Raw genomic sequence first — 121896 nt, 5'->3', positions numbered from 1 at the left:
CAAAAAACAATTATTAACATATTAATAAATTTTAGCATATTTGAAAGGCCATAATTTAGTGTAATTCTAGATGCCTGCAGCTGGGCAACACCTGAGGGAAATTGGATAATCCAGCCAAGCACGTAATTTGCATTTTTTATGGCCGGGCCTTAAAGAGCCCTGACTGATTATGGCCTTAAACAATGCCCGAATATTCCCAGTGATTAGCGAGATTATGGCTTGGTTAGCCTTAACAGTCTTATCAATTTTGAGTGCATTGCAATTGTTTGTCGCGCCTTTGTTCGTTATGCCATTTGTGTTTTTTTGTGACGAATATTCCAGTTACGACTATTGTTATTCCCAAAAGAACTAAGCCAATTCCTGTATACATTCCTATAATCGCAGCATTTAGGGCAAGCTATTAAATAAGGTATTACATTTTGTTATTCATGGGTAGATAATTTCCGTTCATCCTACCTTCAATAGTTTTGTGAGCCCTTCGTCTAATTCCGCATGCAGTCTCATTGTAAATAGGGGTGCATAATGATCATAGGCCACGTTTTTGAACAAGCTAGATAAAAAGGAAAAGTTTTTATAATAGATCTGTAAGCTTAATTACTTGACTTTACATAGATATTAATATGTTCTTTGTATTTAAGCTGATACTATGTTAATATTGAAAACTTCACAGGTACAATAAGGACGATTTTATGTTCCTGTGTAATTATCTAATAACATCTTTTTATAAAGAGGAATCGTCTCTGAGAATCGAACATTTCTTGATCAAATGGTTTTGGAGACTGGGCAGCGTCAAATAAAAACTCACTCAATGGCCTCGTCGCGCACCACTTTCGTGCTAATCATGAGCTGCCCCCTCAGGCTCAATGGAATGCCGAGAGTAGGCTCCATTATCACATACATGCCGTGCTCGGACTCCTCGGGCTGCAGGCCGGTGGTGTTCTCCCTGTACATTTGATCTGTGAGGAAGAAGTGCGGATGCGACATGTAGAACGGACCATTGAAGGCGGGAGGACCGTAATCCAGGACTCCGTTGCGCGGACACTCGCGGTTCTTGAGGCAAAAGCACTCAGTGTCCGGTGACAACTGGCCATTGTCGAGGGTGAGATTGGTGGACTCGTAGCGCCAGACATCAATGCCATCGATGGTGAGGTTTTCCTTGGGAAACAAGTTCAAGTACCGCGCTGCATCTGGTAGGAATATGGTGGTTGGCTGATCCCACGTTCTGTACGGCGACCAGAGTTCCCCCGTGCTGCCATTGACTTTGCCGCATTCGCCAGGATAAAAGCCGGTGGCGTTCTCTCCATTCCACAGGAGCAGATCTCCCAACTGGCTGAGATCCCCACGGCCAGTGTGCACTGTAAAGTTTCCCTCGGCCGTCTTGGAGTTATTCCTCTCGTAGAACCAGCCAAAGGTGTTGTCCGTTACCGGGAGCAGAGGCGAATGCAGCTGCTCCACGAAGTCAAGCAGATGGTCATAATAGCCTTCAAAGAGCCACTGGCCAGCTGTGTGGGTCATGTGGGTGGCGCCGCCCTCGCGATTAAGGGCAAAGTTCATGACCTTGCGCAGGATGCGGCGCATTCGGCGCGAGTACGAAGCAGCTGTCTAAAGCGGATAGCGGGATTAGCGGGGATGATTACTGGATGTGGCGACAGATATTCGGTACTCTTAATGTAAGTTCGAATAAATCAGCAGAACGCTCTTCAAGAGAACAGCTACATTTCATTAGAAAAAAGGGGATGCCTTTTGTATAACAAACATAATTCTTTGACTTCAACTATTCACTTTAACAATTGAGTTTATTTTGGGGAATGTCATATTTTCGAATCCTATTTTCTGCGGTCAAATAGCATAGCACTCAACCTTGAATCAGACTTACCAAAGTGGGAAAGTGTGGGGCTATAACTACATCCTCAAGCGATCCATTTGACTTTTCCGGTAGAAAATGCCAGGTGCGTTTGCCGAAGTAGGTCACCTGGGGCTGATTCCATTCCAAATCTTCCTTGACCTTAAAGTCACTGAAAGTGTAAGGCCCCAGCTGCTCAAAGTGCGGCTTAACGCCCTCGGTGTTCAAATCCCCAGGATTAGTCCAGTTGAAGAGGAAAACTGTGCTATATACCGGCATGGGCGTAGTCACCCAGCGATTGTAGATAAAGGAGTTGGGGGCCAGGGGCAAAAGACTACGAATCCATTGCCGAGATACGGCTGGCCAGGCTGAGGCCAGAAAAATTCCAATGGCTAGGATCAGGCCTCCCAAGGAGAAGACCCAGATCTTTTGCTGGCGCACACTGCAGCAACCACAACACATCGCCTCCGATCGATTTCGATACTGGTACGTCAAGCAATTTAAACGGGGTTATTTATAAGCGAGCCCACTGGTTGGGATACATTGATGTTCAATAATGGGAATGCACGATTAGATTTCAAGAGCAAATTAACCGGTGATTCTTCTATTTTTAAATTTATTTTGAATTCTCCACTTGGAACGCTTCTGATAGGCTAATCTCCGAAAGCTTTTCACAATACTACTTTTGAAGAGGCTTGTTTTACGGCCTCTGTTAAATGTTCTACGAAGTTTTGTGATTATATTTAGTTTCACTCATTAGCTAACTCATTAGATGCACTGTACGAAAGAATGTACAACTGACTTACGAAATCGGTTTTTAATTGGTATAGGAATCACTTTAACTATTATAGAAATTTTTTGAATTTTCTAAATCTAAATCTTAATAATTTAATTTTAATTTGTGTATTTGATTTTATGTATATTAATTGTAAGTAATGTAATCACTTAAAAAACATACAGATGATGTTTTAATTATAATTTTAAAAACAAATAAAAAATGTTTTAAAATAAACTTTTATTTAAAGAGTTTATTTAATTTTGTGAACAAGCTGCTATAAATTCATCCACGCAATCATTTAAAGAAAAGGAACATAGAAAATTATAAACTTTAACTACATTAATTGTTGTAAAATGAAGACATTTAAAGTTTTTATTAATTTTTTATTTGTTAAGATGTACTTTATTTTAAAGCTAGAACAAAAAATGTTTAGAGTTATTTATCACATATGTTTTTTGAATCACATTCATGTGCTGCTCATAAATAAAAAATGTTAATACTAAATTAAAAGTTTCGTTCGACCACATTGGCCGGAACTTCCGGTTCATATGGAGTTTCCTCGTTATCCTTGAGAGCCAGTTTGTCCGACTCGGCCTGGCCATACCACTTCCTCTTAATGGTAAGTAAGGTGCCAACTGCTATAAGAATGCAGCCCAGGCACAGGAATCCCACTCCAGTATATCTTCCTATAGCGGGTAGATTCAGTACCAACTAAAAAGCAACATACATTATTTGAAATAGAAATGATAGTAGTTCAACAAGATCTAAAACATACCCTAAGTTCTGAGGCGAGGGTTTCGTCGATTTCTGCTCGACTTGCAGTGGTAAAAAGTGGAGCATAGAAGCTGGGAAGGCCCTTCAGTATGCTAAGGGAAAATGGGTTTATCAAGTCATAAATATGGTATGCAACAATTGTTGTAAATAATTACTCTATAACGTTGTCTGGCTCTATGTACAAGGTAATCATCACATTGGCATTGACCTTCAACGGAACTCCCATCTTGCGCTCCATGATAATGTAAAAGTTATTTTGATCGTAATTGGGATTGTAGCCGTTAATCGTGCTGCCATAACTGTCGTCCGCATACATAAAATGATCCGCAGAAAGGTACATGGGAACTCCATCGGCACACGGTCCCAGGTCAGTGGCTCCGGTTGCAGGACAATTATCTGGTTGGCGCTCCAAAGGACACCAGCACTTCGCGTTACCATTGATCTGTCCATTGTCGAAGGTGTTCGGCGTTATTTCGTACTTCCAACCCGTGATGCCCTGGATCGTTTCGCTCTGTCCGGTGAACTCAAGATTTATGATACGACAAGTGTCCGGAATGAAGATGGTCAAAGCCTTCTCCTTGGGCTCATCGGGCACAAAAAGATCCGTGGTGCTGCCATTGAGACGTCCACATTCTCCGTCGTACCAGCCCGTGTGATTCTGGCCCTTCCAATACTTAATTTCACCCATCTCCTTGATGTCACCCACTCCGGTGTGTACAGTGAAAGGACCCTCGAAGTCCTTCGATCCGTTACGGTTGAGGAACCAGGCAAAGTGATCCGACTCGATTTTTGGGACCAATGGATTATTCAGGGACATGGCGTAATGCAAAAATTCGTCGTAGAAACTCTCGAACAGCCATTCAGCTGCCGTGTGGGTCACAAAGAGATGCCCACCATTCGCATTAAGGGCCTCGTTGAACATGAATTTCAGGAAGACGTTGCTATTCCGCATTTGGTTTGAAGCAGCCTGCAAAAGGTAAAAAAGAAAATCTCCTTTTAGACCGTACATACCCAAATTGTTTTTTAACAGCTGCTTATTGCTTGCTTACCAATGAAGGTAAATGTGGGGCTGTAATTAAATCCGTTTGCTTGCCGCCAGAGAGCTCCTCTTCCCAGAACCAAGTTCTCCTGGGGTTAAAGGTCACTGTGCCATTGTCGTGCCACTCAAGATCCATCTTCTTCCTCTCCTCCCGATAAACATAGGGTCCTAGTTGCGCGAAAGTAGGTTTTACTCCATTAGCCTGCACATCTGCGGCATTTGTCCAGTTCCAAAGATACATGTAGACATACACCGGAATGGGCAGCTCCTCCCACTTTTCAAAAGTCTTTGAAGTGGGTGTCAACGGCAAAGCCTTTTTAATAAATTTATTAGTATTCCTCATTGATTTTATTTTTATACACCGCCTCTCACCTTCATAATCTCCGAGTCTATAAAGCCGGGCCAGCATATTATGGCTAGGAGTCCGGAGACCGCGAAAAAGGTTCCCAGGCCGAAGACCCAGACCTTTTGTTGGGTCACCCCACAGCAGCTGCAGCACATATTGAGACGAAACAAAGGCTTCCGAGCGACTGCGTAGTGGAAAAATATCGCTCGAGTTTTTATTCATGCACCGCTTAGTAGATTATCCACTAGTAAATAAAGCAGCGGCTAATCAGCATGTCTACTGTAGTAATTAGCTCAGTTCGGTTTGCTCAATTGATACGGTGGGGTGATTGTGAACTAAGTGTGTGTTTAGAGTACCGAAAATCCTGATAAATGCAAAAGACTGCACTTAGTTTATTGTGGGTGCTAGCTAATCAGCCAGACTAGCAGTAGTAGCTACTTCATGAGGCCACATACCAAGTACCAGTTGGTAACTAAATCAGATTTAGAGATACATGGTACAAGGTAGTATGGGGTATTAGTGATCGACTATCCGAATTTCAAAGGGGACATAAATCAGGTTTAAATTGATTGAGTACATTTTTATTTTAGGAATTAAGTTCCGATTATCAATTTTTAAGTATTTAATGGCATTGCAGAGTGCTTCCTAATTCGCATTATAAATTAACTCGAAGCTAGTTGATTAAACTATTAATGCGGTCAACTATTTTTGCCTTGAGTCTAGCCCATCTTATCGGTTATATAGCACGTATGCTTAAATTAGTATTTGCAATGCAATTTTTATTGTCAACCACTATAAAATATCACTTCCAAAGACGGCAATCTAATCTGCTTAATGAAATTCGATTAATCCCAAAACCATTTTGACTAATCACCCACCTGCTCTGCCGAAATGATGGCAGTGTGAGTAGCAACTCTTTAAGCAGTATTTTAACGCTGACTATTGGAAAATAATAAAAGCAAGAGGCGTTATCGTAAATATTAGCTGCTAATTGAAAGTGGGACAAACCATTTGACTGCAAACATTCCCAAATTAAATGGCTTCGGCTGAAGTGTGTTCGCTTAAATTTTACGCTTTCAAAGTCCACCCTGAAGCTCACCATACTATATCAAATTGTCCATTTTCCTTACTCGATTTCAGTTCAGTAAACTTCCTCCAGCATAGTTGGCAAGTATTAATTAGGCAGCTCCTCGGCTTCTCAGAGTAGCAATAATTGGAATTACTAAGCCACAAAAGCAAGACCCACTATTAGTAATTGAATAGATTGCACTGGCTTCTGTTGATTTCCCCATTGCACTTCAATGTACATAATCAGCAGACACTGCAAGATATCAAATACTAGGAAATGCCTTGGTAAGCACATTATTAAATATTTAGTGTCCATTCAAACTTTCAATGCTGGAGCCTTTTCAAATACGCCGTGCTAAATTCAATACAATACTCCAAAAAACATACATAAACTCTGTTCATATTTAATTGTTAGTTGAGTTATAAATATAATACACATACACACATATATGGATATTGGATTTGCTATATAGGAAAAGTACGACGACTGCAGTTCAGAACATTTCAGCAACATCAGCATTTTTTAGGATCTACAGAAATCGGTTTGACCTGTAGAAATACGCCATTTTTTTCGTTGGTTGAGGTAGCCCTTTCAGTTTAGGCCTCAATGGAGCCCTCGGCTTCCAGTTGGGCCTTGCGACTTGGCTGCAAATAATTGATTGCCTTTCAATAACTTTTCAAATAGTTGGTCAGACCTTTTATTACCTTCGGGTGCATCAGAATAAATGGCAGCTCAGCGCAGAGCTCGCCGCCCAGGGCGCCCAAGAAAAGCTTGACCTTCACAGCATATGAAACAATTATGCCAAAAGCATCCCTCGCATCCTGACTGGCAATACTGAAATATAATTATAAATATTAATTTTTCACTCATTAGTATGTGTTTTATGCAATTTTGTAAATACATTTAGCTAAAGAATTGTTAGTCACCGGGAAAATCAAATTTTTAAAAAGATTCCTAACTTTAAAATTTGATTGAGTTCGCTATATAATTTACTTATGATTTTAAGTTGACACTTAATAGAAGATAATATTAGTGTTTTATCTGCTAAGCTATAATACTTTTATTATACTACACTCACAGTGTGGTCGAGGCCAGAGCCGTGTCCTTGCGCTTAATATCGCCCTCAACGGCGATGCCCGCGCGGTCGCAATTGGCCACCAGAGTGGGCACCAGGTACATGACCTTCTGCAGGCTGGATCCCGGGTTCAGGGGACATCCCTCGCTTGTCTCCATGAAGGCGATCGTGTTGCGGAACTGACCGTTCTGGAACAGGACCACATCGACGCCCTGCTGCACCATGGCCTTGATCTTCTTGACCACCTTGTTGGAGTTGTTGCGCACGCAGATGTTCACCGAGATCTTCTCGCCGTGATGGTACAGCTGCTTGTCGAGGGTGACCTCCAGTTCGAGCTCCCCGGGGGACAGAAGGAAATCCTTGCGAACGACGGTGCAGGGCTGGATGCCCTGCTTGGTGGGTGCGTACTGCACCTTGCGAATGCCCAGGTTGATGGTGCTCCTGCGATGCGATCGATCGCAGTCGCTGTCCCCGGTGAAGATCTTTACGAAGTACTGGACTCCGCAGGGCTGGCTCTCATCACTAGCCTTCTGCTGGAGAACCACCGAGGCCGGCGAGCTTGGTGGCATCTGCATCACGAAGGGATAGGCATTGGAGCCGAGCTTCTTCAGCAGACGCTCCTGCATCTTGGTCAGCTGGATGTCCTGCTTCTGGGGCGGGCACACCTGCTGCGAGACCAGGGTCAGTTCCTTCTGGAACCGCAGACCGATCATCTCGTCGTCCTCGCGTCCATACCGGAAATTGCAGACCAACTGCACGAAGATCTTGCGGTTCTGGCGCACGTACTCATCGTCCAGCACAACGATTCCATCTGCAAGAGGACGCTAATTAATTGGAGATTATTGTTCACGAGCACCCAGCCTCTTGCTTTGCTTGCTCACGTAACCGATAAACCTGGTTAGCTGCTAGTGCAGCCGACTTAACTTAAGTCCCTGGGCTATTGAATTCAGATGCAATGTTGCATAAATGGCAGCTGAATTCAATATCCCAGGGTAACTCCCTGAGTTTATATTTGCTGGTTGGGACATGCCGATTCGAAGTGTAGTTTTTATAATTTCATTTTGATTCGATATCACTTTTTAGGGAAGCTATTTAAAATTCCAATGTAACAAGTTTGAACTAAAGTTGCACTGAAGTTCTTTCCGATTTAATTTCTGTACCAATGGATTTCCTCATTCGTAAATTCCATTGCACAAGTGCTTCGGTCTGTGACACATACCAATGGGCTCCACCTGAGTCACGGAATCCACAAAATCACGCCTGTTCATGTAGAGCGTGATCATGTTGTTCGGGGAACACTTCTTGAACACCTTGAAATTGACCACCATTTTGAAGCTGTTTATCAAAAGCTCTGCGGAAATAGTTTAAACTTCAGATGTGACTTTAACGTTTCGCGCTCGTTCTCGATGGGATACGCCGCGTTGCGTGGTCCACTAGGCTATTAATTAGCGCTCTTTGGCAATCCGGCATTTATACCTGGCATTGTGGCACCTGTCGCCCCTCTAAATTCAATTAGCCGCACAGCAGAAATTCAGCAATTGCACGGCGGTAAACTACTACGGCTTCGGCAACCTTGCTGTGCGCAGTGTCTTTGATATTGACATTGCAGCACGACATCGACATCGATGGCTCAAACATTAAATAACGCGCGAGCAACACGGCGTATTAGCAATGCAGGGCAGGCGAATGTACAGAAATAGCTCGAGAAATCGATTTAGTATGCGTATTTTGGTTTGTTGTTTTCCGCCTAGGATGACGTATTTAAGCACAAACATTACGTGGTGGGCTTTGTTCTTTTCCATTTACGTAATTGTTGTTAATTTAATTGAGCCATATACACTCCTCGGCTAAGTACTGATAAGTAGCTCTTTATTGTGACATTTATAATAGCTGTATGCTGACTAGACAACGACGAGTTGTAAAAACGAGGTACTTAATATATTCCAAGTATACCCCTATTCAGTAACTATACATTTTAAGACATTATTTCCTTCAGGATGTTTTAAATAATTGGTGAAGGAGCCCATTTCAAACAGGATGTAATCTTATAATTATATTAAAATAATATTAACATAGTACGTTGTATCGTAAGCATTTAAATCAATTTTTCTCCAACGAATCCAGACGTTATGTGTATATAATGACACATAAGCACTTAAACTTCACCAGTGACTGTCAGTTGAAGGACCTGCACATTCAATTATGTAAAAATATTCTATGCAAAGCTGCTGGCCCTCTCACCACTTGCCATTTCCATTTTGTGCTATGAAATCACATTAGCATAAAGTAGGCTACTTAACAAAGTCAATGAACGTAATAATTATACTCCTGACATTAAAAATATGAACAAAGTTGTGTGAAATATATTGTTCTTTATTGTGTGGTTGGGGACCGGACAGTGGGGAAAGTGGGGCGGAGTTTTCCACCAACTACATCCCTCCCCTTTTCGTGTGTGAAAATGTGGAAAGTGCGGGAAAGTGCCGGCGGACAGTCGCCAAGGGTCCAACAAAACCGACAATGAGGCCCTTAATAATAGCAAAACTTTTGCACTCACGACGTGTGGGCCAGCAGGAAAACGGCGCTGGTTATGGGCTTGTCTCTCATTTAAATACATTACAAGTGAACTTTCCGGGAGGCATGGACACGGTGTTGTCCTGAAAAATGGCAATATGTGAGTTGTTCTTAAGATTCTGTTTGCAAAGCGTTAAGAGCTTTTAAATTCAATCAGTCTGTAGGGCCAGACGCAAATCAAAAATAGAAGCACCTGCCTTATAAAGAAAATCGTTTTCATAGAAATATCAAGGAAAATTATATTATTGAGTCCATGGTTGACATTCTAAGGACGTCTTTAAGTACAACGCATTTTATTCGAAAACTATTTCAGCTTTATTATAATTACACGGATACTTCGAAAACCCATCACTATCTGAAATTCATATGTGGTCTATTGAACCAGTCTTTATATAGCAGATTATAGCCATACAATAAAATTGCAAACGACCGCAAAAGGTTGACTTTATTATTTGTGCGCAATTGAGCTAGCTGTGGGTGGTGTTGACCCATACCCCTTCAGACTTCTAAAATTTCCGAATTTCCCTTAAAGCAGGAGCGATTTAAAATGCCACGGAAGCAGTTTGCCACCATTCTTCTCTTTCAGTCCACTCGAGAGCTAATTTGGGCAATTCAATTGCCTTACCAAGGCGAGACAAAGTCGTCGGCCAAATTGCATTGCACAATCAGCGCGATTGCCACGGACCAAGCTGCGGAGTTTGGCCAAGAGCCCAGAACAGGCATAGAATCCAGTGCAATTGTCGTTTGGTAAAATCGACGGCTAACTGGAGCCACACTTTTGGCCAGAGTCAGACTGCAAAGAAAAACGATTAACTAAAAACTAAACTAAACATCTGTAAAAAAAATGTTTAAAAAAATGTATTTTTATAAAACGTCATTTACATTTTACTAAGAGAATATATAATTTTCTTTTATTTATAATTGGCTTTCATTCTGGCAATTTACTTTTTAAGAAGTATGCTATATTTTACATAAGAAATAAAGTATATTTGCATACTTTTGCGCTACCAATTGAATAGGAATATTTAAAAACTATTAACAAATGTAGCAATACTACAATTTACAGATAACATGCATTATCTTAACTAGCCATTGGGAAGCAAAGTATTTTTCACTGTGTCGCATTTTAAAACGAGAAGGTGAGCCAACAACTTCAGGTGGCAACTTGGCCCGCACCACCTTGATGCATGGCCGACATCTGCCATTGAAACGTGCGCTCGGGTAGCCACAAAGTTTTAGGCCAAATATCGTTGGGCGGCGAGTGGTGGGCGACTCATCAACCCGATCAGGGCCAATAGCACGGAAAATTGCAGCGAAGCCGAAATTGTTGTCTTATGAAAAGTAAAAGCAAACAGAATTGGCGCCCAGCCTTGGCGCGAGTTGCTGCCATTTCCAGTTACCATTAGCCGGAGGAAGGACATGTCGCACCCTCTGCGTGGGCGTACAAAAAGTGTAGGAAAAACTGGAGAAATACACAGGTCCTGTGCTGCATGAGCGGACTTGGCAGCGATGTCGTCGCCGTCTGACGATGTGCAAACTGGCGAAGTGACAGCAAATGGCGCGGAAACAGTGTGTGCGCCAACGTCAACTAATCGTGGGTGAACGAATCTTTGTATATACCGCCATGTCCATGTATAGATATAACCATGGAGTCTGAAGTCTGAAGATTTCGATGCCTGGGATCGCGGACAGGTAGCCGTTGTTGTTGACGCCAGTCGATTGCAGGTGCACTGCCAGCGGGGTTTCAGGACGGCGCACCCTGATTGCATTGACATCTGCATCGGCGATGTGTTTATATTTATATAGTTACTTCGCCGAATGCCAACAGTTGATTTAATTGAGTCAGAACTAAGTTGATAGACAGGTGCTGTTTTGGCCAACAACCCATTAAAATAGATCAATATATCAAGATGACTTCACCTTAAAAAGCATGTAAAGTGTATAAAAAATGAATATAAAAAGCAATTATAATTTTACGGCAAGCATGATTATATAAAGAAACCCAATGAATACCATAAAGAAATTATCAAGAAGAAGTATTAATATAAGGATATTCGATGGACACTAGATTTTAAGTACAAGCCTCTTGAGTATTTTTGTTTTCTGCCCAATAATAGGTATTAAACAAATAATAAAGACTCTAAGTAGAAATAAACCGCACCAATTTGGGAATACCAAAGCCGGCAAAGCCCCTGAGGTGTATCATTCGTCATAAATGCAATGGTAAGACATCCGAGTGCATCGGATGCAAAGAAAGTGGTCGGAAAGTGCGAAAATATGCTTTCCAGCTAGCCAATTCGCTCCGTATGTACGTTTCATAAGCTCTGCTGTTGGCGTTGTCCGAAAAATACCACTATTGCCGGCTAATTTCCCAGGTGCATGCTTGCTTGTTAAATTGATGTATAGCTTATGGCATATAGCGCATATAGCAGCAGACCAAGTCCGAGCCCAAGTCCGTGTCAGGGGCGTGCGGTGGGAGGGGGCGACAGAGTAGCAGTCAGGCAACGTGGCAAAAAGGGGGTAATAGAGGGTGGCTTGGTGGGTAGGAGCATAACTGAAAATATTGTGAAAACGGCATTGGCCTCCGCACACAACATTGGCTGCAATGGTGGCACCTGTACAGGTCCCTCTCCTCAGCACCAACATCCAGGTCCTGCATTTGCGGTCGGGTTTTTGACACAAATTTTGCCGATGACATGTTCAATACACAAAGCTGCGTGCTTAAGTTCGCTCATCCGTATTGTTGTACCATGGAGCCCCGACAACATGTAGTCCTCGATATTTGCAGCCAGCACGTGTTTAGGGTTGCCACAGCGCCGTTGTACTCCGTGTGCGAGTGGGTGGCGTGGTTGTGTGCTGGCTGCTTGGCTGCTTTTGAGCCAACAGTGTTCCCGGTTTTTATTTATTTTCGTGAAATCGAAGCTTCATATTTAATTTTGATGTTCACAGTTCAATTTTACAATGTTTGGCATGGTATTGCTATTGTTAAAATTTATATGATGAGCTTTAAGCAATACTAATTACTTTAGATTAAATTGTCGTTTAACACTAAAATCTTATGTTGCAGCCACTAAGATGTGCTAATCCTTGCATTATGTATTTAAAAACTATTTTTGCTGATTTAACCATGATTTGCCAGCACTGCTGTGACTACTCTGTGTGCAGAGCTCTCAACTTCATTAATCACATTCAGCGAAATGAAACAAATTCACAGCGCCATGGCCTCACTTTTCCGATGTTGTCTTCTCTTTTTAAAGTTCTTTGGCCGGTTTAAATTTGCGTTTCAGGCTGTCAGCGGGTGTCAAATAAATTTGAGAATATATACTTTTTTTCGTTGCCTATTTCCGTAAGCCACATTATCCTATTAAGGGATTTAATGGAGTCACACACGCGCGCAACTTTGTCTCATCATAAATCTGAGAAGCCAGCACAGCGGGTAATTCTCCCTGAAGCGTGAAAAATGCCAGAGGACCGAAGGCCAGAGGAGAAGATGGAAGCCACAGCGTTGTTTGATATATTTACCTCATATCGGATATTTATGCCTTTCACTTACCAGGTAGCGTATGGATTTATGCCACAACGATTATGGCCAATGGCCAAAGTTGCCACACAGCCAACTTTACCAAAAGCCCTCAAATTAGCAGAAAGCTTAAGGAGCGCCCTGGCTATACGTGTGGCATTTAAATTATTTCATCTGCACCACAAAAATTTATGAATTTGAAAAACTTTATAATAACACCCAAGGGACCGCTTTTGGCCGCGTTGCCAGTGAAAATATATTGTTGGCCATTCGGCAAACAAACTGTTTTGCCTCTGCAAGCTATTCAAATGTTGACGTCTTATCGTTTTTGGGTTCTTGTAGAAATGTATCTGACTAAAGTAGAGTTTTGCAAGTTTTATGTTTATCTGACTAAGAAAGTTGGCATCTATACTGATGGCCATCAGACTTGGCAATACTTTTATTTAAGTCGGCTTGAACTTCGAACACTTGAGACGATTTAATTGGTTGTGCTATAGTTGCCGTCTCTTCCCTCCATTTAACCCCCAATTCCTTAACCCCCTAATACATCCTGGGGCCATCACATTTCATAGCCAGCCATACTTTTTCTGTTCGGTTTGCTGCGCATAGTTTTGCATGTGGGCTTACCACAAAAAAGACTTTTCGATTTTGAATTTATTTTTTCTTCTCCATGGAGTGCTAAGACACAGCGAGAAAATTTGGATCCTTGCTAAGCAATATTTTGTAAGAGTTTAAGAAAATGGATTTGAATAATAAAGTTATTCAGAGTTGGTTCTTGGATTGGCTGTCAAGTTTACATAATTTGTATTATAACGAATTCATTAAATGAATATATGCATTCCTGATAAATATTTTCATGGGATACAGAAGTATAAGACCAGTTGTTTTCTATAAAATAATATATTTTTGAAAATCCGTGTTGTGCTATTGCCACATTCATTTCCTCTGCATAGCGACAACAGTTCTGCCATAATAAAATTCGTGTTCTGACGTTTCTCAGCAGGCTTGTCACACGTGTCGAAGCGTTGCAGAAATCTCGGCACCCCTCCGGTTCTATTTCCCCTTTTTTATGCCGAGCCCCCGTGGACAATTCAAATTGTTCATTTGCGCTCTCTATGCAAGCGGCATCCTCCTCGTTTTTGTTCCTTGCTGTCAGAGGTTAAAGCCTAATGGTTTTTGCTTTGAAACTTTTGCAAATGCTTTGAAAAGCAATTAGTACTGACAAATGCGTGCCTTGACATTGCTCGAACTGAAGACATTGCCTGTCAATGCGTTCAAACGATTTGTCATGACTGAGAGGCGAAAGTTTAATAGCTGGACGAAATAATGATTGATGAGCTTCAGAGGCAAACGACAAACAAGTAGTTTAAACGGATTAATTGAAAAGATAATTTATATTTTTTAATTAAAAGTTATAACGCCTTAGAAATCTAAATCTGATTATATTGGAGTAGAAGCACCAATTATTTTGGCACGCTGATCATCTTATCAGCTAAAGAAAGCTGGTAAACCTGGCTGAAATTTAATTTAATTCCGACATTTTTCCGCACTCAAGCTAAGTAAACCAATAAAGCGAAAGGCAGGCGAAAAGGAGCCGGTTGAGACAGAGGCGCAGGATCCAAGGATCCAAAGGTTCCGCTCCTCCTTGCTGCACTGCACCAAAGTTGAGTAAGCTGACTGATTAAATTTACACATCGAACCGCAACTGTTGCACACTGGCATACGAAAAAGTAATAAAAAAGCAAGGAGCCGGAACAAATTTTATATCCCCTCCAGCAGCGGGGAACAAAGCTGAGGAAGTCGAAGTCTGGGCTTCTGTGCATTAAAGTAGGAAATCAATTGATGGTTGCCGACCAGATGGGAGCCGTTTTCCTTCGCCAATTGCTTGTAAGTGGGTGGTTGTAAAAGTTTTTATATCCAAACCGGAGTGCACACTGCGTATGAGCAATGCCAGCTGCTTCGGGTTTAAGGGCCCCCGATGCACCGAATTAAGAAAGATGGAAAAATGGTCAAACTTCATACCGTCCAAATCGAATATCTCCAGTGGCTATTTAGGATTTTTCTATGGCCTATCCAAAGGAGGGATCGTTCACTTCAAATGTTAATCAGAACCGGACAGGACCCTTCTCCATGCCTCCTTCTCCATCCCTTGCCAATGTGTCAAGTGTAGCAATATTGATGTGCAATCTCGAGAGCTGCAACCGCACTGCTCAATTTGCATGCGCCTGGCCACTCGACTGCTGTGCAATTTGAAATGCATTTTCAATGCTCCAGTCGCCCTTCCGAGTGGAAACTCCGGTTGCCTGTGGAATGGAGGGGCTTTTACAAGCCCCATGCATAAATTCAAATGTTTTCCCGGCCAATATATGGAAACGGACTCGGCCAGGACATTGTCTCTAAGATATATGAATCGGCAAACAAATGGTAAGCAATTTTTCACAGCGCCGCATAATGCATCGTGTGGTTTGCGATCAATAAGCTCAGTTTGCATCATGGCTGAGCACATTGGATATGCCACACACTGTGTAAAGAGTTTATTAAAGAAATCCTAAATTGAATATAGCCAAGACCAAGTTTCTTAATGTATAACTTCAAATATAAACATCTAGATACGCTGTAAACAAGAAATATTTCTTAAAACTGTATACTTTTGGATTAAAGCTCAATATCATAATTATAGAGTCAATGGGTTCTGCAATTTAACATTTTTGGGTATGATAACCTTTACGATTTAATCTACCAAAGTATCTTGCAACAAAAGTAAAAATCGGATTTTTAGTCATGCTCTTTTTGCCATTCCATATTTTAAAGTCCAAGCCAAGACTCTATTTCACTGACTGAATTTACCAAATGCATACTTGTTATGCCAAAAATTGGACTAAATTAATCGATTTTACTGCCACTTCAATTACTTTTAAAAGGATCTACAGTCCCAACGTGCCCCCTTCGGCTAAATCAGAGCGCACTGATGCAGCGGCAGCTTGTTCACAATGCAATCAGCAACAATAGCAATCCGAGTGCCGTATCCTAGCCACCGCGGAAACGGAAGCAATTTTCATTTGCGTTGAGTTTGGTTTTAGCCTGGTGTCGTCCTTGCGGTCGCTTAGGAAGCGCTGCTCCGCCTCGGCGGAAAATGGAGGGGCGGAAAATGGGAAAGGGTGGGGTTGGGTGGGGACGGAAAAGCCAGCACATGCTCGGCGACATGTTACCAACATAATTTCAGATGCCACACAATGGGATAAGATAGATGGGGTGGCGCAGGGCCAAGAACGGAAAACCGCAAATGATGCAAGTGTGCAGTGCAGTAAATGTGAATTTTTATTAAATAAATTGCTCGCAAGAAGACCTTACCATTTTTGCGGATTCCATTTTTGGTTCAAGAACGACACGTATCTCCTCCTTTGGTTTCATAAACAGTCACACTTTATTATGGATTACGGTTATTGCTGTGTAAAATAAATACAATTTTCCGACTTAAGGATACGTGAAAATGCCAAGTTCTGTTATTGATTCGAGGGGAGAACCGAAAATCGTTTGGGCTTCTAGTTGGGTTTCATTCAAATGATTGCCGACTTCTGCTGCTTTTGGGTTTGAACAATATACTTTGACATGCCTTACACGCTAGTTCTATATAGGTTTTGTATGTGTCTTGGAAATCTATGCCACTAACTACGTGCTATATTAATGTTTACTTTTAAATTCTCAAACAGCGGCTGCTCAATTTTGAATCGCATTGGCCAAATATACAAGTTCGTCTTTTTTCGCTTACACATTTTACACCTTAGTTGTTATGGTTCGCTTGCCTTAATACTTATTTACAGAATACGCTCGGTTTTATCACATTTGAAATGTGTCGAAATGAATCGTGTGTGTCGTTATACTTTACCTAAATTTAGACCAATTTTATATACAGATGCGCATATAAAAAACATTAAAATTAAGTTACAAGTATCTTATTGAAACACTGGTAAAGTTCGTTAATTGTGAAAATGGCAGTATGGAATAATGGCGTATTCCTTCGGGAAAAGGCCAAATTTGATGATGATCGCCTGGAGTGATTAATGAACTTAATTGCGAACTCAAATCCTAATTACTGCACTTCAATGCGACCCCGCATGGCCATTAATTATACGCCCCGTCGTCCCGTTGCACATTGCAAGTCCAACTCTCCGGCGGCTTACGTCGGTGTCGTGCAAACTGTTTGCTGGGCAAACTTCGTAGCTGATGAGGACGCGTTGGCTCCCGATGGGCCCCTGGGTCAGTTAACGCTGACCAGCGGCTCCAGCGTGCTGCTCAGATGGACCAGCTGCTGCTGCACCTCCCGCAGGCTGGCCAAGCTGCCGTCCATCTGGTGGTGGTGCTGTTGCGGTGGTAGCGGTGGTGGGGGCAGGACCACGACCACATCCTCGGCGGGAGTGGGTGTGGGCGTGGGCATGGGCGAGTGAGAGGGGGCTCCTGGCGGAATAACAGTCGCCGCCGCTGCCACAGCTGCCAGGGTTGTAGCCGAGCTCGGCGAGTGCGACACACTGTACATCAGGCTGCCCATATTGGGATGCGGATGCTGCTGCGGAGGCGGCGGTGGTGGTGGCATCAGCTCGTCAATGGTGCAGACGCGATCGTCCACGGGAAAGGTGAAGTTGATTTCTTTGCCCTTGTCCTCGGATATTCCGTGAACGGGCGTGCTGCCGTTGGCAGGACTCAGGCTCAGGCCCTGTCCATTCGTCTTTGGACCATTTGGTGCCGCCGGGGAGGTGGCCAGGGTCAGCGTGGTCGTCGTGGTGGGCGAGCTGCCATTACCCAGCGTTGTAATCGTGGTCGCCTCCAGATTTTTTTCCAGGCACTTGCTCTCGCCTGTGGAAGGAAAATAAAAAGAACGAAATGAGAAACAAATGAGAGCCAGCTATGGAATGTCGGTTTCCATCCAGATGCACTTCAAAAATCGAAATTGGTACTTACATAGTTAACAATATTCTAATTTACTTAAGATCTATAAGGTAAATATTTCGGGAATTCCATTAAATTATTTATTTTTAATTTAACCTTTTGTTTGTAATATTATACTTTAGGCAACGAAGCTTCTATTCACAATTTTGAAATAACTCTCGAGACCAGCTGTTTCAATAGTTTTCACGTCTATCTTTTTCCTTCATTTCAATAATATTTTTTTAGAGTGCCTGTGTGCAAACTGGGGCAGCGAAAGGCTTCGGCGGGGTCATAGTTTTGCACATTTTTCTGAATTCTAAGAACTCCGTGGGAAGTGTGGGTAGTGCTAACAGTTTTTGCCTGCTGTCAGCTGAAATTTTTCTGTTTTTTTGCCCTGTTTTCCCTGCCCGTTTATCGTGGGAATCGAATTTTTGTGTGCGGCCAAAAGTTTTCGTTGTGGCAGGGCGACAGGCTCTAAAGCCATTTTATTGTTTGTGCAGAAATGCTACAATTGCGTAAATTCAGAAGTTTGGCTTTGTTTTCTTTTTGCCGACCCTCTGGTCCCTTTGCCCCTTTTTCTTTCGGTAAGGTTTCCCTCGAGTACGTTCTGCTGAATGGCGGATGCCCCAAGGACAACTTCAGGTGAGCACAAACATTAGCGCCGGCGGAACTTGGTCAGTGTGAAATTTATTTATTCCCCAATTACGCTGGGAGTGGGGAGCTACGGGCTCGGCATAATGAAGCACGTTCTTGTAATTAATTAAGTGCGGCGACTTTTTTCTTTATTTTTAATTTGGTGAATCATGCGCGTGCCAGTATCCGGCACATAAATTTCCGGATGTCGTTTTTCCCATTTTTACTTCTGCGCCTGCACTTGGCAATTTTCCCGTAGTTCGGGGCTTAAGACACCTCATCCCCCGGACTGCAATTAAATTTAAATTCAGGTACTAATCTGTACTTACTGCCATTCAGGTGGTCCTCCCTCGTGTAGTAGCGAGCCCGGTTTTTCGAAAAGCAGGCAACCAAGGACAGTATAATGACGGCAATTAGCACAAAGATGATGCCACCCAGAATGGCCAGAGTATTGAGACCACCTGTCGGTTAATTAACAGAGACTTAAATGTTAACGTAACTGCGTTTGCATTTTGAATACTCTTTTTAATTGTATTAAATGTAAGATAAAACAAGAGAGAACGCTGTAGTCGGCTATCAGATACCTGCTACTCGCACTCCCTGCTGGGCAGATGGCGATATGCAAATCGACTGTTTCAGAGTGTGAACAAAAGCTCCACCTAGCGGTAGGTAGTTGAATTGATTTTAACTTTCTTAAAAATGGATATAAAACAATATAAATGCATTCGGCTAGTGATTCTGATCAAAAATAGTATGTGCTTTTAATAATATAGTATAATAATTATAGTAATAATTTACAAGAAACGGGTATAAATAATCAGTATGAAAAGACTAACTCAATAATTTGCATATTCACTTTCAGATGCTTTTACAAAGTGTTTCAGTCAAGTACTTGCTCCAAATTAATTTGATACTGCATTATGTCCTTACCGTGCTCAAGAAAGTTATATGATGTGCTGGCGGCATTTTGCTCCTCGTCGGTGATGAAAGTTAAGCACGTGTGCAGCCCGTTGATATCCAAATTATTTATTTCTGCACCTCGAAGACTCTTCGGCAGAAAGCAAATGGGATAGGTATCCCATTTCCACTGCAGCTGCAAGGACGGAAAACGAAAGTGAATCAACTCATGGTCGTGTTGTAAGGCGTCATCAATCAGCAACGACTTCGAAAACTAATTGAAATTGAATTTTCCCTGCCGATGGCGTTCATTTTGTTTGCAACTGCATTTCCACTTACTTGTCGCACGACATTTATCAATTTCCCCATGTGACACTCGTCGCATATCAAAGGATTGTTGTCGAGTCGCACGTTGCGTATGCCTTGGATCCTGAGGGCCGTGTCCTCGCTGATGCCGTGTAATTGATTCCGAGATAAGTCCAAAAACTGTTGGCGAACATGGGCCGGGAAAATGGCCAGAAAAGTTCAATTAAAAGTGCATTTCAAGTGGACGGACAGAAGGGAATGGTTGGTAAACAAAAGTTTAATTTTTATTGGAAAACTCTTCTGTTTAAATGACAATTAGCTAAGGAACACGTATGGCAACACTCAGAAATATAAGTTCTGAGCTTAGTTTAATTTTGAATAGCAATTGTAATGCATTAAATAAAATTATTAATTATAACTATTCGGAATTAATAACTATTCGGAACTTAAAAAATTGACATCTGTAATGCCTTAATAAATCCCTGTTAATATGTAAATTAGTCCACACAGCAAGAGGCAATTATTTTTTCGTGTGTAAAAGATTCAGAGAATCAAGCAAAACAATTTGGTAATTTTTGGGCCAGCCACAATAACAGTACCCAAATGGCTTGAGTGAAGTGTATACACAATTAAATTCAATTAAAATGAAAGGCTTAATGGCTATAAAATGATTGTTGTTGCTCGGGCTGTTGATGCTCCTGCAGCTCTTGTTGGTGCCCAATACATTTGCCATAGAAAACGGCAACAATAACAGAAAATTCGATGGCAGGACTGAGGCAACAATGGATCCCCAGCACGGCACCGAAAACAATCCGCAAGAAGAGTGCAAGGACACCAGTTGGCTGGATATAAATTGGGGTGTAAAAAAGGAGCTAGAGAAGTGGGGCTGACTGACATGGGGCACGTACAAAAACCAGGGTGACACACAGACGGATGGGTCATGAATCCTCCTGGCTGGAAAACGGAATAAAGCCACGGCTTTGGCCCGTTGTCAGAAATGTATAAACAGAAACGGCAAACGCTAACGAAAACTGCAAATATCTCTTCCACCACCCTCAATTCCAGTGATGGTACCTGGCTGCACAATCTCCCCTCAATGCTTTACAATGAAATATTCTACAAATTGGCCAGCAGGAATCAACAGTCCACGATGCAGGACAATAGATCTCGGGGACAAATGTGTGCGGCATTCCAGGCTGAATTATTACCCAGGTCCTGCAACTCCTGTGAGTGACTTACCTCCAGTTCTCGACACGGATCGATGACCTCCAATGCCGTGTTGTTCAAGGAATTGCCGGAGATATTGAGATATCTCAGTTGCTTGAAGGGATGCAGTAGACCAACGGGCATTGTACCCATATCCGCAATCGCCAGGTGGGTGAGCTGGGGAATGAGCTGGAAAAATAGTTTGGAACAGGTGAAAAAAATGGCTTATGCATGGAATCTTTCAGTATATGAAATAAATATTTAAATCTGTAACAGTTTAATAGGCAAGCTCACCTCAAAGGTTTCTCTCATCTCCCTAAGATCCATCAGCACATTGCCACTTATGTTGAGCGTCAGCAGGTTGCTCAAACTTCTAATGGACTGCGGCTCCAGGCGAACCAGTTTGTTGTAGGACAAGTCCAGGAAGGTCAAGTTGGTCAGCTGCAGAAACGAGTCATTGGGCACTTTGGCCAACCGATTGTACGACAAATCTAAAGTGGTTCAAGCGAATGAGCCCAAGAAAAAGAAGGCAAGTAGAAAGCAATTTAGAGTTTTTAAAAGACCGTCGCGGAGGGAGTATAATGTCATGACGCACCCAGATGATTAAGACTCTTCTGCATGCGAAAGAGTTGGTCCACCACCACGGACAATTGATTGCCATCCAGCAGAACTTTGGTCAGTCGCTTCACATCGCGGAATTCATCCTTGTCGAGAAACTTGAACTGCGCGAGAGGGAAAAATAATTGGAAAAACTCTTTTGCGAGGGTCGAATTAATGTGGCCAAGACAAACCTCGTTGCGTCCCAAATCCAATTCGCTTAAAAGCGGCAATAAATTGTACATCTGCGGATTGATTTTTTTCAGCTGGCAATTGCGACACTTGAGCACTTTGAGTTCCTGCGACAAAACAAATCATCAAGTTTCGCTGCCATAACAAAAGACTTCAACATTTGTATTTGCAGACAACTCACCGGCACATCGCGAAACACATCCGGCTGTAAATCCTGCAGCGGATTTCCGCTAAGGTCCAGATACTTGAGTCTACTCAGCATGAAGAAGTTGCGCTGCACGAGCTCCACAATCGAGTTGTCGGCCAAATTAAGGCGACGCAAATCCTTTTCGGGCAAAAGAAGCAATTTACCAAGTTTATTACGGCACGCACTGAATTAATAATGTTTTATGATCAGGCACTGCAGCTACGGCTAATAATTCATAAATCAGGCAAATATTACCGGGTCCCGGAAACTGCCAAAAAAGTTGCAAACGCTGCACTGGCTTTTCCCGGCAGAGGGCGGTGTGGGAAAGCGGAAAAGTGGAAAAGTGAGGCGGTAAAGGAAGTCACCAGGGCGCAGTGCGCAGTGCAAAACAAAATCGAAAGCACATTGAAGACAACGAAACTAACTTCTGTGCACTTGCACTTCCGCCGGCTGCCGGGAAAATTGGGAAAAGTGGACCAGGAGAACTTAAATTCAAGCACGTAGAACTTTCTTCTCTTTCGGCCCGAAAAGTAGGCAACAAATTTGCAGCAGCAACAAGGCTATTAAAAATGCCACACAATTTATTACACGAAGGCCAAATGCAATCAGCTTCGAGATTGAAACTGACAAACTATTGCTTTATACGAGCTTTTCATGAAATTTACGACACATTCATAAAATCGGATTTCCTACGTGCACAAAAATTCCTCTCTGAACGAGCAATCCCTCTGTTCTTACTGGGTGTAATTAAGCAACTATATGAATAACATAATGATATTCAATTTTCAATCCCGCACAAATGTGACAGATGCAAACAAAAGGCTATCAATCAACAGTTCGTTGTGTACTCACCGTCAAATGGCGAAACGTTGAACTGGCCATGCGTAAAACTTTATTTTTCGATAACTCCAATTCCAGTAGGTTGTCCTGTCCTCGAAAGTTGTTCTCTGTGATATTGGTTATATTGTTCTTGGACAGATCTGCAACAGAAATGTATGGTGGCATGGATTTTATTGTCAGTTTTCTAGCATAAGAACAATATGATAAACTATGAATGAAAAAATTCCCTTAACCCGACTTTCATTTAAACAACTCTGTTCTCCGTTTGTTTTGACGCTGCTTAAATAAACCCAAAACACACTACACATACGCCCCATTGTCTAGCAAAAATCCAGAGACGACCACGCCCCCCTTAAACATACGCTAAAATTAATTTAAATACAAATAGGAAAAGGCAAAACCAAGCCAAAAGAAATGCCAATTGTTCCGTGCTGCTCTTTGCTGGCAGACCGGAAAAAATCCCTTAACTGCAGTGCAACTCGGTTTTTGTAGCTTGTGAAACTCCTGACAAGCGAATGAAACACCAATGGCTGAGGGGGCCGAGCCGAAAAATGAGATCAGAGCATGTAAATAATTGGGGGGCAGTACCATGGCTGTAAACCGCCAGCAGGGGGCGCTACGGTGCACATAAAGCACAAATAAACAAGTTTAAAGCCCCAACGATATCGGGGCATTGCTTTCGTTGGCTTTACACTTGCTTTCTGCCGACGCCGCCAGTCGAATCCTCTTTTATTTTTCGGGCGCTTTCTGCTGTTTGGCGCATCAATTTCAATTTTATTGACAAGACAACGGGCGTTTGGCAGGCCAAAAGCGAAGTTTCATTACTCTTTTATGTATATTTCGTACAATCATTTCAAACTCGATTACTCTATACAAAGGAATTCTTAACCGTAAATCTGCAGATTAAGTATTTTAAAGAAAATGAATTTTTAATCAGTAAAAAAAAGGAACAGAGTTAAAGCTGTCCTTTTAACTTGGCATACTTGAGTGTTTTATAAACAACTCTTTAACCTTTTGAATTAAACATGAAAACTGATGATAAATTTGAGAGACCCAACTTAAAAATTGTTTAAAATCAGCGTTATCCTGCGCTGTCCTCTCACGGCCTGCTCATTTAACGTTTTGCGACGCGTCCGCTCCTTTATTTGCCTTTTCGTTTGCGTTTCGCATTTTACGAGGCTGCAGGACAACCGCATCGCTGTGATGCCACCCGCTCCTTTTTCTTCCGATTGCTTCGTATTATTTGCATATCAGCGAGTGGGGTTTTAAGAGCGCGCAGCTGCTTAAATTGAAATCGCTGCCCCTTTTGGAATTATATGTTCAGGCTGAATTTAAGAGCCTCGGCGATCGTAAAGGCATTGATTACTCACCTAATATCCGCAGATATTTGAGGCCCCAAAACGACTCCGCGCCTATTGCCGGCAGATTGGAGTCGGTGATGCGGAGTATCTCCAGTTTCATGAACTGCCGCAGCGCTGGACCGATTGTAATGGAATTCCGGGGTCCACGGATGATAATAACTTTAACATCGACGTCCAACTCATTTGGCGACAGCAGTGAATTCAGGCCTCCTGTAAAATAAACAATAAAACCACAACAGTTAAGAGTAGTTGAGGTCGAGTGGTTATGTCAAGGATACTTGAACTAATTTTATGCAGCCCACGGTAGTTAGGCGGACTTTGCAGTGAGATCTGTGCTCGGCCTTTCCGTTTAAGACTGAGAAATATTTATATTAAATTAATTAAGTTTGCCTATAGATTTTCCCGTTAGGTCCTCTAACTATTTTCTGAAAATATGAATCACTTTTTATGGGATTATCTTTAATCTCTTCAATGTACTTGTCCTGGCCAACAAGATCATTAATTGCATACCCAGGGGAGTCCACCTTGTATTTTTGTATGCCAACAATGTCGGTCATCTATTTAGAATTTGCCGAGTAACTGCGAGTGCTATACAACTGGGCAAACGGATACCAGTCGCCATTAACATCGCATTTGTATGCAGCACAATTTTTACTCTTCGCTCAGTTTCATTGTGTTTTTCGGTGGGGCTTCGGATCTGGGCTTTATGCATTTTGCATTTTCCATGGCCGTGCTCTATGGGCATGTGAATGTCTAAGGGGCGAAGTTGCACTATAATGCCCTCATTGTATTCGGATTCGACGGGGTCGGGGGTTGAGGGTTGGGTTCTTGTTGCTGCAGCGGTTTTATGTTGGCTGAGCACGCTGCGGGAATTTTCATAAAAATGCTGAGCATTAACACTGATTGTAACATATTTTAACGCGCGCACCCAGTTTTATTTTGTTGTCCTCATTCTGTTTTTATTTTTCCACATTTTTTCGCGAGCTTTTTGTTGGGATAAGAGATAAGGGTTGCTCATTAGCTTAGCCGCGGAAATTCTAACAAATTGCAGCTTAGAGAAAATTAGTCGAATTTATTATCGAGGTTTTTGTAGCAGGCACTTAAAACGTTTTACCAATTTTTATGTTAGCCCTTTCTTTTTTAATCCTAACAGAATAACAACTTATGAAAAACCATATTTAAGCGATGCTAGCCATGTACCTTGGCTTCAATTTAAGTACTTACAATTTTAAGCTGGCAAATTTTAGTTAAAGATTCGAGGACTTCACAGTTTCCTGGATTTATGCAAACAATTCAAAGCTTTTTTCCATGGCTTTATTTCAACACGATTAAATACAAATGTCGTTTTCTCAATTCCATTTCTGGTGCCAGATCTAAGCCAGTGCAATTATTAAAAGCCCAACAGTTTTGAAATGAAATTAAAACGACAGAAGCATCGCATTCAAAGCAATTCGAGGACTTACTATATGTGAGTGCTGTCCAAACAAGCGTTAAATTGAAATTATAGATTTTTGGGGGGCGAAAAGCAGAGCAGCAGATGAGCTAGTGGGGGAAATCGAAGTAAAAAATTCCCCAGCCACAGCGACGACGGCAAATGACAGTTGAACAAATTGAAATTGTCAGACATTTAAGGGAAATAAATGGCGAGCTTTAAAAGTAATGTCCGGGGGAATCCCCCATATCCGTAGATTGCGTGTGAGCAGGGAATTTTCGCATCGCTGCTGGATGTGTAATTATGATAGTATCCAGCGGAGAACACCTTATCGGTACTCAAGAAAACCTTGCTCCCTTCCTTCTTGCATAATTTCCGAGCATTAAGTGGGGTTTTTCCGCCTTTCCCACACCCGTATCGGTTCCGCCTTTTGCATTTATTGCGCCACTTACCTTTTGTGCAGATGGCCTGATAACGATCCAAGTCGTCCATGCTGCATTGGCATTCAGTGGGGCATTTCCTCCTCGTATTACTGAACATGGCCGGCATTATGCACAGGCTGAACAGGAGCCACTTGAAGAGCATCTGTCACGGACAAAATTAAAAGGATTTAGTTCAGTATCTCAGTCTCTGGTTAGTGAATGCAATTAGTGGTGGCTTTCTTATGCTAAAGGGTAGAAAGTTCAGAAACATTTTAATCGAGTTGGGATTTAAATATTAAAGCGCTATAACACTCCCTGGAGGTTTTCCTTTTTTTCAGAAACTTTTAAACCTTCGATTAAGCCCGAACAAATCCTAAATCCTAAAACATTTCTCTAATTATCCCTAATCCAATTACATTGCTCGATGATTGAACGACTTGCTGAACTAGTTTACGGTTTCACCTCTGCCCTCTCTGCTTTCAATTGCCGCAGCTGCTAATCTATATATAAAACCACGCAGCCACATACTCCACCTAACAGCCACCGCAGACCCATTCAAATTGAAATCAACGTGGTGTCACATGTTGACATGGTTTCAGCTGCTCCGCCAGTTGTTTTTGCACTATACTATATTTTTTTGTTTTAAGTTCAGTGGTTTTGTTACATACTTTCGTTTTGTTTGGCTCGGTGTGTGCGTGTGTGTGTTTGGTTGGGGTGTGTGCGTTGCGTATACGCCGTGTTGACCTCGGTGATTTGTGGTCGCCAGCAGCAGGACACTAGGACACAAGCGCGCCGTGGCCAGCGATAAACTGTGGCGCTGGTCCTGTGGTCCCGATGCAGTCTAACCGTCCAACGTGCTGCATAAATTAGCCGCAGCACATTGTGGTTGCAAAACAACAGAAAAAACAAACTGAAAATCAAAGATTACAGCGGGAAATGCGTCGAGAAACTGCACAGAAACAAATGCGGAGACGAATTTTTTCTTCGAGCATTTCGATTTTTATTGTTAAAATAATATTAAAAAATTGAACTGAATTTTAAGCAGCTAAGAGTTGTTTAGGTTACTCCATATATTGTAAGTTCATATTGTAGAGGTTATATAATAAGAAGAGATAATTTTCTTTCTGTGTGCCGTGTAAACCATTTCCAATTTGCTTAAAGGCCACGACTGGTGAATGCATTGGAAAATTAAATTTCAGCTCAGGGAATTTTTGGCTTGGACGCGTCGGCTTTTCTTGCAGACGTTTGCCTGGGACACGCGAAAGCACAAGGATTTATGCGCAGCATACTTTTCATTTTACATATTTGCCTGGATCGCTTCTGCCGGATGCGGGCTGCGATGGAGGAAAGCAAAGAAAGAGTTGTCTGGCAGCCGGCAACTTGACAGTTGCCGGCTCATAGTAGGCACCTTATGCATTGTGCTTGCCGGATTTGTTGTCAGGATATTGCCTCTGGGCCCGGCTGAGTAATATTCCCGCAAAGTTGGTGCGGTAAAAGTGAAAAATTGCGACAGCCTCCGCCGCAACTTTGGCGTCAGGACAGTTTTTTGAACTCAAGTCGGCGAAATGTACCAAAGGAGCACACTCTGCGCTCTTTATTCGCACACTCACACCCAATTTAACATGCCACGTTACTCACAATAAAGTTCCCAAAAATGCATTCAAAAATGTAGAAGTTTCGTGAAATACGCAGTGCAAGTGGCGCCCTAGCCGAATATAAATTCTTTTTGCATGCGAGTTCCTCAAGGCGGAAATTTAAATTCAAATTGGGTGTCACACCTGGGAAATAATGTTGTGGATTTAGGGATCACAAATAAAAATGTAATCGCATTTTTGTGTTCTATGGCCTCCTAGTCCATAAAGATTGCTGAGCGATAGACTGAGAAGGATTCAAGTTGTTAACTGGAATACACATTATTTTAAATATATTACATGATTTTAAAACCTACTAGGAAACCAGCAGCATACTTTGAAAACCATAATCCAAAGCATTAGCAGAAGTTAAAATTAAATGCAGGGAAAAGTTCCCCACAGCCAAAAACCAAAACTTAATCACTCTGTTCTCGGCGAACCGGATTCGGTTGAAGATGGATGGCCCAGAAATCAGCATCTGTCTGACTAGTTGGCCCACAAACTGGGAGGCAGAGCAACAAATACCCTAAAAGCAGCTGACGTCCTACACGCTCCACTAGGACTTTTGGCCAACTTTGCGCCGACTGCAGATGGCGCACGCGAAGTGGTCGAGTGGCGAAAAGTTGTGTTTGGCGGAGGTGGAGGCGGAATCCTGAGTAGATGTTGATATCGGCTTTCAGCAGGGAAACCGTTTGCTATTTAAACATTGGCAAATTTGTTTGGCTCGCTGCCCACTTCGGAGGACAAACAGAAGGCTGGAAGAACAGGCAAAGATGGATAAATTGGGAAAAGGGCTGGGCAGAAAATTACTCATACGCCTCTTGGAACAGCGCCGGATGTGGCATTTAATACGTTCGCTACTTTTGTAATTGAATATGATAAATCAAAGGCAGCTCAGCACAGAAACACTGAGCCTAAGCCAAAACGGAAGTGGTTGGAGCATTCCTTTCTCTCAAATTACACACACAATAAACTCTCATTTGCCGGCCATCTGAATGGTATTAAATTTACTCAAATGAGGGCGGGGATGAGCCAAAAAGCCGGTTCAGTTCAAAACCAAATAAATCTCAATTCTTGCCAAGGGAGCGAAATCAAATTACGTTAAATTCCCGAAAAGAGGCTAAGGTCCCCATGAAACGAAACCAAAAAATAAGCATCTGGCATAACATTATGAATTATGCCCGATGGCGGGCGTGGCCGATTTGCGCCTTTCGCTGACCGACGAGGGCAGCATTAAAATTCATGAACACATTTATTGCCAATTACTGCAAGGACCCGGACACGTTTCCTGCAAATACATGTATACACGAACAGGACCGTCGAGCTGGCAATGAAGGCCAAAAATCGCAGGTCACAGCCACAAACAAAATAAATTTCGGACTCCGTTTGGCGGGGTTTTTTGTCGGCTGGCCTTGCCAAAAGTTTTTTTTTTACTTCCCGCTCACATAAATTGATAAATTAGATTTACGCTCGAGAAATTATATTACAATATAATATATATTTCCGACCGAAGATTTGTTTTTTATTATTGTGTTTTTTGGTCGAACCTTTTGTTGAGCCCGCGTTGTATTGTTTAAAGCCCGCGTGTATTTCATGCATCAGTTTCTGATATTTCGCACTGACATTTAATTTATGGCTCTTATACGTTTTTTTATTCTTTTTTATAGGCGGCGGATTTAAATTATGGCTATTATTTTCGCAGGACTGCGTGGAAATGCTGGGTGATTTACTAAGCAAAAACTGTTGATTTGCCGAAATTTTATTTAAAAAATGGTATTCATTTGCAGTCTCATATGGCTGTCATTTGTTGCCATACTTTGGATATTTATTTCACTTCACAGAAAATGGGCTCAAGGCAAGGGTTAAAAGAATATTTCAAGCTCAGTTAATCCTTAAAGTACACCACTTGAATATCTAGCACTTTCGTTTTGCTCGGCAAATTAAGCCATTTGGAATCCTTACGTGTGGCGAATGGAACAATGTTTGTTATCAATTTCCAGCCGCAAATTCGAGGTTCGCGACTACCAAGTAAGCTGCCGGGATTGAGCAAAGTGGCGATGGCTATGCGTGATTATGTCCAGCCGGAATACACTTAGCAAAATTGTTCAACCAAAAAGCGAACTTTAAAATAAAACCATAAAATATTAGATTCCTATACCTATTATTGTATACTTTAAGGCTAGCATAGCCTTAAATCCGAGTCTCTATCATTTAAATCAAATTGTAGATTCATATTTCTGCGCAGTGTACCAGGCCACGGAGGAGCAGCTCCGCCACGATGATAGACACGATGCTGCATGGTCACGAAAGTGTTCCTGGCTGCCTGCCTGCCGAGGGCATGAAGGACTTGAGCGATTAGTTGCAGGACGTGCGGTGCATGAGAGCGAGGAGTGTGCCATGTCCTTGGAGAGGGATCAGGATCAGGAAGAGGACCTGGACCTGGATTCGGAATTGGCCACGTGCTGTTCGTTGGCCAAGCACATCGCATGCCGCCCGCCCATAAAGCTAAGCCCAGAAAACCGCTGAAGAGCTTTAAGCCACGTCGACCGCTTGGTGACCTTCTAGGGGATTTACATGGGAAAACCAAATTGCCGTTTATGGATACACTGGGATACATCTGTATCTGGGCGTTATTGGATTGGGAATGAGAGAGAGCACCACCTCACACACGTGTAATTGTTCTTTACAAGCAAATGGCACGTCCTCCTCGTCCTCTTTCTTAGTTGCCACTTTCCTACAAAAATAACGTATTTTCCTTGATTTATTTTCACACTCAAATGTGAGAATTTTCATGTAATTGCCCTTGTGTGGACACGAGCAAATTTATATAAAATTGCCAGGATAACCTCTGGGTGTGTGCAATCAGCTGCAGATTTTGTCGCTTGTTTTTTGGGTCATTTGGTCAATGCGATTAGCTTCGGCCACACCCACAGAGCCCACAGACGGTGTTCCTTTGTGTGCATGTGTGAGTTCGTGTGTCGGCGGTGTGTATCTGTGTGCTCTAGGCGGAAGTGCGGAGCAGACGAAGTAAGTGGAGGAGAGGGGGCAGGAAGCTAAAGCGGAGGGGACGACATTAAGCTGACATTGGCCAATTAGGCACGGCAAATGAGCAGCAATCTTTTGAGGCAATGATGCCTAAAACAGGGATTAGTGTCCCCTTACTCTGGCACACCCCCACCCACACACGCACACACCTTGACCACCGATATTGACAGCAGAAAAGTGCACTCGAAATAAAGGGAGTCTGGTTTACACAACCGCACTTAAATTAAGTTAAATGAAATCAATTTCCTCCACTTGCAGAATGTAGTTTAAATAATTAATATAATTAACTTTAAACGCTTTTAAAATAAGCTAATTCAGCTATAATTGTATTAACTATTTAAATTCGCTGTTGGTACTTTTTTCAGTGCAACTCTTTCTGCTTCCCTCCCTGAGATATTGATGCCAATTAGTTCTTCGCCCTTATTGATCTTCGGCGGCATTAAGGAGCATTTCCGATGATTCCATTTACCTTTCACCATCCCAAAACTCAGCAGCTGCGTGTGGTCAGCTTCTCTTAGCCGTCTTTTAACACAACTTGGGGCTTTAAGAACCCTTCACTTCCACTTACGGCCCCAGTGTGTTATGTTTCACTTGGCCAAGCGTTGCAAGATATTAACTTTCAGCGGAGCCAAGCGACGTCGTCATCGTCTTGGTCGCGGTTTTCTTTCAGGTGGATACAAAAAGACAAAAAAATACCTAAAAGGGGGTTCAGTGGATAAAGAGACGTGGCACCTGTCCGGCTTTAGTTCGTACCTGAAGCCTGGTCATGGTCACAGTTACGGCTCCTTTTGTGCGCTTTGTTTGCCTCTGATTGCATTTTTAACGCTTCACGCCGCGTGAGTGCATTGTTTTTGGCCCGCTTTCAGCCTCACCTTAATTGAATTGCAAATGCTGCAGAAATGCAGAAGAAATTCGCAGTGCACGAGGCAGAGGATTATGGCGTACTAATAGCGCGTTGATTGAATTAAGGGCTTGCCTCAAATGTTCTTCCTTCAGCTCGTTTAACTTTTAATTATCCAGGCACCTGGACTCACAACTCACTGATTTAAATGCACTTTATGTGCGGCAGGAGGAGCTTTAATTTTAAATGCACTTTAATTCCACTTAAGCTGACAGTGAACACAATGCGGAATTTATTTTTATTCAATTGCCAGCGGGCCGAATGAGTTTTAACAGGTAATTCCGTAAATGGTATACATTTTCGTTTGCGGTGGAGAAAATGTCATTGGATTTTCGCAAACCAAAATGCTGAAACTTTCTTTCTTTATTTTCCACAACAAAATAAAGTTGAACCTTTGGCAAAAGTTTTTGATTTGTCAGCTTTGCACTGGGCAAAGGCGCCAATTTGTCGATTACAAAGGAGTTCCAATCCTTAGGTATTTCCCTGTTCTATTTGAGTTTCCGTAGAGCAACTTTTCGCTGGCTTTAAATTTCGCAAAGTATTTCAATTATGCTGCGGAGCCCAGATTCTTGAAGAGCACTCGAGACTGTCTGCAGATGCACAAAAGCCGTGGGGGCAACGGCAGCCCAGGCAGAAGATGTTTCCATTTAAATTTATCATTTTTTAATGAGACTCTTAATTACGGAACGGAAGACCGGGGGGAGAGATTCCCAAACGGCACGTTACAAATAATGCTACAACGCTAATTGTTTCCGCTTGTTCATTTGGCCACCGCTCCCCACAAAACAACGCTCTCTCGCACACACACACACACACCAGCTCATTGTGGCATGTCCTGCAAAAGGACACAAAAGGAGCAGGCTTGTGTGCTTGGTCCACAGGCTAAGTCCTCTATCTCTTTGCCGCACATGCGACAGCCTCTTCATTAGATTCGTCTAATTTAACTTATTTGAGTCACTCCAATTAAATCACAGACTTTAAGTTGGGTGGCTCTTGATGATCTGGAAACCGACATCGGAGACTTCTGGCGTTGGCTCTTAACGGTTGAGTCAAATAGCTTTCGATTCGTGGGTGGAAAGTCATTCTTAGCTCCAAGGACAATTGAGAATGTCGAACATGGTATGCCTTTCACAGGCATTTCTAAGTCAGAAGCATTTGGGACAAAAATAAAACTGCAAGTGTCAAGGCCGGATTCGAGGCTAAAATGTTAATGAATATTGATAGTGGACACTGGGAACCAAAATTAAAGGTGGAGTTGAATACCAAATGATTTTCAGGGCACGTAAAATATTGTTTGTGAATTAGTTTTTTTAGATTTGATACTATTTTTTGGGTAAAATTGTAAACTTTAAAATGTATCAGTAGTATAGAGAAGTAAATAAAATATATTTATCAAAAATATATTTTAACATTAATGTTAGCATTAGGGTACGTATATACAACTTCAAAAATGAAAATTTAGCCTTCCGCTGGTGCAATTAATAAATAAATAAATAAAAACCCGATTTTTCAATCTGCAACTCTTAATGGAATTGACTTGTTTAAACTCCATCAAATCAGGGCCTATCTTGACCCATCCTGCGACCCACTCAAAGCAAATGAAGCTGTTCCATTTCATCGCCACACGTTTCAATATTTATTATTGCCTATTGACACTGAACAGGTCGATTGCCGAGAGTTGATGGCTCCTGGGTGCTGAATGAAATGGAGACCACGAGGCCTCAAAAGCAGAGCAAACACATGCGGAATTTTGCGATGCGGAGGGCAGCGGTTGGGAGTGCCGAGAGCAAACATATTATTGACATTTTATGGTTGGAAATTCATGGAAAAACAATCAAAAGGGGTGAAGGGTGGCTGCTCAGCCCACGCACGACTGAGATCCTGTGAAGGGAGTGGGCTCCTGGCGATGGGCCACAAGTCGATTAACAGTTTGATTGAGTTTTCCTATATATCCGATGCGGTATTTGCGGTTGATGTGCTTAAAAGTCAATACAATGCGACACATGCACACACACACAGGCCCGGAAAAAAGGGGTAAATGGTAACGAAAAATCTTAATGGAAAAATGCCTCGTAAAAATGTTATGCGGCAAATATTTGAACGGCAAGAAAGCAGTTTGAGGTCCTGGCAATCGGAAAATGTAATTAAAAAGCCGCTCGGAGACGTCCCCCTTTGGCAGAAGTTAAATGCGTCCGAGTGGCCTTCAGTTGTTGTTATAAATATTAAACGACGACACAGTCCAAGGATCCTTGGCCTCCTTCTTGGGCTCTGAAACGGGCGAAGTACTGCTTACCATTGCAAAATATTTGCCACTGATAAATTAACGCAGGCATTTACAGGAGCCACTGGGAACCGGAGAAGGGAAAACATATTTTCTTTTCACGTCAATTCGAACAAAATGCCAAACGCAGGGCGAAACGAAGGGCAGTGGGATGACAAAAAGCAGGTCATCATCGGTTCACTGAATCTGCTGCTTTGCCCTGCTCTTCAGTCCATCCTTCCGCAATTGATTGAAATAATAAGCCAGGACAGCAAGTGGGGTAGCAAATTGATGAATGCAAATTTAAGGAAAATTTTCCCCATACACCCAATAATGCTCGCTTAGTTTTTGGATACGGGGTGGACACCCAGAGTTCAATGAATTAATGAGCATTTTGACATGCACTCGCGATTGAACCGAATTGTGACAGACCGAGAATAAAGAGCAGGGACCCTGCGTCATTTGTGGCATTTCAGAATGAATAAATTAACGCCAACAATATGATTAATGGCCTCACTTCAACAGGAAAGTGTCGGACAAAAATACAATTTTCAATAGCATTCACAAGTGCTTGAAAATGCCATAGATGATTTAATTAATTTCATTTTAATTAATAATCAGTCTATTAATTTAATAATTATTATGAGTTTGGCCAATGACTGCCTTTTGAACCTATTTTGAAGGAATATTTCAATACATTTAATAAAATGTTACAATGTTACTGTTTATTTATGCTATAAATACATTTGTATTTAGATGAGAGTAATAATCATTTAATGAGTTTATCGAGTGGTCCATAAGCACATAGTGACACGTGTTTGCCGTATTACTTCTTTAAGCCCGCTTAACATTCGATCGCACTAGTGAAAAAATTATACAACTCTAAGCTGGCAGACGTAATGTGGACTTCAGGAAAATCGTATTAATTCATGCTAGGTTATGATTACGCGCCAGACCCTTTTCTCCCTCATCCGCTGGCTTTGATAACTAATTTACACACATTTATTAGTCGTTGTGCAGCTGGACAGATAAGCCGGGCCCGAAGGCCTGGTGAATGGTAAATGGTAAATGGCGAATGGCGAATGGTAAATGGCGGATGGCAGCGCGTTGCTCATACGCCATGTGGTGCCTGCGGTGTGCCAATAATGCTGGTGTCTGCTCTTCTACGTTTTCCCCATTGCGAGCGTGCGTCTGTGTCAAAGTGCGCATTTAAAGCTTTTGAGCTTAGATGGGAAATCCCCGCCGCCATTGTTCATCTCGCTTTTGGCTACTGCAATCTCAGATGCGCGACGGAATGGCAACAACCGCACCCTGGGATCCTCAATCCCACCCCGTTTCATCTACCCTCCAGTTAAAGCGTCTTTAAAGCGCTCAGTCGCCTAAGCTTGTTGTTCAAAGAAAATCTCAGAAACTGGGGGAGAAAGTGTTAACAGCACTAGCTGTAAACTGGCCCATTAACTAGCTGCTCGTTTTAATTAAAAACTACATTTCTGGTCTTTGCCGCCGTTTTTTCCGCCATTTTCGCTCTGCAGATTCCTTGAGCCAAAATGCTCTGATATATGCGTGTAATTTCGTTTTATGGCTCACTCGCACACACTCTCGTTTTATGAGGAATGGGACGAGCGATGGGGTTGCTGTTCGCATAATGATTAAAAATTCAATTTAGTCGACGCCAGAAATGAAATTATTTATGAGATGCTTGGCACACCAATGCGGGTCAGCGTGGGAGTATGTGATATATGTGGCACAGTTTAAAATTGGCAATGCCTGGAGAGATAATAAAAAACCACGAAAACCTCATCGATAACAGATTAAGCGAATTGTTTATCTTTTCTATATTTTAGGAATGTATTTTTATTAAGCTCATTATTTCTTCTTTGTCAACTGTGTTTTTCTTTTATTTGTATATAAGCTCATTTAAGAAAAATGTTGTATAACTGTTGCAAATTAATTACTTTACTGTGACAAATCTGTATTACGCTCTAAATTTCTTGCTTCAAGATTCAACTGACTCATTTTTCACCTGAAAAGCTACTGGCCAATATTTTCTAATTAGCAAAAAGGTATGCCAGAGTCTTGGAACTAAAAGCACGTGAGGAATCCTTGACGGAGGACTCGCTCACTGTCTCTCTCTCCATCTCCAAGGATGGGATGAGCCCTGTCTCTCTGCCCCTGTCACTGCTCATTTTCCGCTCACCAGTTTTCCACCCATCACCGCCCTTTTTCTCTTTTAACGGCATTGTTTGCATGCTTTTCTTGCTTTCCAGCGTCGACGTAAACTCATATACTCAAAGTCTTACACTCGGGGGCCCTGCACTTCAGCTCATTCATCAGTCATTCAACGGCCACGGGAACTCTGGCAGCCCAAACACAATCAGGGAGCCTCTCGCTCACGCCAAGGATGGCAACATGTTTTTGCAATTTACCGATTTGCGTTGTAACCGAGGCAGACAGGACTTTTTTCGTGCTCCATTTCCCGGTTTTCCCCACCGTCAACCCCCCCCTTTCAAGTTTTTCTGAGCCCAACACAGAGTCATCCTGCTTCTTCTCCACTCTTCACTACTATTCTGGCTCGTTGTCATCATCAGTGCGCAATTCAAGCGGAATTTCGCAAAATTTACTTTGACGTCTGTGCATTGCGCATACGCCTCGTGGGCCGTACTATTTGCTCAGGCGGAATGCAACGGGGTTGCCGCTCCCTATCGCTGGTTCCATATTTGATTAGACATTAAAAGCCACTTGTCAGACTATCAAAATAATGTGTCAATTGCGCTTTGATAAGCAAATTCATGTAATATACCAGTTTTATAAGGGAACGTATATCTTTGATGTATTAAAGTTTATAAGTGTTCACGGCAGTCCACGTATTGACGAAGCGCAACAAGAAAGTGTGTTCTTTTTTCATAAAATCTACAAAGAAGGCCACAAGGTTGGCAATTTATTCCTTTAAATAAAAAAATATGCATTGGCCCAGTTGTTTGTTTTGGCAAATCGTCAAAGCAAAGTAACGCGTATTTCATTATACATTAGAAGCCACTTGCCAGACTAAATAATCTGTCAAGTGTGTGTGATTAGATGTTTCCTGCGTTGTAATTGTATAAGGGAAACCACAAAGTCCTTGAAGCGGACATTCAGCTGTGGTTTTATGAGTCCTTCAATCAATTAGCTTTGAAAGCATTAGCGATTCCATTCCGTCAAATATTGGATATCCTTATTGGGCTTCCTTTTGATGTTGTCACATCCTAAACCATTTACGTTCAGAGACATTTTCGCTCACACGCACGGGTGAGCTGTGGCAGAACCTGATTTTGTCATCTGGTAATTGAAAGTTAATATTTGTGAGTTGATAGTGCAAAAAATTGGCTAAGTGCGGTGTCGACAATTTAAATGTTAGCACAAACGCCATTGCCAGACTGAAAGACAGGCGACACATGTCGCACAATACCTTTATGTCGAGACTGTTTTAAGTTAATACGCCTAATGTACTGTTTCTGGGAATCAAAATCAAGTGGCGAGAATTTATCTTTCCGGCCAACGCAACAGTTTTGAAGAAGTAGGCTGTCAAGATACTTCTTCCGCCCGCATTGCCGCACTATCACTGAAAGAAAAACCTATCTAAAAACAAAACACTTTGTGGCCTACGAAATGAATATCAAAAGCATATTTATTTTTATATTATTATTATCAATACTCTTCCTTATAAGCTAAACAATGTTTAACAAATGAGTTATTGTAGTTTTATACTTTGGGGACATTCTTTTTAATTCATTTGGCTGCAATAATACGAATTGGTCACGACTATTTTTCTCTGTGCTGGCATACGCATATGTGGGAGTTGGTTTTTTATAGATTAGCCGCTGGCCATGTCGGCCATAACAAGTGGCCCAATAAAGGCACACTCCACCGTTCGTTTCCAGGACTAAAAGCTGCGAGATTCTCAAGCTCAGTCGACGACTCAATGTTTAAATGTTTCGAATTGCCGACAAGGGATTTGGCATCATGGCATTCACGCCCAGATAAGCGCCAGTAGTGGGCCTTATCTTTAAGGATTCTCGCATTTTCCCGCCTGGCCCCATTTTCCGTGAGTGGACGCCGAGATTTATTACAAGCCATTTCTCTCGCACAGGACCGGGATCGCACAATTAAAGCCCGTTTTTGCTTTTATTTTTCCGCCTCCGCCACTCAAATAGTTAGTGAAATACTTTCGAGTTGTTGGCCGTCGGGTTGGGTATGCAAATTATTTGCCTTTAATGTGTGCTGAGAACTCTGGCAAAGTTGCTCTCAATTTAGTCATTAGGCTTTGGGCCAAAACTTTTGCTTTCTCTGCGAGTGTTGGGGAAAAACCATTTTTATTTTCCAGTTCCTTTTTACTCTGCGAGTATTAATGTAAGCAGTCAACTTAAAATATAATTAAGTCGAGCTTGAGCCTCGGATGACAAAGCAAACACATGGCCAAAGGAAAATGCCTCAGAGTGCAAGAAAATTCGCATAGTATGCGAAAGTGGAAAGAAAATAAAAGAGCTCGAGTACAAAGGAACTTGCAGCATGTGAAAGCCGGAAAAACAGCAAACAGGAAATGGGGTCGACTTTTGGATACTGAGTGCAAAAATTGTACATTTAATTGGAGGCTACCAATTGTTTAAAATGTGTCTTCCTATTCTAAAAAGTGTGCCATTCATTGTTTTTGCCTCATCCTTGGTGAGCTTAGCTGTGAAGGAAAGTGCGAAGAATAAATGATGCCAAAGCCAGCCGCGGAATAACTTTTCAGTTAGGTGAAGTTCGCGCCATGAGAGACATAATTATGCGATTTAACACTTTAGTGCTGGCAAAGTGGAACGACCAGGCCTGCGGCAGCCTCGGTCCTCGTCCACGTCCTTGTCGTCTCATCAACCTCATCCTTGCTGGCTGCCCGAGAACAAAAGGAAGCTGATGCCAACAAGAAAAGGAAATTTGTGCTAAAAGTGCACTTCCAGTAAAAGTGAGATGCGGATAACAGGGCGACCACAACGCGATTTAATGAAGCTGCAAACTACAAGTAAATCCTGGGCTGTGGGATGAGACAGTGGGGCCGGCCAATGCAAACTGATTGCAGAAAATGGCTCATTTGCCGGGAAATCAAATCGCTTCATTTCTAAGTGGATAAACACACAAATGATGGCAAATAGCCATGAATGCATACCATCGTCAACAGCCGCCGGAAAGGCACTCCGGTGACCTGGTCAAAACGCTGAACGAATGAGCGAAATTGAATGAAAATTATGCTGCCACTCGACTCACTGGGCTTCTGGGCCCTGTCCGTGCCTTCTGCTAGATGAAAAATAATTTTATAAAATAACTTGGCCCTTTTTTGCAGATCACTGAGCTTTCTGCCCCCGAAAAGCAGGAGCGGAGGATTGCTAAACAAAATTGAATTGTATTCTGACAGACGCCGGCCCTCAAGGCTCTATTTTGTTTGCGTTCTTTTTATTTTTTGGCAACCAAATAAAATGGACGCATTTCAAACAGAATTATTAAACAGCTCTTTAAGTTTGCATGGTTTACTTTCCGCGGTAGGCAGTTGATTACTTTTTAGTTAACTTCTTCTAATTTAAGGTCATGTCCTTTCAAACCCATTTAATTGTATTCAAGACGTAAAAAAGTTGAAAATCAATTTTAAATATTTTTATAAAGTTCGAAGACATCCCAACAATACAATAAAATGGTAATTCGAAATAAACAAACTTTTACACTCACACAAAAGTAATGCAATACATTGAGGATACGTTGGAAAAAGAGGAAAGGACTCGAAATGCTTACAAATTTTCATGGGGCAACCAGAATCACCGCAGGCATCGTAAAAATGAACATTTGAAGAGCCGAAAGATGTTGAAATGTGCAAACATAAAACTGCCACCAATTGATTGAGATGTAATCAAAAAGGCGACCCAAACAAAAAGCAAAGGGATGAGAGTTTTTCTTCCGTTTTTTTGAAAAGCGACAAATGTGTAAGGGCATAAAAATCATTGCCGAAACGAAAAAGGAACGAAAAATCAAATTACGCATACGCAGTGCAGGCCAAAAGGAAATGCCCATGCTGGGTTTTCCAACACACAAGCCTCGTTCCGTTATGGAAATTCGCCGGGAAAGCATATGCGGCAACTTACTAATGCTAACTGGGGTTAAATTTGACTGCCTCTGGGCCACATACATCAACGCAAACATAAATTACTCGCCATATATGCGCATGACTAATTTGCGACTCATGTCTGGCCTTTGATGCTGCCGCCCGCAAAGTTTTAGCATTCATATTTTATTAGCCACAAGTCAGTAAGTTTGTGTTCTAAACAATTTATTAATCAAATGGTCCAGCAAACTATGCTCCATCCACAAAAAACCAGGCCAAAGTAACGTCACAAGAACTGAATGCGAACCTGAAACCGAAACTGAAACCAAAACCAAAAGTCCAGTCATCTCCGACTCGTGTGTATATTTCATTTATGTGCCCTGTATGTGTGACAAATTGTGTGCCATAGGCCAAGTTTCGGATTTTGTTGTTTGCCTTTCTGCTCTCGCAGGGATATTGCCGCCAAATAGAGTTGTCATTACTTAGGACGCAAATATGGCTAAAAAGGTTGCAACATTTCAACGAAACTCTACGAAACTATGCACTTTTATAACAGCAATAATATTCTCTACTTGACTATAGCTTTTTATCTTAAATTTTTAAGTAACTTTCAAGACTTTATAATAATGAAGAACATATATTTATATGGTGTACTCGGCATGATTATTTTTCTAAATCATATTAATTAAAATATTAACTTAATAACATTCAGACTTCAACATTTAATAAAACCCGAAAAAGTTGGGTTTCTGAACTAAAATATCCGATTTTAAACTGTCTGAAACGACACCTAAAACGACATCACTGGCGTCTGGTGTCACTTTCCCTTGTCCTGTTCCCGACTCGTCCTTCCACCACACTGCTCGTCATCTTGTCTGGATCCCCGCAAAAGTGTTACAAATTTATGACATTCTCCTTTTGCATTCGTCGACCCTTTAAAGCAACTCGCACCCAATGGCTAAATCCAAAGCCAAACAGCTTCGAAAAAGGTCAACAGAATGCTCGAGGTTAGAGACGCTGGCCGAAAAAGCAAAAAATAAAAGGAAGTAGTAAAAATGTTGTTTTCTCCTTCGTTTTACGGTTTTGGGTTGGACATTTACAAAAAATCCTAAAAAACTGTGGAGATGCTGGAAACTGTAATGGGAGGGAACGAAACCAAGACACTAATGTCGCTCATCTTTTATTAATATTTCTTTGAGATTTTTATGCTGCTGTTTTCTTGCCGCAGGGTGTGCCGTAGCTTGCGGTCTAGCAGACAGTTGAATGAACTACAAGAAAAGTAAATCCAGCCAATATTTTCTCAAATTAGATCAAATAAACAAATATCATGTTTCTGTAGCTTGCAAACTTTTCAATGAGTTTAATACACCCACGAAAATTTCTTTCTTTATTTTCGCATGTCCCACGTTTTAGTGTGCTGAAAATCAATAAGCTTTATACTGCGCCTTCCAGTGACATAAAGCATTCGCAAAACCGGAGGAGTATGAACCCTGTGGCACTTGATTTGTTACATAAGGCGTGTGGCTTACTTTTACTGTCATACTTTCTTTTACGCTGGAAAAATTTCTTCACCGGAAAATTTCTTCTCAAGTCAGGTCTGCGATGACTTCCTCCCTGTTCCTTCCTGCTTGCCAAGAAAGTGATTTAGCGGAAATTGTTTTTTAATGCGGCAGACATTCCTAAACTATTTAACCTGAAGTGGCACAGTCACTCTCGCCGAGGCAAAAAATGTCAACCATTTATCAATGGATAATCAATAGACCTTAAACCATTTTTTCGTTTCGGTCTGGGTCGATGCCGAAGGGTAAATTTTATAGTTTAGCAGGCAGAAATTCGGTGTTGTGCCCGAAATAACTGCGTGGCATGCGATAAGGCTCAGGTACATATATGTATATGTACATATATTCTCTTTGGGGAGAGGAAAACGCTTTCCCACGAGTTCACCGATGTCCGCACATTTGCCTAAACATCCGCTGCAGCATTTTGACATTGCGGATTACAATAAAAGCGTTTTTATTTCTTTCCATGACTGGCAGACGAACCGAGAGTGACTGACAGATAGGTGAAAGTTGGAAAGGGGCGATATGTTCGTATATAGTGCCTGACATTCATTAGCAACTGGCATGATGTCATTACGTGTCAACTTGCCGTTTAACCCCAGTATTGATTTTGCAGCCAAATATTATTTGTTTTTAGCTGCATTCACTGGGCTTCCAAATAGTTTTATACCCTACACACGCATCAAATTTAAGCCAAGCTCCAAAATGTTCAGAAGCGCTGCCAGCAACATTTCAATGTAAATTTAATTTGCCCGAGTGGAGATTATTAATTTGTGCACATGGCCCGGGTGCGTATAAAATCCTTTGCATTTTGCACAGCCATAAACTTGGGCAAATAACTTAGTAATCATCATCAGCAGCACTTGCAGGATCATCAGCATTTTACCAGGGCATTATAATTACATAAGGATGCGCCTTTGTGGCTGTGTATGTGCGTCTGCTCTTTACAAAGGAATAAAAAAATACTAAAAACAGGACTCGTCGGCACTGAAAACGCGCAGACAGCTTACCTTTTCGTCCTGTTTATGACAGCTCCCAGTCAGCACACACCGACTTTATATATATACATACATACATACGGGAAACACTTGCAAGTTTTACGATTTTCAAATGATGTACGTACAAATTCATAGAATTTTATATTACCCAGCGCAGCCCACCCAATCGCAGGCCACTCCATCTGCGTGTAACTCGATTTTAGTTGTTTGGTTGTTTTCAGAGAAAGCTCTGTTTGTGGCAGCCAGTCATATTTCATTATTTGCCGCTGCGTTTTCCGCACACTCGCATTAATCAAAAATTGCAAACAAACAGTTGAAATATATGATACGGTGCTTTTCGGATGTGGGCATTAAAAACTGTTGCACAACTCATTTGAGACTCATGAATATGGTTGTGTTTTGGCTACCACTATATTAGAAATATATTAGATTCGTATATCCCTCTTTGCCAGGTCGTCAACCAGCATGACAAGCTTATTATAATCGCATGCCGATGCCCGAAAAACTTTTTAAATTAGTTAGGAAAGAAAATAATATACAAAGAAAAAGCCATCATCATCATCTTCGGCAGAAGTCTTTTCCAGCTGGCTGCAAATGTATTCGTGTAGGAAAAACTTTTCCTGCCTACTTTTCCGCACATTTATTCGCCCACTAAATGCAAATTTGTATAATTTGATTTTGTTACAATTCGCAAGAGCCATGAAAAAGCGCTACCTTTTTGATCCGTTTTTATTTCCCCAAAGAAAATTCCTTTATAGCCGCAAAATTAATCAAGCAAAAACACAGAGAGCGAAAAATGGATTTTTAGAAAATGTTTTCTTAAATGGCATATTTCCATTTCGCAAAGAAATTCATGCGAAGCATGCGGTATTTATGAAATTTTATGTTCCGTTTTATGGGGCCATCAAAAGTGCGTTCAATTTCAAAAATTGAAGAATAATTGCGACGAAAGTGGATCAGAGCGGCAAAGGCGGACGAAAAATCTTTGCTGATTATTGACACTAATTGGTCTTTGGCTTGAACAGCAAGACGCTCAATTTAGCTTCTAATTAAACGAGATGGAGAATGCGTAAATTAGAGCATAAATTAAAGGCTCCTCTTAGTAAAGATGCCATCGCATTGTATCCAGGAGATAAGAGAATATGAAATAATGCCAAAGGACAGGACTAAAGTCCTAATATAATTATGTTGTAAGTGCTAATCAGCTGAAGTTAGTTTACCTATTGATATTATACTAATTTCATATATATATTTAGATATATTTCCATATCCAATTTCTCACCTTTGCTATAGTAACGATGTCCTGAAAAGAAAAAGAAAAGCACTCATTAATAAACTTGTTTCCAGGCCACTTTGGACTTATTTCAATTAGCAGAAGAGCTCTGCGTAGAAAACATTTTTATATTTCAAAGTGAGCCCCCTTGGCCAATGCTCAAGTGATGCTCCAGGGATCTTGGCACATATAACATACAACATTTACATTCTAAGGCCAATGAGAGCAGTTTCACCTTGACAACGCCTTAAATTCAATGGCAAATGTCAATCTTTTCAGCCGTGTAACCTTTACTAAATATAGTAGAGCTTAAACAGCCTACGGAAAAGTGTCATTGAGTGAGTGGGACATGCATTTATAAAAGAAACATTAATTCCAAAGACATACCAGCTACGGATGCCGTAGTACGGAAGGAATTTGTTTGCTAAGGCTTTTGGGGATACATCTTATTTTGTCATACTTGTGGCATGTAAAGAGAATTTTCCAATTACCAATAAGAAAATGTAAGTCCTTATTTCAACTTTTCTGAAAACTACTGCGCTTCTAAATATTTATTATTTTTTATATTTAATAAATAGAAACCACAAGGTAAAATATGAAACTCTAGCGGATCTTATAGCCTTCGATATTTTATTAAATTCATTTATTTATTTTGTATCATTAAATAGTAACAAGCAAGTGTTCGAGATGTACCACCTGTTAAGTAGTTGTGCCTGCTGCTTGCATGGATGAGTAGTGGGTATCTAATAGTAATAGTAGTAGTCGCTAAACTCTTCAGGTGCGCTGCGTTACTACGCGGAGTACCATCCATAGTGATATGGAAGATGTGGTATACTTTTAGGCAGTTTTTGTATCACTATTTCGGTGATAGTTTTTTGCAAATTTCGTTCAGGATCTTTTTCATAAAGCAATTCATAAAAGCATATGGGTTAGTTTCATTTTGAGATCCCTGATACGTGTTTTAAAGCGCAGCCATTTATCATGGGAAAATAGCAAAATTAGCCGAGCGACTAACTGACTGCCCAGTGTGATTCTCCCTTTGTGGGCGTGGCTTCACTTCGCATAGCCGCCAGAGGGCGTGCCAGTATAAATGGCCTTCACTAAAACTAGAACCAAACTAAAACACAGGGTTAAAATGGCATCACAACGACATTGACGCATCAAGCGAAAGCCCTTGGCTATAGTATCCACACGAAGGATTTAAGAGCTAGATTAAGGCTAAAAGAGGGCGTGTCTGGCTATAAAGATTTATGCTGACACCTCTGGCTAAGGTCACCACCAAGGGCCGTCTGACGAAATGCAATTGGGCTTTAATGCAGCTGCAAATGCAGCAAGCGTTCCATTAAAATTATGACAGTCATCAAAATGCCGCCGCTGCACAAGCTATCATTAAGCAGCAGGAGGGATGCGAGTTTAATTTTTATTGGACGCTGCACTGCGCTGGGAAAATTCAATTAGGAAGCCAGTATTCTGGGCTAAGGACTGTGGGCCAAGAGCTCGAGGAGAGAATCAAGCCAAGCTGCCGAGAGTTAATCAGTTTTGCTAACTTCATTTGAGCAACTAACGGCAGGCAACTTTTGTGCAAGGTGGGTGGCATCCTGCTGCTGAAGTTGGTCTTAAAGCTTACTCCCTGCCAGCCAATTACACGCACTGCAATCATTTACAAAACTTTCCCACCGCTACACGTACTTAATCGTGAGTTTGCAGACTAGTGCTGGAAAAAGCTAAAGCTAAATTATTCATTTTTAGTAGAAGGAGCAAAATTCAATTAATGTCAAAATTACTTTATTTAAATTTTGGCAAAAAAAGCCATTGATAAAAAAAAATTGTAAAATGGGTTGTTATAAAGTTTTAATAAAAATGAGTAATATATAAAAATATCAGCGTATTCTTAACATTACCGACCCGCCGGTTGAGCTATGAAAAAGTCAAATTGACAACACTGTACCGTTTCCACTAGAGGTTGGATAAAAGTTGGCTAGACAAATGTTGCACTTGCATTTCCTGCCCGTCCGAGAGGAGATTTATTGCCGGGACAAAAGAGGAATTAAAAGGCCAACTCTGAAGCACACATTAACCCACATTTCAATGGGGATTTATGGCTAGCCAAATAGGCCTGAAAATAATGCAGAGTGAAAGGTATGTTCGATTAGCTTTCAGAGATATGCATGCATAACTAATTTAGTTTATTATCCGATCAACAAGAGCGTGTATGTCAGAATACAAATATTTATCTCCTGCACATTTAATATGTTTTGGCCTCTGTCAATTGTATTCAATTGCTGGTTCTGAGTCAACATTGCATCAGGTGTTTGCAACTTTTATGAGCCCCGTTTTTGGGTCACTCAATGGCCGTCAATCAAAGGGGGGTACTTGACCACCAATCAATTCGCCCATAAATCAGGGCTCTGTGTAAAGTCTAAACAATTACAAAACAATTAAATTGTCACACCGAACTGTGAAGAGCAAACCAAGTCAAGGTTAGGGACGAGGGGAAAAACAGTGCTCGAAGGAAAAGCGCTATCTGCTTGGCTCCTTTCCACTCGGCGCTTTTCCTCTTTCTTCTGGACATCCGACTGCTGCTCAGTCGACACGTTTCCGGTCCAGTGTCCGTGCACTGTCAAAAATTTTATGTCATTTGGTTTTAAGACATTTACGTTTTAACGTACTCTCTGTGTAGAGGAGCTTTATAATTAAATTAGTTAATCGTGAATAAGATCAAAGACTACCGAAACAAGAATATAATATGCGATAGTAGCAGAATTCCACAAAAACATTTTTTTGTGACATTATCAAAATTAAATATTTTTCCCCAGTGAAACCATTCCGACTGGAGGAGGAAATGGAAAAAGTGCACAACTCGAACACAATATAAACTTCATTGGGCGCCAAGGCCAAATCGAACTGGCCAGCTCAACGTCTGTTTTCATTATTTATTTGCAGCAAATTAAGCCCGGCCCCTCGAATAAAAAAGGGCGAGCAAACAAACAGCGAAAGGAAGAGCCGAACTAGCAGGGCAAGTCAAGTCAAGTGTCAGCATAAATGAAATTTCCCACCACAAACTTCCGGGAAAGCGAGGAGCAGGGTGGTCGGCGGATTCATCCCTCTGTTAACAATGCATGTGCATAACAAAGGGCAAATGTCGGACTGAACTTTTCACGGTTTCACTTTCCCATTTTCCCTTTCCATGCGGAATTTGGACCTCGGACATCGACACACTTGGCTGGCGCCATTAAGGTGCAACAAAATGTGCATACGGGAAGTGCTTCCAGCAGGTTTACTTTGCACTCGAACCCTGTTATTTCGCACAATTCAATTGCACAGTCATTTCCGGTTTCGTCGAACACCCCCAGAAAAGCCATTCGAAGCCACTTCGATTGGGGTTACTCCATGTGAGACGATTTCCGTATTGAGGGGGTAAAAAACGCGTTCCTTATGAAGGTGTTCCCACAATTGGTAAATGTACAGGATATTGCATTGATAGCTGTCTTTATGACGTTTAACCTGGATAAGCTCGGTGCATTTCGCTAGCGGAATATTATAGTGTATTGTAACAGCGTTTCAAATTGGTAAAGGGTTACCCTTTTACTGTTTGATTAAGGATAGTACCCAATGAAATTTTTAAAGACTGCCCTATTGGGATTCTAGCATGGTCAAATAGAAAATTATACGTTTTATTTAAATGAACTCCACAAAGCTCCAACAAGTCAATTCCTTTGACTTGCAACTTTATTTAGAACCCTTTATTCTCCGACAGAATTTTTTTAATTGGAAGCGTTAACCAACTGTCCTCCCCTTAATCACTGCACTTATCCCACTTCCTCTGTGCCACCACCATTTTGTGGTGGCACACAAATGAGCCGCATCATTTCCGCTGTTCCCTTCGCTTTGAAGGTGAGCACAATGTTGAAACATTCAGGGACTACTGCAGATAACAGAGTATAGTTGGGGTAGGAAAAAACTACGATTTTGCCAAGTTCTAGTGAAGCGTTACATTTGCGGGGTTCCGTTCGCTTGAGCTTCAATCGCCGGGTTTTTGCCTTTTTTCTACTGCTTTTGTGCCTACTTTTTTAATGAACTTGTTGATGTTGCGTGAGTACGTTGCTGTTCTTGCTGATTTCATTGTACTTGCTGTACGTTTTTTCCATTTTTTGCTGCCGCAGCCGGTTGTCTGTCAAATCATTTGCTCAACTGCGGCGGGATGTTCAGTGCGTTTAAATGACTTTTGAACTCAAACACTTGGCACTTAATTAGTGGTCAGCAATTGCACTTCTTAATTTATCTGCTGAAGCGAAACCAAGTCAAGGTTAATTTCCATGATATTAATAGATTACTTGGTGACCTAAGAAAAAAGGTCCCCTATCTCCCCCCAACATCGTTTTATTCCCAACTATGTAGTTCACTCTGGTTATAATATATGATGGGTTCATATCCTATTTTTATCATTTCAACTAAAAATCTCCACTTCCCTAATTCCAACAGTTTTGGGGGTGGGTGGGTGTAAAGTTCTTGTAACTCGCGGCTTGCAATATTTCCACATCTTTAAGCTTTCAAATGTCTTAGCATTTATTCATCCAGTGAGTGGCTGGCACACCCCTGTAAGGTCGTGAAATATGCAACACCCTCTTGGCTCTACATTTTCGGCAGCACATGAAGCACCCTCTCCTCGACTGTGTATTATGAATAATTAATTAAAATTTAATTAAAGCTGTCAAACTTGGCACAGGTCTCCCATTCGTCGTAAAAACTAATGCGGCCTGCGGGCTGCCAAGTCGAGCTAATAAATCAAGAGCGCGTTAACGAAACTGATATGCCATCTCTGCCAACAAAAAAGAAACAAGTACGTAGGAGTTGAAAGTCCCTTGATGAGAGGGTAAGCCAAAACTTGGTGGCCAGCCAGGCGTTAAAAGCGCAAGCGACGGGCAAACTGGAAATGTAACAATTAATGTCATCAGCTTGCAATATCAACAACGGTAACAGCAGTCAAATAAACAATGGCCACGAGTGGTTAACAATGCCAAACAACGTGGCCAACTACAAAATGGTCCAGTGGTCACCCAGCATGGCCAAATAGCAGATAGAGGGATATAGGGGGCGAGATAGTGGCTTATGCGGCATGTGTGCTGTTTGCATGTTGTTTGACCAGGGCGGCAATGCAGGCTGCATAACTTGTTGACTTGTTCTGACTAATTGTCAGGCGAGAGCGAGTATCAGAGGCAAATAAAATCAAGCTGAATAACCCAGAAGAGTCAATCAATCCGCTCGAGGAAAAGTATATAAATGTTTGCACAGAAAAACTTTAGTAGTCCCAATAGAAGGGTTCATTGGGCCACACTGTTAACTTCCTGAAGGCAAAGCCGTCTCCCTAAGATTCTCTCAATTCCAGAATTTCATCGATACTATATAAACGACATTCCACAGCACTCGCACACATAAATAACTGACCCAACTTATTGTTTCCCAGGCATTCCACGCAGAGACCCAAAATACCCGAGTTAAATGACCGAAACTGTGCCACATTTTCTACTCATTTTCCCAAGCAACTAGCATATAAAAACGAGGCTAACTCTTAGCACTAATTAAGTCAAAACCTTAGCATTTACCTTGGGGCAGGTGCTTGTGGACCAAAAAGGATTCATCTTGGGAGCTGTGAGAAGGATGTGTATTAATAGGAAACCCTTGTTGCGAAGGCTTCGGGGCACATAAAAATGTCATATGTCAACTACAGGTTGCCTTGTCAGCACTCATTAAGCTCTTAACCTCATTCGAGCCAACGCACACAGCCACACTTGGCCCTCTCACACGTACTCAGACATACAGCCCGACTCACACACACACACAAGCACAGGGGCACTCAACATCCTGGACAAATGCAAGTGAGCGCTTTATTACCAATGTCGACACGGCTGTACGGTAGAAAGCAAAACTGGCAGGACAACAGAGTTTTCAGGACTATTGTCTCGCTTGAAAACCGGGTTCATTGGCCGGGTATCAGTACTCATTTTTCTTGGAAATTATGAATGTGCAGGGCTCGCGTAATTGGCTTTTTTCTTTCGCTGCCTTTCAAATTATTAAACTCGACTTGTGTTGGGCCCTTTCGCATTTCCTTGGCCCGAATGTATGAAATCAAATTAATTACTGAGACGACGAGGGCTGATAGAATAAGTACTCTGAAGGATACTCCGCTTCCTCATGCACATGCATGAAATTTTCTTTTAATAATTAATGCTTCTGCTTCCATCTTCTCCTTTTGTGCCAGTGCCATTCATTTCAAGGCATTTCCCAGGCGATTCTTATCTGGCCTCTTTATCATTATCAACTTCATCAGTTAGTTAGATAGGCAGTGGGCGAAGAAAGGATGGGTAAACACCTCGAATGGGGCATATTCGCAGGGAAGATACTATGAGGCATACATAGGATATTAAATACCATATATCATCCTTAAAATCCCAGTTTTACTGATTATCTCAATATTAAAAAAAAAAAAAAAATAAAACATGCTGCATACTTTAAGCTTGGGCCTTATATTTTTTTGCCCGTTTCTGCGCATATGTCTCCAGAATTCTTTATAGGAAACGAATGTTTGCCTGGTCATAATTTGATTTCTCCGCCTCTGTTTGATTAAGAATGTCTAACACACACCCTGGACCTACCCACACATTCAGGAAAAATACGTTGGCAGTCGTAGTTTTAGCTTGCAGTCATTTTGGGCTTAGATATTGGATTTCAGTTCGCATTTCTTTCATTCCTTCACATATCGAATTTTCCGCCTTTGAAACATGGTCAGCATATTGTTAAACAAGCCTCCATTGGCCCGTCGACTTCCTTGCCTTCGTGCCTTTGGCAATTTTTGGGGGGACCGATATATTTGGCAGCTTTCATTACAAATATTTTCCCCCAACGAAACATAGTTGCATTGAAGTTGGCATGGACGTTGCGAAATAAATTTATGAAAAGGGAATTTTTTTTCTCTCTAGATGTGATAGTATGATAAATGGCACAGAATGAGTGCAACTGTCAAAGCACTGAAATCTGTCACGAAAGTCAAAACAAGTTGGGGAAAATCAAATATTTGCGACAGAAACTTACCCTCTTCTGTGTGGGTTTATTGAACTTTCAACTTGGTCGTCGTCTGTCTGCAATATAAAGTTGAATATATGTTGATTAATATGCATTAATCAAGGCGAATTAAGCGTATTTAATGTTGACAAAATCTTAATCAGGGGCAAGTTATCTCTCTACTTAATTAAGCAAGTAGCAATTCAATTAGTTGTGCTGGCAAAGTTAAGGCCAAAATCACGTGGGAAAAGGATCGGCGTGTAACCAGTACACAGGTGTGCTAATAAAGACACACATACATACATATATACATATACTCGGAGAGCTTGAGGTGGGGTCTTGGTGAGCCGCAAAATCAGAAATGTTAATTAAAATCACTGAGCGTTGAGGCTAGGCGACAGGCATGCTAAGCAGCCCCAAATGTCTGTAGGGAATTTGGTGACTCTGGGGAAAAGGAAGCAGAAAAGCCGGAAAACCCTGACCACAACGGTGAAGGAAAGACAAATGTTGCAGATAGCAATCTGACTGGGTTTATTAAATGTGGTGTAAAGATGCCAAATTCAAACAAATTAATTTGGAAGAAGGTAAGGATTGAATGGGGAGAGACGATCAATGGTCATGAAAAATAGTTCAGTGTTATCTATTGTTCATATAGAAAAATAATATCTTATATTTAGAGATATTTACCAAATATTGCTAACTACATTTCTAAAATTTTTCATCTATTTAAAATGATACTGAAAATTTGTTAGGGAAATTTTCGTTTTGAGCTTTTAAAATTATTTTTAAATAATCGGATCAATTTGTCTGGAAACGTTAGTTGTATTCATCTTTTTCGGGACATCAAAGCTGCAAAATACTGTGCACTGTTGCCAAAAATAAAGGCAAAAAGACAACAAAACTGAATTGCATTTAAAATTCGTAATGGACGTACCGGAAATACAGAATTCCGATCAGGAAGCACTGGGGTCAGGAAATGAAGTAAAAAAGTGCCGCAAACGAAAGCACGAAAAGCCAAAGCAAAGCTTACAGCTTGCATAAAAAAACCCGAAGGTTACAGAATAAACAAAAGAGCTGAATATAAGTATTGTATATTGAAAAAATGCAACGCAAAGGACGCGAATAGAATGGACGACCTTCCCTTTGATCATAAATTGGGCACAATAAATTAAAAATAAATAAAAAGGCGGAAGCGGCCACCTCAGGACCAAGACAATTAAAGTTTGGAACTAAACTTAATGCACCTGCGAAATGACTCTTAATTTTCCAGCGGGCCGCTCAAGCCACTGGCTTTGGTCTAGTTGAAATTGCTCGATGATTTGAGTTCCAGCCTCCGCAACAGGACTCCCGACAACAAGTTGCACTTAAACGTATGCTAACTTTCATTAAAAGCCACTTAACTAGTGCGAGGACAACGGAGACCACACCATAGCACCATCGAACCATGGGACCCCCACTGCCCTCCACTTGACCAACTAACCACTTGACCCACATGACCCACTGTGGCAACAACAAAAGCGAGCGATGGCACGTGGATACTGTGAGTCCGTCCTCCAGGATTCCTGTTAGTTGGCTTAGAGGACTTAGAAGTGGGGCGTGTCTGCCGCCCCTGAAAGAGGGCGTGGCCCACTCCGGCACATCGTTAGTCATATTTTTTTCACCAGGCACTGCAAACTTTTTGGCAAACAGGAAGCTCGGAAAGAGATATTTTTAATTAAATTAAATAACAGTGCGTACTGGGAGAGCGAATGGGGGGCGACTTGTGGTTTTTGGGACGAAATGCAAAAGTCAAAACTGCTGCATACTTATGTGGTCAAAAGTTTTAACCAGATTAGAGATTTTATTTAAAATCTTAAAAGCGAAACGTCCGAAGGGCCTGTGCAACAGAAAGTTGGTGCAAATATTGTAGTACTACAGGGATTACTTTAGCAAATTGAAAGCTTCGCTTTATTCAAAATATTCCTGCATTTCAAACACTTTTGTGACTAATTGTCGAGCAGTTTAAAAGTTTCTGCAGCAGAAGTTCCACTCTCAGCCGATTAGGTCTACTTATCAAAGGCACATTGACATGCGAAGAACTCACATATGTGTGCTGGCCACATTTCGATTTTTGGTATCAACGTTCGCTTATTTCTATTTCATTAGCTGCTATTTTTCTTTAATTTTTCGCCGCCAAACAAACAAACAAAGATACCACAAAAAAACAGTCAAAGTTGAAAAATGGCTAGGACGGGAAAAACTGAAAAATAAAGGCCAGGAGCAAAAAGGAAGAATGGGGGCACTGCAGACAAAACTTGAATACTTTTGGTGATTCTTTCTCGCTTTTTTTTGGGCCAACTGTTTTCTTTTAATGCCGAGGCGTGAAAACAAAACTTTTTTTGCCTCTCACTAGGCTCTTTCAATAGGAGACGCTAATAGTCTGAAATTGAAATGGATTTTCGAGCTTGTGCAAATATGTTGTGCACTTAAAAACAAACAAAATCGAAAAAGTTCACCAAAGAACACCGTATGCATCAAAATTAGCAATAGATTTGATACAAAATGAATTTTACCAGCTTTTAAAAGTGACATATTTTGAGTCTTTCCAATCAGAAAATAAGTCACAATGAAGTTATTTAAAGCTAACTTATAATCTAGCTTTAAATAATTTCATTGTGACCTATTTTCTTTAAAACAGAAACAAACCAATAACAAATTTTATAAAAATGTACGATTATTTGTACAACAACGATATGCAAATTGAATGACAGCCAAATGATAATGCCGTTTAATAAACCATTTGCCTTGTTTGTTTTATTCGACTAATATATATTTTTACAATCTATTAGGTATTTAATTAAATATGCGCTTTCAAGCGTTATAAAAAACTGAAACTGTTGAATTTACGGAGTGCCGGGCAAACATGCAAATCAAATGCTAATCAGCGACTTCCCATGAAATTCAATTATGATATATGGTATCTATTACAAATGACTCCCAAACCCATTTTGCTTGCTTGTTTGTGTGACCCAAATAGAAGTTTCCCCAAAATTCAGCGCTCAATTTCCGCAAACAAACAATCGAACAAAAGCCAACTGTGAATGTGAATATGCACCACAGAGCTCTGCGAGCCAGAAGTTTTGTGCATTTTGTGTCTGTTCATGTCCAGCGCAGTGGAATTTCGCCCCCGGCTGGGATAATTAAAATTAGTAATTGAAAAGGTCCGACAGATCCACGGCGGAGGGGTATTTTACACCTTGCGCAACTCCAAAACCCCGGGCTATCTATCAAGCTCGCCTGCCAGCGCGCCAAATTTAATTTTCCGCAGCAAAAAGTTGCTAATATTTAGCAAGAGCCCTTCGATCAATGCGTTTATGGATTACTCCGCAGCCAGACAGCTGAAGCCTTAAACAGAAATTGATTGCATATTTCAACTGTTGCGAAAATGTTAGCACATCTCGGCCACAACTCACTTTCCATAAATTAAATTCAATACTTTTTTTCATTCTATGCAGATTTTTGCCAGCATCTCTGGTTGCCAGCAAAGGCAGTCGAAGGAAAAATATCAACGAGATCGAGCCAAAAAGTGTCTGGGTATTTGGGTCAGAAATGAATTAGAAAGTGCTAACTAACTGAAATGAATGGCTTCGATGCGATTTGGTCTACATAAATATTGTACCAAAGCTCGTCTGCCGGTAAACTTTTGTGGTCGGCTAATCGATATTAAGTTGAAATTCGAGTCCGACGTGTGGTCCCCACATCAAATGTATGGCAATCTTTGATTTTTGGTCTCCGCAGCGGCAACGATTTTCAACATTAATTGAATTCAGTTCCTGGCAAATTCTGTTTTCCTTCTGTACGGGTTCCTTGGAAATTTAGCACTTGTGGTGAGTGCGGTGAGCAAAGGATGACAAACAACGCGGCCAAAAATGTCCAAAGAATTAAATTTTTGAAGTGTTGCCAAGGACAGCGATGCCGCAAAATGATTTAGGGCACGTAAATATTTGGCACAGCAATAATTAAAAAATTAAATGCCATTTATTTTAGAATTTAATTATGAGAATTAGTAGCTTAAAAACCGAGAGTATTAAATTGTGAGCTGCTTAGGAAAACAATTTTATGAAATAAATAAAAAACTTAAATGCTTTTTATTAAGAAATATTCCTTTTTTTGAAATAAAAGTCTGAAACTCTCTCAGCCGAAATTCGCAGACAAGTCTAGCCTACTGCAGTGCCTAATTCGCATTAACTTTGGTATAGCGCAGTTTCGTTTTCCTGGTCGAAATTTTCCGGCTTTGGTGCTGTGCACTCGAGCACTTTGTCGGCTGCCTCATAAATCTTGAGTGAAAATTTTCGTTTGGACCATAAAAAATTAACAATGCGTAAAGGGGCAGGCCGAAGTTACGAAGAGGACTTCTGTGAGGTTTTAGCTTAGCCACGATTCCAGGGAAGGCTAGCCAAGTATGTCCCTGCTGCACTTGAGAGCCACAAGCACCCATACACACGCAGAGCCACATGCACACACACATTGCACCCGCACACTTCGGTATGCCAGTGTGTGCATGGGCAGCCATAAAGGTTTTGTGGCCCAGTTGGGCTGACTCCTTGGCTGACAGCCCCTCATATACGCCTCATCGCCCTCAAAAGTGCACAGAAAACATGAGATCTACTAGGGAGAGGAACTGATTTCAGAATCCAACTCATTAAAACGAATTGCTTCTGAGACTAAATGTTTAACATATCAACAACATTATGTTTTAGCGCAATATATTATTTAATAATAATGGGGCCAAACATATATTTTATGTTTATATAACACATAACAATGGGCAGCGACTAACTTACTTACTAAATTAATACACATCTTCTTGATAAACATTTTTTCTTCCGGTGCCGTATCGGGATTGGGTCCGATATTTGCGGTCAGTTCTTCGACCGTGCATTACGGAAGCCGGAACATGAGATTTCTCTCCACTCGTGTTTAATTCTGTATGAACTGGCCTTGGAGTGAATTGGATCCTGGGATACCGCCTTTGAGTGTCTATCTGGATGTCAGTCAGTCCATTGCTCGTAAGTGCATTGGGGAGCCTCGCCTGTGCGCTCCGCAAGAAGTCCTTAATTGTGAATATGTGTTAATGTATTCCCTTTAGCACGTTAACATTTTATTTTGCCATTTTAAATACTCCCAATCTGGCTTTAAGGCCAGTAAAAGGCGAGGAATGGGAAAGGAACCTTGTCCAACGTGACACTGAACACGTTTTAATGCTGAGCAGCTTCTGGCCCCAGCCCTCATAGCTTATGCCCATAGATAAGCGACGGCAGGACCTCCTTCTTTGCTCCCTCCTTTCGTCCTTGCGGTTGCTCCGGACGTTTTTGTTTTTCCTTTTTTCCTGCGGTTTGTAGGAGGAATTTTTTGGTGGCGAGTGGGAAGTATCCCCTCTTAATGCTGCTGGCCATTTAAGCAAATTATGAAATTTTCATAATTCTGTATTGTAATTGCTTAAAGCTTAGGCGAAATTAAAAGCGAAAAGTTTCGAAAGAAAAATGTTAATGACAGATTAATAATATATCTGAAGACCAAGCGGTACCTATAACATAATATCTACTTTATTTTTGAGTTTTTACTCTTTACTTTTTAAGTGGACTCCTTGTTTTAGTCAATTTCCCATCAATCTGAGCCTAATCTCCTGGGAAACCACAGCAAAGAAATAGCTCAGTGATGGCAAAAGCCTTTTGTTTAATAACCGCAATCGGCGCTACACACACTGCGACCGACCAGGCTTTATTTATATTTAATTGTGCTGACCACATTGTTGGCACGTTACACCTCAAATTGTAATTATATCCTTGATGGACTCGTCCACTCAGTGCACGTGCCATTAATTATGAAAATATTGCCGAAACACTTCTGGGTGAAAAGACGCTTTTCCAGCCACCTCTCTCTTTCTCGCTTTATTCATTTCCTCACACCTCAGTAAACAAATACAACAAGGAGCTGGCTTTTCCTCTGCCGGCACTTGCATTAAATTTAAAGTATTTACCACAATATTTTCGCTACACTTGCCTCAAATTGTATTCTCAGTTCGCCATTTGTAACAATGCGCACTCACACACACACATATCAAGAATGCCCGAGTGAGTGTGTGTATCCTTTTTAAAATGTATTGTGTTTTTTGAGTTTTCGTCTGGGCTGGAAAATTCGGCTTTAGTTCCTTTGTTGCTTTCTCTGGTTTTTTGTATGGTTCATGTTTGTGGGATTTCACGGTAGCCAAAGTGTGATTTTTACTGAATTCCACAGAAAGAAGAGGTCTTTTAGTTTTACATGATTACGAGTCCCTAAATAAATAAGCTAAAAATGTTAACGCATATGGTGACTGCATAGAAATATTTTGAAGAAAATTACCTGACGAAATACGGGAATACCAAAGCACTCGCCAGTTTTAAAAAAGTTGTTCAAATCTTTTCTGACTTTCATGCTAATTATTTTTCTTCTTGGGTTTTCTTAAATATTACAGTGCGTGTATAGTTTATCTTGTTGACTCGCATTTTAATACTTTAGAGAAACGTACACTTGATAGATATACAGCTTAATGTTCCACGTAATTAATTCAATTCCAGCTATTAATTTACTCTGCCTTTTCTCTTTGCCAGCCAAGTGCATGTAATATTTACTGAACCAAATTAAGGATATGAAAAATTCTTGCCAAATTTAGCACGAGCCTGGTTGGAAACTGAAATTGAATAACTTCGAGGGTGGTTAGTGGGTGAAAAATGTCTTAATGAAAATTAGGTAGCCAGACGATATTTTTCGTGGGCCAACTGGCAAACTGATTTGGGTCTGACTTCTTAAGACGCCAGGACACGTAGGCAGCGACAGCCGCAGGACATTCAAGGCAGTTAAATTTTTGCCCACCGAATAGGCTCCCAAAAACGTGCAATTATTCAAAGTACGAAAAGAGTTTTCGCATTAAACGTGTAACTTTTGCTGGAATTTGGAACGGGATCCAAGAAAATTGTTCATACGTTGGAGACAACTTTCCGTTCACTTCTTGCGGCTGAAACGAGCCGAAGGAAACATTTTCATTTTCATTCCAGTCAGCATCTAATTTATTGCCGCAATTTGCCTAGCTGCCGTTGTTTCTGCATATTAATTTAACATAAACGGCTCACAACCATCACCAAATTGCCTCCAAAATGATTACACGACACTCAGCCTTGTTGTCCTTGATATCCTTGCTGAATTTCCGACGATGTTCTGGATTTGGCAACGCGCCGCTGAAGATCAACATCAAATTACCCTAATCAAATTGTCATTACGCATATTTTAAGTAAATGAGTGCGTGAATTTAGATCAAATTAGCAGGCGTCGGCCACTGGCTGACATTCAATTTACATGTGATTTTCGGGGGTACATTTTTTACGAGCTTCCCAAACAGGAAAAGTTAATGTGGCTCATTTAATTTAGATTTACAGACGAAGGCAAAATGTCTATGCCACTGAAAAAGTATTTGTTTTACTAACAAACTATTAATTGTCGGATGATTATGTTTTCGAAAACTGTATAATTTCAGCAATTTTATGCATTTTGCCGGGCTATAATATTTTTGAACAGAAATATAATCCGTTTCCTGTCATGGGCTTTAGATTAAAGTTCAACAAAACCACGATCACAATGTACGTACGCCAAGTTAATTATTTCTCCTGCCACAAGTGCTCCCTACACTCTTCACTGAAACACGCGGTGAAATATATCCTTCACTGCCAACTTCCAACTTCTGCAAACAAAGCCCAGTTTTGTTGAGTAGTGGAAATTAATCAGGAACGGGTTAACCGCTTGGCAGTGGAGGCGCTTAAAGGCTTCCTACCAGTGGGATGCTCGGCAAACAAAATAAAGCTTAGTTAGCAAGCAGTTTAGAAAAGTTGCTAGGAAAAAATAAGTAAATATAGAGCGGAGCATATAAAACTACTAACAAGACATAAATGGACGAAGAATAAGCAAGGATAACTGAAAAGTTTCTTCTACGGAGAGGGAGCATTGTGGAATAGCAGCGCATGCTGAGAACAAAAAGTTCTGGCAAAACACCTCAAGAATCGTAGGGATGGGTTGAACTTTCCACTGAACTGAAGCTGAACTTTTATTTGTTTGACTCGTGAGCAACAAACTTTGCCACCATCGTCATTTCACCCGTTCAACTAGTCTTTTGTTTCTTCGTAATTTTTTCTTTATATGTAGCTGTAAGTCAGTGATGCTAAATGTTGCATTTTAAGAAAACAAATGAAGCTTTGTAGACTAAAAATCCAGCTAAACAAATAATTATTCTATGCAAATATCAAATATTATTTTTCTCCAGCTTAGTTATAAATTACAAAAGAATCTTTATTGATTTACCCTTTTGGTGCTACATATATATTAAAAATATCAGTTTAGAAATCTCTTTCTCTGAAACTGTGTGGCACTTGCGTTCAGAGTTATTATTTAAAATAGCTAGAATGGGCTGAAAAATAGCCAAGTTCGCCAAACTCAACAAGGGGCAACCCCAAGTGGCACCGAAACGAGCAGAAGAACCGCTCGCCAAGTGCACTCCAAATTACTCGAATGATACTTGATGGTTGCAATCAGCAAAGAACCCCAACCGGCAAGCAGACTTCATTATTTTGATAGCAATTAGCAAATTGAGTTCTATAATATTTCTGTTGTCCACTGCACAGCTCTCCCTTTGAGTTGTTTTAATTTTATTGTTGTCTCGTGTGTGGCGAAATGTTGTCAAGCAATTAGTGCAGCACGACTGGGTTTTTCCGCTTTCGCCGGGGAATACTCTGCGTATTCTTGATATAGGAGCGACCACGTAGGTGAATCCTTTTGGGGTCTCGCTTTTTGTGCGAGCATTTGGCATTGTAATTAACTTTGTGCATCCCAAAAATATCTGACCTCAGGGGAAAATTCAGCAAACGACTCTTTTTAGTTGAATACCGAGCAGCTGGTAAAACACGGATTCGCTGACACCAGCTTTCGAGTGTGAAAACATTTGACAAACACCCACGTTCAACAAAGCGATATAAGAGTTGAATAAAATATATACGGCATAATACGGGAATAAAATAAAATGTTGTGATCGAGAAAAGGTATTATTTACAAAATGAAAGCTTAAGAAGATGTAATGGCTTAGAAATACACTTTATAATACATTATTTTTGAATGCTATTGAATGTCACCCATATAAAGTCCTTAATCTTAATAAAGTTTATAAGGCTTATAAAAATTCAAAAAATGAATTGTACACTTTTATCCAACCAAACAGATTTTAATTAGATAGTTTCCTTGCAAAACACCCAGGGGAGAGTTTTTCGCAACTCCCCTAACTAAGTTCCTAACTAAGTTAGCTTTACATATGGCAACGTTTAAGAGCGGTTTAGCTAAGCCTATGCCATCTGCCCATCTACACTTTCTTTAACGGCTCAATTATGTCTGCAATTGTTATGTTCCTGATCCATTTAACCTCATAGCCGGCGAAATGAACTGGAAACACAATTTCTGAGCGCCTGATTTGTCGCCTCGTCGTTTCGCACACACACTCACACGCGAATCCCGGCGATAATCCAGATGATAATATTATAAATATGAGGGGAAATATGATACTTTAAGCTACAATACAGTGTTTTTTATGTTTATTTGGCAACGCTTACATAGCCGGGCTACAAGCCAATGACAAAGCGAGTTGAAAGTTTGCCCCACATTGATCCATGTTGACAATTTTTGGCGGGTCGCGGAATATAAATAAAAATGCCAAGCTATTCGCATACTTTTACACTCGGTTGCCCATTGCGTCGTGGTGTGTGGTCCCAAGTTCCAAGGATTGGGCGAAAGGAGATTTGTTTTCGGATTCGTTGCCGAAACAGTTTATTTTTATTGCCGCGCGGCGCGACTTCGATGCCATATCGATGGCGATGCCGCTCGGCAAGAGGCAAATGCACCCATTTGTCATTTGGACAACGAGCTGACAACAGTTCAGTGCCACTTGTCACTGCTGAGCCGCGGAAAAAAACGCCGACAGCAGAAATCCCGGTGGCAGTGGCTCTTTAAAATATACACAAACCAAAAGGGAGCTGGATCCCAAGCACCCCTTTCATCAAATTATGAAACCTTTTTTTTGCGTAATGGACTGAACACACAAAGTGCTTTTAATTAAGCATCGATATGTGCTTAAATGCGAAATGGCCTTACATATTTAATTAAAAGGAAATGGTATCCCGCTGCCATCTTCAAAGAGACTTTGTCCTCGTTTTTAATTGCGCATTTCATGCATTTTAATGCGACTGGCCACATAAAAGACAGCTCCCATAACCCGAAAGGAAATGTAATGAGCTCAAAACCAAAAAGAGAAATTTACACAAGCCAGGCAAAAATAAATAATATAAAAATGCAAACAAATTAAGAGCAAGGCAAACACATAAATTTTATATGGTTTTCAGCCGAAAAGAGCTCTCTGCCAGCACATTGATATGGAATTAAACTCTTGGGCTGCTAATCAAATGTAAGCACATTTAATGTTTAAATAAACAGAAATGAGTTGATCTGGCGCAAATAGAACAGACGTAATGAAAAGGACTAGAGGCTGAAAGGACCAAAGCTGGCCTAAGCCTCAGACCCAACATTTTTCTTTGATTAAGTCCCGCATAAATATTTATGTGCAGCAGCAACAAAAATGCGCATTCATTCCGAACAAAGTGGTATTTAATTGAGAAGTAAAATATAAGAAGCACGTGGTGGCAACGGAATAAAGATGGTGATTTCCATTCGAATACGAGATATCCTGGGTAAAATAATTTGTTTACTGAAAATGTCTGAAATTAAAAAAAGCCTAATGGAAATTAATTTGAATTGCCTCTTAAATTAACTAAAAAATCTTTTTGAATTCAAAATCCAATAACTGCGTTATTAAACGCATTTCAATCATCAACTCTTTAATTCCCCTCTTATTTCATGATCATAAAACTGTAAAATAAACTTCAATATGAAAGCAAACACATGCGATGTGCGATACTTCTGTTCCCGACGAGGACGCCACTTGAAAAAAATACCATAAATTGTGTTATTGAGTTAGCAGTGGGGCTCTCATCACCGAAAAAGCTGAAACAAAACACAAATACGGACCACGAGAGCCACTTTCAGACTTGGGAAACAAAACAAAGTCACCGAAGACCGAGAATTTGTGTGTATTTTGGTGGGGATATTTTTGTGCCTTCGTTTTATTTCTTTTGAAGTGCCACACAACCAAAACGAAGCACACAGCTTAGGGTATCTCTGCTTCTTTGTGGCATAATTCCCTTTAAAAACTTTAACGATTTTTAAATAATTTTTTATTGTCGAGAAATTCGCTGGGGTATGATTGGCATTCAAGAAGTTTTAAGTGCCAACATCGCGACTGTGCCTCGCAAACTTTATTTGCGTCTTAGTTTAATTTCTGAGTTTATTCGGTTTGTTTGCAAAGTTGTATAAACGGTTGCGTCCATAAACCAAACTCAGTGAGACCAACGACAAAACAATTCATTTGCCATCATTAAATTAGCGACATAATTCCATTAAAGCCAGGGTTGCGGCCATATTGGCAATTTAGCCTATGAATACCCGTGCAAAAAAACATAAACTTCAAGGACACTCCCGACATTTTTTGTCAAGTTAATCCCATTGTTCGCCAATATTGCATGGCAATATTTTTAAGCCGCACTTATGCGTTCGTTTATATTTAATTTGCATTCATAAATTTGCATAGGTCACCATTTCACTTCGGCCAAAACCAAAGGAAAATAAACTTTTGCGTTTGCAGCATTTGCAGCATTGTGCAGTGAAAAAGCAGCGAAGTAAATGGCGCTAGGCAAATAAACTGGAACTGGGATTGAATTGTCACAGCTGCAATTTTTCAAATGTCAAATCAAAACAGAAAACCAATTACTTTCGATGATTAATTACCACGTTCTGAGGAACAAATGCTACAGACCGCAGAATGATTTTGATTGCGAACTGGGCTAACAGTTCGTTTGATTTATGATGCGATCAACCCTTTGCTGACAAGTCCCCGATGTGACGTGGCACTCATCCCAAATTCCCGAAAGGACCCCCAACCCAAAGTTTCCTGAACTTGGTCCTGCGACATGGAAATCACCTTAAAATTCATAAGTTAGTCCGGAAGGGGGACCAGACAGCAAAATTTACTGACGATTCCTGGGGGCTCCAGGCAGAAACCGCAAGTAAAACAGCAGCTGCATGTCATTAACTATATGGGCACCCCGGCGTAATCCTCACCACTTGGCGCCGCGCAACATGGCGGATGCGTAACGCGACCAACTTTTCAGCGCTTCATTTCTCGAACATTTAGAACACCCAATTTTTGGAGTATATGACACCTTTCCGCCGACACTGCGTTTTATTTAACATTTTTTGCCTATTTTTTTTTTGTCCTCAAAGCTGCAGATTATGCGCACAAAAAGCGACAGTTTATGTATGAAATTATGCAAACCAGACCATCAGACGATAATAATGGTGGTTTGAAATCATGCGGCTGATGATGATTATTTTCCACAGTCAGGACTCTTTAACCCCGTCAAGGCCGTCGCGAAAGTGAAAAAAGAGTTGCGCTTTGTTCAAAATAAAAGTGATTTTTTTTTTTGGATTTAATGATTAAAATTAAAAGTGAATTGTTGTTATATGGCTGCATGGAAAATTCATATTTTAATTACAATTTGCTTCGGCCGTAAGTGACCCAAATTTAAATGTATAAAGAAAGAAAGGGTTCCTTTCAACCCTTTGGCAGCCGACAGTGTCCTCAGCTGCATGCCTGGTTGCATAATTATGATGCCAAACTGGTTCGCTGACCAGCAAGAAAAAGCATACGAAAGGGAAAAACCCTAAAAGTCGAAAACCCAAGTTACTTGAGCATGACGAATGGCTTTGTTGAGTTTACCACTTTTTCAGGAGATTTTATTAAAAATTCCATAGACACAGGTGTTGTTTGCAAAAGTTTTCAATTCTTCTTCTGCCAAATAAGGAAATGGATGGTTTTATTTCTTTGGCGTACTCTGTGTCCTTAACGCTGGTGAAACCTGTTGTCAAGGATTAAATTTTAATGGCACCCATTAATATCATCTTTGGCCATCCAAAACCAATAAAATTTCCCTAATGTCGCGATATTTATTGGCGCTAATTTATGCTCGAGCGAGAGGAGCCCAAAATCGATAACACCTCTGTAATTACTCATTGATTTATTCTACTCAGCTATTAAAGTACGCATTTTCAGCTTCTAGGAAAGTTAATTTTTTCGCGGAAACCGTTTTAAGCGAAACCCTCTAAGAGCGGAAGTATACGCGATCTGATATGTTCGCGAGTCCGCAGGTAGTGTTTGTTTTGCGGTTTCTGATTGGCAAGACATCCGAGCAGGTGTAAATCAATCTTTGCTCAGAGGTAACTACTCGTGTGCCTTGAAAAGAAAAATAAACAGCAATATTCGTGGCCAGTGGGAAAGTTTTTAAATCGATTTATAAAATGCCTTTAGTAGTTGTACTTTAGTAGAACTATGCTGTTTGTCGTATAACTATAAATATATAACTATAATTATGTACAAAAATTGATTATTTAATTTAAAAAAATGGCCAAAGTCGGTGGATAAGTTTAATAAAATTTATTCATTATGAGCAAATAAATATTGTTTTCCATAAATAAAATAAATCTGCCTCAAAAAAACATTTTTTTTTCTAAAAATAAAAGTTTGAAATTTATTATTAAATGCGATATTTTGAAGTTATTATTATGGAAGCTACTGATTCAGGTTTGACCTCTTTCTCGTCTTTTTCGCAGCAATAAATTACGCATAAAATTAATTCCAGGTAATGTTATAAAAACAAAGTAAACAAAATCCAGGGATCCTTCGTCAAACTTACCCAATGCACAACGGCATGTAAATCGAAAATTACCAGAAATTGTCACTTTACATCACGCCTGCTGCAGGACCTATAAATCATGCTGCACACACACTTATGCACGGGCGACACAGGAGCCACAATCTGGTCTAGTATTTTGGCAGCACAGATCCTTTCGGGTATGAGTGTGCGAGTGAATATTCAAATCAGTTGCTGGCTGCCAATAAATGAAACTTGACACACATCTCACTCACTGAGCGCACACACACACAAACACGCCCACACACACTCTTAAATTGAGTCGGGATATTTGAATGGTCCCGTGTATTTAGCAAATGAACCGTACTTTCTGTTCTGTTTAACTTTTTGGCAACCCGCACTAACCAAATATTACAGACTTTAGCACGGCAAAGCGATCGGCGAACGGGAATCAAGCTAAATGCCAGATGAATGGCACCGTCATTACGACTTTCGCAACTCTCGGGCTGCCAATTAACTCGCCCGATAATTTAGTTAGGGTTAGGGCCTACAGGATTGGGTCCTGATGTGCTGCCAAGTCTTATCGGCCAGATCTGCGGCAGAGTAATCCTACGGATGAACTACGCTAAAAGCACTGGGCTGATTAAGCCGAATCGAACTGCAATCCGAACTCTGCGCGAGCCAAACGTACACTGAAGTCGGCCGAAAGCGCGCTGAAAGTTAAATCGGAAGTCGAGAACGCGGCTGGAGCTTCCAACGGCTCGAGACAATCCGAGTGGCACTTGCAACATGTTGCAAGTTCGTGTGTGACTTCGGGAATTCTATGTTGTTGAGTCCGGACTTTCGATCATTGAATTTTATTCTTTGCAGGGAGTTGCTACTATCTTTAGCATATTATTTAATTTGATGTTAACATTTAAGATACAAACAAGAGAGAATGCTATAGTCGAGATCACTGAATTTTAGATACCCCTTACTCAGCTAGTAGAAATGCGAAAATTCATAATTTTACTGGGGTATCGATGGATATTGGGGAATAAAATAAGAAAACATTTAAAAAATGTTCCAAGGCGTGGCATGACCGGTTTTGGCAGCTTTAGGCTTTAATCGATAGAAATATACAAGTATACTAATATACTAATATATACATATACAATATACTAATAAAATTATGAAAAAAATTTCGAAAAATGGTTTAAAAGTGTGGGCGTGACAGTTTTGGGTGCTCTGTGGTTAGAGTGGGCATGGTGACCAGGGTAACAAATTTGCGCCTCTTCTATGTCTTTCATACGGACGGACAGACAGACGAACATAGCCTGATCGACTTGGTTTTTTATCTTAATCAAATGGAAATTCCTTTTACGTGTTTCAACTAATCTAGAATACCCTTTTACTCTACGAGTAACTGGTATAAACAGCAGTTCTTAAGGTGACAGTCCTAAGCAAATACCAATTTGGAAATCATTGGAATCGAACAATGATTGTTGGCGCGTACTTTTTATCGTAGTGTGACCCTAGGCACATAAAATACTGGTATCGTGACCTGGAACTTTCAAGATTTTTTGACATATGTTCAAACAGCTTCTTGTAAAGAGAATTGAATTTGTGAAGAAAAAGCAAGGAAACGGGCCAAACTGAATTTGTAAAAAGTTAAAAACTTAAACCTTAAAAACAGAAGATTTCAAATGGGGGACTGCCGCGACTCAGACTCTTCTAGTGAATGGGAGCAGAGCCCTGGGGTTATATCCATACCAAAATTAAGATACGGCTCAAATTTGACCCCTCGCCAAATTCCCTGGTAAGTTCATGTTCACCCAGCACCAGAATCCATTGGTTATACACTTTATGGAACAGGCGGGAGTATCACAGCAAATCCATAACACCGGGCCTATTCCCGTACTCGGGCCCTCCGGAGTTAGTTCCTACTTACGGAGCTGTTCCCCTGTAAGTTATGGCTCAAGCCAGGTCCAGCCAAAATTCATTGCTTATATTATAACTTCATTTAATAGGGACGGGTTCCAAAGGTGTATTACGGAGACTCGGACTCTTCAAGCAGCCCCAGATCTATCGACAGAAACCCATACATGGTAAGTTCTCGATCCGGAATCCATAGGTTAATAGAACTTTATTGTGCAGTTCCGGCGTTCAATGTAGTATTTCAGCGACACAGAGTCTAGTGAAACCAGCAGTAGCTCCGATAGGAACATGAGCTTCAACGAACCATCAACATCAATAGGATATAACTCAGATTCTAACGAGAATCCTCCTCCGAACAAATCAGATACCAAGGAGTCCACGAAATCCGTCATGCCCTACAACTTCCCTGTGTGCCTGGAAGATGTCCGCGAGAAGCAACCAGTGTCCACCAATTGTGGCCACATTTTCTGCAAAGCGTGCATTGTGAGAGCTGTCCACATGGGGAGGAGTTGATGAGCCCAAATTCCATCGTATTTTCTTGAAAGACGTGATATGGCAGAAAAAAGCATACCACAATCAAAATACAATGGTTGTAAATACCACTGCTAGACTTGTGGCATATATTTTAGAAAGACCGGAACACAATATTCACACTTAAAGACACTGTTGCTCCATTATAACAACGCAAACAAAATCTTATACCCGGCAACATACTCAAGAAACACAATGCAATCGAAAACTTTCAGCTCAGAAACTAAAACTCAAATACAGCAGACAACTTTGGCCATAAAACATGGCGCAAGGACACACTCATACTCGCCGGAAACCCCGCAAAAATGGAAGGCAAGCAATGAAAATTCCGACCTACCGCAATAAATTCCGCGGAACAACAGAGCAAGCGATGCCAAAATAAGAGTGAAATGGCCAGCACACACACACACTCACATATATGAATGTAAATGAAGTGGAATCACCACCTCAGAAAAACTCAGGGACACCTCAGACACGGCGCTGTAAATCGCGCTTATCCAAAACACAACATGGCGTCAGGAGGCATTGGAGATTCAGTTTCATTTTCATTCAAAGATTGAATAATAAAAGGGGGTGTGTGTTCCATCCCTACCCCAACAACCTTTGACCTGACACAATGCTTTACATTCTATGTTTTTGTTCGAGTTGCGCGTTCGAATCGCGGCTGCGCAATAATCCTGATGCCCCAAACAGCTGTTCTAGGCAAGACCCTTACCTAGGACAACATTTGCATCCTTATGGCTGCACACCAAAAAACTGGAGGCTGGCCCATCCATGTTTACATTGACGTAATCCAGGTTGGATATATTCGGTGTTGAGCTATATCACAAAGCAGTTCTTTTTGTACTTTAATTCATTTTATTATTGAACAGCTCATAATAAAAATTCTTTATGTAAACGATAGGAGCTTGGTTGGTTTAGCCCCGGCCAAGGCAAAATGGAATTCGAACAGCAACATATTTCTCCAGCAGTGTTTTTCAGAAGCTTGATCTTTAAATTGGCTTGTTACCGCTTGCTGCCGTATCAATGCCTATGATAGCGGTTGAAGTCCATAATATTCAGTGGGCGCTTCACCAGCCGCAAGGACACGAGCTGCAGCCACCACAAGGACCACAAGGACCACAGCAAGGACTACAGCAACCTCCACAGGGACCGCATCCGCAATAGGGAGTTCCTCCCATCAAGGGAGCCAGGCAGCCGGGTGGGCAGGGTCCAACGTAGAAGGGATCGAAGCTGCAGCAAAGCATCAGAACCATCTTGAAAGTTTGGATTTGGTCAAGGACACTTGAATCACTTCTAAAATCTGCAGGTGGGGCTCAAATGGTACGGCTGCAAACATAAAAAACGGGTTTTATTATTAACAGAACATTACCAAATATTTAAAAATTACTCTTGGGAACAACAAATTTTTTACAAATTTCTGTATAAATTGTAGATCTTTTTTGTTCAATTTTAACGAACTAGAACGTACCTGGAATTTTTTTCTGCTGAAGAAATACGTTGAAGTTAGTCCTTGGCTACGAATTTAGAATTTTTGTTCAATTTTTCATATTATTTTTTTGTGTTTTATTTCACGAAAGAGATGTGTTCAGTCCAAGCTGTTCAAAATGAATGAGGTCTCTAGGTTTCGAATCACAGAAAGCCCACAAATTGAGTGAAGTTTATTTCCAAGGCCAACTCGAAAATACTAAAAATTTTCTTTTACATTCTGGTAACTTTAATTGCTGACCAGATCCTACTCCTCTTCGGGTAATTCTGCCGCTGGCGGTGTTTCAGTTTTTACTACTACCGGCTCCGAGTCCTTTTCATCCTTTTCGTCTTCCTTCGGTGAGCCCTCTGAATTATGTTCACTGCCAAACTTTGGAAGCAATGGCCCTACAAAGGCACACGCCTTGCCTCCAATACTTTGCACCACGGAGCAGGCGCCATCCATGCGATCGCCCTCTACTAGAGGAGTTTCCCCCTCGACGGCGGACAGCTGATCCGCCACTGGACCACCGCGCCTCACAAGGTCAGCGATCGGATCACGGGTTTGGTTTAACACCCTGCCACCCACTTGAGTCACCGAACGGGAAACTACCATAAACAGGGCCACTATGCCCGCAACTCCAATGGCCGTGTGAACCATTTCCATATCTTGGGCAAAGGAGCAGGATCTTCTGGAGGATCAGGAGGGTCGATATTGGATTTTTCGGTCGACCACGATGACAACTAATTCTGGGGCTACTCTCCAACCATCGCCGAGATGGTATTGTAGGTCGAACGGGCCAAGTTTCGGATACTTCGCGAAATTTCATTTATCAGGTCGTTGATGTCATCCGAACTGACCACCGGCTCCTGGTCGACATGGTGCTCCGGCGTTGAATCATTTACAATCAAGATTTTTTTACGGACTGGCTGAATCATGCCGGATACATCGATCACGGGCTCCGACACATGGTGATCAACCAGAAATGCCTGATGCATGATGATCACCAATTGGCGGATAACTGGCACCACGCGATCGAGGACGTTGATTGCCATTGGGGCCAGTACGTGGTGTACCACGTGATCGACAGACGAAGACATGACCACTGTTGAGGGTCAAACCAAGAGACTTAAATTTTGAATTTAGAAAACTATTTTCACACAAATTGCGACCTGATAAACTAAAAATCCCAGGAGCTTCAATTTAAAATCTAAGCCATTTCGATTGGAATATTTATATTATTTATATTATTTCCCCAGCAATATTCAACAGTTTGGTGATGATGAATCAATTTTATTATTTCTCTACATAGATGTGTGCGAGGTAAATTATTTCGTGCATTTTACACAGGTACTCGTGTCGTCAATAGCTGCTATAGCAACGACTGTGCCAGCCACCGGGAGTGTATCCTTTGTAAATGTCGAAGTCGCACGGACACACTGCGCATCTCGGGTAGGGGCCAATGTAGAAAGGGTTTATGGCCGGAGTCCAAGGACGACTTAAGTAAACCATTTTGAACACTCGAAAGAAGTCTGCAAATCGTATTTTATAAATACATTTCCCACATTTCCTCTTTCGAAACTCACCAGAAATGGAAGAGAAAAATGAGAAATTTAAACAAATGTTTGACCAGAACAACACGTTTGGTGTTTGAATTTTGAATAAAGAAATATACGTATGTACGCTTATGTGTTATTTTGTTGACATTTAAATCAAGAATGCTTGTTTAAGTTTATTTGACTTCATTTAAGATTTAGATAGAAATGAATTAATTTTGTTTGTATTTTTTATCCACAGTTATTTTGTGCTAAAATAGAAAATAGCTTGTGATTTGATTTTATTATATATTATTATTTTTATTATTTAAAGATATACATTTTATTATTTTTTTTTGTTTTTTAATGTTATGTTAAAATATGATCGATTTATAACGGTTGTATTTCCAGGCGATAATGAGCTGCATGGGTTGAGCTCAAGATTTTAGAATATAATAGCAACATGTCGGAAGAAGGTTGTGTGTTCAGCACATCTCCACTGGACTCCTGGTTCATTTTTGGAAGCTCCTTGCAGCTCTGCCTTTTTCCCCACTATTTCTGCTCCAGGGGCTTCGGGTCTTTTTGGGCTTTCTGGTCCAGTGGTGGCCTCGCCACGTCCTTGTTGGACTGTGGGGCGGGATTGCATCGCGGTAGTTGGGACTCCGGGCAAACTCCGCACTCCGGAACCGTGCAGTGGCCCTCCTCCAAGCAATCGGGGTCACAGCAGGGCGGATCGGGTCCAATGTAGCCCGGATTAAATATGCAAGGCATGCTGCAGCACCTCCACTGAAAACGAAGGTCGAGGCAGATGGCAGTGGCAAATTGGGTCCTACTTTATAGATTTTGTGAATTTACATAGATGCTAACTGGGAGCAATTTTCGGGCCGAGTGAGGCTCATAAATGTTCTCATTTCCATGGGTATTGAAACACAATGGAACGGGTAACTAGATGCCCGAGTTGCGCAAATATCTAAACAAAGCTAGTTAATTTCGTACTAGCATCGATGCGAATGGCTCCCAAAATCCAAATCAAGGCCCAATCGGCCCTAAAATCACCGGTTAGTGCGTGCAGAACGCTTATAATTATTTCATAATCGGGCAACACTTCAGTTTTATGGTGACAAAAGCCTGCGGAAAGACAACTGCAACTGCAGGCCATCGAAACTGGTCCACAAATGGCTGCAGGCACAAATATGGAATTTAAGTTGAAATTAATGAATAATTAAGCTGCGTTGGGCAGACGCTCGCAGCGGAAGTACAGCATTTGCATAGCTAACACAATGAACTACATACGGCCGGACAAGACTTGGCCGTTCATAAATTAGATATGCAAATGTAAATGCGAATGGAAAACTAACGGCAATTCCTTTGTCAATTAATCAATCAATCAACGCAGCCGCTCGCTGCGATCCAGAAAGCGATGCGGAAATCACTTGTCCCACATACCTCTGCCCCCGCCCAGAAACTCCATCCATCCCATTGCCCCCTGACCACCGCATCTAGCTGCATCTGGCTGCATCTCCATTCATCTACATCACGCATGCCAATTTGCTGCAGCACGGTTTTTGATTGCCCGCTAAGTTCCGAGCGTTGTAAGCCCCCATCGATGCTTATCCCCCGGTTTTAAGGCGATGGCAGAGTCATTAGCATCAAAGGGCCACGGTAACATGACCAGCGCTCCTGGCAGCTCATCTGCACTGTGGTCTTTGCAGTGACCCAAAGAGTTTAAACCGAAGTGCTTTAACTTGGGTTAATTTGGGGGCTTTCAGTTTGGAAAATATAAAAAGTTTTACGTGCATCGTACAAGCACACAAAATACCGACAAATGGGTTTATTAATGGTAACATTTTCATAAAATTGGATGTGATAAATCGAAAATAGTGATGTTTGAGTGCGATTTATAGCATAATTTTAGTAAACACTTTAAGCTTAACATTTTTTAGTGAAAATATAAATGATTTTTCGCGTTTGACCCACTGTGCAACGTAGCGGCGTTCAATGTCGCCGGCTGCAGCCATCAAAGTCGTGTCCACTATTTGTGTAATTTATATTCAAAGCGCAACGCGGTGCGGCGAGTGCGTGTGTAGGTGGGTGGGGGAAATGGGCGGTAAGTGGGTGTTGGGGCGGAGTGATAGGGGGACGGTCCGCTTGGTGGTTTTGGGACCGGTCACTCCGAGCAAACCAGCTCTCCCCCGGGCGGCGGCACTTCCAGTGCCACTGAACTAAGTCCAGTCGCGCGAACTGCTTTTAAGTGACATAAGCAGAAGAATCCAATCCCTCGATCACCAATGAAGTTAAATATATTTGCTTACACATTTTATTGCTCATTAGGCAATTTCTATAATTGATATATTAATAGATTAAAACTAAAGTGCAAAATCAATTAATTTTTAAGAAATTGTAATGAGAAGCTTTCTCTTAAAACAAAACATTACTCTCAGTGTAGCCCTTAGATAGAACCCAACCAAGCTGCGACATTGTCTATCCAACTTCCGTTTGTCGGACGTAGTTCTATTACTTCTTGGACTCCGTTTCTGGTTTTAATAACTCAAGTTCGAGCCCAAGTAGGCACACTTGTGCCGTCGTAACTGTTTGAGAAATGTATTGGAGGCCTGACAAAGTGACCGGAAGATGATACTGCAATAAAAAATGAGCACCCACGCAGCGACATGGAACACCATAGAGTGTTTGGCTTGGAAATAGAAAACCAAGTGCTGGAAATGAACATGAACCATGTTTTATATGCTCTGTGAGTTGTTGGATTTTCACTACTCGTAGTTTTTCTTCTTTTTTTTTTTTTGTTAGCCATTTATTTACAAATGAACAATATTTATGGCCTCTTTTTGAAAGAGTTGCGCGGTCTGTGTATATATATATTTTGGGTTCCTATGCGATGGGGCCAGACTTCCGTCACAGCCAAAACATGGAAACGATCTGTTCATACTGAACATGCATAGTTGTGTCTATTATTTTGTGGTTTTATTTCGGTTTTATGCGCGGAGCATACCAAACATCGATTATGAATTACAAACTCCAAACGGATGGCAATCAGAAATGGTTTTGCTGAATAAATAATTCTAATTTGCCAGCAATTATGGACTGTCAAATTCGATTGTCCACTGATATGTTTTCGATGGTCGCGGAAAGTGTGAACTGAAAAACAATTAATGAATTTATAGTTTTGTGGTTCCCGAATGAAGTTTAAATGAATATCATTTTGGGTTCGGTTGACGTATTTGTCTAAGCTCATTACAATTTAGTTTTGCTTATGCTAACCTAAAAATGAGGATTCAAACTTAATTTAAACTTTAAAAAGAGAATAGCTTGGATATAAATTCCTATATGTTAATCAGGCAAAATATCAATGGATAAGAAATCTAGATCTTCGAAAGCCAACTTGATTTATGACTGTATAAGTAGCTAAAATTATTCCCAGCCTCTTATGACTTCTAGCAAGTTGCAATTAGTGTTGTCACGGGAAGAATTTATGAGGCGCAATTGCAGAGGCTAAAACAAGAACGCTAAACGACGGCACTTAAGCGATCATAACTTTGCCCATGATAAATCGAACTGGAATAGCCTGCAGAGATTCCAGACTCTGGCCATGCAAAGCAACTGGCCGAGTGGACAAAGGCGGTAACAAAGGCGAGGATGTGGCCAAAAGAACCTCGAGCAGCTGCTGCCGCTGAAAGGCGAGACCGCTGAATGAATTGGGCTGTCGTTGTCTTGGCAATCAGCGCTACCGGGCATAGAAAGTTAACACACCCGAAACCGGCTTCGGTTTCAGTCGATGCAGCCAGTTGAATTTGCCAGTTCATGCACTGCAAAAATATACTCTCTTCTATAAATACCAATATATAGAACATCTATGCATAAAAATCCATTTAATACAAGGCTAAATCAGTTTTAAGGCGTACTTAAGAAATTTAAAAATTAATTAAATTAAATAAAAATATTCTTTACTTTTTTATCACTAGTTCATCTCAGTGCTCCAAAGTTGCTGCTTGCCAGTCACAAGTGGCAGGTTGCCAGTTGTCGCTGCCGCAAGAAACTTGCCTCCATACTGCGGCGGATGTGAGTTCCTGGGTTAGCAGGAGGAGCAAGTGGTGGAGAGGGGCTTCTAAGCGTTTAGCTTGGCTTTTGCCTCGGTTCGGTGGCCCCGCGGAGCGCATCCAACTTCGAATTGCCGCAATTGCGTGTCGACCACAATCTTAACCAGCTGAAGAAGCGGCTGAAGGAGGCGAAAAACTTTGAGCCAACAAGGATACACTGAAAAAGAAAATATTTAAAATTACATTTTTCGAAAGATGTTAGAAAAAATAATATAGCCATTGGGAGAATGGAGAATTTCTCATTATAATATTAAACATGTTGCATCATAAATGTTACCTTTCTAAAATTACCTTTAATTTAAAAGAAATGTGCGCTTTCAGTGTCAACTTGAGACTTTAAGGGAAACGGGTTTCTATATTCTCCTGCCTGCCGCTGTCTGCTTCCTTTTTGCTTTTAATGAATAAGTTGGAACACCTGCTCGTCGTTCGTCTCCTGTCGAGATCTCCGTCCGTCCGATTGTCTTGGAGCTCTGGTTCTGCTGCTCAAGTGTGACGGCGCTTGTGTGTTCTATCTCTGGATCGGACTTGGTCATTGTTAATACCCCTTGACCCAGGGTGCATTCGGCTAACAAGTAAACTGAGCGAATTCGTGCTCTGTTGGGATGGAAAATATTGTGCATGCATTAAAGTTAAATTTTGAAAAGAGAGGATTAAGATCAAAATATTTTAAAATAACTAAATAATATCATTCAGAGATAAAGCAGCACACATAACAGTCAAAATGCTATAATTTTGTTGTCAGACTAATTCTAGATAATTTTTCTTGTGAGTCGTAAGAATCGGAACATTAATATTCTCGCGGAACTGGCTTGTCTGCATTTGATGCTTTAATTATCCAGTTGTTTGCCGAGAAAAGCAAATAGAGTCAGCCAAAGCTGAAGCTGAAACCAAAGACTCAAGGCTTAAGTCAATAAATAACCTGTTTGAATATCATTACGCATAAATCTGAGCCAACGCATGGCCCCTGTAATCTTCATTCATTAAATCGGGCTCACCTGAAATCGAGAGCCGAGACATTGACACCCGAGGAAAAGGAAGTAAGGGGGGGAATGGGAGTCAATGCCACGACAAGTGCCGGCCACGTCAAGTGGCAAAATTAAAACCAATTTCCCAGGGACTCTGCCGTATCACTTGCTCATCAGGAAAAAATAAGAGAACGAAGAAGTGAAGAGTCCTCCACACACGAGTGCCGCTGCTGATGCAATGACGTTGGAAGGGAAACAATGCGAAAGGAGGCCCAAGCGCACAACGAGATAATTGTAATGAAGAAATTCGCAGCATAATTGATGGAGGAGGGGCTCCGTAATTCGCAGTAGCCCGGGAAGTTCAGATACTTGAGCACTGATGATGCATCGACAGTCGTGTAGGCCCATCACCCCCATCAACCCATAACCCCAAGGCCCCACCCACATTTTCAGCATCCCTGAATGCAAATTGCATTTCTCGTTCGAGAGCTAAAAGTAATTTCGATTGCAATTCTTTCTTTGCCACTGGCTGCCGTTGTAAGTGAATTTTATATGAAGGTGGCTCGATTTATATGGCATTACGTAAGATTCAATTTTCCAAAGCTCGTGCAGTGAGAAAAAATTAAAGGCTAATGTGCACACACATTCCCGATTAAATGGCTGCGAAACATTTCTAACGTTTCTATAAACATTAATTACGCTGGGCAAACAAATGTGAGATAATAATTTTAGCCATACAAAGCAATCACAAAAAAGTCAGTTTGGCTTTTAAACTTTGTTTAATAAATAAACAAGCTGATATTAATGATATATTTGCTATTTGCTTTCAAAAGTGTGAGATTAATTAAGTTTGATGTATTTTTTTTTTGTAAACACACGCAATTGTAATTCCAACTTGTTAATAAGGCTTTCCAAGATATTTAGTAATTGACGGATGTGCCAGTGGTAATTAAAGAGGCGTGCAGCTGATTCAATGTCGGAAATCAAAGCACTTTTACTGTCGCACTCTCCTTGGACAATTATGTGGCACGACATGAGCCCACGGCTCAGCAAGTTTTGTGGCAAATAATTTTCTTCTGCCTGCAGTTTTCATCAGTATTTTTTCTATATATAAGTATATTTATATTTGAGTTCCTTTTTGCTGCCACTGCAGACATTTTTAATAAGTTGCCTGGCAGCCGTTGCACGTCTCACTTCGGCAACAACAAACAGTGCAGCTGCCAAGTTGAAAATGAAATTCGTGGCACGAATAGATTTCCAAACATATATGAGAACGAAAGAGAGAGCACGTCGGCAATGACAGAAATTCGAAAATGAAGCAATTTACTTGTATATTTGATACAATCCCCCGTCCTCGGACAGTTGTCAGCGATCTGGGAACGCGAATCGGAATGGGAAAGTGGAAAATGGGGCAGCACTGGCCAGTTGGCGGGCTTATTAAGTGGTTGCCCCAGCCGGACAACCACCCTTCGTGGTTGGATAATTGGCAAGCATAGTTCAGGCCCTCACTGGATACCAGCTTAAATACCAGCTTTAATGGCCTGCAAACTGAGTTCAATTATCGAGTGTATGTTGGTTATAGTTGCATACAAGTAAGGGAAAGTAATAGATTATAATCATCACTTATTTATCAGCATGTCAGTGGAAACTATTTTATATTTTCTGGACAGAGCAGAGCCAATTAAACTATTTTCAGTACAATTAGAGAGCAATTTATACAGGGTTATGGATTTTAGGTTATGGATCCAATAAACCAAAACGATAGAAGACGACTTCCGCCCACGCCACTAAAACTAACCTAACATGTTGGGCCTTTCCTATTTGGTGACTATTAAAGTTGATGGCATCCAGTTGAAAATTTTGTCACCAAGAGAACAGAAGTGAACCCTTTAGACCGCCACGAGCCAAACTTGTTGAAAGTTTCGGCTGCATGGCCCAAGAAACCAATAAAGAAAACTAAGGGAAAAGTGCCGCAAAAGCTGCCATAGACCTACTGCTATATACATCTGCACCATATACACTATATATACCTTGGGCAATATGGCAGAAGGTTGGCTTAATGGCTCGATGCTGGGGACCGGGCCTTAAAGGATGGCACAAATAATGAAAGCGCGACGCTAATACTACGTGCAAAATGGTTCTGGCTGCACACGCTGCGTATACGTTACGTAGGCGGGCTTATGCAATGCAATTTTCATTTACATAAATTTTGATGTTGTCTCTGCGAAATGCTCGGTGTGCGGGCGTGTTGGTACCCGAAAAATTAAACAACACAACTTTAGCTGGCAAACTTTTACCCCGCACACAGTCTTTTATGTCAATTTGCTGGGAAATTACCTTTTTGTTAATAGTGGAAGACGCGAACTTCCCGGCGGAGCAAACATTAAAAGTAATTCAAATGTTGTAGCGCCACAAACGCTGCAAGCAGCTTAGTGTAGAGCAACAATAAATGCTTATTTAACTAATTTTGCAACACGTATGCAAATATTTACAATGCAACAGCTGCATATTTAGAGAGGGGCGACTTCAAAATTTGTTCCAGATAATATTTGATGATATAATAGATTACACAAAAAAATGTCAAAATTACGATATAGTCGTAATGAGATTTTCCTTTAGTCAGCTAGTGAGAGTGCGGAAAAAAAAATTTTGAAATTATTGTTAAATATTTTTGTCGGTTGGCCAGAAAAATTTCAAAATCTTCTAAATTCTAAACATTTTGGGAACACAGCTTTTTGCGATTTGCATGTATACCATCGGAGCATAAATGGTTGAAAACGAATGTTTGACCAAAGGTTTTAAAGTGGCTTATTCATTAATAATTTAGAAAGCCCTTTAAACAGTATAGTAACCCACATATCCCGTAGGCAACCCTCGCTTTTGTGGCTGTCTGGCAAACGACTGCCATTAAAGCCTGTTGTTTAGTTTTTAGCTACTTCCCACGTGAGTTTCCCATTTTCATAGCGCCCACCTCAACAGAAGCCGGAAAACCGCGTGTCGGCTGCGGGTGTGAAAAATAAGAAGAAACCTTTTGGGTGGCGGGGAAAACTTTGCGTCTGACACTTGGGGGTAACACTTAAACGTTTTGCTTTTATGGACACTTTTGAGCTGATTAATTGCCAGCTTCGACTTAATGCCTAATTAGCGTTTGTTTGTCCGCCGATCAGCTGAAGACCCGCCATCAACACCTGACATGGGCGCGAAATTTCACACTTTCGATGAGGAAATGCAAACAGCGAACGAGGCACTTAATTAATCCTTGCTTACTCACAGAAGGAAATTATATTAAGGCTGGCCGAGCGGAGAAATAATTGAATATTTCGATTGGTGCAATTTTTTACAGCACATAAAAGCCATGCTTGATGGGGAAATTGTGTGTTTAAGCTTCTTGCAGGACTTCGCTTAAGCCTCCTCCTTGATCGCGTATACGCCATGTTGTGCCTTTGTAAATAACTGAAGCCTATTAAATGTCTTCGCTGGACACATTTAATTAACAGACACGAACAACTTATAATTGCCACTCACTGAACGTTGCAGTGAGGTAATTGTTTCTTTTCAAGACTGAAATACTGAAAGGAATACTGACTGAGTGACCGCCTGCCGTTGCGTGCGAATATAAATATTTTGCAGGCAGGAATATTAATTACCGCAACATGCGATTTTCCACCGCTCTCGAAAGGCAACATGCCATTAAGGGTTTCTGGCTGCCAGAGAGTGCGAAAATGCATCGAACACACTTCGAGTGGGAAATGCGCTTGTCAGTTTATGTCGGAGAATAATTATAAAGCCACACCGACAGTCCCGACCATTCCATTTTTAAAAACCAATTCGAGCCCTCCGTCCAGGGTCACTAATCAACAAAAGCTATTTATGGACAGCCTCCGCTTGTAGCGGATTTCCAGGTCAAGGACAAAGAAACTTGGCCAAATTGGGCTGCCAAAAAACAGCGAAACACACAGACATTAGAAAGTATCCAACTAAATGTCAAAAAATGGCCAAGCTTACGTATTAATTATAGTTTGCTCGGCCTCATATATATTTATGGTTTATTGCAGTCTACTTCCAGGCGTCGGTTGTCGACTAAAATTTAATCAAAGCAGCACCACTCCGTAGTGCAAACTTTGCTGTTTGCTTTAATAATTTTAATTAAAAAAAGGACTCTTTTGCAAATAAGGAGACGGACCAAAAGGACCGCAATCAAATGGCCAAGTGTCCAATTCGCGGCTCATTGCCATGAAAGGACTCTCGTCGTTTGAGGACATGCACTGTTGACTGCAGAGGACCCGAATCGAAATCAAAATCAAAACTAATTAAAAACCGCAACCACTCGAATGCAAACACGTCGTCTCTGTCTATGACTATGCCCAAAATCCATATGTTTCTGGCGTATTTGTGCGGATTCCTAACCCCATAGCTAATGAAGCGTTCGTGTTGATTATAAAAAGGCAACCTTGTTTGCCATGCACAATAGTAGAAAACGCACAGAGTTTTATCCAAACGCAAGTGTTTAATTAAAAGGCTCTGCTAATTAGCATATGGTCAGATATTCCGTCCATAAAGTGGGCTTAATGCTAAAATCGGCTTCAAACTAATTATTGCCTCAATAGCGATACAAAAATAAAAAAATATATACAAATGTTTATGAAGGATTGAGAGCAGCCAACCGAAATATATATGAAGTTAATATTTTATAAAAAATAAAATCATAATAAATTTATTTTAAGCATTGTCTGTATTTATACCATTCTCCTTTTTAATATTATAAAGAGGAGTTGTTGAGGAGTTTGAGCTCACGGAAATATGAAATTTAGCCACTTATAATTAAGTCTTTGTTTTTGAACGTTCGGATGTCGAGTATAGAAAAAAAGAGGTTTTGCATAAGTTGGCCCGATATTCGCCGCCAAAATTCCAATAAACATATTGTGCGCTAATACCAGCCCAAATCGACGGGTTGCCAATCGGGCCCATTTCAATGCCAATTTCCCTTTCATGCACAACTTGGCAGGGCTTATTGCTTTTCACTCTTCATTGCGCATAAATTTAGCATGTACATGTACGCACGAGGCCAGGGACCTTTTCCCGGCTCCCCAGTGTTTTTTTTTTTTTGGACTCAGTTTGCTTTATTCTATTTTATGAGATTTGTTCTACCCTCATTAGAGCTACACCAACTTCAGCCCCAAATGCAGGTAATCTGCATACAAAGCGCCAGCTCAGCTGCATTGCACACTTTCTAGCGGCGAACATGTTGCACACAAGGAGATATTGCCATAATAGAGACAGACAAAAAATAGCGGGAAAAACGGAGAGAAAGCGGAAAATGTTGAGGGGAAACCATAACAGCGTTTAAGGCAAACTAAATGAGACCCACGTAACGGTAGTGAGCTTGAAATTATGCATATGTGTGCCGGCGCTTTTCCCACCGCTTTTCCACTTTTCCCACTGCGGCAAGGTAAAGCATTGCAAACGGAAATAATTCAAGTGCAATGCAAATCATGGCCCACCACGCTCAGGTAATTGTGTGCTTACCCAATGAGGAGCGGTAGTAGGAAGTCCTGGCAATGGCAATGCCAATGCCAGGAGCAGAACAGTCCGCACGGAAAACGGAAGACGCGCAAACTGACAGACGGACAAGCAGACAGACAAAAGGACGGATGCATGGAGGAAGCGCTCTCCCCGGAGAAAGTGTTTAATCGAAAGGAGCAAACACATTGCTGGGATTGAATCCAGTAGTGTGCCAGGCCAAAAGAACTGCATGCAACAAAATTTAATTTTTAAAGATACATGAGAAATATATCATAAAATATTGAAGAAATATATTTAATATCAGCTTAGTTATAATCAAATATGATGAGTGCAAATTTTCATTAAAGCAATATGTAAATTTCACCTTTAAAGTGGTCTTACTTTGAATGGGCACTTGAGAACACAATCGTTTTTGCTTCAATCGCATTGCAATCATCAATTGGGCTGCCTGCGTGCCCTTCATTGACTTGGCATAATAAATCGACAAAAATCCGAATGCATCGCTCAAATATTGGAGCGTTTATATATGCGATCCGAGGGCCCCCGACTTCCTCAGACCAACCTTATCTGAACGCTGCAGTTGGAGGCGAGCAAACTTTGTTCCATTTAATTCAATTCAATCCTTGAGAGTTCAACGAGTGCGAGTGAAGAAAACGGAAACGGCGAAGGAGCGAGCATTTATTTGGAAAATAAATAAATAGACAGGCCAAGGGACGGGTGATGGGGGGAGCCAAAAGATAGTGAAGTATAAACAAACCGACAGCCGGACAAACAAACTTTCCCGAGAGCATAAAAATGGTGTAAAAAGTACTGCGCCAAGGAAAATCGAAAATGCGCCACATTTGCCCAGCCAGAACATCTATCAAATTTTGCGTTTATTTTCACCCATTCAGGGAAATCAAATGAAATGTGTGAACCAAACCAGATAAAACTACTGAAGAAATACATATACGTGTATAAAATGTAGTTGAAATCCTATTTCCATGTCCGTGTATCCTTTGGCTCGGTGGCAGGTCCTTTTCTTAAGTGGATTCCAATGGCAGCTTTTTGGCTTTCGGTGATTTGCAAAAGGGGTCTCTGAATAATCGCCGAACTGACCTTTGAATAGAAACCAGTCATAGTTGAATTTGCTAAATCTCAGCAGACCAAAAAGTATCACTGTCAGAAGATTTCATTTTATTTCATTTAATTTCCTCTCAGTGCTCATCATTTACAATAATGTCTACGTAAAATTAACATAAATTTGCGATTTTCTAGTAGCTTAGGCGAGTTTTTCACAACAATCAGTGCTGTGGCATAGAGTCAGGAAAACAAATAAAAAGACAAAGGAAAAGCTGCAAAGTAGTATGAATAAAAAAACGCGAAATATGCTAAAGTTGACAGCTTAGGGCCTTTTTGCGTCTTGGCGGCGTCTGAAGAATGGAAACACCCTCAAGCTGTCAGGATTTATGTTCTTAAGGTAAAGTGACCTGGCCAAAATTGAATCGGTAATCGGAAAGTGCAACGTCTTTAATGAGAAAAGCCGTTAAACCGAATCCTTGGGCAACAATTGAAATTCAATTTATCAGCGCCTTGGCGCAGATTCCAAATAAAACCCCTGAAGCATCTTTTCGCCAATTGAAAACCAATTTCAATCGAAGATTATTCAGACAGCTAAGTGACAAATTTGTTTACGTTTAAGCATGTGGAAAATGCAAAACTCAAGCTCAATCCTCATATCAAAATTGTTTGCCGTAGCCCAACTTTAAGTGCTTAACGGCAAGCTCAATAAATTTCTCAACTTACAGCAAAATAAGTTTTGCCAAGAGCTGGGAAAGTTTCCAGTTTTTTTTATCCCCTTTCGAAAGAGAAAATAATTTTGAGTGTGCTATAGAAACAGAATTACCAAATTTGCCTCTCCGGCAAACAAACGAAAAACGTGAGGATCTGGAAATCACTCTATACTCCTATACTATATCGTACACATACAGTTGGCAGTTATATGTAACTACATTGTAACGACTGCCCTGGGAATCCCCCTACGTACCATAATCTTCATGTCTGTTTGCAACTGTTTGCGCTGACAGCTCGGGTTGGTTTTCTGGGCTGTGTTTTTGGGTTGGGTTCCTTCTCGGGATTGCGTTAGGATGCACTCCCCTTTGTTCGCTTGCAGCGTGAAAATTGCACAAGATTGCATGTGCTCCTGCTCCGAAAATATTTATATTTATAATATTTTTTGCAGCTGTCATTTGGCCGTGTATCTGCTGTGTGTTTGGGTCTGTGTTTTTTATTCGTGTTTTTGGGCTAACACAAATTATGGTTTGCGGAGAGTGGCTGAGTGGCGGCATCGCCTGCGGTTGGCAGGGGCTAATAAATCAGAAAATATAAAATTCTATGTGTGCCATATAAAGTCCAAAGTAGGCCAGTGTGGGAGAAACTTAATTGGAGTTTTAAAGCGGCTTGATAACTGGTGAGTTGCTTTAAAACAAGCTCTAAGATCTTGAGCACCAGTCGTATAAGTTATTTCACCTCTACTTTTACCTATAAAACTGCTTCCAAATTACATCCTCCAGCTCAAAGGATCTTCGTAGCCATCAAAGAACACTGCTTTCAATTTACGAATAACCGTTCAATCATCGCGGCTAATCAAGTGTTTCAAACAAGGAGCGAACGCCAAATGGAAATTGTTGCCTCCGGTGTCCAGCTTTTGGTTCCAGCTTCCCCCCAGGCAGGAGGTCCCATAAATCACTTGCAAATTACCAGGGAATCGGGAAATCCCGGGAATGAGGAGGAGGCCGTGGCCAAGAGAATCCATCCAGGCCACAGCCATTTCTCAGTGCCTATAATAAGCAAGTGAATGCGAATGTGGCTATGAATGTGACTGTGAATGCACAATTATGGCCGCTTCGTTGGTCGTAAAACAAGAAGGGATCCGCTGCCCTTTGACCCGCCCCCTTGCCATCCCTGAATCCACCCTCTTTTACCCAGTTTCCCCAAAGCTGACGACTTTGTCATGGTTGCCTTTGCCTCCAGTTGCACAGGCAAAGTCAGCGGCAGCGACATCAATAAAATAAACACTGACAGTGGGTGGTTGTGGGTGGTGGGTAGGTGTGGGCTGTGGGTCGGTGGGTTGGCAATCACTGGGTGGTGCTGGCCGGGAAGCCCGAACAGGCTGGGCCAACACAATTGAACACGCGACATTTGGCCAATGCTTGCTGTTTGCTATCCACGATGTTGTCTTCACTCTCGTCGTCTCCACTTTGACTTTTATCTATTGACATAATATTTTTTTATGCTCTTGCAGCTGGAGGCGCCGGGTTTTTGGGGGCGTGTCAAGTATTGGCGACGGAGGCTCACTGAAATAAGTTGGTACATTTAAGCTCAGACAATATATATTATACCAAACAATCATAATTCATTTCAGTAAGCAGTGCAGTTGCACGAACATTAAATAGGAATATAGCTTAGAAAATGTTTAGAGTGTATACATATAAATATGACCCCCATTTTGGCCAGTGCAACGCTTTGGTTTTCGCACTTCAGTCACCAAGTCACTCAACGAGTCCTCTAATCCAATGGCTTAGTGTCGTCGAGGCTTGCTTAGATTTAAGAGTCACATTTGCAGCATAGTAAACGTGAAGATCCAATGTCATTAGGCTTAGAAAAGGAGATGGAAAACAGATTAAAGTGACTGAGGGATGAATTTCAAAGTGAGTTTCAATCCTATTCCCCACATATATATATGTATATGCAAAAAGAAGGGAACTGCAATGTAAAAACTGCACATAATAAAATTTTTAGAGTGCTGCAAAATGTCTATTGTTCCATCTTTTTTAGAACTTAGGATCTGTACCTGGGCTCGTTTTGATTGCACCCCATAGAAATAACGAGGTGCCCACGTGCTCCCATTCTCGGGCATCTCCGGACCATTCTTTCGAATAGCTGTGCTTTTTATAACCCACACATCCGGCGAGAGCTGGGCATATCTCAGGGCATGTCCGTTTATGCAAGTGTTAAATAAAGTATCCGCCGGCCATTGTAGTTTATGCCCAGTTCACCCGAGCCGCTGACATTTATTGCTTGTTTCAAAACGGGTTAGGAAGCTGGAAAGGGAGCAAAAGAACCGAATGACAACATTTATTACGGCCCGGCATATAAAACACGACCAGCGGAGTTTATAGTTGAGCCGGTATCTGCCTTTCAGTCCAAAGGATAATGATAAATGGCCTTTTCAGGTAAAATACTAATTAGGTTACCAATTGTGCATCACCACACTCAGAAAAGTAATACTCTTGCTTGTATCTAGAAAAATTAGAAAATAACTTAATAAGCATTAAGTTTATAAAGGCTGTACGACAGAAGTTAGTTCATTTTTCGAATCACCTTTAAAGCTAAAGATTATTTATTTCTCCAGAGTGAAATGAAAACTTGGGTTCATTAAAAGTTATACAAGCTTTTTCTGGTTATTAAAATTAACAAAACGCCTCAAACGTGCATTGTTATATTTCGTTCTTGTGGCCAAGCAAATATTTGGCTAAAACTTTATTTTTCAATTTCATGTAGCACTGGCTAACAAGGGTATTTAAATTTGATTTATTTAGTTATGTATTTTTATGCAGAGAACTTTGGCAAATAAACCATTTTATCGCACCGGTGGGATTTGTAATCCACACAAGCGTTATAAGCACTCCCTCCCTCCACAGATCTCCGTTCCAATCCCAAATCCTGGAAAATATCTTGAAAGGAAATCGAAAGAGGGAGAAAAGAAATAAAGAGTTTCAGGGACCTTTGGTCCTATCCTCGCAGCATTTGAAATTAAAAGCACTCGCCGCGTTTTATTGCTGTGCCTGCATTTTTCCGTACTTTTCCTGCTGCCGGTTTCTCGTGTTGGACATACAAATTTGAATGTCCATTTGGCCTTATTTCACACTTTCTTGTTTATTATTGCTGCTGTTGGCCGGGTCGAAAGCATGAAGCGGGAAAAATTCAAGTATTTGAACCTTTTTTCACTCCACGCCTTCTATGCCCAAATAATGCTGTTGCCATTGATTTATGCAGGGACTTTTGTTAACTCTTTTTGGTGTCTGCTCCTGTCCTTTATTCGACTTAAATGCCAACTTAATTGTTGTGCCAATGTCCAGAAAGGAGGCAATTTACTTATTTAATGTTCTCCTCTTTGGGGGCGAGACCCAACCTTGCATGTCAGCAATAAAAAAGTTAAAAAAATCTAAACATTCCATTAGGGCACTTAATTTAGCGCAAAATGATAAGCGACTAGCAATTTTCATGGTCCTAAGGGATGGAGTTTTTCAAGCGCGCTAAAATTGAGTGGAAATTTAAGTAAACAAAAGGCGCACTAATTAAAAACGTGTAGGCAAATTAGAAAATAAATAAGTCAACAGCATTTATTTGATGGTCTTAATTTGGTAAACCGCAAGTGTTTGTTCTAAAAGTGGTATTTTCGTTTCCGTCACTTATTCGCCAAATGGATAACGTAGTAAACCGTGTAATGCTCTAAACAAATGAAGTACTTAAAGAGCTTGTTGATTTCTCACACCTGAGTACTGTTCATGCAGTTCTTGGCAGTCCTTATTGGCCACATTCCTCCAGTTGCCTTGATCCATGTGATACAGTCTCACCATACCGCCGGAAAAGATATCTGTCATGGTAGCATGATATACTGAGAGGAAGGCCAGGTCGTAGGCTTCGGTATCACTGAGATCCAAGCGGTAGTCAGAGTCCAAAATTCCCAGGGCAATCGGGGCTCCACTGCCCACGGCGAAAAGCTTTCCATGGAGCCGCAGGCCGTTGGAGTCCACGTATACCAAACTGGGTCCTTCGGGCGCCCAACCGGCCAACATCATTCCCATGCAGATACCCATTCCCTTGTATTCCGTAGCCACGTTGCAGATATATTTGGCAGCAGATCGCACCGTAAGTCTCTCCTTATAGCGGAGCTCGTGAAGTCGGCACTCCCTGGTCAAAGCTCGATCCCAGTATGTGCAATCCGCTGCACCACCTGCCATGGTACCCATCATATACTGGTTCACCTGCATGATTTTATGCATGCTCTGGGATCCAATATAATTTCCCGCCGTGGCTCTGGAATCCACACACAGGATGATGCCTCCTTGGTAAACAAAACCCACCGTGGTGGTTCCGTGGTCAAAATCCATCTGCACTTCACTTACTGCATTCAGCTTATTCACACTTTCCCGTGGATTTTCAAATGGCGGAGCCATTATGGCGAGGGGATTATCCATGTTACTCGATGCGAGTCTGATTTCATCAACTGTTTGCTTCAGGGTGCGAGATCCAAAGCTCTTCATAAATGGCATCTTATCCATACCACAAATACTTTCCAATGCCATGTTGGAGAAACAGAAGCTGACGTTTGTACAAATGGTTATATTTGAAGTTTAAATGTTGTTGGTTACACTTTAAGTATGTTGAAATCTTTTATTTCTGACTTATCTTTCCTGGCACCCATGAAGCTTAAAAAACAAATTCTCTATTTGCAGTCGAAATGAAGTATCTGAACAAGCCCAAGTAACAGCAGTTCTCCAAGAAAATCGTGAAGACGAAAAAAACTGCAAAATTAAACGATATACATAAAAATATGACAAATATCCAGCAATATATTTACGCAACCACCTAAACGGAACTCAATAAAAAGCATGCCAACAATTTTGTATTTACAATATCCTCGTGATAAATTCATGTTGCTAGATTGTATTTTTTTCGGTCGGTTTGGGCAGCATATACCCATGTGCAGATTAAAAATATGTTAGCCATGGGTTTTATGAGTTTTTCGCATTTTATGAGGTTCCCAGGATATGACTAAGAAATGGAAGCCGAAAATTGAATATTAAATAACCTCAAGCAATAAACAGAATTACACGGCGTGTGAATGCTGTGTAGTTGGATGTGTGAATTGTTTATGATATTAATATCCGTTTGTATGTGCAATCATTTAAAAAGGATTACACGATTAGCATTTGACGGCGGACATTTATAAACGCTTGAGGCGATGCGGAAATTGTCGTTTATATTAATTTTCATGGCTAAAACATATCTTAAATGGCTGCCAATGCGGATTATGTGATAGCCGGCGTTGAAGAGGAAACGTCACCAGATGTAAGAACATATTACAGCTTAAGGTAGGAATTTAAGGTACAATTTTTAAATTTAAACATGCCGTAATAGGAAAATATTAATATACAAGTTCAGACTGAAATTATGGTTGATTTTTATACCTTTGCAGAGGGTATATTGATTTCAGTCAGATGTTTCACTTTCTAGTGTAGTAGGAAAGTATATAGTATATAATAATAATAATAAGTATATAATCATATAAAGTATATAAAGTATGTTTGTATAATATAATCAAGCATATTAATGTATAACGTATAAGTGTTGAATATTCGTTAGCACTTTACAATGATCACCTGTTGTAAACTCTGGCAAGTCTGTCGAAATGATGTTAATCGCAGCCAACTTCAAGTAGAGAAATTTTAAAAGATTGTGAATGAGAAGTTTAAGTTTGACTTTGGAAAAATGGAGAAAGTATTGTGTAAAGTATATATTTATCCATTTGCAGGTTCTGTTGGATCGCCCGGTTCTGAACACTATATAGCGTCTATTGAAATAATCGAAAAATAAATGAACGTAAAGAGGTCTTCGTTGTTTTTAAACATAATATTTTTATTTGGTTTACCAGCAGTTTTCAACGAATCTTGTCTTCAGTATTCTTTATTCTTATGAAACTAAATTTTTTTTCTGTACCCGTCAAGGAAAACAACATTAAACTCCTGGGAGCCCGAAAATCCCAGAGTCATCCATTAACCAAATTGTTGGGGTAATCAATTTTAATGTTCGACCTAACCGTAGGACCACCAAATGCTCAACAATTGAAATGTGTGCGGCCTGTCAAAGGTTAAAGGCGTTTTGTTGTATTGCCAAATTTGCTCTTGACCAACGGCGAAGGCGACAAAAGTGGGTGGACCCCTATGAAGACCACATTGTTAATCAGGAATTCCTTAAACACAGCAATGCTCCGCACCGTTTAGCCCCTTCCTCAGCGATTCTCTGGGTTATTTGCCAAAGTCGAAATGGCAAACACTTGGTCTAGTCCTCCGAATTGAGTTTGTATTTGGGTTTGGGCCTGCCCACCTGATCCAAGCCGGCTGCTGTGTCGAAATTTATGTATTGCAGTTGACTTATTGGGGTCACTATATCCCACCTCGGACCCCGACCCCACCGAACTGGGCTGATTCGGTTTGATTTGGCCAGAATGCCCCTTGAGCTGGCCAACTGTGTGTGTCGAAGCTGCGTTTTGTATTCGGCTTTGGCCAGCTCCGAGGGAGTACCCTGTTTAATGAGAGCTAATTATGTTTAATTATTCATTTGGGACGGTGACATTTTGGACTTGGAGAGGAGGAGCTCTTCTTTCTCAGCATGTGGCAGTTGAAGAAATACGAACAAACTCAATAAATTAGTTAAAACACTTGGATAATATAATTTTTAAAATTTAATTTTTTGAAGAATAATTTGTTGTGACGCGTATATTGAATATTTGGGAGTTTTCATAATATTCATATCATCCAAAAGAATGAAATAACGGTTAATAATATTAATCTTCTATAATAATAATATATAACCAAGTTCAAGAAATATTAGTTTGTGTTATAATTTACAATATTATACAAAGCATCATTATGGGGATTTTACAAAATTACAAATTTATAAAGAATATAAACATATTGACTTCAACTTCCGTATCGGAATGCTCATTATATTATTTCATATTTTGCCCCGAATAGGTTTTATTTTGGGTTAATATAGATTTCATATCATCAGTCACAGCTAAATCAAAAGAATCGTCGGAATTTTTAACATCATTGCACAGGTGGATTGTAACCATCGCGAAAGGTGTATCTGAAATGTATGATTTTTTTCTTTCTGTTCCGGACTCAATTTCTATTTTAATGGAACTACTAATTCCTTTTTTAAAAATACTCTTTGATGGGCTTTCTGTACAGTTTTTCTCATTCACGTTGTTTTCAAAATTATAGTCTCGTAAAACATCAGGAAGCGTATCATTTATAATTGTATCCCCTGCATTATCGTTCAGATTTTGAGATTTAGAATAGGAAAGATTATAATCACCATTTGAATGATTTGCGTTCAGATTAATATTAGTGGGATCGCCACCAGTTGTATTATCTTCTTCTGTAGAGTCAAATAAAATATCATTAATAGGAGGACAGGAAACCAAGTCATTTTCACATTTTGACTTGCACATCCCTTCAGAGGATTCATTATGTTTCATCATTTTTTCTGGTGCAGATTCCTTTTGGCCGCTCAAAGTTTTCATACCACCACTTATGTATTGATCTAGACACTCCTTCAAATCACACTCTAATGATTGGGTCCCATTTAAATCTTTCGGAAACCGGAATTCACGTTGAATACTATTGGAATTTTGCTCTGAATTGAGTTTTGAGCCACCTGACTCATTTTCTGTACGGATTTCAATAGGTGGTGTTCCAGATGTTTCTTCTTCAGCCTCTAATGTGTTTTCTTTTCTCTCAAAATCTATACTAGAAATGGTGACTTTATTGGCAGGATTTATAAAAAAATTTAAATGAAGGGAATAATTCTCCCTATAGTTAATTTCACCGCTATAATTTGCATTCGATTCGATTTTTTTTGTAATACTTTCGCTCGAGTTAACTTGACCTGAAAATTCGTCACTTAATTTGCTAAGGTCAGATTGCATTTCAGCTAACCCATTTTTAGTGCCACCGGTTTTATTTTCATTATATTCAAGCAATCTGACTTCAATCTTTCTTATATCCTTTAAATCGACTATCATCGGTTCTTTTTCGTTTGTGTCTAGTGTAGGCAATTCGTGGTATTCTATTTTCGAAATATCTGTATTATGAGTGATCATTTTCGGAGAGTTCCGAGTTCTTTGATTGCTGGTTGGGTAATTAGTCGTCTCAGCTGCTATGTTTCCCTCTCCAAATCTTTCCAGGAGCTCATCGACTTCTTTCCTAATACCATCAACTATTGTATCTGGCAAGACTTCAGATTTGAGGCTCATAAGTTTACTTAGCATACCAAGAACTTCATCTTTCAAATTATTTATTAAAGCAGTGTCCTCTTCTGCTGTCACCATAAATGCATTTAAGTCCGGTTCACTAGGATTCACGAGTTCCGTAAGGTCTTTAGGTGTCTTTACCGAATCACCATTCTCTTCGGTCTGTTCCTCAGTTCCCATTGCGATTTGAGGTAGTGCTTTCTCCCCTTTGCTTAAATATTTTTGCGTCCAGTAGAGTTTTTCTTGTTGACAACTCACATAATTCTGATCAAGGACGATTTTCTTTAATGATCCTTCTAGGCCTGCTATATTCATTTGAATCCACTCCAAGGCCTCGGGCAATGTAAAGGTCTTCAGGTGGCAGCTGTTTTTAATTTTTATGCACTTCGGATGGGTGGGCGTGTACGTGATAGTCATAAAAATTTCATTTTCGTCATTCCTAACATCAAAAGTAGTCTCGGCCCTGTTGTCTTTCACCGTTTCTTGAACTTTTTCCATAGCCTTTTCCCAAAGCTTAATCTGGTTTTGTTCTTTTAAATGGCTCTTTTCCAGAATGTTCGACCAGTTATCATAGTCCCTTTTCATATTTGCTATCTCGCTGTGGAGCTTCGAGACTTTATCTGCAGTGCTAGCACTTGACTCCATTTCTGATATTCTGGCTGTAAAATACGTTTTATTATTCATTGGTATTGTTATTTCTTACCGAATATACTTTTTATTTTTTATTTTTTTTTCTGGAATTAAATATGTTCTGATAGGCTACAAATCTCGACTAAGCACTTCAACTTGCTTGTTAAACGTATAACTCAAACGCTTCTTTGATCGATTTTTTCTTGACATGCTTGATATTTTAAAAAAGGTCCTACTCGATAAGTATCGATAAGTATGCAAATTTATCAACAAGGTAAAGAATACATCACGTATGGATTTCAATAGACAACTTGTGAAAAACTCCCGAACTTTAACATCACCACCACGGAATCAGAAACTTGATAGTTTGCCCACCTTTAAGAAAGAGGTATGTAATACATACTATGTACTTCCCACAAGAACGCTCCAAAGTATGCGGCAACAATTCATCGCCAGAACAAGGCTTTTAATCAAGCCAAGGACTCAGCCTCGCTTACAGGCGAGTTTGTATGTAGCACATGAATGTTAACATCTTCCTGCACATATATGCGCTCCTCGGAGACAGAGGCAACATAATCACATGCGTAGCTGCCATTTCCGTTGCATATTTACAGGGGCCGTCTCCTTGGACCGCCCAATGATATATAACTGCGATTCGCAGGCTGTAAATTTTGACTTTCAATGCGAGCAGGGAATTTGACATTTACTAATTGCCGGATTATGCGCCTGAAGAGCCTCGTGAAGATGCAAGGACTCGAAATGCATTCCTCAATCGAAAAACTCGCATTCAGTGTAAACTGAATGACAAACATCACGCAAATGAAACAGGTTAAGCCGCTCTTCGCTTTCCTGCCGGAGATAGTGGAGCCAGGAAACTCGACTTAGTTCTATTTCCGCTCGAGCGGAGGAAATCCAGCATCTGTCATCGGCATATCGACGGCATTAATTAATCAACGTTATGCATGTCAATCGAGAAGTGTGCCAGCCATCTCTTTCTAATGCTCGCTGGCATTTTGCTCCTTTTTTCTTCCGACCAGAATATCACTTTCGCAAATTGAAGTCGCCTTTCCTGTTTCTCGATTTCTGTTGTTGCATGTGTGGCATGCTTCATAACAAGTCATGCATATTCATTGTTTACAGACGCACAAGCACCCACACACATAAACAATCACTTGGCAATTTTACCTGATTTCTTTTCAAAAACATCGATCCACTCCACCCCAATTAGTTTCCACTTCTCTTCCTGGTTTATTTTCCATTGGATTTGGCATTGTTTGGGGGCGGGGTATTTGGAAATCAGCTCAAATGCATCAAGGGCTAGTCCGATATCTATTGCTTGCCATTTGTGCAATTAACCGAAAGTTTTTGAAAATGGAAAACTCGGAAATCAGAAAGTTTAGATGGATTGATTCAATCTTGTGGCAAGTATTTTGTGATTGATTTTTGAGTTTTGGCAAAACAGAACATTTTGAGTCATTCAAAACACTCACCATAATTCAAAACACCGTATAATTCTCCAGAAGTATCTAAAAGCTAACGCCTCTTTATTGGCAATTTGCCTACCAACACCAGAAACGCATTCTCCTGCTTTCAATTTATATTTATTTATTAGGTTGGACATTCATAAATTCGATGTTGTAGGGCCCATAACAATCATAATCTTCGATATAATTTCCACTTTATGGTTGCCCAGCTGCTGAGCGATAAAAATTTGCAATTGATATGCTTTTATGGTAGCAAACAATAAAATAAGGCAAGTAAACAAATAAACAATGTATGGAACATCAGAGAGCAATTTCAATGCAAAGAGCCTCAGACACACAATCACATGCTAGGCTTTCTTCCCATTTCCCTACTCGCTCGAATGCAAAAGCCTACAATGTGTTGACAGTTTATAGACAAAAGGTTGGTCGGAAAGGCTGGCAAGAATAACTTGTAATTTGACAAAATCCATAAACCATAAATTCCTGGCCGAACCAGCACTTAAATTGCCACATCCCCCAAAGGAAATTCCTCCATTGTCTTTGTCAGTAGATTTGTGCCAAGTCCCCAAAAGAAAACTGTCTCGTAATCGCAGGCAATAAAAAAACAGAAACACATAAAATATTATCGAGTACAGTAGAGCGAGTAGTTGGCAACCCTGGGAGCCGCATAAAAATCCCTCAAGACCATAAATCGCCATCAGCCAGAAACCATCACGACTATTAGGTTAAATCAACCCAAAGACACGAGCCGAAATCAGCATTGGGTAAATTTAGTGCCCACTTTTGGGTATTTATCATGCAATAGTCGTTCCCATTCTATGAAATGTCCAATTAAGGGGCTTGTTCTATGATTTCTTATATATAGCTTAAGCTCAAATGATCTGCAGATCATAAATTCGGAATGATCTTAACCTCTCCTCATACCTAAAGTTTGTCTTTCATTTTGTTTATGCACTTTTAAATAAAGTTAAAGAGAAGAAAAGCACCTTATTAAATGGAAATGTAATGTTAAAAGACAAACGAATCATACACTTAACTTGCTTAAATTACTGAAATCTGTAACAGCATTTCATGTGTTGACAAATGTAACATTATGAGATTTCCACAAAAAGGAGTACTATTTCGAACGGAAAAATAGGGTTTTCATGCACTTTCCCCTGAAACTAAGTTTGCTTCCAAAGAAAAGAGAGTCGAAAAAGTGAAGGGAATGATGAAAGGAAGAAGCTGGCAAACATTTCGGCGCTTTCAGCTTCAAACACATGCAGACAGCTTAAGCGCTTGATGCTTGGCCTTTCCTGAGAACCACCCGTTATCCAGAGTAGCACCCGGACCACCCAGACTGCATCGGTTATTAAATTTGCGTGGAACATCCCTTCGGCACTGAGCAGGTTGAGCCTTCGCCTGGGATGTGCGGTAGCCTAGCTCATAGTTTACGGAGTTAGTTGGCCTAACTAAGTTTTGCACCAATTCGAAAAGTTTAGGCCCAACTTGGATCCCCAGCTCACCGAAAATGCGATTAGAATCTATAGAACTTTGGCCCAAGTAGAAAAGAGGATAAAGAAAATAAATGGCCGACAATTGAATGTTTAATAAATTGATATGCAATCAAGATTAGACTATTAAAAAATAATGTAATTTTTAAAAATGCTTAAACAGAAATATAATCAAAAGTAACACCTATAATAAAGTCATTAAATATTGCTTACTTGCAGAGATAGTAGAAATTTATTGCGTCATTGAACATGCTCGAAGTCAGTTTAATCGTTTTGATTCTTTATTGCAAAAAGTTAAAGTTTTTCTGAGTAGAATTCGAGATTCTTGTTGTGACATACTCCCACCTCAAACCGATCACAATACAAAATGTAGAGCTGTCACAGGCTTGAAAAGTCGCAGGGTTGACTCCTGTCGAATCTGGACATGTCCTGAGTTGTGAGCCCATCCCCATTTTCGTCCTGGCTGTCTGGGAAATGGCATTTGAGCACGCCCGCACAATTCAATTAATGGGCATTCAAATGATATAAACCTGCTGAGGCATTTTTAGTGCAGCCGGCCAGTCGTGTGCTCCGTTTCATTAGCAGCCGCCCCGAGTGGATTGAGGTAATGCCAGGGGACGCATGAAAACTAGGCAGGAGCTAGTGCAAAGCACCTAACATCTCCTTACCCTCCCACTCAAGACCCATGACAACTACAGCACGTGTCGCATGGCCAAAGGAAAACAACAGGTGCGAGGAGAAAAACACAACAACATCCTTAGTAACAGAAACCAGTGCACTGAAGAAAACTAGACACACTGTGACAGACACTCGCTTGTGACAGCCATATCTCAATGGAAATGTGGCCCCTTGAAGTTAATACGGACAAGCAGACATGGCAAAAAGGACTCGGCTAATTATTTTGATCAATATTATATTATAAGAAATGCAAAGCTAGTCCATTCTTCTTTTCTTACTATCATTGTAAAAGTGTATTAATATTTACAAAAACGTCTAAAACTTGCTGCAGTGTAAAACTCACCACCCCTGGGGCAACATTGAACGAGTTGCCAATGGCAACCGAAAAGAATAACAAATAGTTAGGCTTTGGAAAAAGTGAAAGAGTTTCGTTGAAAACTGAAAGTTAACAGAACGCGTTGAAGGCTGAAAACCCAATTTAAGATGACCCAGCGCACAAAATTTATAATAAATACTTCCGGTGAGCAATGGAGTGTTTAAAGCACTTCGACTGGCATAAAATATATATCTTTACTATCGCATTTCCTCAGTCGAATACTTTTCCGCCCGTTTACCGGGCTCGGAACTGGATGAGCAGACGGCCATGATTCTGGAGTTTCTGGAACAGGAGGAGCTGACGGTTATCTCGGCGGTGCACAGCAGATCCGATGGCAGAATACGATTCCACCATCGCATTCCCAATGAGGAACTCTGCCTGCTCTTCTACAAGGTGCCGCAGGTGGGGCATCATCACAAGGAGGGTGGCAGTGAGCCCCTGCTGGGCATTTTAACACTAGAAGGGGGCATGGTCAAGTCCATTTACAATTCCGTTTCTCGGGTATTCTCGCCCTCCGCCAACTCAGCCCGGGTAAGTCTAGAGTCTGGATGCAATGATGATGTGTGTTTGCCAGTGTTTTATAGTGCAGTCTGGTGTAATATTCTACCTGGCTAATTCCCTCACTCGGCTTAACTTGGCCTGTTCTCCATTTCGCTCTCTACAATCTTAATCGCATTGGGCATAATTCAATTCAGTATGCAATTTCATTTTGTCAATTATACTTTGCCCTGGCCTCCCATCCAATTTTTTTTTTTTCCAATAGCTTTACGTTCATCGTGACCTCTGCCTTACACTCTAATATTTAAATATTTCTGCAGCGCAGCGAATATGGACCAGAGTTGAGCGGCATTCTGGAGAACTTGCACCAGAATTTGGGATCCAGCTTGGGATTACCACAGAGCGGTAGGTTTCTTAAAGCAAGCTTACCTTATATTTAAGTGAAGAAATTAGGAGAAAATATTAAAATGATTTTTTTCTCATTTCCCCAGGCATTACAAGTCTGCGAGACGAGATCAAATATTGGCAGCAGAAGCTTGGCCAAAAGTCAAGTTCTCGATTAGACCGCGAGGCTGCGCAAGTGTTCATTGGTGTTTTGGAAAATATGGAAAAACAAATCAGGTAATAAAGAATTGAAAGTCCCAATCAAATGTGTTCAAGAGTTCCATTGCAGCACCATTGACGGGGCCAATCCGAGTGGCACTATTGAGGAGTTCCTCGACCATGCCCACACCAATCTGGACGAATTGTGGCGACTTCCTTACAACTATCCCCAGCAGCGGATGACAGACCTCTTGGACATCATTGGCAAGCGACTATTGGAGGTCTGCCTAACACAATTGCTGGCCGAAGACGTCTGGAGCCTAAATTCCAGTCATGTTAACAACCTTATGAGTCAGAGCATCGACACTGTGGACGCTTGGATACAGCTCTGCGACTCCCTCACCCGCCTATTTTGGCCAAACTACGTAAAGCACCCGTGGCTTGGAGATTCGCATGTGCCCAAGCGAGGACAGCAATTTAAAGAGCGGCTTAGTGAGATCCGGAGCATCAAACATCTTTACAAACAGATTGCCACCTTGCTCGAAGATACCGAGCTGCAGGAAATGTTTCAGGAACAGGCTCCTTTCACGGGTAGGTTTTAATTAAACATTTCGATAGCGTATTAAAAACATTTGTTTTTTAGAATTTAACATCTTTGACACATCCTCTTTGGGGCAGAATAAATGGCACAAAGCTCTGCAGCACTTTGAACAGGTTCTGCAGCCAATTGACGAGCGAATTGCCGCTGCCCTCAAGAGCCAGTTGCATAACCACCTGAGTAATCCACGGCAGGTGATCTTCATCTTCTCCAAATACGAAACTCTCATCCAGAGACCTGCTGTGCTGGAACTGTTGACCATCGAAAGGGAGCAGTTTTTGCAGTCGCTGCACATCCTTTTGCAGGATCTACGCAAGGCGATGGTGGATTCAAATATGGAACCCGATACTGGTCACCTGTCAGTGATATGTAACGAGTGCCGCTGGTTGAAGGTGGTCCAACATCAGATCCAGGAGATCGAGAAGGTTAGCCATTTGATAAGTGGACGGGAGGGTTTCGACAAGATCAACAAGGCAGTGCAGGAAATCAAGGAGGAAACCGAATCACTGCTACGTACTAACTTCGAGATCTGGTCAGGACAGTGCTCCACTGCTGTCAAAAGCGGGGAGCTAAGGTGGGTCCCTCAATTTTCTTAGTCGGAAATGGTCCGTCCAGAAGCCAGAATTGATTTACTATCATTTTAGACTTCGTGACGATCAGGCCGTGGTGAAGTTTGAAAAAGAGGGTCGTCAACTGATGCGGGTAACCTTCAATCCAAAGCTGGTGACTTTCTGCCAGGATGTGCGCGAATTTGAGAATCTAGGCTACAATGTTCCCCTCGAACTGCGAGCAGCTGCCACTCATGCAGCCAAATATATGTGCTATGCTCGCCGATTGCAGCAGATCGCCACATTCCATAACACGATCGGCGATCGGATGATTCCCTGCCAACGGCCCATTATGTTGAAGAATGCTCTGGAGCTGCAGCGTTTGGTCCAAAGCGAAACGGTCGCCTGGCAGGACGAGTCCTCCGTTCAGCGATATGTAGATATCCTACAGGCAGCCGTTTCTAAACTATCCTCGGATAATACACTCCTCGTGGGATATCACGAGCAGGCCAAGAGATCGGTAGGTTCTAAATAAAAATGTTGGAATCTCCTCTCTTACCAAAGTTTTTTATAGGTTTTGAAACTTATGTCCACCGATCTGTTTACACAAAACCAGATTTGGAAGGACGAACTGCGTCATCTCCGTGAACTAGTGGCCACTTTGGAGCGTCAAGGATACACCCACTTGGATGCCTTCAAGCTGCACTGGGATCACCAGTTGTACAAAGTTTTGGAATACCAGTACATCTTGGGGTTGCTCGACATGAACAACAAGCTACCAGACATACATGTTAAGCTCGTCTTGCGACAGAGAGAACTAGTCTTCAGTCCACCGGAAGAGGAAATTCGCGAGTTGTACTTTAGTCAGCTGAGGCGCTTCATAGAGAGGCCTTGTAATTTCCACGGACTATCTGAACACAGCCAGGAGCTTTTCAAATCCATGGTCACAGTGAACCGCCACCACTTTGGACCACTCTATCAAAGGGCTACTGAATTGTTCGACAAGTTGGAGGACTTCAAGACCATTTGGTTGCCCTGGATTGCCTTGGGATGTGTGGATGTGGATCAGCTCTGTGGGATTCATTTAAACGAGGCCGGGGACTGGGATCGTAACTTCAGATCCTGCAAGCATTTCAGTCAACAGTTGGCGAAGCTTCAACAGGCAGAGGAATCCATCGATTGCATAGTGATCAATGTCCTGCCTTTAAGATCGGATATAGAATATATTAGCAGACATTATTGGGAGTCTCTCGCGAATAGCCTGCGAACTGCTATTCTGACGGATGTGAGTTTGATCCAGGAATTCCTACAGAGTGCCCTGCAGTTCCTGCAAAATGTGCCCATGGATGAGGGTAGCATTAGTCAATCGGGAATGAAGTACGAGAAGATAATGAGTGAGTTGCCGCAGATCGAGAAAACTTTGGTGGCGGTGCGAGCAAAGGATTCCTGTCTGGCGGGCTGGTGCAAGGAAAGGGTCACAGCTCTGTCGGGAATCCTACTGCAATGGGAACAGTTGCAGCCTCTGCTCGAGAATCATGCAGTGATTCTCCAACGACAAGTGGATATGATCAAAAACCAGGCCGAGACACAACTACAAAACCTCAAGAACGAGGCAGAGAAATTTCTACTCAGGTGGGAGTCCACAATATCCGAATTGGAGGCCAACGAGCACTCCACTCTGGACGTTTTCAAGGAGCGCAGACTCCATTGGCAACAATTGCAGGAGAAGAAGACCAAACTGTTGGAGGAGTGTTCCAAATTTAACATGGAATTTCCAGCAGAGATGCTTAGCCCCTTCACAGAAATCGAAGAGCAAATGGAGCAGCAATCGAAACAGTGGCAGGTCTACGACAGTTTTCTTACTGAACTGCAGCCAATCCTTCAGGAGGAATGGGCAATCTACAGGCGACGTCCTTACGTGCTGAACGAATTTATTGGCAAATGGGAAGGATCGGTTCATGCCTCGATTGATTTGCCATCGAAGAGAATCCGTCAGCAGGTGGAGCACCTTCAATCGGCCCTACCTATTTTGCAGCAACTGCAATCGGATTCCTTGAGTGAACGCCACTGGGCTAGGATATTTCAGCTCCTCAATCACAAGGAAACCAAACCACTACATTCCATACTCCTCCAGGATATCCTACAGGACTTTGATGTCCTGCAATCGGCTGCTCAAGAGATCAGTAGTATAGTACGACAGGCGTCGAGTGAACAGATTGTGAGACAGGCTTTGATTGAACTCGATCAGTGGTCTGTCACGGCCCAATTAAAATTGATCACTAGGACAGATGCCTCCGGTCAGAGTGTCTCTTTGATAAAGGACTACCAGGAGGTTCTCAACAAGATAGGGGACAACCAGTCCCTTTTGCAATCAGCCAAGAACTCAGCTGCCTTTGAGAGCTTCTCGGATCAGGCTGAACTCTGGGAGAGTCGCCTAAATACGCTGGATGCCCTGCTAAGTAGCTTAAATCATTCTCAGAGACGGTAAGTCACGTCATGATCCTTAAATATATATTAAAAATTCCTATGTTTTCTAGTTGGGTTTACTTGGAACCAGTCTTTGGATCTGGAACACTGCAACATGAGCAGGCACTATTTAAACGCATCGACAAGGACTTTCGTTTCGTTATGCGGGAAATCGAGATGGATCCGCGGGTCACTTCGCTGACGAAGATAAACAACATCACCACCATCGTCAATGCACTGGAGACCCAACTGGCCAGGTGCCAGCAGAACTTGATGAGCTATATAACGGTGAGTGGCTTACGCAATCCCACAAATAGCTCATCCATCATGATGCATAATCCTCTACGCAGGATAAACGCAACTCCTTTCCCCGGTTCTACTTTCTCGGCGATGATGATCTACTCGAGCTCCTCGGACAGGCCAGCAAGGATGCGGAGGTCATCCAGCGGCACATCCGTAAACTGTTCCCCGGTTGCCACAGTCTCAGCATCCGCCAGGTGGGCCCTAATCCAGCAACATCCTCCGATGTCAATCAGTACAGTATTACATCCGTGCACAGTGCTGAGGGCGATGAGCTCAAGCTAAGTCAGCCCGTCGAGATGAAGGGCGACATAGAGGTGAGTAGCTTGGCCAAAAGCGATAATAATTCAATATTTAAGCATGTTTACTTAAATATATTATTTGCAGCTCTGGCTGAATCAACTGGTGACTGTGGTTCAGGATACTCTGAGAGATCAAATTTACGAGTGCTACACCGGCACCACCGGCGGAAGTGATAATCTCGACGAGAAAATCCTGAAAAAGTATGCCAGCCAGGTGTTGGCCACAGCCAGAGCCCTTCACTTCACCCGTCAGGCGGAGCAGGCCATTGGGGGCATGTCCTTGGGAAAACTAAAGCAGCAGTTAAAGGACGAAATCACCCACCTCGCTGCCCTGAAACACAAGTCCGAAAACGGAACGCTGATCAGCCTCAAACTAAGAGCCCTTCTTTTGGACTTGGTGCACTACTCCGGTGTGACGGAGCAGCTCCAGAAACACAATGTGGTGCACACCAGCGATTGGCATTGGCTGTGTCAACTCAGATATTACCTGGGAAAAAAGGGCGGCACATCGGGCGAAGTTAATGCCAATCGACAAGTTTGCGTCCGCATGGTTTATGCCGAATTTGAATACGCCTACGAGTTCCTGGGGCAGGCCAGTAAGCTCGTCCACACACGGCTCACCCACCGCTGCTATCTCATCCTCACGCAGGCGATGCACATGGGCCTGGGCGGTAATCCCTTTGGCCCGGCTGGCACCGGAAAGACGGAGTGCGTCAAGGCCCTCGGGGCCATGCTGGGCCGCTTGGTGTTGGTTTTCAATTGCGACGAGGTGAGTGAGGCTACACCAGAGATTTACGATTGTATCTTTTAGCTTTTAAAATAATGGCACGCGGCTTATGTTAAAGCGTGTCTTAAATTTAAAATATTGTACGTTTTTCGTTTTGAACACGTACCAAAATGTGAGTTTTTTTACCAAAAAAAAAACCTATACCCACGTTTTTGCCGAGTGCATGGTAATTCCCCTGCTATACATCATTATGCCATGGATTGTTTGCAGAATGTGGACACCGAGTCGATGAGCCTCATCCTCACCGGCCTGGCGCGCTGCGGGGCGTGGGGCTGCTTTGACGAGTTCAACCGGCTGCAGGAGGCCACTCTGTCGTCCATCTCCATGCTTATCCAGCCCATCCAGAGTGCCCTGAAGGAGCGGGCCAACAGCGTCCAGATTGGCGAGCGGCAGGTGAGCAGGATGAGTTATGGAACGGTCGAAGTTGAATTTGGTGTGACAGGAATTATGGCTTGATTGGTTGGTTTGACTCTCTGTTGAGTGGGTAGTTTCATAGTTTCTAAAAAAGGGATACCTAATTTATAAAATATAAGTAACGTTTAGGCTGCTATCTGTTAAAAGCCGGTAATAATGTCATATTTATAGACGTAACCTCACCACATTTACCTACCAAATTAGTATTAAAAAATATTTATCTTTACCCATTCTCAGATACAACTGAACCAGCACTGTGGGATCTTCGTCACTCTTAATCCCGCCGGAGCGGAGTACGGTGGTCGCCAAAAGCTGCCCGGGAACATCCAGGCTCTTTTCCGACCCATTGTTATGCAGCAGCCGGAGCCAGGTGAAATCGCCCGGGTTATGCTGTTCGTCGAGGGCTTTACCGAGGCCTCCGCCATCGCATCCCGCATCGTGGAGTTGTTTGAACTGAGCGGCAAGATGCTGTCTGCCCAGCGGCATTACGACTGGGGACTGCGGGAGCTGAAGACGGTGCTCATGGTGTGCGGAGAAGGTTTGAGGGATCAATTAACCAGCGAGGATAACAACCAGTCCAGCGCTAACTTGGAGATGTCGGTGGTGGTTCGTTGTCTGCGTTCATCCACCATGTCCAAGCTAGCCCCCCACGATGTCACTAGATTTGAGATGCTGCTCCGAAATGTTTTCCCGGAGATTGGCAGCTCGCCGGCGCCAGAAACTCAGCTCCATCAATCTCTATCCGCCGCCTTTGCGCAATTGGGGCTCTGTCGAAGCGAAAGGCAAATTGAAAAAGCCTTGCAACTGCACGAGCAGCTTCAAAAACGGATGGGAGTGGTGTTGGTGGGACCGCCAGGATGTGGAAAGTCCACCATCATATCCCTCCTTAAACAGGCTCTGTGTGGAAGCCAGCTTAAAGTGCACACCATCAGTCCAAAGTCAATGAGTCGGATTCAATTGCTGGGACGTCTGGATGCCGATACTCGTCAGTGGCAGGACGGAGTACTGACCCACACAGCGGTGGCGGTCAATCAAGAGCCATCTCAAGTCCACTCATGGATCGTTTGCGACGGCAGCATCGATCCCGAATGGATAGAGGCACTGAACTCGGTGTTGGACGATAACAAGTAAGTGCATTTAATCTCCACTTTTTCAACACATTCACACAATTGTTTGAGGGAAAATATAAAACATTCTAGGCATACGCATAATTTAGACCTGAAAAATATCTTATATCCACCGAGTCCCTTTTTAAACAACTGAATTTCATTTTCAGCAATCATTTGCTTTTTATATTTTGCTCTTTTCTGCGCATAAATTCGTAATAATTATTTTGCGGCTGGCCATAGTATATCATTATATCATATAGGTATACAGTTATCGTTAATTCGTATTGTAGATCGTATCATCCTAAACTTGCAAGTATTGTGTCTCCTATCACTTAGCTAAACAATATACGTATAGATCTAAAAAACAGAGAAATGCTTGAAACGATGACGACATAAAAAGTTATGACGGGGAAGCCCTTAAGCACTTAAGAAACGTAATGCGGATTGCGTAACGCAACATAATACGTATCGGCATTTTTAAAATGGCGTCTACTTAACATACTTTAAAATAAACATGGGTGTGTGTTCAGTGCGAGTGTGTGCGTATGAGGTTTTGGCACACATCCCTTGGAGTTGTGACAAAGTAGGAATAAGAGTTGTTGTAGACAAACCAATAATCTACCAACCTAAAATGAATGAGGAATTACAGGAAAATTTTAAGTTTTGGCACCTGCTCTAAAGCTCAAAGTGCATTTTATCACAATGTGTTTTTATTCCAAAGATACAAAATAAATTATTTTTGACGACAATGTAAATATGATTTAAAATGGCAATTTGCATATAATTTGAACAAAAAGTAGGGTAGATTTGCTGTGTCCTACTGATAAAACTGAATTCTTTTGAGGAAAATATTTTTCTTTCTACACTAAAAAATAACCTAACAAGTTTCACTTTGGAAGTATGAATTTCTTGACAAAAACAAGAGAGGATGCTATAGTCGGGTTTCTCGACTTTCAGATACCCGTTACTCAGCTAATGTGAATGCGAACGCGAAATATAATCATTATTCTGGGATATCGATAGATATTGGGGAATGAAACAAGAAACATTTTTAAATTATTTACATTATGCAGGCAATAAGTTTTTTGGCAAATCGAGAGAAATTTACATTCTAACAGAATTATGAAAAAATATCCAAAAAAGTTCGTAAGAATTGCACGCTTAATCTCAACCGTCAAGCTTTTATAGTTCCTGATATCTCGACGTTCATAATGACAGACGGACATGGCCAAATCAACTCGGCAATTGATCCTGATCAGGAATATATATACTTTGTATAGTCGAAAACGCCTGTTGCATACTTTTCAACAAATCTAGTATAGCCTTTTCTCTACGAGTTACGGGTATAATGAGAATAGTTTCTATTGCATTTTCAGCACCACATAGCTCTCTGCTTGAATGCTTTTTAGATTCGTAATTACAAATACCATTTTGTACTCGAGCAATTATGGCAACGTAATACATTTAGGCAAATGGAATTGTAAATCACATAGCTAATTCGATCACAACTCCTGGTGTGTGTGCCCTCAAACTTTTGCGTTTAGCTGGCTAGAGGGTTGAGCTTAAAACTACAGGCGAGAATCGCTCACTGCGGAGCATGTTGCAGTTGCTGTGGCGGCGCAGGTTGCTGTTGTTGCTGGTGAGTTGTAGGTGGCGGGGGCGGCAGGGGTGGCAAGGTCAGCGAGGGGGGCGGCGGCGGAGGCGGCAGTGAGCGCATGTGTTGCATGTGCGCCTGTGGGGCCATATGCTGGAACATGTTGCAGTGCTGTTGCTGCTGCAGATGATGTTGCTGCTGCTGCTGCTGTTGCTGCTGCTGGTGCTGATGGGCGCTGAAAAGATGCTGCTGCGGCGGTGGCTGGGCGGGATTTACATCGGGACCTGTCTGGAGAACTATCTCCGGTTCGAGACTAATGACCATTTCTGAATCATCCTGTTGCTGCTGCTGTTGGGGATTCCTCAGCGAGGCCAGTGCCGCCGCCTGAGCGGCAGCCATCGCCGAGGCGGAGATATCCTGTCCATACTCTTGCTTGATGCCATTCGGTGGACCTGCATACAGAGTAGCACTGAGGTTCTGATGCAGGATGGGATGACAAAGCTGCGGCATCAGCGTCACTCCAGCGATAGGTAAAGCGGGGTGGCCAAAGCTGCGTGGCGGGTAGAGTTGCTGCAACTTATTCAGCTGCTGCAGGTGTGAGGCATGGGCGGGGGGCGTGGCCAGTTGAGTGAGTTGGCTAGACATCATTCGGTTTCGCTGATGCGCGAGCTGGTGACTCAATTGCTGCTCTTGCAGATGCGTGGGCGGAGGCTGCTGATGCTGCTGCTGTTGCTGTGGCACCTGCTGATGTTGCTGCAACTGTTGCTGCTGCTGTTGCTGCAGCTGTGGCGTGGGTTGCTGCTGGCCTGGGGGCGGCACTGGTGACACACCCACTTCGGGCTTAACCACAGGCACTGGCGGTATCATGGCTGCGAATTCCGGCGGCAGCTGCGTCGGATCCGTGACAAGCAAGCCCTTCTTTCGATCCTTTCGGATCTTATCCCTTAGCTTTTCCAGCTGCCTGAAGGCCTCGTTGGCCCTACGAGCCTTCTTCCTATCCCTGTCACGTTCCTGCTCCAGCCTTCTGTACTCGGGATTCATTCGCTTGATTCGTTTCCTTTCTCGATCCCGCTCCCTTTGGATAATTTTCAGTCGCAGCTCCTCATCGGGGGTCAACTGTAGGTGTATATAGAAACAGAATGGGGGAAAACTTATTAAAGCACAGTGTTTTAGGCCACAGAAACTGTGGGAGTTTGTCTGGTTTGGAAGGTTCAAGAAGTGTCAACGGTCCTGGGATCTTCTAAGCCCCTACCCCCTAATCACTCAAGCCATGTGAGTGTGTGTGTGTGTCGTGTGATTCGAGTGTTCGAGTGTGGAATTATGTTTATAGATAAAATAGAATATTGGAAAAATGCTACGTTAGCACGTCGTGCCTTCTTGCGGAATCGATCGCGCTCGCGTTCCATTCGCCGGTACTCGGGATTGAGACGCTTAATCCGCTTCCTCTCGCGATCCCGCTCCCGCATGATGAACTTGTGGCGGGCCTCCTCCTCAGGGGTCATCAGCTGAAATTACAGAGAGAGTGGTTGGTTGGCAAACGGCAGTCAGCAGAAGGGGTCGTGTCTCGATCTGAGTCTGAATCTCGGGCAGTGTTCTTGTGTGGCTAAGCGTGGTCTTATGCGGTAGTTTGATCTCCTCTCATTTTGTCTTGAAACCAGGGCATTCCACATGAAAATAACTTCTTGAATTAAAATTGTCTCACAGGCTACTAACTTTACCATCGGGCTGGAGGATTCAGTTCGGGAGCAATGTCAACTTTATTTTCGAAACAGATGATGTGAGGCATGCGTCACCAGCAACGATTTCCAGAATGGGTATTGTCAATATGAGGTGGGTTTTGATTTTTAACTTATGAATAACTTATGTAATTTCTTTGTCGATTTATAATAGTTACGACTACTACCCGGCTGATGGGATTCTAAAACATGAGCTGTCAAAAGAACCCTATGGTGACCTATTGCAAAGTTATGTCGACGGTAACTTCCAATATGCTGTGAGCTGGATCGAAAGCCAACTTTTATTAACGTGAGTTACTCAATTTATATTAAAAATTCTGGAGTTACAAATTAGCATTTACGGCAGTCATCTACCTGGTATAAATCGGGCCCACCTTTTGCGCTCCCTGCTACTACAACTTCATGGTTCTCAATCTCTAGAGGAATATGGAGCAGCCACTCTTCGAGCTCTTTTCGGTTACATCCCCAACGATCGACAGCGGGAGTTTGCCCAACTGATTCTAAAACACGCGAATCTTTACGTTGCCAATCCTAACTACGCCGAATTGACTCACTATGAAAGCAGCAGAAATTCGCTAGAGCAATATCCGGTGGATGCAATAGAGACACCAGAAAAGGGGTCCCAGTTAATAATGACATCGTACATGAAATCCTATTTGGACATTCTAGAAACCCTGTTGAAAACTCAGGGCACTCGTTTAGCCCCCTTTATGCTCATTGGTCCAAGTGGTTCCGGCAAAACGCTGCTCCTTCAAAAAGCCGTGCTGGAGAACTCCGGCTATCAGTTGGCCACCATCAATTGCTCTACTCAACTGACTCCTAGGTATATTTTGCACACATTAAAGACGCACTGCGTCACAGTGAGTGGAATCAAGGGAAGAGAGTACCGACCAAAGCAAGCGAGGCTAGTGCTGTTTATGAAGAACCTGGACCTCTGCCAGCAGGATTCTTGGGGAGCTTGCGAAGTTGTGGAACTGCTACTCCAACTAGCTCAACGAGGAGGCTTTTACGCCGAAAATCTTGAATGGATTGGTGTAATCGGTCTGCAAATATGCGCCTCTGTTGGCGGAAACGCCGGCAAAATCGCACCGCGCTACTTTGCCATCAATCAGTTTGTGCGAGTTTCCCGACCAAACAGCCAGGACATGCTAGAAATCGTCCAGCGGCGATTGGAACCTCTTTTGGAAGAGCACTTCAGGGGATCGGAAAATCGAGGAAGGTCCGGGGTCAATTTGCAGCACGTCAGCGAGAGTCTAATGGACTGCTTTGAGAAGGTTTGCACCCCCACATCCTATCCATTTGGGAATTCATCATCGCAGGACCTGCTAATTGACTTTACCCTCTTTTAGCTGCAAGCGACGTTCACCAACGTGGGGGGCAGACAGGCACACTACCAGTTCAGCCCCAAATGCATCATGAAGCTGCTGGATGCCCTTGTCTTTTATCCTGCCAGTGATTTCAATGAGGTAAGTTTTGAAGTGAGAAAAACAGAGACTAATTCATTTAAATAAAATATTTTGTACGCTCCTAGAAGTTGGTTAAGCCTTTTAAATTTGAAATCTTACAACTTGTATCTATCAATCTTAAACAGACTTTTTATAGTCCGAACATTTCTTAAGATAAAATATTTTTCTCAGTTTATGGCTAATCAGATTGACAACTTCTGTCCGCTTTCAGGCTCTATACTGCGAGCTATTAGGCATGTTTCGCGACAGATTGATTAGCGAAGAGCATGTCCAGCAATTCGAGGGCATACTTAAGCAAACGATGCGCAAATACTATGGCAAGGATGTAAGTCACAGTAGGATTTGCACAAATGGAAATCAAGCTAATGCACTGAAACCTTTCAGAAGGTATTTTTCGTACCTAAATCTCCAAAGTCACGGGGTCATCTACACTGTCTAACCCATGACGAATGGATGGAAGAGGTTCAGCGGCAAGTTACTATTTGCAGTAAGTACTAATTATTTTATATCCTTTCTGGAGTCAAGATATTGTTAGCCTAAGTTCTGCTCACGCATCAGTTGGAGTTGCCTGCTCGTAATTCCACGGTTTCAAGACAAGAGGAGGAGATGGGTGATAGTTTGGGGTAATCGGGGATAACTACACTGGGCCTGGGCGTCAGCTTGCGAAACCGGTCCCGTTCTCGTTCCATCTGCCTGTACTCGGGATTCATGCGTTTGATCCGTTTCCGCTCGCGATCCCGCTCCCTCATGATGAACTTTTGCCGCGCCTCCTCCTCAGGGGTCATCCACTGAAAGTACACAGAATCATCGCAATTCGTCTGAGAATCAGTTCTATACAAAAAGTAATTTAGTAGCAATTCAACGTCAATTATGTCTAATAAGAGAGAACTTAGCAATATAATATTTGTTCTGTTAAATATTAAATCTTCTAACTAAAATTCGATTATAAATAGCAGAGCTACAAAAAACCATTGTTTTATAACTCCGTTAGATACCGAAAACTACAGCATCACGGCACCTATCACGGAGGAACTTTTAAGTCACGTAGCTCGAATAACACGGGTACTTTCACGAACCGATACGCATATGCTCATTTTGGGGCAATCTGGAGGACGTCATCTGGATGCCATATTCACAGCAGCCACTTTACAGGAGGCCAAGGTGGTTACTCTGCAAGGAGGACCGTCCTACGATCTCGCCGACTTCTACAATGACCTTAAATTGGCAATGCAGACGGCTGCCCTGGAGCAGCAAATGAGCTATCTGCTCATCGAGCACTGTTGGCTAAGTTATGTTCCGGATATATTGAAACCCGTAGAGGCTCTGCTCGAAGGAAGTGAGATCCTAGAGCTTTTTGGCGATGATCTGGAGACGGTGGCGAGCACTTTAAAACAGGCGGCACAGCTCGAGGGATACCAGGAATCCATGGGGACATACTTCCTAAAGCGTAAGTACATTCTACATCATTTCAATTGAATTCCCAGTTCTAGATGTGAACTCAACCTAATCCATTTAAAGGTGCCCGTGAGTATCTCCACATCATTATAGTCTTGGATCCCAGTAGTGCCAAGGTGCAGGACTACTTCAACAATTATCCTGCTTTGCATCGTCAGATGGATTTGCTCTACGTGAGAGGAGAATCCAGAGAAACTATTGCCATTCTGCCCAAGCAATATATTGAGTTGCTAAATGAGTCGATTGCTGGCGGAGGAAGTGGGCGTGGCAAGGTACCGACTTGCAGTCATTTTGCAGATATATCAGATGAACTGCCTTCGGAGGAAACATCGCAGAGATATTACCAACTTATCCGGACGTACTTCCACATGTATAATAATGCAGCCAATGAAATCGATCAGAGATTGGGCAAATTGCAAATGGGAGTTGATAAATTGGCCTCTGCCCACGCCTTGGTTGATACCCTAAAATCCAATGCAGCAGCTCAGGAACAGGCTTTGGGTGAAAAGCGACAACTAGCCAACGAAGCGCTGGAGATGATTTCCTTCACGATGAGAAATGCCAATGAACAGAAGTCCAGCATGTTGGAACTCAAACAACAAACACAAAAGAGCAGCGAGCAATTAAAGATTCGACAAAAGGAAATCCAACAGGAACTGGCAGAAGTAGAACCAATTTTGGCTGAGGCCAGTAATGCAGTGGGTCAAATCAAATCGGAAGCCTTATCTGAAATCAGATCCCTGAGAGCTCCACCGGAAGCTGTGAGGGATATTTTGGAGGGCGTACTCCGACTAATGGGCATTCGAGATACTTCTTGGAACAGCATGAAGACTTTTCTCGCCAAGAGAGGTGTTAAGGAGGACATCCGATCTTTGGATCCAGCGCGGATTAGTCCCGAAAATTGTGAAGCTGTTGAAAGACTGCTCCTGGCCAAGGGCGATTCATACGAAGCCAAAAACGCCAAGCGCGCTTCTGCAGCAGCTGCTCCTCTGGCTGCTTGGGTGCAGGCTAGTGTACGATATTCAAGGGTGATCCAGAGCATCAAGCCTCTCGAAAGGGAACAGAATGAATTGCAGAAAAATCTCAATGCAGCTGAGGATGAAATGCAAGAGTTGGCCAGTGGACTGGATGATGTTGATAAGCGGGTCAAGCAGTTGTCGGCCAAATTGCAGACGTACACACAAGAAGCAGCAGTTTTGGAGCTGAAACTCCAAGAGGCAAGTGGAACCTTGCAGGCTGCAGAGCTGTTGGTGGAAAAGCTTAGTGCAGAATACACCACCTGGAGCCATCAGTTGACGGAGCTCAAAAAGGCCCACAAAACACTGGACGCAAAGACTCTGTTAATAGCCATAGCTATCAATTACTGTGCGGGTTTAGGCCTGGAACAGAGATGGTAAGTTAACGGCGAGCTTCTATCTACATTTTAGATGTTATTATGTTCTCCTACTCACAGCTCCTGCCTCAAACGTCTGGCGGAAGATTTTCACTTGCCCTCCGACTTCGATCTCCGGGGATCACTGCTCACGGACCAGCAACAGATTATTTGGGAGAGTCAGGGCTTGGCGCGGGATGCCCAAATTATTGAAAGCGCTGCCCTGCTCAGGGAAATGCTTTCTCTGCCCTATGGAGCCTGTCCAATTCCACTGCTTTTGGATCCCACAGAAACAGCAGCCGCGTGGTTAATGGCCCATCTCAAAGGAAGTGGAAGACCATGCGAGTTGACCACACATGGAAACGAGAGGCTGTCCTATCAGCTAGAGCTAGCTGTTCGTTTTGGAAAGACTCTTTTGGTCACTGACTGCGAGCAACTACGTCCTCCTGTTTTGCAACTCCTGCAGGGTCATGTTTATGTGAGGTTCAATAAGCGGCAACTAGCCATAGGTTCAAAGTTAGTGGATCTTCACGAGAGTTTCCAGTTGGTTTTGATAAGCAAATCTCATCGTTTGGATTTGCCAGTAGAACAAAGGAGTCAACTTAATGTTCTGAGATTTACTGTCACGGCGGCTGGTTTAGCCGATCAATTAATGTCCAAAGCCATTGTCTTAAAAAATGGGGAGTTGGAGCAACAGAGGATAGAGTTGCTACAAAAAGAAGGACATCTCCTGAAGCAGCGAATGGAAATGCAAGATAAACTACTGGAGCAACTATCAAAATCAGAGGGCGACATTCTCAAGAACGAACAACTTTTGGAAAGCTTAAACGAGATCAAAGAAGGCAGTGCCCAAATAGATGAGGCCCTCAAGCACAGTGGACAAATTAGGGATACCTTACTAGCTCAGTTTGGTTCCTTGAGAGAACTCAGTTCCAGGGCAGCAACATTTTATGCAGGCCTCATTCAGGGCTATGAATTATCCGCTCTGGTTTACATTGAACTATTTCTGGGAGCTCTTTCCAAAAGTCAGCGAGATGAGTCCAAGGTCTACGATTTTCTTGTACGAAGTGTTTATATGAATTTAGCTAGAGCTACTTCCAGAGATAGCCAGCTATCCTTATCCCTGTGGGTTTGCCATCAGGCATATCCCGATAGATTAAACCCCAAGGAGTGGGAGCTGTTTGTGAACAATTTTATGGGCAGCTCTGATGGCAGTATGCTGCTAAGTCAGCTGGGAAAACTGCCCGACTGCATGCCCAAGGAAGCGCAATTAAAGCTGGCTATGTTACTCCAATTGCTCCCAGATTTGCGAAGCAAACTCCAGTTGGAGAAGGACTATATCTGGCGCGGATTCATTGAGGCTCAAGCGGACGATGTGCTACGTAAGTTGTAGAAATAATTTAGTTAATTTCACCTTATTCAGATTTATTTTCGAACTTACAGCTGCGTTGGGATCCAGCTTCCAGCGTGTGCTTATTGCTCAGATTTTCCGGCCCGACTTGATGCTTCACCAACTGCGAAAAGTGAGCAGCGATCTGCTGGGAATTTCCCCAGATGCCTCCACCCAACCTTCTGTGGAGCAGTTGCTGCAGCAGAGCAGCTGTGATCGCCCGATTTTGATGGTTAGTCATGCGGAAAATGATCCAACAACTGAATTAAGAAAGTGGGCTAATCAAAAGTACAGAGAAATGGCGATTGGAAAAGGTGCTGAGAAAAGAGTTCTCTCCGAAATGCGACAGGCTGCCATAGATGGCCACTGGTTATGTGTTAAGAACGTCCATTTGGTGCCAGAATTTCTAACCCAAATGGAAAGGGAATTGAGTGAAATTCAGAAATCGAAAGACTTTCGATTGTGGCTGCTGTGCGAATCAACCGAGGGATTTTCCGAAGCTGCCATTTATAAATGCCTAAAAGTACGTTATGAGCAGCCTAAGGGACTAAAGCAGATTGTGATGCGTTTGCTCCAGAACTTCGCTGCTGAACAGGATCAAAAGCTTAAAAACCAGCCAAAGAGCCTCAAGATGAGACTGGTTTATTTTGTCCTAACAGCTGTGCTTCAACAAAGGCGACAGTTCATACCACAAGGTTGGTCAAAATACTATGAATTCGGTGAGGCAGATCTAAAAGCGGCTCTGGGTATCCTAAAAATGGTGGATCAGCAACTAAATACAGGGAAATGCGATTGGTTGCTGCTGCAACGTCTCAGTGAAGCCCTCGCTTATGGCGGAAGAATAAATAATCAGAGGGATCTGGAGATACTCAGAAGCTATCTGAGCCAGTTTTGTTCAGCGGACGTCTTAAGCAGTCGTTGGTCACCTCTTGGATTATCCCTATCCATACCAACTAGCGGCCAACTGCAGGACTACTACGCTGCATTGGAGAAATTTCCTGACGCAGATGAGCCCAGAATGTACGGTTTGGCCAATCAGGCACAACAACAACGCGAAATTGAGCAAGCTAAAAGAGTGATAAAGGAACTCAGGGCATTGCATTACGGCAGACGATCTGCTAAAGATTCTGGAGGAGCAGGAGAGTCTAAGGGAAGCGATCAGCTCACTGGTCGTCAGAAGCTGGAACAGCAAATTAAGCCCCTACTGAATCTGTGGAGGAAGTTGGCTGCTTCGTGTACCATTATCCAGACTATGAAGGAGGCAAAAACTGATGTGGGTGAATCTCCCTGGGCACTTTTTGTTCTGGCTGAACTGAAACTAGGGGCGGATCTGTACGGCATAGTTCACCAGACTTTGTCGCAGATGCATGCCTGGCTTAAGGATTCGCAGGAGGTGGATGGCAGCACTCTGAGAACTCTGGCAGAACAGCAGGTAAGAAACTGGGGTACAGTAACTTAATTTGCGAATGTATAATGTAATGAAATTCATAGATTCCTGCCAGTTGGCTTAAACTGTGGCCTGGACCTGGCAGCAACAGTGCCGTGGACTTTTTAAGAGCCCTAATCGTTCGAGCACAGGCTGCCGAGCTTCGATTCCGGGAGCAAATGCATCTGGATTTTGTCGAGGATATCAATTTCGTACAGGTGTTTAACTGTGAGAATCTGTTGGCCTGTTTAAAGCTGCTGCAGTCTCGAAAACTGGCAGTTTCCACCGAACGTCTGGAGTTGCAAACTTGCGGCTCCTCAAACTTGGAAAGTGATTCTTCGGACATAATACTCAAGCTGGCGCCTCTAAAGGTGAGTGAGAATTAATATCATTACGCGATAATGTTTTAAGCATCAAATTCAGCAGTGCACTTACTCATGATTCAAGGGGTTATGTCTTAGTCGCTAAAGAATATACACATTTCGAAGGAGAAGGGGAAAACTTAACTAATCTCAGGATAATCAGCCAAGAGAACATTCACCAATTCCAATTAAATATGCCATACTTATGATATAGATGGCGCCTTGGTTAAGTTGGGGATAACCATTAAATATCCTAAGCCCTTGCAAAACATACATAATTAGCATTGAGAAGCGTTACAGTAAATACAATAAACATTGAGAAATAATTTTGGGATACAATTTGCAAGGTTGCTATATCAGATACAATTGGATGCAGTAGTAGTAGTAGTTGTAGGAACAGTCACAATACTTTGTTACGGATTACCTGCATAGTAGATATCAATGCTAGCCCTGAATTGATTCCCCAATCCAAAACCAAAAAAATCCCAAAAGATACTTATTTATCTTTCGGGACGAAGACTGATGACATCTTCTCTCCCTCTTGCCCGATTGCTTCTTGTCTTTGTTCCTCACCTTCCCCATTTTGGCCATAAAATGTGTCTCCATCGCCGTCTCCATTCTGGCCGTTTCCATGGCTTCCGTATCCGTAATCCTGCGCCTCCTGTGTTCCGGTGCGCCGTCGCCGTTCAATGCATCGAAATTAAGCTGAAATGTGCACTGGATGCCCGTTCTTTTCAGTTTTCTCACGCCGCTTTTTTTGTTTTCATTTGATTGACATTCCGGTACAAGAGGGGGAATTAGAGATGGCACCGTGTGCGATGCCTATCGATAGCAGGTCAGAGCACAAACTTACATTTTACTTGCCCTCTGGGTTTTTACATTTGCTTATTCGATTCCAATCGATAATTATCGCAGCTCAGTTATTGCGAGGTTCGGAAGCTGACTATGGGGAGTGCATCCGCTAAGTTTTGATGGGTGTACCTGCTAGAAGTTACACTGTGAAAAAATATAACTATTTATTTGTATATAACATTTAAGACGTGGAGTGTCAACCTTGCAAATGATCTAACTACTCTTTAGTTTTTTTTCTTCTTCTTAAAAATGGTTTAGGCAATGGTAATAATAATCGCACTTACTTATGGTTTTGCCATCTGCGCATTTTTAAATGAATATATCTAACTTTTTCATTTGTAACAAAACTTAGCTTGAATGGTACCATTTATTTTCCATTGCAGATTGATGGCGCCCAGAGTGGAATGGATAAATCGAACCCCTTCTACATCAAGTACAAAATAAAAGAGGATGCCAGTCTTGCGACTACTAGTTCCTCGAAATACGGCAAAAATTCGCTATATCCCATGCAAAATGCAGAATCGAAGCCCAAACTGCCTTTATATTCACGGAGCAGTCGCGACAAACTGATTTGCCACCTGAATGTTGATATTGTGACCGGAACTGCGGAACAAATTCTCTTGGCCGGAACTGCGCTTATAGTCGAAGATTATTAAGCACCACTCAATATTATTTTATAGCAATATATACAAAATATATTGTAGAGAAGCAAAAAATCTAAGCACCTTCTCAAATATCAAATAAAATTAAACCAAACTCTTTTAACATTAGTTTCCTGCCCTTGACACGCTGCCATTTGGGTCCCAACTAATTCTTAGTAAATATTTAAACAACTAACTATTAGGCAGCCAAAGGCAAACATCAAAATGGGCCATTAAACATTTAAGGCGAGGACTCAGACTCTGAAGAGCTAATTGATAATTGACATATGGAAATGTTTCAGTGTCTGTGTTTATTCGGGGATGCCCCTAAAAATTAATTTGCCACCGCCGAAGGGATTTTATTGCGTCCTGTGTCCCTCATAATCTGCTCATATTAAACTAATTGCCGTAAATTTCAACAACAAACTGCCATAAATGTCGGGCATACTGTTAGTTGCCAAGACATCCCCGACATCCCCCGGGCCCAAAACCATTTTAGCGTCAAAAACTTGTCTTAACTTTAATTAAGTGGCATTATGTTCAATTAGGCAAAAGTTTCCAATATGCAAATTAACACAATTTGAGTGTAAAGTGCCTCCCCGTGCCGAGTAGGGGGCGTGGCAGCCGGCTTCTGTGGCATATAAATTGCCCTCCGCACAAATCAAAGTGCCTCGAATCGGTGGGCGTGGCAGTTTGTTAACACATTTTGCAAATTTAGCTATGCAGACTTCTCAGATTTTGTTGTACGCCTTTCCCAACTTGTTGGGCTGTCGGCTATTGAGAATAAATAATTTATTACGCTTCAAATGGCAATTTAGTTGGGGATTAAGGAATTAGGCAGCGCGATAAGGCTGAAAAGGGAAATGAGTAAGGATATAAAGTGAATGTGTATATCAAAAGATACATACACTCCGCTCCAAACTTCAAATCCAATTAGCTACAAGGAAGAACAGTTTAGAGACCTCCTTCCTATGCATTTCGGCTACATAAAGACCGATTTCCAAAATATTCGCAAGCCGCAACCACATTAATGAGGCCCTTAAACTATTTCACCCGCCGCAATGTTGGATTACCAACTTAACCAAATAGTTCATCGCATTTAATGTTCAAAGCTTGTGGTTTTGGTTGATTCCAATTCACATTGAATAATCCCCACAAAGTTGCAGCTTAATTATGTGCCCGCCCCAAAATCCCCCAAAACTTGCATTGCCGATTAAATTTCGAATGTCCAATTTGCAGTTGATGGGCAGGCGAATCCGTACTTTACACTCAAATGCACAAATTGATATCCTCCTTTGGCTGCTTCAGTGTTTAGTGTTTGACAAATGTCGGGGCCAAGCGGCCACATCCTTGTAATCCTTGCCAGCCTACAAGCAACGGCGTCGCCATCTAATTGCAGCCGCCTTCAATGAGCTGGGATTAGAAATTAATTAAAGTATAAGGCTAATGTGACATCTGCATGTGTTTTCCGCCCATTTCCTGGTACATACACACACGAATATGTCCCCACATCTGCCATAAATGTAAGCCCACCAAATGTGATTAATCAGTTTGCACTCATGCCGCACTTTTGACTTTGCAGCTGGGCTTTGCCCTTTGTCAGAGAGTCTTCTTTGACTTTGTCTCCTCTTCGGTGGCAACTAATGACCCGGGCTGCCATTTAAATGGCAATCCCCCTTTACCATTCACTTGAATGCTTTTGAATGACCACTTACTCCATTTATTGGGTGCTCCTTTGAGGGACTTACTTGGTTTTATGACTATTTGGAAACAAAACTGGCCAATGAGACATAAATGGGACTTATAAAAAGTAGTATGCTGTTTCTGAATATTTGCATTGATAAATCAGTTGGTTTTGGTACATTTTTTATTTTAGATTTTATTTGGTTGTACCTCTTTCACAGATAAAATATTGTTTAAGCTGTTCCTCTCCCTGTTCTTTTAACCAAGGGTAGTTTCGCAATATAAAGCTATGCAAAAGTAATATTATTAAAATGTTGTGTACACTTTGAAGTTTCAATGGAATTTGGCAATAAGGTTCAGAGCTCTATGGCAAAGTTCCCGCCTTTCCATCGAATTTTTTATTTCAATAAGAAAAGCTTTAGCCTCTTCTGCCTTCCCTGCAATTTGATACATTCACTCCTATTTATTTGAGGGTAATCCCGATTTATCTCACCTTGCCTACAGGGCAGAGAAAAAGCGAAACATAGAGAATATTTCATGCATAATGCGGAGATAAAGGCGAGAGGGCAGCGGTGAAAGGATGTAGAGTCAACAAAATGCAGATAACGCGATGGCAGCTGTGACTTTCCTTCGTTTTTAAACAGGCTTCGCTGTCAGCGGCGGCATTTCCGGTTCCGTTTTGCCGCTCGCTGACTAGCGCCACCTGGCGGCCGCTGCTGTCGCTCTCTCTTTTTGCATATTTTGAACGTGATAGAATTTTTTTTTCGTTTTTAGCATTGGGTTGGCAAATAAATAGCATTTTTGTTTCGGCAGCCGCATTTCATATTTGTATTCGGGCACTTGCACTTCTTTGCCGCTTTTTTTTTTGTCTTTTGCTTAACCATGGAGCCGTTTTTCTTGTTGCAGTAGCTGCTCTTACCATAGTTTTGTATTTATTTGCGTGTAAATTCAGTCACGTTCGCTGAAATAAAAAGGGTAAAACGCGGGTGAAACACGCTGCAATCAGCGTTTTATGCATTCCAGCCGGGGAGTTGGGAAGTCCTATTCAAAAGGCCGTTGCTTTTGGTGGCTTTTTTGCCAGTCTCTGTATGTTCACCTCCTCCTCCCTCTGCCGCACAAATGTGCATAATTTTAGTTAAATTTTTGGCATTTTATGCATGGAAACGTTTCTGGGTTAATTTACGTGGGGCATTCGATAATTGCGTAGCCCCGAACGAACCCCCTTAAAACCACGGTGGATGGCGCAAGCAGAATGTGACAAATAAAATTGAATTAAGAGCTAAATGAAATGGAATTTATGTCCCACGTGTGCTGTGGAACTCGGTGTCACCGTTGTCCAGGCAACAGGTGCACCGCCTTTCACGAGCATTGGAATACCAAAAAATAATGCACCACCACAAACTAGGACATGCGGAGGATGCGGAGCTGCCAATGACAGTAAAAATTTAATTGAATAAATTAATTGATTAAACGTTTCGGAAATCCGGAATTAATCTAAAAATACGGGAATAAATTACGCAATCATTAAATTTGCCGAACTGTTGCTTGCGCAGAACAATCGTGATATGTAATGATTTACATATACATATATATATGTATATAAAGTTTGATTTGTTAAATCTCATTTTACACTTTTAACCAAACCATAATTTGTTGCTGCCCCAGAGGTCAAGCTCTAATTAGTTTTCCAATTGATCTAGCTGCATTGAGTAGCCCCAAACGCTCAGAGTTAAAATAAAACTACATAAATCGAGAACGAATTTAATGGAATGAAACTTTTATGACTGCCACCCTCGCTGCATATGAATGTCAGAACAATTAGGCAACAGTTATCTGTCCATTACACCAAGAAACTCTCCGGATAGATAGGACTCCATCCCCTTGCTGGTACCCCTTCCGCATGTCGTCATAAATTTTGCGGCCCCAGGCATTAAACAAACTAGCACAAAACTCATTTGGTAAACAGGCAGGATATGCAGGATGTGCGCAATGGGTGTTTGCCTGTGTGGAGTATCTGTGAGCGGGATTAGGCGAGTGTGCGTGCACTTTCAACACACTGCAAGTGTTGCAGTTGTGAATCTTGAAAGTTTTCGGCCCGGTTTGTCCAAAAACTTTTCGTTACCGCTGCCTGCTGGTCATGTTGCCATGGATTTTGCTGGGAATTTGCAGCTACTTTTTTTTCAAGGGACTTTGCATACAGGGAGGTCCTTAGCCTTGGCAGCGACTTTGGGCCGCAAAGTTATGGTCGGAACACATCAAAAGCCACGTTGCCCCCAGGTTTTGCATGCTCTTTGCCCCTTTTTGCGTCCCTGCTAAGAACAAAGTGTTCCGGGAAAGGCTGCGAAAACTGTGAAATCTGCGAAAATGTGTTAATTAACCGACTGCGAGCGTGTGCTTTGTTTTGGGAAAATTAACACTTGTATGCGCCAAACGCAAGACATCTAATTAGCCTGCTCATGATTAAGTGTGAATCTAATGATATCAAAGGCCCAGAGGGTTTATTTGGATGCGAAATTTGATATTTACTAAGGGTGTTATAAACAACATACTTCCTTAACTTGTAGACTGCCGGTAGGTGGAGCTAGAGTGCACTCTCGAAAAACATGGCTTTGCTGCATTCATTTCTCCATGTTCTTGAGGGGAGTTCCAGTACAGGGTATCAATAGTGCGTAAACGTATTGATGTAAACATTAAATTAAAAGGAATATTTTAGATAAAATATTTAATTTTTATGTTTAAGGAGTTATATCTAGTAAAAGAGAGTTTGTTTGTTTAAACCTTAACAATAATGAAATAAAAACACATACGAAATGTTTTCTAAATTATTAAGGGTGCCAGCACTGTTCAAATTTTCTCATGTGGAAGAAATCATTTAAAATTTTTGAAACAATGCACTTAATCCGATATGTATACTGACTAAAAGCCACTCAGCGCCACAGCGCTTCGTAAATTGAGAACCGCATTTGATAGTTCATTAATCCAAATTGTGAACTCTCCACAATTAATGATGGTTGCTTTGGGATCCGTTGGTCCCCTTCATATGGCTCCCATATCCCACATTCCACCTATTTGATTTCATTTGTTATCATCATCAAGTCGAGCTCAGTGGGGATGTGTGGGTTTTGGTCTCAATTTGCGTCTGCTTCTGATTTCTTGTTTGGCTAATTTATGCGCTTCGCTGGATAATAAATTTTATATTTACGTTAAACACAAACAAAAACCAACTGAAAGTCACATCAGGCTAACCATATGTTGTCTCCCATTCTCCAGGATTTTTCTGCCCCCGACAATATGTCATTTGTTCCTAAACTCACCAGCGTCCTTCGCTCTTTGCCCACCTCCTCCTGCTGTATAAATATATGGTATATAGCCCCTGCATTGTTGTTGTCTTGATTCCAAACCATTTGTTATCGAATTTGTTTGTGCTTATTTCGTATGCCAAACGGCACAAGAGTCCTGTTCTGATTCACAGGACTGGCGGGCTGGGGCTCTCCATGGGGCGACATGTGTCCTTGTGGGCTCTGCACGAGCTTCTCCGTCACATCAGATCGAGTCGCATCGCATCGCATTGGCCAGATATATGCATGTTAATTTGCTGTGATTCAATAGGTTCCCATTGAGTTATGGAGACACTAGGTAGGGGAAATCCTCCTGGGATGAGCATTCGTTTGCATTTGTTTTTGGGGCTCACTTGATGGTTGGATAAATGCAAACGAATTAACTTTAAATGGCTCGGAATTATACAAACACATTTTAAGCTGGAAAAGAAAGTAGGAAAAACAGTGAAGTATAAATTATAAATAAGCCAAGCTTAAAAAAAAAATATATGTATATACATTTGTTAATCAATAGGCATTCTTTTGTATGTAACTTCTTTAAATATTCTTTGTGAAATCAATTGGACCTAATAATAATTACTGTTTAAAACAATAATTTTTGCCTGTTAAATTCTAAATATTCTCCTAAGCAAATTTTATTCTCAAAGTTTCATTTGACATTTCTCCGAAGCTGATAGCGAACTTCTCTGGGATTTCTTCATTACACAAATTAAGCAAACTTGTTCCGCACAACTTGAAAATTTCGAGACGAAATTCATTTACAAGTAACTTCAATTGATTTCTCTTGTCACATTTCCCTTGAAAGCCTCTGCCATCCTGTCCCTTGGCACGAAATTATGTTTAACATGCTTTCAAAGGAAATTCTTATAAATGTTTATGCATTTCCGCTGCGCATCCACAAACTGCTTCGATATACCAGCAGCTTATTGAAAACTTTTACAAACTGTTGCCCGATTCCTCAGGGGCATTTTATCTTCATGCCAACCCAGGCCAACCGACTTTGTCCGGGGTCATGGGGTTGAGGTCGAGCTGGGGGGTTGGAGGCTTATTCCGAGTGGCTTTTGTGTAAAAGCTGTTCGTTGGTGGTGCACAAAATGTTGAGATTTTTCATGTTTCCTCGCCTTTTGGGGGCGGTAATTGGTCGGAGTACTCTTCTTATTGACTACTTATGCAGATACATGAACTGACCCTCATAAGCCTAATTTAATTCATCAGATAAGTTTCCTGGAAATCACAGAAATGATTTTCACTTGTAAAGTGGAACTATGTTTTAGCATAGCAAGCTAAAAGAAATGTATTTCAATTTTTGTAAACCCCCTTTCAGCCGTTTCATAGAAAAATAGACCGACATAAACTATTTTCATACATTTGCATTAACATGCAACATATGCTGCATGCAGCATACATCAAAAGCTGCATATTAATTTTCCTCAGTATTTTTATGTTATTGTGTCCAGCTGGCTAAAAACATTTTTGTTTTTATTAATTTTCACTTCAAGTTGCAGGATATGG

The 121896-nt window shown here is 41.6% G+C and overlaps 14 protein-coding genes across 16 annotated transcripts; 2 read left to right on the top strand and 12 right to left on the bottom strand.

The window, feature by feature from the left end:
* Positions 1-241: 241 nt before the first annotated feature.
* On the bottom strand, positions 242-2305 carry LOC117150268 (protein croquemort). Its single transcript, XM_033317074.1, has 4 exons — positions 1877-2305; positions 806-1602; positions 457-550; positions 242-397 (listed from the first exon to the last, which is right to left on the bottom strand). Exons 1-4 carry the CDS (start codon positions 2303-2305, stop codon positions 242-244), a joined length of 1476 nt encoding a protein of 491 aa, XP_033172965.1.
* A 700-nt stretch (positions 2306-3005) lies between these two features.
* On the bottom strand, positions 3006-4978 carry LOC117150267 (protein croquemort). The gene is made up of 5 exons (XM_033317073.1): positions 4807-4978; positions 4445-4747; positions 3551-4362; positions 3397-3487; positions 3006-3332 (listed from the first exon to the last, which is right to left on the bottom strand). Exons 1-5 carry the CDS (start codon positions 4933-4935, stop codon positions 3126-3128), a joined length of 1542 nt encoding a protein of 513 aa, XP_033172964.1. The 5' UTR covers positions 4936-4978; the 3' UTR covers positions 3006-3125.
* A 1258-nt stretch (positions 4979-6236) lies between these two features.
* On the bottom strand, positions 6237-8372 carry LOC117150269 (phosrestin-2). Its single transcript, XM_033317075.1, has 4 exons — positions 8144-8372; positions 6928-7735; positions 6554-6683; positions 6237-6493 (listed from the first exon to the last, which is right to left on the bottom strand). Exons 1-4 carry the CDS (start codon positions 8250-8252, stop codon positions 6446-6448), a joined length of 1095 nt encoding a protein of 364 aa, XP_033172966.1. The 5' UTR covers positions 8253-8372; the 3' UTR covers positions 6237-6445.
* Positions 8373-16415: 8043 nt separating this feature from the next.
* On the bottom strand, positions 16416-65410 carry LOC117139667 (insulin-like growth factor-binding protein complex acid labile subunit). Its single transcript, XM_033302143.1, has 15 exons — positions 64751-65410; positions 50871-50917; positions 43791-43811; positions 26042-26174; positions 24167-24367; positions 22809-22936; positions 21951-22094; positions 21772-21876; positions 21576-21702; positions 21275-21471; positions 21014-21169; positions 19808-19954; positions 19502-19664; positions 18901-19032; positions 16416-17866 (listed from the first exon to the last, which is right to left on the bottom strand). The coding sequence occupies exons 4-15, from the start codon at positions 26172-26174 to the stop codon at positions 17274-17276; spliced, it is 2226 nt and encodes a 741-aa protein (XP_033158034.1). The 5' UTR covers positions 43791-43811; positions 50871-50917; positions 64751-65410; the 3' UTR covers positions 16416-17273.
* A 912-nt stretch (positions 65411-66322) lies between these two features.
* Positions 66323-67622, top strand: LOC117139674. Its single transcript, XM_033302155.1, is given in 5 exon segments — positions 66323-66506; positions 66563-66652; positions 66718-66795; positions 66863-67128; positions 67130-67622. Coding segments are annotated over 5 exon segments (666 nt in total). The 5' UTR covers positions 66323-66428; the 3' UTR covers positions 67284-67622.
* Positions 67623-68129: 507 nt separating this feature from the next.
* Positions 68130-68756, bottom strand: LOC117150839 (male-specific sperm protein Mst84Db). Its single transcript, XM_033317907.1, has 2 exons — positions 68628-68756; positions 68130-68485 (listed from the first exon to the last, which is right to left on the bottom strand). The coding sequence occupies exon 2, from the start codon at positions 68410-68412 to the stop codon at positions 68227-68229; it is 186 nt and encodes a 61-aa protein (XP_033173798.1). The 5' UTR covers positions 68413-68485; positions 68628-68756; the 3' UTR covers positions 68130-68226.
* A 99-nt stretch (positions 68757-68855) lies between these two features.
* LOC117150837 lies at positions 68856-69385 on the bottom strand. Its single transcript, XM_033317905.1, has one exon. The coding sequence runs from the start codon at positions 69288-69290 to the stop codon at positions 68892-68894; it is 399 nt and encodes a 132-aa protein (XP_033173796.1). The 5' UTR covers positions 69291-69385; the 3' UTR covers positions 68856-68891.
* Positions 69365-69808, bottom strand: LOC117150838. Its single transcript, XM_033317906.1, has one exon. It carries the CDS (start codon positions 69722-69724, stop codon positions 69380-69382), a length of 345 nt encoding a protein of 114 aa, XP_033173797.1. The 5' UTR covers positions 69725-69808; the 3' UTR covers positions 69365-69379.
* A 94-nt stretch (positions 69809-69902) lies between these two features.
* LOC117150229 lies at positions 69903-70319 on the bottom strand. The gene is made up of 2 exons (XM_033317024.1): positions 70211-70319; positions 69903-70156 (listed from the first exon to the last, which is right to left on the bottom strand). The coding sequence occupies exon 2, from the start codon at positions 70134-70136 to the stop codon at positions 69987-69989; it is 150 nt and encodes a 49-aa protein (XP_033172915.1). The 5' UTR covers positions 70137-70156; positions 70211-70319; the 3' UTR covers positions 69903-69986.
* A 200-nt stretch (positions 70320-70519) lies between these two features.
* Positions 70520-71064, bottom strand: LOC117148163. The gene has a single exon (XM_033315408.1). The coding sequence runs from the start codon at positions 70928-70930 to the stop codon at positions 70712-70714; it is 219 nt and encodes a 72-aa protein (XP_033171299.1). The 5' UTR covers positions 70931-71064; the 3' UTR covers positions 70520-70711.
* A 15053-nt stretch (positions 71065-86117) lies between these two features.
* On the bottom strand, positions 86118-87194 carry LOC117144705 (proteasome subunit beta type-5). The gene has a single exon (XM_033310046.1). The coding sequence runs from the start codon at positions 87107-87109 to the stop codon at positions 86270-86272; it is 840 nt and encodes a 279-aa protein (XP_033165937.1). The 5' UTR covers positions 87110-87194; the 3' UTR covers positions 86118-86269.
* A 2123-nt stretch (positions 87195-89317) lies between these two features.
* On the bottom strand, positions 89318-91539 carry LOC117150908. The gene has a single exon (XM_033318055.1). The coding sequence runs from the start codon at positions 91525-91527 to the stop codon at positions 89536-89538; it is 1992 nt and encodes a 663-aa protein (XP_033173946.1). The 5' UTR covers positions 91528-91539; the 3' UTR covers positions 89318-89535.
* A 4072-nt stretch (positions 91540-95611) lies between these two features.
* Positions 95612-115468, top strand: LOC117138104 (cytoplasmic dynein 2 heavy chain 1). Its single transcript, XM_033299967.1, has 25 exons — positions 95612-95648; positions 95719-96035; positions 96323-96407; positions 96494-96623; positions 96676-97136; positions 97189-97717; positions 97788-98211; positions 98266-100175; positions 100229-100445; positions 100508-100774; positions 100845-101528; positions 101757-101939; positions 102198-103087; positions 106368-106493; positions 106554-106688; positions 106746-107673; positions 107749-107865; positions 108077-108190; positions 108250-108352; positions 108857-109312; positions 109384-110713; positions 110774-112074; positions 112136-113514; positions 113574-113879; positions 115106-115468. Exons 1-25 carry the CDS (start codon positions 95612-95614, stop codon positions 115376-115378), a joined length of 12702 nt encoding a protein of 4233 aa, XP_033155858.1. The 3' UTR covers positions 115379-115468.
* Positions 103724-114678, bottom strand: LOC117138114 (putative mediator of RNA polymerase II transcription subunit 12). 3 transcript variants are annotated; one of them, XM_033299978.1, is made up of 4 exons: positions 114444-114678; positions 108507-108653; positions 106037-106168; positions 103724-105779 (listed from the first exon to the last, which is right to left on the bottom strand). In XM_033299978.1, exons 1-4 carry the CDS (start codon positions 114501-114503, stop codon positions 104655-104657), a joined length of 1464 nt encoding a protein of 487 aa, XP_033155869.1. In that variant the 5' UTR covers positions 114504-114678; the 3' UTR covers positions 103724-104654. The 3 variants fall into 3 exon arrangements, with proteins under 3 accessions (XP_033155869.1, XP_033155877.1, XP_033155886.1); XM_033299986.1 differs by lacking the exon at positions 106037-106168; XM_033299995.1 differs by lacking the exons at positions 106037-106168; positions 108507-108653.
* Positions 115469-121896: the final 6428 nt, after the last annotated feature.

Source organism: Drosophila mauritiana, chromosome 2L (genome assembly GCF_004382145.1).
Source record: "Drosophila mauritiana strain mau12 chromosome 2L, ASM438214v1, whole genome shotgun sequence".
NCBI classification, from domain to species: domain Eukaryota; kingdom Metazoa; phylum Arthropoda; class Insecta; order Diptera; family Drosophilidae; genus Drosophila; species Drosophila mauritiana.
This window is presented reverse-complemented; position numbering and strand designations above follow the sequence as displayed.

Bases quoted from the DNA above. Each gene is read 5' to 3' on its own strand.
- LOC117150268 (XM_033317074.1), bottom strand. From the start codon at position 2,305: ATGTGTTGTGGTTGCTGCAGTGTGCGCCAGCAAAAGATCTGGGTCTTC. The intron at 551-805 runs GTGAGTTTTTAT...CTTTTTATCTAG, and splicing joins GTGCGCGACGAGGCCATTGA to CTTGTTCAAAAACGTGGCCT. The intron at 398-456 runs GTAGGATGAACG...CTTATTTAATAG, and splicing joins GGCTCACAAAACTATTGAAG to CTTGCCCTAAATGCTGCGAT.
- LOC117150267 (XM_033317073.1), bottom strand. From the start codon at position 4,935: ATGTGCTGCAGCTGCTGTGGGGTGACCCAACAAAAGGTCTGGGTCTTC. The intron at 4,748-4,806 runs GTGAGAGGCGGT...TTTATTAAAAAG, and splicing joins TAGACTCGGAGATTATGAAG to GCTTTGCCGTTGACACCCAC. The intron at 4,363-4,444 runs GTAAGCAAGCAA...TACCTTTTGCAG, and splicing joins CCCCACATTTACCTTCATTG to GCTGCTTCAAACCAAATGCG.
- LOC117150269 (XM_033317075.1), bottom strand. From the start codon at position 8,252: ATGGTGGTCAATTTCAAGGTGTTCAAGAAGTGTTCCCCGAACAACATG. The intron at 6,684-6,927 runs GTGAGTGTAGTA...ATTATATTTCAG, and splicing joins GCTCTGGCCTCGACCACACT to TATTGCCAGTCAGGATGCGA. The intron at 6,494-6,553 runs GTAATAAAAGGT...AATTATTTGCAG, and splicing joins TTATTCTGATGCACCCGAAG to CCAAGTCGCAAGGCCCAACT.
- LOC117139667 (XM_033302143.1), bottom strand. From the start codon at position 26,174: ATGCTCTTCAAGTGGCTCCTGTTCAGCCTGTGCATAATGCCGGCCATG. The intron at 22,095-22,808 runs GTGAGTACACAA...TTGCCCGAAAAG, and splicing joins CAACGTTTCGCCATTTGACG to GATTTGCGTCGCCTTAATTT. The intron at 21,877-21,950 runs GTGAGTTGTCTG...GTTTTGTCGCAG, and splicing joins ATGTGTTTCGCGATGTGCCG to GAACTCAAAGTGCTCAAGTG.
- LOC117150839 (XM_033317907.1), bottom strand. From the start codon at position 68,412: ATGGTTCTGATGCTTTGCTGCAGCTTCGATCCCTTCTACGTTGGACCC.
- LOC117150837 (XM_033317905.1), bottom strand. From the start codon at position 69,290: ATGGAAATGGTTCACACGGCCATTGGAGTTGCGGGCATAGTGGCCCTG.
- LOC117150838 (XM_033317906.1), bottom strand. From the start codon at position 69,724: ATGTCTTCGTCTGTCGATCACGTGGTACACCACGTACTGGCCCCAATG.
- LOC117150229 (XM_033317024.1), bottom strand. From the start codon at position 70,136: ATGGTTTACTTAAGTCGTCCTTGGACTCCGGCCATAAACCCTTTCTAC.
- LOC117148163 (XM_033315408.1), bottom strand. From the start codon at position 70,930: ATGCCTTGCATATTTAATCCGGGCTACATTGGACCCGATCCGCCCTGC.
- LOC117144705 (XM_033310046.1), bottom strand. From the start codon at position 87,109: ATGGCATTGGAAAGTATTTGTGGTATGGATAAGATGCCATTTATGAAG.
- LOC117150908 (XM_033318055.1), bottom strand. From the start codon at position 91,527: ATGAATAATAAAACGTATTTTACAGCCAGAATATCAGAAATGGAGTCA.
- LOC117138104 (XM_033299967.1), top strand. From the start codon at position 95,612: ATGACCCAGCGCACAAAATTTATAATAAATACTTCCG. The intron at 100,775-100,844 runs GTGAGTAGCTTG...TATTATTTGCAG, and splicing joins AGATGAAGGGCGACATAGAG to CTCTGGCTGAATCAACTGGT. The intron at 107,674-107,748 runs GTTTGCACCCCC...ACCCTCTTTTAG, and splicing joins TAATGGACTGCTTTGAGAAG to CTGCAAGCGACGTTCACCAA.
- LOC117138114 (XM_033299978.1), bottom strand. From the start codon at position 114,503: ATGGAAACGGCCAGAATGGAGACGGCGATGGAGACACATTTTATGGCC. The intron at 106,169-108,506 runs GTAGTTATCCCC...CTGTAATTTCAG, and splicing joins AGCTGACGCCCAGGCCCAGT to CTGATGACCCCTGAGGAGGA. The intron at 105,780-106,036 runs GCACGACGTGCT...ATACACCTACAG, and splicing joins GCGATCGATTCCGCAAGAAG to TTGACCCCCGATGAGGAGCT.